This window comes from Vipera berus (genome assembly GCF_964194415.1).
Source record: "Vipera berus genome assembly, chromosome: 4".
Classification (NCBI taxonomy): Eukaryota; Metazoa; Chordata; class Lepidosauria; order Squamata; family Viperidae; genus Vipera; species Vipera berus.
This window is the reverse complement of record NC_138206.1, coordinates 37,030,510-37,174,688: the sequence shown is the minus strand read 5'-3', so window position 1 is coordinate 37,174,688 and position 144,179 is coordinate 37,030,510. Positions and strand designations below refer to the sequence as shown.

General features: G+C 39.0%; 1 protein-coding gene and 1 long non-coding RNA gene across 3 annotated transcripts; both read right to left on the bottom strand.

Annotated features, from left to right (window-relative positions):
- Positions 1–53,522: 53,522 nt before the first annotated feature.
- Positions 53,523–59,390, bottom strand: LOC308668282. The gene is made up of 3 exons (XR_014026485.1): positions 59,278–59,390; positions 58,092–58,167; positions 53,523–55,090 (listed from the first exon to the last, which is right to left on the bottom strand). It is a non-coding gene; the product is annotated as an uncharacterized lncRNA (long non-coding RNA).
- Positions 59,391–63,037: 3,647 nt separating this feature from the next.
- Positions 63,038–119,706, bottom strand: NECTIN3 (nectin cell adhesion molecule 3). Of its 2 annotated transcripts, XM_081327759.1 has the most exons (6): positions 119,284–119,706; positions 93,452–93,790; positions 77,843–78,139; positions 76,267–76,384; positions 75,056–75,207; positions 63,038–63,944 (listed from the first exon to the last, which is right to left on the bottom strand). In XM_081327759.1, the coding sequence occupies exons 1-6, from the start codon at positions 119,435–119,437 to the stop codon at positions 63,352–63,354; spliced, it is 1,653 nt and encodes a 550-aa protein (XP_081183885.1). In that variant the 5' UTR covers positions 119,438–119,706; the 3' UTR covers positions 63,038–63,351. The 2 variants fall into 2 exon arrangements, with proteins under 2 accessions (XP_081183885.1, XP_081183886.1); XM_081327760.1 differs by lacking the exon at positions 93,452–93,790.
- Between the last annotated feature and the right edge of the window lie 24,473 nt (positions 119,707–144,179).

Genomic DNA, 144,179 nt, shown 5'->3' with positions numbered 1-144,179 from the left:
CATTCAAATATTGTCTTCTCAGATTTGTAGTTCACTGCTACTTCCATGTTAATTTCCCCATCGTTTTGCTTTCTATATAAAATTTGTTAAGAACAAAAACTGTAATAGCTATGTAAAGTCTTTTGGTTGGTTGCTCATCAGGAAGCCTTTAGGTCACGGAAGTATTTGTTTTCAAGAACGGCAGTGATTTTGAATATCTACATCTGATATTTTTATCATTGTATCTTAGTTACAAATTTCTTAATCTACTTACCGTATTTAATAAGCCAATTCTTACAATATGTATATTAGACATCTATTAATTGAACCAAGAAGGAAAGTTCAAGTGATAATCAGTGCTTTTTTTGTAAAAGAAAAAAGTGCCGGAACTAACACGTCATACAACCCGCCTTGCCTACCCTACAAGGTTCCATCCAAAAAAGGTGCCAGAACTCCGTTCTGAGCGTTCTATGAGAAAAAAAGCCCTGATGATAATAATGTCATTCCAAATATTTATCAATCACAAAACAGCCACTCTAAATTAAAAAAAAATATCTTTTTATTATGCTGGTGCAGCTAAGTGACAGCATGATCTCTGGGAGTAGGAAATATCTCACAGCCTTATTTCACTTTCTACCTGATATGTCTGAAAGCACAAAATAAGGAACAGAGATCCATAATAACATACACATTTCAGGACATCTTTTTTCTCCCTTTCACCACAAATATTTATGTAATAAATAATCCCACTTATAGAGGCAAGAATGTGCATAGAATTTCATTAAAAGTCATAATTTAATTGTAGTAGGGTGACAGCATTAGTTCCTGTGTCATCTTCTGAAAAATGGTTTATGTTTGAGCTTAATATGCTTCATTGAAGACTGACTGAAAATCCTACAATATAAAATCCCCTGACCCTATTGTGCATACAGTTGTGAGGATGAGAAGTGAAATGTTTTCAAGGAAAAACTAAGGAAGTCCAGTTGCCTTTTGAAAAGCACCTTTGGGGCAACCATGGACAACTATGACCTGGATGACTGAGAATCTCCATAAGATCACCTTTTTACACATTTCATCAGTAATTTGTTAATATCCTTCCATTTCTGTGTGCAGCTATCTTCTCTCTTCTCCATCTTCCATCCAGAATCGATTACGTGCTGGGAAAAGACTGGGTTTTACAACCATAACCTCCCACTTGTGCACAGAAGACAATAGCATTTGCTTGAAGCCATAATTCTGAGTACCATGGATTGCAATTTTATAATCTTGGTATCTCTGGCAAAATACCTTAAAATATGTCATATGTTCAAGTTAAACATAGAAAAACATAGACACAAAGACATAGATGCATAAAACCTTCCAGTGCTACTTCATTAAGACTGATTTTTTTAAAGTTTAGTTTCTTTTTATCCTGCTTTTATTATTTTTTATAAGTAGCTCAAAGCAGTGAACATACCTAATACTCCTTCAATCTCTTATTTTCCACACAACAACAACCCTGTGAATTGACAGAGTGACTGGCCCGAAGTCACCTAGTTGGTTTTTCATGCCTAAACTGGGGCTTAAATGTGTGTCTGGGTCAATAATTAATAGTTTAATAATGTTTCTTATAGATAGGGAAAAAACAGCCCTCTTGTTAAGTGAAAAGGTGCTAAAAAGCTTTAGTTTGCAATCACCTTTACCACTAACCACACACACACAAAATCTTTTTCCCCCAAAAAAAGTACACATAAAGAGAAACATTCCCAGGTGTTTTATCACACGCATACTTTCACATTCAGAGTGAATTGTTACAGGTCATCAACTAATGATCACTGCCTTGACAGACACTCATAGAGAAACCCAATTGTTCACAATTTACATAATTGTATTGCAAAAAGAGAATTATTTTTCAAATATCTAATTAATAGCTGCTACAGAAATGCATAGACAGCATTTTTGTAAACAAAGGTCATCTAATTGTTTGAAATCAAGTCAGTACAATGAATACAATCTTTCAGTATTCATTCATGCCATCAGAATGAAGACAGGAATTACAAAGATTCTTAACTTCATAAAGTATGATAATTGGCGTATGTTAGTTCATGCCAGCTCTGATTTAGATTGGGACAGTGAAGAACATAGCCCCTATTAAATTCCCTCAAGAAACATCACTAGAGAATGCCTTTTAACCAAGATTAGTTGGTTGTCTGCTGTTGAATATTTCTTTCCTATCCCAACTGTGGAGCACTGCCACTGCATTAGCTAAGCCCTTGAGTATGGAGCTTCTCCAGAGCATAGGAAGCATAGAAGAGACATACAAAATTTATGCACTGTGGAGAGAAAGTAAGAAATTATTTTCTCTCCCTCTCTCTCTCCCTCTCCCTCTGTCTTTCTCTCTCTCATGATAAATTCAAGATGGACAAAAGAAAACAATTCTTCAAGCAAAATAGCATTTAGCTGAATGGGGAAACTGAAATCCAAAAGCTATTCTCATAAGCAGCTTTTTGAAAAAGGTTAAAACACTGATGAAATAAAGATTCTTATTGCCTATATATTAACTTCAGAATCAGACAGAAAATGCACCTAACAATTAGTTTCTACAAAATATTAATGGCGAGGCTTCCAGGTTCAGATTCTGCCTATGAGTTTGCCATAGGCATCTGGTTCATATTGCTGGAAAATAACATGGGACATATGAACTTTTTCTTGATTTTGAAAGTTTTCTGCTCAAAGTAACTTCAATTAGACAATTTAAATGAGCTCTTAAAACCTGACTCTTCCCTTAGAGCTTCAGTTTGCTTTTTATTTTTTGAATTGTTTGCTTTGCATTGTTTCCAATGGTTTTATATTGCAAATTGTGATGTATCATGTGGCCTATTAAATAAAACAAATATCCTAAGATTAGAAGAGCTCTCAGATTTATTCTATGCTGGCCACAATTATTGGATTACCCTGGATGGGATCCTTGGGGAATAGAATAGAATAGAATAGAATAGAATAGAATAGAATAGAATAGAATAGAATAGAATAGAATAGAATAGAATAGAATAGAATAGAATAGAATAGAATAGAATAGAATAGAATAGAATAGAATAGAATAGAATAGAATAGTTGGAAGGGATCTTGCAGGTCATCTAGTCCAACCCCTGGCCCAAGCAGGAGAGCCTACACCAGTTCTGATAGATGACAGTCCAGTCTCTTCTTGAAAGCCTCCAAGATAGTAGATAGTCAAAATAGTTAAGAAAGCAAATGACAAATTCCTAGACTCCAGAGCTCTCTCATAAAGTTTGAGTCACTTTCTCGTTCTTTATTTCTCCTCCTTCAATGCAATTCCCCCTTTAACTCTTACCATCTTGCCTTTCACCTCCCTATTTTGAAGATGCTTGTTAAGGAAAGCCCAAAGATGCTGATGAAGAACTGGGCAGGAGAATACTACTCTTAGGAGGAAGGAAAACTTTAATATCCACCTTCGGGAGGATTGGTCACCATCAAGATATGCAGTGATGAAGTTCACTGCCTTTGAAGGGCAGCCTCACCAATTGCTGCACCAATTGACCTTCCACTTAGCTTGCTTTCAGATGCAGAGACAAGTTCAAATGCCATAATTTCCAGCCATATATCTTGGGGTTCAAAAATCGGCATCTTGAGCTTCTGGAGTATGGTTACACAAATGGAGAAATTTTAATTCTTTCAGCAGAGATTCATATCAATATTACATTATTATCACTATTGTCTTATTTTTATTCTTTGTTACCATTAATATGTACTTTAGAGGGTTATAGTACTACAATATTTAAGAAGTTCTGAACTGAGACATATTGCTAAGGTGAGGTCAAAGATTTGTGATATAAGAATGGCAAATATCATTATTGTGGTATCAACAATAACTGAATTGCAAGCATCATATATTGTGTAGTGGGTCCGACGCAAGAGAGACGCCAGCCGGTGTGTGAGTTCAGCTCTTTATTGGAAGGGGAAATGAACTGAGGAATGAGGGCTACCTGGCCTCCTTATATACCTGGCCAGGTAAGCTAACAGCCAATGGGGTTGGCCCTAGGTTTCCCGCCGAAACTGTCCAGGCCAATGCCCCCTGAGGGCTGTTGCTATGCAGATGCCTGCATACATAACACCCCTCCCCCCTTAGAGAAGACCCACACAACAACAACAACATGCAACTACTATAACTATGAGTATATATATATAAAAAAACAGTGGTGTCCTTGTGTGAGGATCACTTGCACACATAGTCCGACAGGTAGGCTGGTGTCCTGTGTGGACGGGTGGATCGTCTGGGTGTGCTTGGCCCCTGGGCTTGGACCGTGGGTTCCTGAGGCCTTTGTGCAGGGCTGCAAGGAGCTGGCATCAGGAAGTCCTCCTCCTCTGGTCCCTGCCCTGTGACATCCTCAGCTGGGTTGACCCCTCCTGGAGTGTGGTCCTCCTGTTGATCGTGTGCGTTGAGTTCAGGGACGTGTGTGACGCGCTCAGGGGCGTGTGTGACGTGCTCAGGGACTCTTCCTCTGAGCTGGTCGATGTGTCGCCTTATGCGTCTGTCCCCCTCCACCCCTACAATGTACGAAAGGGGTCCTGTTTTCTCGACCACTGTCCCCGGAACCCAAGGATGTGCAGCCCCATAGTTCCTTGCCCAGACCAGGTCCCCCAGGTTGAGGACCCTGTGTGTGGATGATGATGGCAATGGTGATGGTAGTGATGCTGGTGGTGCTGGTGATGATGGTGATGATGGTGATGTTGCCCTACCGGTTTCGGCTGCTACCCGGTCTGGGTGTAGGCGGTCCAGCTTGGTGATGAGGCGCCGTCCCCATCGCAGTTCTGCTGGGCTCTTGCCGGTAGCCACGCATGGTGTTGTGTGTTGGGCTAGTAAAAATTTGGCCAGTCTGTGGTGCCAGTCCCCGCTGATGATGCGCCGGAGTGCGTCTTTGGTCGTCCTTACCATCCGTTCGGCCTGCCCGTTGGTAGATGGATGGAAAGGCGCAGAGGTGGCGTGCCTAATCCAGTTCGCCTTCAAGAACGCCTGGAAATCAGCAGCAGTAAACTGAGGCCCATTATCAGACACAATTACGTCGGGGAGGCCGTGTGTGGCAAAGAGAGCTCTGAGCACCTGGATTGTCCTCCCCGAGGTCATGTTGGGGACAGGGACTACCTCTAACCACTTGGAGTGACTGTCCACCACTACTAAAAATAGTTGACCCTGGAATGGCCCTGCATAGTCAATGTGAATGCGGGACCATGGCGTGTGTGTGGCCTCCCACCGGTGTACTGGTGCATGTGGCACTTCTGGCCTGGATCTCTGGCACGTATAACAGGCCTTGACCCGATCCTCAACCTCCTTGTCCAACCCGGGCCACCAGAGGTAGCTCCTAGCCAGTGCCTTCATCCTGACCACCCCCGGGTGCCCTTCGTGTAAGGAGTCCAATACCCTGGCGCGTAGTGCAGGTGGAATGATGACCCTGCTACCCCAAAGGAGGCACCCTTTGTGTGTGGAGATTTCATCGCGTCTAATGAAATAGGCCTGAAACTCTGGTCCCGGGGATTTGTCCTGCCACCCTGTGCAAACCCATGAGTGCACCCTGCCCATGATGTTGTCTGTGGCTGTGTGGCTGGCAATGTCCTTGGCAAGAACTGGGCACTCGGGTAGTTCCTGCAGGGCTAGGATCTGCGTGGCTGGTGCTGGGTCTGGGTCGTGTGTGTCTAGGGGGAGCCTACTTAGACCGTCTGCGTGGCCCATCTCCTTCCCTGGCTTGTGTACCAGCTTGCAATTGTATGCTGCAAGGAAGATGGACCACCGGAGCATCCTGGGGGACAGAATCTGGGGGGTTTGCCTGTCTGTGGTGAACAGGCCCAGGAGTGGTTTGTGGTCCGTGAAGACAGTGAACTCCCTGCCATATAAGTAATCGTGGAATTTCTTGATTCCTGCCACGATTGCCAGGGCTTCTTTGTCTATTTGGGCATAATTTCTTTCTGCTCCAGACAGTGTCCTAGAATAGTATGCTATGGGGACTTGTGCCCCGTTGGGCTCAAGGTGGCTTAGGACAGTGCCCACACCATAAGGGGATGCATCGCAGGCGATACAAATGGGCTTGGACTCGATGAAATGGGTTACTGTGGACTTGTCCGACAGCAATGCCTTCAGGGCCTTGAAACTCTGATCGTGGGTGGCCGTCCAGGCTCACGTTGCCTGTTTGTCTAGCAGCCTGTGGAGCGGTTCAGCGATGGCTGCCTTGTGTGGGAGGAATGTATGGTAGAAATTCAGCAGACCCAGGAATGCCTGAAGCTCTGCTTTGTTCTTGGGTGTGGGTGCTAGTTTGATGGCCCTCACCTTGGATTCTGTGGGGTGGATTCCCCTGGCGTCTACTCTGAACCCCAAAAATTCTGTGGAAGGAACGCCTATGCTGCATTTTTCCTTTTTGAGTTTGAGGCCAGCTGTGCGCAGCCTTGCCAGCACTTCCCTAAGCCTCCCTGCCAGTTCCTCTGCTGATGCTCCTGCGATCAGGATGTCATCAAAATAGGGGCAGACTCCTGGAATGCCCTTGAGTGTCTTTTCCATAACCTCCTGGAAAATGCCGGGAGCAACGCTGACTCCAAACTGCAGCCTGTTCACCCGGAACGCCCCCCTATGGGTTACTATGGTTTGGATGTCAGCTGTTTCCCTAGTGACCGTGAGTTGCTGGTACGCCTGTGCAAGATAGAGCCTTGCAAAAATGGCGCTGCCTTGGAGGGAAGCGAGAACGTGGCTGACCGCGGGAACCGGGTAAGCGTGCGGGTTTAGGGCGCGGTTCACCGAGCACTTATAGTCGGTGCAGATCCTTATTTCCCCGTTGGGCTTGAGGGGGGTCACAATGGGGGTTTCCCACTCCCCTCCATCTACAGGCTCTAAGATTCCCTGGGCCACCAACTTGTCTAGTTCGCGCTCGATTTTGTGTTTGAGCGCAAACGGGACTCGCCGCGGCCGGACCCTAACGGGGGAGACGTTCGAGTTAAGCTTGAACGATATGGGGGCCCCGGTGTACTTGCCTAATGATCCGTCAAAGACGTCGGCGAACTCCCGGCAAACGGCCTCAACGGAGTCCCCCTGGATCCGATGGATCCCGGATACTGAGATTCCCAGGGCCTCAAACCAGTCCAGCCCGACCAGGCTGGCTCTGCGGCCCTCTACCACTACAACATCCAGGTGCCCTTCGCGACCCTTAAAGCCCACTGAAATGGTGGCCTCCCCCTTCACCTTGACCGGCGAATTCTGAAAATCGGTCAGGGTTAATTTAGTAGGCCGTAATTTAATCCGTTGCTTGCTCCGGCTAATTATGTGGTTAAGGGTCTCGTCCGAAATAATCGAGACCGCTGATCCGGAGTCAAGCTCCATGCTGCAAGGGACACCTTGCAAACGGATTGTTAATCTAATTTTGGGTTTGAGCAGCCGGCGGCTACCCCTATGGTTAATGGCCAGCCGGCTCTCGACATAGCCAATTTTTGTTTTGGTGGGGGCCCCAGTACCTTCGAACGGCAGTTCCTCCGGCTGCAGCTCGTGGATCTCCTCTTGGGGGCGGCGGCTACGGCAGACAGCGGCTATGTGACCTGTTTTCTTGCAGGCCCGGCACGTGGCGGACCGGAACTTGCAGAGGCTGCGCACGTGGTTCCCACCACACCCTGCGCACCTCTGGGGAACGGCGGTGTTGCTGGGAGGCCTGGTCCTGTCTGGGCGTCTGGCTCGCTGGTCGGGGGTCGACCTCCGCTGGAGGAGGTCGATGCTCAGGTCGTCCTCCTCTGTGGCCCCTTGCCGGTGGACGCTGGATGCCTGGTTGCCGGGCCGGGTTTCCTGGCAGGCTTGGACGGCCCCGCAGGCCGCTTCGTGGGCTAGGATGGCGTCCTCGGCTTCCTGGAGAGAGACCTCCTCTCTTTCGAACAGGCGTTCCTGCAACCGCCTGTCGCGTAGGCCGCAAATCAGCCGGTCCCGTAGTCGCTCCTCCAAATTTGTGAACCTGCAAGCGACAGCAGCTTCCTGCAGGGTGGCGAGGAAGTCGGCACCGGTCTCGTCGGGGCGCTGGTCCCTTTTCTCGAATTGTGACCGTGCGGCCACCTTGGAGCGCCGGGGCTTGAAATGTGCGTTGAGCCTGGCCACGAGGTCTCGGTACGCGACTTTGTTGATGGCCTCCTGGGGGAACAGGTTCGCGGCGACTTCCAGCAGCGCTGGTCCCCCAAGGCAGAGCAGGGCGGCCGCCTTTGCACCGTCCTCGGATATCTGATTGAACCGCATGTACAGTTCAACGTGAGCCAGGTAACGGGTCCAGGTTTCGGGGCGGCGGGTCTCGAATTCGCGGGGTTGTCCGGCTCTAGCCATGGCGGCAGTTGGTCGTGGATGTGGCACTTGGCGTTGCCGGTTCGGCTGGCGGTTGTGGGGGAAAGAAGGAAAAATGCCTTTCCCTTCAGCTCGCGGAGCGTTTCCCCAGTGACTTCAGCTCTTGGTCGGCAGCTATCCCATCCTCGTCGCCACTATTGTGTAGTGGGTCCGACGCAAGAGAGACGCCAGCCGGTGTGTGAGTTCAGCTCTTTATTGGAAGGGGAAATGAACTGAGGAATGAGGGCTACCTGGCCTCCTTATATACCTGGCCAGGTAAGCTAACAGCCAATGGGGTTGGCCCTAGGTTTCCCGCCAAAACTGTCCAGGCCAACGCCCCCTGAGGGCTGTTGCTATGCAGATGCCTGCATACATAACATCATACATGTGCAGTTATTTGTCAGAAGGACACTGATAGGCAAACTGGCCTTGAGAAAGATTACTACACTGCTACTACTAACACACCTTTAAGATCTGGATTGCAAAAATCTGGATAGTTACTACATTGCAATAGAGTAATACATAAAACAGATATGGAATTTTTCTAGTCCAGATTTAATTACCCAATTAGCAGTAGAAGGGCAGGTGGATGAGAGTCACTATGCCAGACTGAAGCCAAGTAGAATTTCTGGCCACTTTCTGAAATGAAGGTTATAAGAGTTGTAAGCTGATATTTCTTAGAATGCCTCTTTATTTTTATCTGGAAGTAGCATTTTAGACATTTTTGCCCTTTAATTAAGGATTATATTCAGGTAAAACTTAATACAATTTCACAAAACTAAAAAAAAAATGAAAGTTAAAAGGCAGCTTTTTGGTTGGAAAACTCAAATTATATTTCAAAAGTTTATTGCATCAATTTAAGGCATTGCATTAAATTACTAATTAAATACCTATAACTATATTTGGTAATGATCATGTTGTAATTAATATCAGTTTTTTTTATTGAAAAGTTTTACAATACATTTTATCTTTAACAATCCCTCCCCCTCCCTCCACCCAACCCTTCCTAACCCTCCCTAACCCTCCCCTAATTAATATCAGTTCTGATAGGTGATGTATAATGTAAGTTGTATCTTATGATACATGATTTATGAAATTTCATATGTGAAGCTTGCTAACTTCAAAATTAATTAACAGTTGCTAAGAAATTGAACATATTCAAATAAATATTGGAAGTTTCAAAAAGCAAACACCCCCCCTCCCCCGAATTCTTGTTAAAAGAATTTCATTTAATTTTTATGGAGTTTCATTAGCATGTTCAAAGATAGAATTTTATCTCATGTTCGAAAAAATGAGATGAGGATGGAATGTCTATGAGGCTTCACTGTGGATTTATAAAAGGTCATGTTACATCCAGAGAATGTGCTGCATATGCTCCTTCATCCCAGCATAATGGGGATGTCAAAAATAACATCAGCTGTTTATGAAGATACATACAAGTTCTTCCCACTAGCTCTTTTATTCTTTTAGGAATATAGCTCATCACTTGAAATCAACTTTTCTAAAACCAAGGAACAGCTGGCAGATGGTTTCACTCAACTGAAACTTCTACGTGACAAACCTTTCACCAATAATAACATGTAAGTATTCACAGATGCCATGCATGAATCTACAATTTCCGTGAGCCATCAGGGGTGGCATTAGCTTATAATGGATACACAACTGGCTTAATTTAAAGATTCAGGAAATATTTGCATAATAAGTTAGGTATTTGATGAAAGCTTGCTCTAAGGTGTTGATGATTCTTGTAGAATTGGAAAAAAACATTTTAGGCCTCTGAATCCAACTTCCTGTTCCATATAGGGTGCTAAGTTAAAGTATTCCTCACAAATGTTTATCTAACCTTTGCTTGAAGATATCTCAACAAGAGCTACTATCTTTCTAGGTAGTTGTTTCTGTTGTCTAAGTGCTATTTCAATAGATTCTTTCTTCCTGTAACTTAAGACTATTGAGGTTGCAGGCTACACTCTTGAGATGGTAGAAAACAAATCTTGGTGTCATCTGGTGGTTTTATATCCCCAACTGCATTTCCTCAAGACTAAATATACCATTTTCCACAGTTTTTCTTCCTAAGGCTTAGTCATCTGCTCATAAGTTATCCTTCTTACATATGTTTAGTTTCTCTGAACCTTCCCTGAATAAGTTTAATAAAATATCAAAACACTAAGTGCTGCGGGAGCTATAACAGGAGAAGACGGGAGCACCATAGTTTCTCTTCTCTTTTACTCAATAAGAGGTAGAAGGAGAGACAAGAGCAACAAAGTGGAGAGTAATAAGTGTACTGTTGGGAGACTTGAAAGAACAGGTTAGGGATATATTATCATGGAGAAAATCTATCTATCTGGTCAGTAAGAGTCTAAAATGACTTTTTGGCACATCAATCAATCAATAAGAACAACACTGCTAACCATCAAGGTTACCCTATGTTAGTTCATTATTGGGGAGGGGAAGGCATGACATGACAGCTGAAGACAATGGATAATATCCAATAAGAACATTACATAAGAATAGTGCCTAGACATTTACATGGATTCTTGAAGTTTGCTTCTTAATAACCATAATAAAAATGATCTGAATATTTTTGTTTCGTATTACTGCAGAAAATCTGTATGAAATTATGTATTATTACTTTGAGATTTATTGCCAAATTTTGATAACTCACTTTTAATGGTAGCATTTGGTTCAAAGGTCCTTGCTGCTGTAGAGATAGCTGGATTCTTCTGTCATAACTGTGAAAGCAAAACATGGGAGTAAGATTCCCAGTATTATGTAAATAATACTGTAAAATACAATTGCAAAAATGTAGTTCAGAATAATGCACTGCAGTACAATCCAATAAATGTCTATTGTGAAAGAGATTCAGATGACCTCTGTAAGAGTTATTTCCAGGTAAGCATGTGTAGAATTGTAGCATACACAAATATACATACATTGAAACTAAGGAAAATCAAACAAACAATGTGATAGCTGTAGGGGATAAAGCTGATAACTTTCCTGGAAATATACAAAAGAACCATTAACTAAGGAAAAGAGGCTAAAATGTTTTGTTTTTTTGAGTCCAGAGAAATAAGACAACTAATATAATGCCCCTAACCTATGAGTCATGTTAAGGAGGAGAAAGGTTACTATTGATTCAGATGCTCAGGTTCAACCCAAACATCTACACCTGGAAACAAAACCATCCAGCCCATAGGAACAATGCCAGTTTCAAACAGAAAACCAAAAGGCAAAAATACAAAAAGACTAAGCATTTAACACACGCTGGCTTACTCAGGGGTACATTGGAGTCTCATGTGATTGCTGCCTGGGATCAGGGCTAACAGAAGCATGCAATGTTGAAAGTACTATATTTAAGAATCCCCTCAAATACAGTATGGTACTGAAACAATGAATAATTTTGCATGCTTTGCATTTTCCCCTTAATTATAAAAGCCTTCTTGAACACTTTGATCTTTGCTGATAATGATGATATCCTCCCCCTGCCTTCCCCCCCCCTTGATTTCTATCTTTGATGGATGGGAAGAGTTTTGGCTAATCAAATGTAGATTGATTTTGGATCTTGTCTCAAGAACTCTTTGCTTCTGTTTTTTAAAACCTTGAACTGCTGTCCAATTACCCTTATAATAATTTAAGATAGTAATCAAATCATGCATCCATTTTACACTCCATTTAAATTCACTTTGGGTGATAGGAGATTTTTAGATTCTACCCAACCATATCCATTTATTAGTGAAAGAGATGCCACTTGCAAAATGTAATCTCTGCTATTCTTTCCAGATCAGCTTTAATAGGTGGCAGATCCTCCAGAACAGATATGAGGAAGGGAGTAAAGAGGAAAGACTTAATATTTGAATGTATAAAGCAACATAAGAGTTACTTTGATTTGCTAGTTAAGAAAAAAAACCTGGGTTTTATCCTGCCATAGACACAGAATCCAGGTGCATGGTCTTGGATTAGTTACATTCTCTCTGTCTTGGGGGAAAAAGCAAGGTTTTTCCCTGTTTTAAAAAGGCAATTTGTAAAATATCTGGGCAACTTGTTAGAATGGAAATAATACAAACTAAAAAATCTACATTAACATATTCAGAAGCAGCAAATGGCAGATAAGAGAAAATGTGCTCTGTACTTTAATCGTATTTGTTTCATTTATCTGACATACAGGATACAAACCCAAAAGACAAAACATAAATCAGAAGCTTAGACCTGATGCATGGCAGCTGAAATCTGTTTTTTTTCTTATTGTTTTTTTATTAAAGAGTTTTACAAAAAAGATTTTACAATACATCCCCAAAACCCACCCACCCCAAACCACCCCCCTTCCCCCCCACTTCCCAGAGCTAAATACAGGGTTATAGTTATCTGTTTTATGATGGTACATATAAAGAATTTTTGTAAACTTAAAGAAATGCCAGGAATATTTTCACATTTTTGTATTGTGCAAGATGGAATGAAGCTCCTCTTCTGAAATATAAAATGCAGTTTTAACCACACTTGTACTTCCTTCTGTAATAATCCGTGAAATTTTCCTTATTATTACACTTCAAGATATACAGTACATTTAACACTAATATCAATATTCTCCAGTAAAAGCAAATCAGTAGGAACTTTATAAAAGTATTGCATTCTTGTTTCCAAAGTTTACAGTTTAGTATGTACAGTAAATGTTTTAATCCAAACCCCACATTCATCCTTGCATTGTAAATCTGATGGACCTAGAGTCACCAATGAGTAAATGGCAATCTAAAGTTAATTCTCCCAAGTCCTATTTATTGGTCAAGCAAGAAATTCTTTCAAATTTTACCATCAGGATATTGCTCTTTGTAACAAGAGTGTTGCAATCAAACCAGGGAACAACTGTTTACTGTGGTCAAGATACCACGTGTGTATCTATTGCTTGCAATTTATTGTCTAGCAGTTGTGGAATCACAGGGCCTAGCAGGATCAACCAACACCTGCTATAATCCTGGATTTATGAATTAGAAAGCTAAGTTTCCATTCTAATGTCCTGCAGTACCCAAGACTGACACTAACATAGATACTCTAGCAAATTTTAAGAAATGTAAATGGTAGTTCCTAGCCATTTTTGAAAGGCTACTGCTGTCATTATATAATACAATTCCATGAATTGTAATTTGGCATCTTAAAATTAAGGAATAGAGGTTTGTTCAAATTTATGAATGCCATTGCAAAAATTGTTTCTGGGGGGTCTCTTTCCAACTTATTCTATTCTATTCTATTCTATTCTATTCTATTCTATTCTATTCTATTCTATTCTATTCTATTCTATTCTATTCTATTCTATTCTATTCTATTCCATGAATTGTAATTTGGCATCTTAAAATTAAGGAATAGAGGTTTGTTCAAATTTATGAATGCCATTGCAAAAATTGTTTCTGGGGGGGTCTCTTTGTAGCCTTGATAGGTTTTGATTAAAGCAGCTACTGTTCGAAATCAGCTTCAACTAATTTTTAAGAACATGTATGTGTTTGTTAAGAAATAAATGATTACTGAAAAACTAAACTGAATTATTGCAAGAGCCCAATGATTGTACTAGATACCAGTATCACACAACCAAATTTCCATCTCTCAACAAATTATTAAATGACTGAATTATTTTACAATAAATGTTACTAATAAAAAGCTACTCCAAAATAATGATGACAATGTAAATTGTGCAGCAGAATTATTAATCAGTAGGCTGCAATAATGAATCTTAAGCTATGAAGTCAAAACTTTAAACTACTAAACTATCAATCAGTACCATGCAAAGAAATCTGAAACCAAAATCAATTTTAGCCAAGTTCTCATGCCATGGTGATAAATCAGTCCCACCAAATAAAATTGGTTTAATTATTGAATCTGCTATACTGGATGAGCATGGTAAATAATTGTACTTTAATTACAGAGCAATAATCTACAGAATAACAGAAGGCAACTACAGTATAGCTGAGAGACATGACAAGCAAATGAGAGGAACCATAAATTATGATCAATGTATAAAAAGGGAGTTGAAACAAATACATTAATCCATTTAAGTAGTCTGCTGTCAAATTATTTAACCACAGTTGATTTTAGAAATCTACTCATTTTTTAAAAAAAATGGTATGACTGGTAATATACCATTTTCCTGCTAAGTAAATATAAGCCTAAGACCCAAATATATATATAAATAAATGTGATAAATGTTTCAACTGTTTGGTTGTGCTAAGGCATCCAAACCATATTGTTTTAACAGTACATAAACAATACAAATTTTAATGATACAATTTTTAATTGGGCACACTCAGTGCTTTTTTTGTAAAAGAAAAAGGTGCCGGAACTCACACATGTCATACAACCCGCCTTGCCTACCCTACAAGGTTCCATCCAAAAAACGTGCCGGAACTCCGTTCTGAGCGTTCTATGAGAAAAAAAGCCCTGGGCACACTACAAAGTAGGTGTAAAAGTATGTGAGAATGACCTTGTGAGATGGGGGGGGGGGAGGAAGGGAGAGATGCTTCCTAGGAAACAATCAGATAAAAGATGGCATAGCCCTTAGCTGCATAATGGACAGAGAAGGAAACATAGAAAGTAAGCTAACTTTTCAGGTTGTAAAACAGACAGTGATGATTACTTACTTTAAGGCTACCTTAACAAAATCTTGCAAGTATTATCAGATTTGCAAGATTCTGTTAAAGTAGTCTTACAATAACGTAGAATGAGCAAATCTGGTCTATCTGAGAAAGCTGACAAGAGATGATTCATATAAATTACACTGAAAATGTAACCTCTCAAAATTTCCTAAATAGCCATTACTATCAATTGATTCAAGCTGTGAATTCCTTGATAATTTGTGGAATCCATTAAAACATTTTCCTCCTTTTCCAATTAAAAAAGTGAACAAGGATATTTTTTATGGTGAATCTGGGCAAAAATGTAACCACTTCCCTATTAATACCCAGATATGTCTAGTAATTCAAACCTGGCAAAGTCCTTCTCTCTTCACTGTAAACTGACCCAAGGACTTGCCAAGGAGTCATCTTTCTGAAGGAGCCCAAAGGAGCACAACAATAATAATTAAACATACATCCTCATAAGGTACATCAATTTTGTCAAAGTAAATCAAAGTTATATGTTGTCATAATAACTTGAGAAAGTTTATTAATAGCAAGTACCCTTCTAACAGCAGATTAATCTTATGACTAAAAAAGGATAACACATGCACAAAAGGCAGAAGTTAGTTGGATTAGAAAAGTTTAGTATCCTCAGAATGAGAGATTTAGGAAAAAAGATATGAAATAAAGAAGAGAATCTTGAATTAGCCTAATTGAGCCACATATGCTTACTGCATGCAGCTTGCTCACATGGGTTCAAAAACATGGAAAAAAATGAAGAGAGAGACTGGCAACTAAATCCCAAATTCAAATATGTAATTGAAAATCCAATTTATTCAAACTCTTTTTAAAAAAAACTTTCCCCTTCTCCAAGATGCCACCCAAATCTCTCTTAATGCAAAGAACTGTTTCAAATATCACTGTATGTGCAAATTCCACTTATAAAAATGGAATTTTTATTTTAAGTCCTTATAAAAATGAACATACTCCATTTTTGTATTTTGTATTCAGGCACTCACATTTGAGTGTGAAAGTTCTCATAAGCATTTGAAATGGGTATATAAATTACACTGCACTACACAGCATTTGAAATGGGTATATAAATTACACTACACTATTAACTTTGACTCAATTGAGTTGCTATTCTTCTCTTAAGAACTCAATTCAGGAGACAAGACCACGTGTTTGAAGACCTCTTGATAACTAAGTCTTAAGGTGATATATTGCACATTTTGACAAGATTCAGTTACCTCTAATTACTATACTGGCTTTAGGAATTTTTTTCCCACTGGTTGTTGAATCTAGTGGTGTTTTCATTTTCCAGAACTGAAGGTAAAAAATAGTTAGAGGATGTGTCAGTTATTTACACTGTTTTTATTAGTTTTTTTTTAATTACAAGACATAAGATAAAAATGTATCTAGTAAAATGCACATGGTAATAGGCGAAGAAAGCCAAATAGGAAAGAAATGCATTAAATCAGATTTTCTTTTTCTTAAATGACTACATTTTATTTAATTTTAGTCAGAAACCAGCTTTAAAAAATTTAAAATCCACATATGTTCCTCATAATTTTTAACTGTAAGGGGCTAACATCAATTTATTTAAAAATATATAGAGATTTCTCTCCATTTTAACCAGAGTGAAACATTTTCCCTTTCTCTTTTCATAGGGCAAACATTGTGTTCCAATATCAGCCTTTCCATCTCTCATTATCGCCTGTGAATTGTTTTTCCCCCCTCAAAGGAAACCAAAGGTAATCTGTACTGTCATTATTTCAAATCAGTTTCTGCATCAGATGATGCCTTGGCTTACCCGGGACACATCTCAAAAGAGCAGCAAATGAAATTAAATGACACCCTAGAAAGATTGGATGATGTGGCTATTCACGATAGCATGTTCTGAAATCTGGGCCTGAGAAATAAAAGCAAAGTTCATAGTTAGGAACATTTAAAATTGCCTATCGATAAATTCATTAGAATGGTTTTCTTTTAAAAGAATATACTATATGTACATTAAGATTCTTTTTCCCAATTTTGTCTGTTTAGCAGCAAGGATATTTTTGTAATCCAAATCTGAGCAGGGACTCTAGGAAAAGTGGTCCACTTCCAGTGGAAACTGAGACATACAAGTCATATCATTGAAGCCCACTTTGCATTAGTGTAGGACCTGTCCTGCTATACAACTTATTTCCCCATGGCTTTATTGCAGGATGACCTGATTGGTTCAAGGCTGAGAAGATTTTTTGTTGTTCATAGTTTTTGACATTCAAAAATAGCTTCCTAAGATAGTGCAGAAAAAATGGAGTAAAATAATCACAATACATTAAAAGTTTGAAGAATAAAACAACCTTGAGTTACCTATAGAAAAAAATAAGGGATATTAATACAAAAGATACGTAGAATACTAAACCATAAGCACCAAAAATATTTACTGAGGCTCAGATAAGTCTTTAGAGATTGATTTAATCTATTTATGTGGCTGCCCTATATAGTGTATAACTCGGGCTAATATTCATTATCAAAAAACAGTGAGAAGTCCATAAAACAAAGTATAAAAATGTAATCTCAAGCAACATCATACAAACTCATGAATGCCATTTTTTTTGGGGGGGGGGGAAATCATTATATGGTTCATACCAGTTTCAGTCCCAAAGGCTGATGAAGAAAACAGTCCATGCCTTCTGAAAAGCAGGAAGGGTCAGGACCAACTAATTATCAATTCCCAGAGACAGATCTTTAACCAGCTTGATTTGTTCAGGGATTTCAAAACCATTAGAAGCAGTTGGATAAGTGAAGACTGATAGATAGATGGATGGATGGATGGATGGATGGATGGATAGATAGATAGATAGATAGATAGATAGATAGATAGATAGATAGATAGATAGATAGATAGATAGATAACTTTTATTGTCATTTTTACTGTGGGCACAATGGCACACATTAAAATGAAATTTAGTTGCTTGCTCTCAAAAGTGTACACATACATAACACACATTTAAACATGCTATATACAACATATGTATATACCTACACCCTTACATATAAATAACATATAAATATTAATCACTGTCCATATTGAATACATAGCAGAAAGAGGAAGTTTTAGAGTTCACAAGATTAATACTGTATGGAACAAAACTGTGACTGAATCTGGATGTTCTGCTTTGAATACCACGAAGCCTCCTCCCAGAAGGTAGCAAGGAAAACAGGTCATGAAGAAGATGTGTAGTGTCCCAGACAATCTTGCGGATCCTGCTCAAGCAGTGCTTATATGCTATGTGCTGGATGGAAGGGAGTGAACTGCCAATAATCTTTTCTGCCATCCTCACCACACTTTGCACTACCTTCCTGTCTGAAGCAGTGATGCTTCCAATACAAATTGTAATGCTGTATGACAGGATGCTCTCGATCATCCCTGTATAGAGAATAGTAAGGGCAGGGTAAGGAAGATGTAATTTTCTCACGCGACAGAGAAAATGCAGGCGCTGCTGTGCCTGCTTCACCAGTGTCTCACTGTTGAGCGACTAAGCCAGCCTACTTGTTAACTGCACATCGAGGAATTTGATGCTGGAAACCATTGCCACAGGTGAATCATTAATGCACAGAGAAGTGTGGCTGTGCCTGCCTTTTCTGAACTTGACAATGATCTCTCTGGTTTTACCAATGTTTAAAACCAGGCTGTTTTTCTTACATCACTTCACCAAATCCTCAACCTCCTTGCAGTTAAACACCCTCACTGTCATCTTGAATAAGGCCCACTACTAGTTCAAAAAACATAATCAAACTTATTGTTAAATTATTATTTTGATGTTATCATTGAGAATAGCAAATCTCTGTCACTTTGCTTCTTGAAGATCTGCTATTTGAAATCATCACTTGGATTGTGCTTTTGTAATGGGGGAACAATTTGACAGCTCTGCTAATATTAAAATCACGCAAGGAAACCCTTTTTTTTAAATTGTTGAGCTCTTTTAAAAAAAATCACTCTGATAGACGGTGATTGGATAAAGAATGAAGAACTGTCCATGTTTCAATCTATAACCTTGCCTTTCAGCCCTTGAAATTGTCATTAGATTATTTATCTCATTTACGAATGCCTGAAGTGTCTTTAATTAGTGTTTCAATTATCATTTAAATATTTGTACATCAAGTTGAATAAAAAGCAGACAGCTGTTTTTTGAGGCAAGTGGCAGTGGCATCAGCAATTCCCCAAGGGTTAGCTTGTCTGAAGGTTAACAATTCAAGCAAAAGCCGTTAATCAGCATAAGTACTTTTGGCTGGAGACATCCACACTGAGAACAAATGCCCGGTTTCTTTGATCTTAATGAACTAAGATGCATTTCACATATCACAGCAGCTGCCAGATTCTAAACTGCAGCAGTTGCCAAAGACAAGGGCAAAGAAGTCACATGGTTCTCAGTTGCTTGATTGTACTTGCTGGGTTGCCCTCATTTTTTATCTGCTTGCTTACTACTTTTTCTTCAGGAGTTTAGATGGTATATTCTTTCCTCCAGTTTTAGCACTAATATTAGTCCTGTGAAGGAATGAAAGATAGTGAAAGACCCAAAAGCAACCAGTGAACTGGCTAAAGGGGACTTTAGTTCATTATAGAGCTGGAAGGGACCTTGGAGCTCTTCTAATTCAACCCCTGTGCAAGCAGGAGACCTTAAAAGACCTCCAGTGATGAAGCCCACAACTTCCCAAGGCAAGCCGTTCCACTGATTAACTGTCCTCACTGTTAGGAAGTTTCTTCTTAATTCTAGGTTGCTTCTCTCCTTCAATTCCTTGCTTGAAACATCTTTGGTAGGTTGCCCTAAGCCAGGGGTAGGCAACCTTGGCTCTTTTATGACTCATGGACTTCAACTCCCAGAATTCCTGAGTCAGCTATGAAGTCCATGAGTCATAAAAGAGCCGAAGTTGCCTACCCATGCCCTAAGCACAAGCAAAATTCATTTCTACTGAGTTAAAACTATTTATAACCTGCCAGAACTTAGTATCTCTTAACTAGATACTATTTTGCAAACTAACATGCCTGATTCTTATTTAGTGTGGTAAAGAGCCTTGGTGGAGCAGTGGGCTAATGCCTCCTTAAGTAACACCAGCTGCCTGCAATTAGTGCAGGTTCGCATCCCACCAGGCTCAAGGTTGACTCAGCCTTCCATCCTTCCGAGGTAGGTAAAATGAGGACCCAGATTGTTGGGGGCAATTAAGCTGACTTTGTAATAATGCCGCTTGGGGGTTGTGTGAAAGCCCTAATAAGCAGGCATATACATAGAATGAAGGCTACTGCTAAGTTTGTAAGCCGCCCTGAGTCTTCGGAGAAGGGCGGGATATAAATGGAATTAAAATAAATAAATAAATAAAATAAATTAGTTTCCATCTATTGTCCTGCCTCCAGGTGCTTTGGAGAATCGGCTGATTCCTTCTTCTTCTTCTTGCCTTTCCTAGCCCAGCATCTTAGGACTATATACCAGATTGGTTCTCAATGATATCTGTAATGATATCCCATACTGCTACTGTAGGGCTTAGAACCTACATTATACAATTGTTAGAGAGATGGGTTGAATAGGGAACAGCCTGACTTCTTTAAATTCTTGCTCAGATACAAACTGAAGATATATTAGCTTATATTAGCATTTTTGTCAATAGAGTTGAATGAGAAACATTTGCTTACTTAATGCCCTTTAAGTCTGAACATTTGGAAAATGTCAAGGCAATCATTCAGACATTTGGTTTAATGTTCAAATACTAGTCTTTTTGTGGTCACAACTAGTCCTTCATTTATCAATATTTAAGGGCTAATATTGAATAGTTAAGGCTGCCATGGGGTTCAGGGATGGTGATAGCCCTAGGGAACACATATTTTTTTTATTTGGAACAGTTGTCTCCTTATGTATATCAGAAAAGACAAATTTTGCTTAATAAGTGAACAATGGTTTTTAAATGTATTATACTTTTCACTTTGCCACCAACCTGTTCTCGTTTGCTTAACATATTCAGCACTTAGCTCTACATAATACTTATTCTCCTAGTTCTATTATTTATCTCAAGGTTCCAGATCCATTTATCACTCTGCCTTGAAGTGAAACTTTTTTTCCCCAGGACTGGTTGCCCTTGATACTGCATAATGGCACTAGCTCCAACTTCCATACAAAGCTCCCTTTTTAATTCTTGCTCATCTCTTTTCCATTCTGCTGCACTGGCTGTGAACATAACAAGACATCTGCAGACAACTTGGAACATGGGTCTTTTTCTCTTAATTCCCTTTCTCCTCTTAGGGCACAGCCAATCACTGCTGAGCTTCTTGCATCTTTGCACCTCCCCTAAAAGCTCTCCCTCTTGGTTCCTAGTATAGCTCTCCAATCTAATTTTCATGAGGTTGTTTCAGGTTGTGATTGCTTCTCCTGACACGTCTCCTGACAGTATTACGTTACAGAGCCTTTCTAAAGGTATGATAGTAAAGCCGGCAGGACAGGTTTTATTACAAAAGAGTGCTTTATTCTGCAAACTGGGTTGATATAGAGTAAATAAACTGGGATCTTGTATTAAGCAGGTTGTGAGTTCTAATGGGCTATATGTTTAGGTGTTATCTCTTTATACATTTGGGAGTATACAGGCTTACATATTAATTTTACAACTGAATCTATTTTGAAATAATAATAATAATAATAATAATAATAATAATAATAATAATAATAATAATAATAATAATAATAATAATAATAATAATAATAATAATAATATAGAGTTGGAAAGGACCTTTGAGGTATTCTAGTCCATGCCCTGCTGAGGCAGGAAACCCTATACCATTTCAGACAAATGGATGTCCAGTCTCATCTTAAACACTTCCAGTGTTGGAGCATTCATTGTTCCACTGATTAATTGTTCTAAATGTCAGGAAATTTCTCCTTAGTTCTAGGTTGCTTCTCTCCTTGACTAGTTTCCATCCGTTGCTTCTTGTCCTGCCTTCAGGTGCTTTGGAGAATAGCTTGACTCCCTCTTCTTTGTGGCAGCCCCTGACATATTGGAACACTGCTATCATGTCATCACTCCTCCTTCTCTTCATTAAACTAGACATACCCAGTTCCAGCAACTGTTCCTTACATGTTTTAGCCTCCAGTCCCCTAATCATCTTTGTTGCTCTTCTCTGTACTCTTTCTTGAGTCTTAACATCTTTTTTACATTGTGGCGACCAAAACTGGATGCAGTATTCCAAGTATGGCCTTACCAAGGCATTGTAAAGTGGTATTAACACTTCACATGATCTTGATTCTATCCCTCTGTTAATGCAGCCTAGCACTGTGTTGGCTTTTTTGGCAGCTGCAGCACACTGTTTGCTCATATTTTCCACTAGGACTCCGAGATCCCTCTTACAGTTATTACTATTGAGCAAGGTACCACCTATACCTGTGCATTTGGTTTTTCTTCCCTAAGTGTAGTTTGCCTAAATGTAAATCTTTAATTAGTATTCTCCTTCTAGATGCTCATTAGCTTTTCTAACCAACTCCCTTGTCATCTTCAACCTTCTTCAGATTTACCCAAGAATTTCATGATATTTTCTGAAGTCTCTAGGTCTGCCACTGTCATTATACTTGCCAGACTTTGCATAACAAAGGGTTGGAGAAACAAGACTGTCCCCTATCATCTTCTCCAATTTTCCTCCCTTCCCAAGTTCTCAGCCTGAATCTTTTAAAGTTACCATTTAATTTAATTTGACTTGGGCACTACCAATCTCCAGAACAACTTTGGGCCCCTTACAACATAACAAACAGAATACAGTATGAAAAAGGAGGAAAAGGCAAGTAGACAATAAGTTTAAAGAAATAGAGAACAAAATGAGAAACCTGGCCAACAACACAGAAAACACATATACATACCCCACAAAGGATATGAGCCACCTAGTCTAACCATGAGAGAACAGCAGAGGAGCATTCTTTAAGATCCTCCAGAACATCATCAGGTTCTCAGAGGCAATTTCATTCCAGAAGACATGCACCATGACAGAGAAGACATACTTCCTAGGTCCCAAAATATAACTCTGTAAATGCTGGGCAGACATCATGGGAGATAGGCATTGTTCAAATAACTGAATCCTATGTTATGTAGAGTTATAGTTATAACCAGCACCTTGAATCTTATCTAAAGGAAATTTACTGAAGTGTTGCTCACTGCTTTTTAGTTTCTCACATGCCTGCATGCAGCCTCACCCAGGATTTCCTCTTTAATCTTGGTTGCCGTTACCTAGGCACTCCAAGCATTTCTTGAAATCCATGCAGACTCTTACTGTCTCTTCTCTCAGGGCAGTTAGCTTCAGAATCCAAGCAGCTGTTGTATCTAATTCAGAAGACAAAAGAAGCAGCTGTTGCTGAATCTTTCTGTTCCCCATAACCTTGCTTCCTCCAGGTTCTCCTTTGCTCTGGAGCTTCTCTGTATCACCTTATTTTCCACACATGCACATAGCTATTTTGGTTCCAACAAAGGCTCTACTGTGCATAGTCCTTCATATTACTGCTTTGTTTTGCTTTATCCTCTGGAAGTTTTCAGGGTATTTGTGTGCTGGATTTTTGGGGGGGATTTCCTTTTTTGTTCTCTAGCCACTGCCAACAAAGAGTTGCCACCGTCCTCCTAAAATAAACCATGTGCCTATTTCAAATCTATCAATTCCACCTTCTAGAAAAGTACTTGCTTCCATGTAGCTCATGTTCCTCTGGGGGGGAGATAATCACAAACAGCTGATGTCCTTGGAGAGACAAATAGCAGACTCTGTCCTCCCAACATAAGATAAAGAATGAAGCATATTAGCAATCAAATCATCCATTGCTAAGCTAGTTGTTCTTATCCTCCATATGCCTAAAGGCTGTATCTGTTTTTATCACCTTTTAAAGTGACTTTACATTTTTATATTGTTTTATATGTAGTTTTATCTATATGTTCAACTAAACCAAATCCACACCTTATGTGCCTGTCTCACTGAAGTTGGCTTAGTGAGATTGGTAGCTCTATAAATTTGAATTATATCCATCCAATGTGATTTCCCATCATAAAATCAAGATTAATTTAAAATGTACTATTTACTGTATTTGCAAAGTAGCAAATAATACTTTCTCCCCCTGTTCAAGAATGGTGGCTCATGGTCATGATAAGATAACCCCACAGAGGTCCACGGAGAGGTAGAATGGGACTGTCATTTTCTTAAAGAGATGCATGTCCCTTTGGATCCAACTGCTCAATGTGTTAGAATTACTTATTCTTCTTATATTCTTTTTCCTCTGCCTTCTGATTCTATCCCCATATAATATACTGCTCAAAAAAATAAAGGGAACACTTAAACAACACAATGTACTGTATTTAATAGTAGGATGTCTTATTTTCTGTTCCCTTTATTTTTTTGAGCAGTATACATTGCCAGACCAATAATTTTGCCAGCTATTTAAAATGACCACATGTAGAAGACTGTGCAATCAGGTAAAGTGACTTACAAAATTAAGCTGAGGGCTGAGTGTGGACAGATTTAAGGAAATGTCTTATTTTGAATCCAGAGATAGTACAAAAACAATGCTATCGTAGCCTGTCTTCCCTTCTCGATGGCCCAAATATGCAAGCATCCAAACCGAGGAAACAAAATGAGATATTTTGATTCCTATAGATAAAACAGACTCATAAAATGCAACCTATAAGAAAATCAGCAGAAACTTCAGACATTTCCAGAAAAGCTAATATGAGATGAGAATTGTCCATTTCCACGAAACAGATGGAGTTGTCAAATCCCAATAACATATTCGTGCCGAACATCAAACCTACAGAGAAAGAAAGGATAAACTTGTGCAGAGACTGCTGTGCTAAATGAGCCACTTTAAAAATGACTCACATTGGAATACAGATATTTGCTTAACTGAGCTGCAATCAGACAAAAAAGTAGCAGCAATTGCATTCCTAATTGAAGGACCTTTTGCAGCCTGCAACTGCTTTCTTTCGAGAAGGAATATTTGCCCTCATCCAAATCAGTGACATATGGAGAGGACTTTTAAAATGTGTCAGACTGGAACTAGCAAATGGATCTAGAGAAGCTAATCTCTGAATTTCACTGACTTTAAAATGTCTATAATAACATTTTTGGAGAAAAAACAACCCTTTCCTTGATTTTTTTTAAAAGTAATTTATTTTAATTGAAAATAATTAAACATATTTACAATAGACACTGTAGAACTTATAAGATGCTAACAGGCAACATTATAAATAAGGTTGATAAAATCTGGAAAAGCCTCTGTTTTAATGAGCATTTCCTTTGGCTACACTGTTGGTTCCAGTATGACTTTGTGCAATAATTGAGCTCAAATTCCAGTTAGATGAGTAACCAGCTTCTCTTCAGTTATTTTTTTATAATAAGTGTGTGTTCCAAAAGTGATGGCTAAAAGAACAGAGACTATAATTAATCTTAAAATATAACTAAGAATCTTCAGTGACATAAATTTTTGAATGATCAAAAATTAATAAAATTAGAAACTACAGTCATTACCACACTAAATAAGAATCAGGCATGTTAGTTTGCATAATAGTATCTACTTAAGAGATACTAAGTTCTGGCAGGTTATAAGTAGTTTTAACTGAGTAGAAATGAATTTTGCTTGTGCTTAGGGCATGGGTAGGCAACCTCGGCTCTTTTATGACTCATGGACTTCATAGCTGACTCAGGAATTCTGGGAGTTGAAGTCCATGAGTCATAAAAGAGCCAAGGTTGCCTACCCCTGGCTTAGGGCAACCTACCAAAGATGTTTCAAGCAAGGAATTGTGGGAAAGGTATTTATGTGGTGTGGGTATGACTAATGCTGTAACCTAGTTTATACTTTGTCTGTTTTACTAAAATACCGGTAAGTGTTACAATCAAAACAATGATGGCTAGTAATTTTCCTGGCTGGGACTTATAGCAATGAATATGAACATATTACTCAGGATAAACTTGTTCATTTTAAATAATACAAATCCATATCCCACGCAAAAATCTACAGGATTGGCAAAAAGCAACCAACAGATTTATATGGAGTGAAACAACAAAACTAAAGTAAGATTACTAAATTTGCAAGACTCAAGAGAGAGAGAAAGTTAGACTAGCATTTTTCAGACTATATTATATAAAAAGCTGTCTAACCTGGACAGAACAGAACAGATAACATTTCCTAACCACATAATATTAACTATCAAAGAAGCAGGTTAGCCAATGGACTTCATAAATATCTATGTTATATAGAAACAACATACGACAAGAACTTAAAGAGATACAAGAAAAAAAATTGTTAAAAATTTGGAATCCCTTGAAAGTAAGGCTTACCCAAATGATTCATACTAATATCACCATCAAACCATTTTTTTTAAATTTCAAGGTTAATTATAATAAGAATGATCTGATCTTAGATGCCAATATGATACATTTTGATTTGAGAAATAGACTAAAGACACATAAAAATTGCTTAATGAAGGTAGGAATCCACATGGTTAATGTAACTGGAAAAATAAAAAGCAATCTAAGTGGCAGAATTTGAAACGCTTATATAGAACCAAGACCATTTATTATGACATATTTATAAATTGTTACTGAAATATCATAGGGAGACAGAACAAATCAAACACTTCATGATAAAAAATGGATGGAACATTTTAAAAAGTAATAACAGTGGAACAATAGGAAAAACTGTGCAAAAAAGCAATAATATTTACATCAAGGCACAATCTGGTGGACAAATCATACAGCAATAAATCTTGGGAATACTATGTCAAAGAAGGAACATTTTACTATATATAGTGGCCCTGTAAAAAGACTTAAATATTGGAAACAAGTATACCAAAACACCCAGAAAATTCTGAAAATAAAACTCAAATTGAAACCACAAATATTTTTACAATGCATGATCCTAGAAAGTACCAGTGATAAAAATCACAATTTATTAAGATATTTATTGACAGTGGCATGAATTAATCTGGCATGATGTTTCATTTTGTGCCTTCATTTACTTCAGAAAAAAGAAAAAAGAGGGAACACAATACATCAAGACATTATATAAAGGCTTCTCTTCTTAAGCAAACTGTTGAAATACTTCCAAGCCAGTCTGATGCTGTCTTGAAATAAATATAAAGAAATATTATACAGATTTTAGTTCACCAATGTCACTTTTGAGGATATTCAGGGGGAAAAAAAACAGTTCTTTCCTGAATTCTCTGCATGCCCATGTCTGCATACACCAGCAAATTGTCACAGCATGAGAATTCACTCCATAAGCAATAAACAGTTGACAAGCCATAAAGACATATTGTGACAGTCCACTGAAATAATTTTGAATGGGTAGGACAAGATGATGTATATACACTGTGTGGAATACTAAATACTGAAACAAAGATGGTATTGAGTGAGAAATCTCTACCAGTATTGGTATTGAGCCTGGGAATCTCTACCAGTTTGGAGATATATTGTGAGGTCAAGGTCAAATATAATTTGTAATACAAAGAGTCAATGACAATATTGGAGCAAAGTAAAATCAGGTATAACTAACAGTGCTTCAGTTTACCTCTCTTGATTAGATCATTTGTTATAACCTGCAGTGACAGCAAATTTGTGACAAACTTTCTTAATTTGTGTCCCTCTCATATCCAAAGTAGGCAGGTTAAGGAGTAGGGTGCTTTGCTCAAGGACCCCTACTGTTAAGGTAGGTATCAGGAGGGATTTGAACCAGGTCTCCCATATCAAAAGGTGACGCTCTAAGTAATGCATTATCCAGCTGCTTGAATATAGTACATTTATTCCCACTGCCATTTTGCTGATCTAGACAGCTGTTGCACATTCTCTGCTGTCAATCCACCTTTTCTTTTCTTCTTTAAAGTAAAGGTTTGCCCTGCCCAGTTGTGTCCAACTCTAGAGGATGGCGCTCATCTCTGTTTCTTAGCCAAGGGAGACGGCATTGTCTGAAGATATTTCCATCGTCATGTGGCCAGCATGACTATATCCAGAGGCAGATGGAATGCTGTTACCTTCCCACCAAAGTGGTACCTATTTATCTACTCATATTTGCATGCTTTCAAACTGCTAGGTTTTATATAGCAATTCAACTCCATTTGGTTCCGTAGACATTTTGTTGTCTATAAATAAAAATATGTTATTTTTATACTTCATTTAATATTAAATGCTGCATCTATATATAGAAATGCAGAACCTAAACCAGCTTCAATAGACTAGTTTTGATGCAGCAAAGACCACATTTCCTACTGAAACCTTTTGAGAACAATTTGAATGGAGGACTTCTTTACAGGATTTCAGGCATTCTGTTCAACAACAACTCTGTCCAGGTGTTGTTCTTGATTTTAGCTGAAAGAGTCAAAAAAGCATACTAGAGCAGCTGAGCATGTTTGTATTGATTTTCGGTCTGCAGTGAAATTTGCAATCCCTTTGGGGCATTGTTTCCTTTTCTGTGTAAGGTTGCATTTGAGGTGGATGGCAACATACCCATTTATACTGATCCCAGCCATATTAAAACGAAATTATCAGTTTAAAGTATCTTCTCAGCAGGGTCAGAGAGATATTTCCTGACAGTTATATGACTATTTTTTATTATGATACCAATATGTCTCTGTCTTCTTCCTCTGTAGCCATTCCATTCCATTTTATAGTTTCTCTCCTTACACTGATTCAATCTGCATCACTGAGGTTTCCCCTTGGAGTTTATTGTTCAACATCTGCAAATTTCAGAATGCTGGTGCTTCCTTTTTGGGCTTGGATAATGCAATGTTGGCTACAGTTCCACAACCATAGAATAATAAATCAAAATTAGAAGTAACAAACATAACAGACTGTTGGCTTATAAATATTAGGTCAAATTAGTGTTAGAAACCATCTCTATTCTTTTTAGATATTATATGAGATAAATAATATCTTCACTGGTAAAAACTTGTTTCTTTTTCTTTTTTAAATTTCAGGATGACAATAGGAATACCTATTATTCTAATATTTTAATTAGATGAATCTACCAATGCTCTTGAATTTCTACCCCCAAATTAGCATAGTCTATTCCCAAGGCAGCCAATCCTACAAAGACTTTATTTCTTTGCATCCTTTTCTTGAAGGTGTGAATGCAAGACTAACCATCCCATGGGAGCTGTATAGAAATATAACCTTCTACAAATCAAGTTCCTTTTCTACAAAGACTCCAAATACAGCCTGACATTGGTTTAGATATGCACTATGACTTGCATAGTTATTTTTACACAATAGAAAAGAGACATACTGCACATGTTAACAACTCAACAGCAAGTAGATGCAATGACTGAACATTAACAAGCTGATATATTTTTCCTTCAAATTCTCTGATTCTCTGTCTAAGGAGATTAAGCATTCTGCTACCTCATTGCTTTTGCTTTTAAATTACAATGACTTTTGTTTAATTCTTGAAGGTCAATTTCAAAGCACAGAACTATAATTACAGGGAGACACACAGGCTGAAATAGCATGTCCCACACCAATTTCTTTGAATTCTTATGACAAAAAAATGCCAAGGAAAGGTAATTGTAATTTTTAATATTTTTTAAGAAAGTAAGGTGACACAAATTGTTTATAGTAGTACAAAAATGTAAGAAATAAACAAATGTGTCAATAGAGTTCCCCCCCCCCCCTTTGCTTCTCTCTTTCACTCTCCCACAATCAATACAGGGAACACCTATAATTTTGGTTAAATTTGCTTAGTGATCTCAGTAAGTGAGTTAAAAGCTGATGTAGATTGTAGAATACCAATTCTTGAATAAGTTATCCGAACTTAAGAATTATAGAAATTAAAGTAGAAAGATAAGTATGATTAAGCTATGCCATTTATTGGGGTGGGAATTAAATAAAATTAAGGTAAGGGAATCTAATGAAGTAGATAGGATTGCTGGTTACATGTACATGATGATTATTCTTTGAAAATATATTGTTTAGAAGGCTTGTTTATACTGATTTCTTTTTTTAAAAAACCAGCAACCAGATATAGTTTTATTCCTCCTTCACTCTTTCATCTACTTCAGATATCTACTTCACACCAGCCCACTCAGGAAGATTACAGATAGAATGGATGAAGACATTAATGATAACATGCGGCCAAAACATGGCTCCATGTGTCTGTCTCCTTTATATACTGCTTCTAGGCATAGTTAAGGAATTCCTTTAGACAAAGTTATTGCATGAATCACTAAAATCAAGCCACAAATGTGTGTGCTTCAGCTGTAAGTCAAAACAAACATATCAGAATCAAATCAATCTACAGATCTGCGCATTATAATGTAACAATGTAATATAACATAATATATACATTTTCATATATTTAACTTGGATTATTACTACAGGCATGTATACAAATATAATTTGCTATATATTTTTGTAGAATCATCCTCTACATATTCATAAATCCAAGATAAAGGTACTGGACTGCACCTAGTAGGCTAAGTGCTAATATTCAATGAATGAGTGATAACCATTTGATAGGAAAGCAGTGTCGAAATGATCAGAAGGAAAGAACTGTACATCCATAAAGCCCAATCTCTTCAGTGCTGAATATGGAGTGAAAAGAGAAAGGATTTCTGGAACATAACTAGAAATACCAATTTTCTTGTCTTCTATGCTTGAAGGTCACATCTGAATAACTTTGTAGTTCTGCTGCACACAGAGAAAATAAATTTCTTGTTTTTTGGTAATAATAATAATAATAATAATAATAATAATAATAATAATAATAATAATAATAATAATAATAATAACAACAACAACAACAACAATAATAATAAAGTTGGAAGGGACCTTGGAGGTCATCTAGTCCAACCCCCTGCTCAGGCAGGAAACCCTATACCATTTCAGGCAAATGGCTGTCCCGTCTCTTCTTAAAAACCTCCAGTGTTGGAGCATTCATCACCTCTGGAGGCAGGTTGTTCCACTGGTTAATTGTTCTAACTGTCAGGAAGTTTCTCCTTAGTTCTAGGTTGCTTCTCTCCTTGACTAGTTTCCATCCGTTGCTTCTTGTCCTGCTTTCAGGTGCTTTGGAGAATAGCTTGACTCCCTCTTCTTTGTGGTAGCCCCTGAGATATTGGAACACTGCTATCATGTCACCCCTCACCCTATTACAATGTTACAGTCTTAATTTTGAGTTCTTATTTCAAGACAATGAGGCATTTTTGCTTTTAGGTTTTTTGCCTTTAGTTTTTGCCTTTAGTCGTTTTTTTGCAAAAAAACAAACAAACTCTGAGCTTCCCATGTAACAGCTTATTTTCTGAGCTGAATGTGCTAATAAAAGGCATGTAATGCTATTTTAATATATCATCAACTAGTAAAGGAAATAAAGCAATTCAATTATTTCTGGCAATTGAACTATTTTGATTCCCAACTCCAGTGTGAATAGGCATTTTCTAATTTTGCTAAATGATGAAATTTTAAACTACTTTGGACAGACTGGCAAGCATAACTGAATCAGCATATTCATATTTATTGGCTACTTTAAGGATATAGATGTATTATTAATTTCCTGGCATCAAGCTGTCAGAACTGAAGAAAAACAAAGAAAGCTGGGTTTCTTACCATGGAGTCATTAGTAACATTTCTTTATAGCACTTGGACCTGAAAACTGCCCTTCAGGCTACCAATTTGTGAGTTTAGACAGTTGTGTAGAGGATGGGGCAGCTGTGACTTTGAAACCTAATAGAAAACTATTAAGCAAACATCCAGACTTCGTGAAGATTCCCTAGATTAACTGTGTCTTTGGGCCAACAACACCTTTCCAATTCAGAATGCTTTTTCATTTGCTGAATTGCTCTGGATTAGAGATGTATTTTTTAACATGGTGTCCAAGTTACATGTTATATGTTAGATCCTTAATTAGTTGGTAGGACTGTAGTGCATGCAATTACTTTGGAAGATAAATTTTAGTGAAGGAAGTTCTACAGATATAGCAGATAAATGTACAGGTTTCTTAATGGATTCCATTGACTATGTCTGCTCTGGAGTGAATAACAGATTCAAATAGAGTCTATTATGATGAAGAAGGCAAAGAATCTAGGACCCTTTTTGAAATTTTAGAAGTAGAGAAAGTGGATGTAATTATCTATAGACTAAATTTTGTCATTTATCTATATACATCTCCCTCTTGGCTCCTTCAGGTGGCTAGATAGAGGCTGAGCAGCAGGATTAGGGAGAAAGTCAACCCGTCTTTGAGGATAAGCATGGTGCCACCTGCCTTTAAAGAGGTGGTGACAATGCAAATTATCCTGTATAAGTCTTCTTTCGACTCAGTTGTATTTAACAACTTTCTCCAAGGGGAAGATTATAGACTGTGGCAAATCAGCTATAGAAATCCTATAAAAATGACTTGTCTGGATCCTATTTAGTCAGGATTCAAGTCTGATTAGGACAAAAATATAATTGATCAATGGCACCCAGAGAGAAAGTCTTTTTGGACATGGATGTTAATGCATGTACAAAATAGACAGAACTATAGTTCCTTTTTATTTATTTTTCACATTTCTGAACCATCCATCCTCCTCAAAAGGTTGTGATGGCATGACTGCCATTTTACCATCCTGCCATCTTGTTTCTTTAACTGCAGTTGGTTGTTTTTGTAGATTATCTTTGTTAAAAATTAGATGGAGGGCTGTTCCCCACCACTTCTTTATTAGAACTTTTATTAATGTTCAATACATTAACCATATTATCCTGGACCATCTCCAAATGCTGAGAGTTGGGAACACCCTTTTTCAATGTTTCTCTCTTACCTAAGTGGACAATTCCATCTGGTTTTAATGGAGGAGGACAATGTTGAGTCCTTTGGAGCTTAAATGTGAGGTTTCCCAGGCTTGGCTGTCTTTGCTATATTATTTAACATACACATGAAAAAGTGGGAGAAGTTATCCATTGGTTTGAAATGAGGTGTTATCAATATGCTGATATAACACCCAACTGAATATCACCACGCTAGGGTATGTTGGACACCGAAGTCTTGAAGCATCAAGAAATATCAGATTTCTTGTTTTTCTTAAAACATATAGGGAACGGTTGCTGGAATTGGGTATGTATAGTTGAACGAAGAGAAGGGTGAGGGGTGACATGATAGCAGTGTTCCAATATCTGAGGGGCTGCCACAAAGGAGAGAGAGTCAAGCTATTTTCCAAAGCGCCTGAAGGCAGGATAAGAAGCAACAAATGGAAACTAATCAAGGAGAGAAGTAACCTAGAACTAAGGAGAAACTTCCTGACAGTTAGAACAATTAACCGGTGGGACAACTTGCCTCCAGACGTGGTGAATGCTCCAACACTGGAAGTTTTTAAGAAGAGACTGGACAGCCATTTGCCTGAAATGGTATAGGGTTTCCTGCCTGAGCAGGGGTTTGGACTAGATGACCTCCAAGGTCCCTTCCTCCTCCTCCTCCTCATTATTATTATTATTATTATTATTATTATTATTATTATTATTATTATTATTATTATTATTATTATTATTATTATTATTATTATTAAAGTTCTTATAGTACTGTGTCAGGACAATATTAAATATTCCGGATATGTGGACCAGTGTTGTCTCCCACTTTATGTAAGTCCTTTTCCAGAAATATACATAGCTCAAATCCTCCTTGCTATTTGTTAGCAAATTAAAGTCATAGTATTAAGCATGTTTTGAGCCCTTAGTTAAGCTGGGCATCCATAATAGGTAGCCTGCATGTTGACTTATACTGTTGCTACCCAGACTCTATGGATTTGGGCAGTGCTTTTTTTGTATAAAAAAAAGGTGCCAGAACTCACACATGTCTTACAACCCGCCTTGCCTACCCTACAAGGTTCCATCCAAAAAAGGTGACGGAACTCTGTTCTGAGCGTTCTATGAGAAAAAAAGCCCTGGATTTGGGTAGGTTATAAATATTGTTTAAACAAACAAACAAACAAACAAATCTTATCTTTCTTTGAAAAAGAAAGTCTATCCCTCCTTCTGAGCAAACATCATTAGCAAAAATGATTGTTTGATCTAATAGCCAGGCATAATATCAGTTGTCATGAACTGATCAGAGATACTTAGATTTATTTTATTTTATTTTATTTGAAAGATTTTTTTAAATCCTTTTTTTTGGTGGAAGGAGTAGAATATCAATGCAGGGTAATTATACTCAACAGTTCTGAGATTTTAAAAAATCCCTTTAGCTACTCAGAAATCACTTTAATGTATATGTCTTCTTTGCCACTGATATTACAGTGGTGTAATGTTGATGTTGATTTACTTTCTATGGCAATAACAAAAAGAGCATGAGAAAGTAAATGTAATGTTATGTCTTTAACTTTGAGCATACAGGGGCCAAGAAAGTAGCTCCAACAAACTGCATACACTGACATCCTGAGATCTATGTTAGTAAGTCAGTAGCAGTTTCTGTGTTCATCAGATTTAAAAAACCAACAGAACTTGAAATGCACCATCATGACCCTCACTTTCACTTTTTTGACCACACCCTGAGGACACTCTTGGCTGACAGTTTCCAACCTTTACATTTTCCACTATTTAAAAAATAAAAAAAATCCTTACCTTTACCAATCTTTCCCTTTCAGTTTGTTTTTTGTATGCAATGAATATCTGCTTTGGAGTTAGAAAGGATCATTTTTACGTATTTTGACAGTAATATAGAGTTACACAATTTTTATTTAGTTGTGGGAAGGTCAAAATATTTATAAATCCTGTTTTTCTTCAATTGGACTCTTTGAACCTTTTTTACTTTCTTATTTGCAACCAACAAGCTAAAAAACATCACAACTGCACTATTCAATTGCCTGCCACCAATTTCAGGCAGGGTCAAAAGCCCCCTCAAAGGAAATGGGTGACTGCTTTTTGACTGCATGTTGCCAAATTCTTTAGGAGTAGTAGAGGGCATACTTTTCAAATCTCATCACAGAGGTATTTCTAACAACATGCAAGCTTTGTGAAGCAAGATAAGATAATATTCTCTATTGGAGTTAATCCAAGTTATTGTAATGACTTGCTTAGGCAATTTGGGAAGAAAGAACAAAGGGAAAAAGGTAAAGGTAAAGGTTCCCCCGCACATGCGTGCTAGTCATTTCCAACTCTAGGGGCCGGTGATCATCTCTGTTTCAAAGCTGAAGAGCCAGCGCTTGTCTGAGGACGTCTCCATGGTCATGTGGCCGGCATGACTAGACGCCAAAGGCACACAGAACGCTGTTACCTTCCTACCATAGTGGTCCCTATTTTTCTACTTGCATTTTTACGTGCTTTCGAACTGCTAGGTTGGTCTCTATTTTGTACTCCCAGCTCTTCTATTAGATGTCAGCCCTACATTTATAGCCCTAAAATAGTGCAAAAGATTATTTATACAGTGAGACTATCTGATCTCTTTCAGCTCAATGAGCACTACTTCAATTAGTGCTCTGTAAATTACTTCAACCTAAACCTAGAAAGATGGTTGGGTACAATAAGTGGCAACATTATTATGTTACCCTGCTTCCCAATTCTTCATTATTCTACTTTACAAAAGTAATACCAATGGAAAACAAAGTCCAATATAGCAAGTGTTAAAAGGGCAGATTACACCTGTTCACCGCAAAATAAATCAGATGAAGCTAAAAATATTCTGAAAAGCTAGGTGGTCTCATGCTTTTGAGACATTGTAATATCCAGATAGATTCATTGAAAGATTAAGTTTAAAGACAATCTGACTCAAAAATGAATTCAATCAAGTATTGAGAGATTTTCACATCTGTAGCTGGTATTGTCTTAAACTACAAAACGTACACAGACAAATCTATGCAGTAGTCTGTTCATGCCCAAACATACAGTATATATTTCAGTCTAGGTTCTTCAACAATACTACATGTTCGTAGAATACTTGGTAAACATGACCAAGTTCCCATTAGATCAAGGGTCCTGGACCCCTGAACCATAGCCCACTACCTAGCTGTGGCCCATTCAGAACAGGGTTGTGCAAGTGGCAGGTGAGCATGCTTGCGCCTGCAACTTCACTTATGTGTGCAGAGGGTGCTTGCACTCATGCATGCAGCTCCACTCATGTGAGCAGTGGGAGCTTGTGCTTGCACAAATGGAGCTGTGCGTGCATGTGTGCATGCCACTTGCCTCCCCTCTATGCAGGGCCATCAAGCCGGAAAGGTTGGGCACTGCAGCATTACATGGTCGAACAATATTTATCAAATTTGACCAAATCTCAAATTGTTCTGGATTTGCAGTATATCAAAAATAATTTTCATATCCGTATGTTGATAGTCAACAACTCCTGCTCAATTCACCAAAAGCTCAGAGCAATCTGTTATCTGCCAGATGTCTTTGACCATGCTATTTGGAGATGATGGGAGTTTTAGCTCATCATTCCTGATAATACCATACTAAAGAAGTCCGGTATTAGGGCTGGTGGGGGAACAAGGAGAAAATGCTAGCTGATGAGTAGGAAAGCAGAGATGAGAGTTATGGTAAGAGAAAGGAATTAAGATTTTTTTGTTTTTATACTTTTTAGCTTTCTATATGTAATTTATTCTGTTCTATTTTTATGATTTATAATTTTTGTAGCCCAACATCCTTATGCTCATCTTTGACAATAATGAAGGTTTGATTTGATTTTTTTAATCAGTGTATAATCAGACACTGTATTATTATTATTCACTATAGTTAATGCACAGTTAAGCTTCAAAGACTGAAGCTTTGATTCAACATTTCTACTCAGTCTGTCCTACTATAAGAGAGAAAACTCATGCTTAGAATTTAGCAAAGGCATTAATGCCTTGAGGGGCTTTTCTTTAGATCTTAGAATTGTACTAATTAGTAGGTAGATGATTGATCTGAACTTCTTTCAACTCATTGACTTGATTGAATTGTAAATGAGGACTTTCTTACTGTGCCATTTGATCTTTGAAAAATCTCAGTTAGTGTGCTGTTGGACAACATAAACTTATTATTTTATAACTAAAAGAGTAACATCATTTGTCCTCAAACCAGGGCTCTGCTAAAGATGCTGAACTGCAGCAAAACATCTGCTCAAAATTAACAGTGCAGTGAATGTGAACCATGTTTCATCTTATTAATTAAAGGCAAATAATTAACAAATATACCAAACTGTAGTGAAGTGAAGCAACAGTTACAAAACACATATGACTCAGTACTGCATTCACAATATATTTCATGCCCAAAATATCTTTGCTTCTGCTTATTCACTGAGTAATCTTATAATTTCCTTTTTTCTCTCTCTCTTTTTCTATGATCATCTCTTACCTATTTACCTGAAAGTCATGAGTTGTGAGATGATGGACAGCCTCATGAACATCTTGTAGGGATAATAGAACAGAGTGTAATAATGAAATAGTAGCAATTTCATTACATCTTATTTAGTCTGCTTATGACATCTCCATCGCTAGGTTCCACTAGCCTTGTATTTCCCAAAATAATAATATTTTTACAGTTGGATAACATCAAGCATGGACAAGTTAAAAAGGTGATCAGTAAAGAATATATTCAAGATGAGAAAATCAAATGGTGGATGCACCATCAAAGTCACCAATTATTTGGCTATACCTGTAATATGATACACTTCTGGAATTATTAATTGAACAGTTTTTTATTTGAACTGGACAGTTTGGCCTGAAAAAGAAGGAAACAGATAGGTGTTCACTGTATATTACATTCCCTCAATGATATTGATAGATTCTACCTGCCCTACAGAAATGGACAGGAGTTTACTAAATAAACTGTCAAAGAAGAAAAGTGTATATTGTATGATTATATAAAAATCAGTCAAGAATAATCCTTGATGTAAGTTAAAAATAGCAACTTATGAAATGTACAGGAAAGAAAAAGTGAATATCAAAATAATGTAAAAAAGTGAACAGAATGGTGGCAAGGACAAGCATTACACAGTCAACTTCTCCAAAAGACCAAGGTGAATGTGGATAAAAATGAAACCTGGCAATGACTTACAACTGGAACGTTTAAAAAAATAAATAAAACTAAGGTTTAATTTTGGCTGCACAAGAGCAAGTATTCAAATTAATGCAATAAAGGTCAGAAATGAAAAACCATCAAAGAATTCAAAGTACAGATCATGGAAAGAAGAAACAGCCAATCATATATTCAGCTTGTCCAAGAAGATTGCACAAACTGATGATAAACAATGATATAATATAGTTGCCAAAATGTTTCACTGGAACATCTGTAAAAATTATCATGTACCACAAACAAAATAGTTGAAAAATAATTGAAAATGAGCTGGTTAAATGATTATCGGCTTTTTAAATACAAACAGATAAAGTCTTGGGTCATAACACAGAGATATTGCTGTGTTTTAAAAGAAGAAAGTGGATAATTGATGTAGGGCAGTAGAACAGAAGACAAAGAATTTGAGAAGCTCACAAACTCTCAAGATCTGAAGACAGTAATTGAAAGATTATTGTATAAACTGGCTGTGGTGGTCCCAATGATTATTAGTACTCTGGGTGCCATTCCAAAAAATCTTGGATGGCACTTAGCAAATCAGTGCATTGACAACTTTTCCATTTGTCAGTTGGAAAAGGCCACACTCCCTGGATCTGCACATATACCACATCACTACTTTATGACATCCTAAATTCTCGGGAAGAATTTGATGTATATGAATGTCAAAGCAGCTAAAGAAGTGTCAGCTGTGACTCCATGCTTATTTTCCAGACATTTCCTCTTTACAAAGAAACCAAAGGAGAAAATATAGGCCACTGAAGTAAGTGGATTCTGTTGTAATATTCAGAAATTAAAAGCAAACAGTAGAAACTGACTTAAGGATTTCAAGCATCAGTTTATAAAGCTTCACCAGATAATGATTTCACAAACTGTTTGACCATAGAATATAATAAAAGAACTAATAGTTAAGCTAGGCTTCAGTGCTTGATCTTTCTTAAAATGCAAGCATGGGTGTTACTAAAGGCATTTCTGCAGTCAGATGTGGTTTCTTTTGCTTCTGAAAATGTTAAATAAATAGAGTTGAATTGAATGTACTATGCATATTGAAACTGCATCACTTCATTGTTGGGTTTATTTTTGCCTGTGTTAATAAAGATTATCTTTGTTATCTTCCAGATTTAAAGTAACTAGATGTTGTTCAAGTAAGGAAGCACTATACCAGACATGTCAAACTCGCGACATCACTTGACAACGCGCATTGTATCAGGACAGTTTTGCCATTGCCGGCAATGGGGTGGGCACAGCTTCCAGATGATGTGTCCGGCCCGCGAGCCGGCAGTTTGACACTCCTGCACTATACTCATTCATATGTCTTTCACACCGTATCATCATGGTCACTCTACCAATCTTCCTATTTAAATCTGGGATATCGTATCAATTTTTTTGCCCCCAAAAGTACTTATCCTGGAAAAGAGATTGGCTTTCATACATTATTTCTGGCTACTTTAGAATTCATTTTTGTAAAATTGTCCAGCTTGCTTGGGAGTTGTAGACAGGTGTGTCAGTGTGTGTGTGTGTGGGGGGGGTACATATTAAACTTAGAGGCTATAGGAAAATGCATTATATTCCCCAACCTACACCAGTTTTCTTCTCCGCCAAACTACCATAATACATTGTTGTATTTATTTAGATACATATTCTCATTCTTCAAATATATTAGGTGACTTAACAACAATACAATACAATACTGGGCTAGATGGACTGATACAGTATTTGTTGTTTTCTATGTTCACACATTATATTCATAAACAATATAAACATGTTCAGTGTCGTAAGTGTAATGTGGAGCCATTATACTAGAGAAATCTTGATGACTAAAGGATCATATCAACCCCAAAGCTGATATACAGGTTCCAAACCTTTATACATACAATATTAGCACTGTTAACCCTGGCCCAGATTGGTTTGAGAATGGAGTTGTCCCTTGCAGAGTGTTACACAGAGGATTTTTAAAATTAATTTTATTAAATTTTTTAAAAGTAAATACAAACTTACCATAATTCATAGAGAAGAAAGAAAGAAAGAAAGAAAGAAAGAAAGAAAGAAAGAAAGAAAGAAAGAAAGAAAGAAAGAAAGAAAGAAAGAAAGAAAAGTAAAGACAAAGGGGCAGAAATAAAGGATTAAAAAAAAGCCAAAACAGAAAGAAGGTTCCAATTTTATTGGTAGCAAATACAAAAATGATTATAAAATTACCTCTTACTCCATGGTTATAAAAAAGCTCACTTTATTCTATTATTTGATTTTCCTCCCTAAAAAAAATTGAGTCTGTTTTATGCAAAAAGTCTACTTAAAAATCAGCTCCAGGCAGCCATATATGTAGATTGTCTTTTCTCTAATCTCTTTGTGAGCATAAAGAGATTAGAGAAAAGAGATATACATGCACACACACACACATTTCATGGAATTCTTCTAGCTGTCTATCCATTAGTCCCAAAAGAAAAGCCTCTGGATTCAATTGTACATTAGTGCACAGAGGAAATTTTAGAGAATAATTGCAGTAAGATCAAGATTACAGTATTTGCAAAATGTCCCAAAGTCCATAGATGGAAACTAAATGTATATAAGCTACAATATGTCCAATTATTTTAATAATCTAGAATACTCTTCCATTTTACAGGAAGCCACAAGGCACATTTATAGGACATTATGTAAGATGCAAAGAGGTCAAGCTTAGCTATTCAAGCCCTTTATAAATCTTGAGGAACAGCATGTACCCAATGATGATAATTTAGCAATTAAACTAATTTTTGTTAAATAATGAGTGCAACTTCTATATGGAATACAGGTAGGTTTTTGTAAAAAAAAATATACCACTTCTTGTGTGAGGTACTATAAGGAAAAGGGCGGTATATAAATCGAAACAAATAAATAAAATAAATAAATAAGTATATGTAAATTCCCAATAAATAGCTTTCAGGCGCTTCTATTTTAAAATATTATTCTGCTAAAAGGTGATGTAAATAAAACTGAAACTGTGCTGAGGCCTAACATACCAATATACTAAATTATTGCCTTCAATTTCATCTGATAAATGGAAGACACCTATTCTGCATATTGAATCACTGGGGTTATACATAGCATCACTATGATTATACACATCTGTAGGACCCGACTCTGCCAAAGTCTAGTTAGGCAGAGAATAACATGTATAGAAAACCAGAAAACTCCATCCTGGGTGCCAATAGGAATCTACTTTGATGTTCAACCTTCTATTTATACAAAACAGATTGAAATAACTAAATACAGGCATGCTATAATGTTAGTACATTTTAAGGTTTAAGCAATTGCAGTGTTGGAAAAGAATTGCATTTTTTAAAAATATAATTAATGGCTCTACCCATATAGAATGGGCAATGTTGAGACTACTGCTCACTTTTTTCTGTGCTGCCTTATTACAGGAATATCCATGTAGGCTTTTTAACACTACAATTAGCAAAACTGAGAGTGAGAAATCAGTATAGAGCCAAACCTGGCTCACCCAGAAAGTGTACAGAGTAGATTAGAAGTACACATTATAGAGGCAATGCAATTCTTTTCAGAGAAATGAAGATGGGATATGTCTCATCTTGGTGAAGCATGGATGTTGCATTTAGCTACTTTAGCAATAGCAATAGCACTTAAGCTTATATACCACTTCATTATGCTTTACAGCATTCTCTAAGCCAGGGGTGTCAAACTGCTGGCCCACGGACCGGATGCGTCATGCCGAAACCGCGCCCAACTCATTGCCGGCAATGGAAAAAAAGTCACGATATGTCGTGACATGTCACGTGATGTTGCGAGTTTGACACCCCTGCTCTAAGCGGTTTACAGAGTCAGCATATTGCCCCCAGCAATCTGGCTGCTCATTTTACTGACCTTGGAAGGATAGAAGATTGAGTAAAGTTTGAGTCAGTCATGATCAAACTCCCATCAGCAAGCACAGTTATCCTGCAATTCTTCATTATGACCACTCTGCCACCAAAAGCTCCACTTTAGACCAATACTGCAGATGGCTTCTCACCTGTCTCTTCCAACTCTGGCTGAAATGCTTTCAGGCTTGAGAGCTTTGGGGCATGTGAGAACTGCAGTTAACGCTGAAGCAGTAGTTTCCTTTATCCTTCAGTGTTCATTGTAGAATGAGCCTTTCAGTCCTCCTGCAAAATACAAATTCTGCAGAAGGTGGCTTAGAGCACGGGTGTCAAACTCGCCCTGTTACGTGATGTGTCACGACGTATCGTGACTTTTTTTGCATTGCCGGAACTGAGGTGGGTGCAGCCTCTGTATGATGCAACCGGCCTGTGGGCCGGAAGTTTGACACCCCTGGCTGTTCTGTTCTAGCTTACGACTGGCCTGTTTGTGTGTTAGGGACAACCACTTTTTCCTTTTTACAGTCAATAGGCTGGAAAAACCCAACCCAAATTTATTTACAGTTCAAACAAAAAAGCAACAGAATAGTTCCTTCAATAAATGAATCAAAATATCAAACAAGAGTCAACAAACAAGGGTTAAACAGAAGTAGCAAGAACAGACCAGAATTTCTCTTAGAATGTATCCAAATGGTTGCCTTCAGCAACCAGCCTCATCCACACTTTCCCCTTCTATTATCAGTCCCAAGGCGTGGCTTCTCACTGCCTTCTCCTCCTCTCACTGAGTTGCCTCATTGATTTTCTCTGCTCTGCTCTGCTGGATTGCCTTCTGTGACTATTTTGAGTTCGACACCTCGTACTCACACAGCTGAGCCTCATGAGGAATACGACTGAGGGGGCCAGGTTGAGAGTCCTGCAGTGCATCAGAGCCTCCCTCTGACACCAAAGGCTCTCCAAACCCCTCCTCCTCTTCCTCAGATTCATCGGACTCAGCTGTTGGGAGCACAGGCTGACACTGAATCACAACACTGGCTTAGAGGGTCTGCAAAGCTCAGTAACATAAAATTACATAGACATTCCACTCTTCAAAGCAAGATGGCCACATTGCTACATGAAGCAGCTTTGAGGAAGTGCTTTGCTTCAACCATCAGGGTGAAATGATTCTTTAAAGTTTTGCACAGACTTACTAGAAAGCTAGTCAGGTTGGTCCCAGGGGTATAATTTCCATTAAGTGAATTCCACATTTTTGCTAGGAGCCACCACATTGCCTAAACATTACCTAAGCTTTCTTCCATGCTGTAGCTTACTCTAAATACATCATGATGTTATGTAGAGAAAGAGGGAAGGATGAGTCAATGCAGAGAGAAAGTTAAATAATGAAAGAATAACTCCAAATGGGCTGAAGCAGCTGTGACTAGAAAATGCTATAATTTCCTGGCCATCAAACTAAGCAACAGAGTCCAACAGCTGTCTCTAATATAGAAAGGCAGCAGGCATGATTAACTTTTTTTTATTGCTTTAACATGTTTTCTTGCTTCTTAGAAACATCTTTAAATTTATCTTTGTGGGAAAATGACAGGATTATCAGTTTTCCTGGTTGAATGCATGGTTTTCTGGAATGAGCACAAGCCTAATGTGCACAATATGGCTTCCTCCTCCAATATTCACTCCTTGGATGTTTTTAGACTGAAATTCCTAAATCTGTCATTTAAAAATGGTTTGGAGAAAGTTCAGATAAAAAATTTGGGAGCTGCAGTTCCAGCTCATTCAGGAATAAGGGTTTGGGAAAATTGCTAGCTATTCATCCATTTCCTTTTATATAAAACTGTTTATGACTTTTAAAGAGATTCTGACATCTTCATCAGGACATCTCTTACCTGCAAATTATTTCTAGAAGCATAAACCAGTCAGTAAAATAATAATTGTTTCAACAGAAGAGAGTAGCTCAGGGTCGAATTATTGAATCCTCAGTGCTCTCTGAACTTGTTTATTTGCAGATGTAGGTAGCTTTGGGGCAAGTGAGTGTGGGATTTGCTCCCTGTTAATAGATAGTGCCTTGTCATGCCACTATTGGTGGGGATGTGATTTTCTCCTTATTGGTCCCTTAATTGGAGCATGGTTTTCTGCCTGAATTTTTGTCTAGTATTGGATCCTTGCTTAGCTCAGTGTTGGTTGTTGGAAGAGATGTGTTGTAGTTTTTTTTCTTTTCACTGTTTTTTTTTATTGTCGCTTTTGCATGACCTTGTCTGAATACCAGATTTCTAGGATGTTAGGGATAAGCAGGGATCTATACCAAACTTGGCTCTCTACCTCTTCTTACTTGTTTAGTTTTGGAAATCCACAACAAATGTAAAAAATAAATATTACTTTTGGATTTCATTTCCCCCCCCCCTCTCTGTCAACTCCATACATACTTATGTAGGGGTCAGGTGGAATGAAACCTCTGTGAAGCAGAGGATTGCAGAGAGATTGAAGCCTCCTCTCTATGTGTGGAGTAGCTTGGATTACACCTAACCAAGTGTAACCAAAACCATAAAGATCATTGAGTGCCTTTGCAGAACCACTGCATACAGTTATTGGAGAAAGAAGCTATTCTGTCATTACCATCTTTGGTTTTTTTTCTTCTGAATATCCAGACCAAAAACAAACAAACAAAAAAAGCTGTGGTATTTAGAAGGAAAATGAAGTTAAAAATTAGATTATTTGAATAGAATAATCTAATCTCTCTGTGTGTGCAAAATAGGATGTTTTACGTTGTAGGACTGAAAGATCTAAGCCACTTTGTTCGGTATTCTCTCATACACATTTCATTTTTTAAAAGTGACTAGAGTGGCAAAGATAAAGCCAGATAAAACTGTGGAACTCTGATTATAGCAGTATAGCTTCTATTAGCCTGAATATATGCATCCATTAGACATGTAATGGCCAACTCATTATGTTTGGGAAATTATAGCTCTGGCAAAATTGCTGGCATTACATTGTAAGGATGTGCTGAAATTACATGGGACCACTTTCAACAATTAGCTCTGATATTTCCTGTTAGACATCCAATTACGTGCTTGGCTACATGCATTTTGTTGTTCTTACCAGATTGCTGACTTTTAATCTGCACCACGAATCAACATCAAACAGAATAACTATTCAAAAAATCTATTTTTCAGAAAGAGGCAAAAATGAGCAAAACATGTTTAAGACACACAGCATATTCTTTTGTTGATTAAATTTGAATTACTGATTTTGTGGAATTATTTTGTAGAATGGAACTTTGAGCATTCTGCAGATTATGCTAATATTTGTTTAGGCACTAGTGCACATTATTTGAACATAACTATAAAAAAACTTGACGTTAGAAGTTGTGGGTGCTTCATCACTGGAGGTTTTTTAAAAAGAGACTGAACAGTCACTTGTCTGAAATGATATAGGGTCTCCTGCTTGCGCAGAGGGTAGAAGATCTCCAAGATCCCTTCCAGTTCTATTCTGTTTGATTGAAATGACTCATTTGCTTTTAAGTGGATGCTTGGAGTATGAAAGCACTTATTAGAATTGCCACTAATTTTATTTAGATGTACTCTAAGATTCAACACAGATTGGATGTTTACTCAGAGAAGCTGATCATTCACCAGTTTGTGAGAAATTCCAGGCAGGAGGATGTGTCTGTCTGTGTGTGTGTGTGTGTGAGAGAGAGAGAGAGAGAGAGAGAATAACTTTATATCTATTAGGCATCCAATTTGCTAAGAGGTATGGCGGCTCAATGGCTTAAAGATGCTGAAGATGATTTCTGCTTCAGCGGTTTGAATTCTAGCAGTGTGGCAGTGTGAGCTTCCATCACTTACCTTAGCTTCTGCCCACTACAGCGAGTAGATAAATAGGTACCACTTTGGTGGGAAATGTGACAGTGTTTCATGCAGATGGTCAGACCTCTGCCACGACTGGACCTGCTCATATGCAATGCTGACTGCGAAGTGACAATGGTCTTGAGAGAAGACTTGGAATGATGCCACAGGACACAACTCATCTTTCTGGTATGGAGCTAGTTTTCTCTCTTGTGGTGTGTCCTGGATAACTGTGTGAGCATGAACAAAATGGACTAGCACTCTTTGGCAGCCAATTAACTATTACATACTTACATTGTAGTTTCCTGGTTAATTGTACCATTGCCATGTGCCAAATAAATAATGCAATTGCTGTGCAGTGAGCTTACAAATATGAAGTTCTTACAGAAGGGGTCAAACTGGTAGGGAAAGGGCTGTTAGAAAATATCCAGTGGTCACCGATCATCCTTGTGTGTTGCTATATCTGAGTAACTTATTGCTCAGTAAAATAGGGTGAACATTTTGCCTTTCACCATGATTTGGATATACAGGTACTCCTCCACTTACAACCACAACTGAGCCCCAAATTTCTGCTAGGCAAATTTTAGGTGAGTCACACCCCGTTTTATAATGTGAATCACTGCAGTTAAGTGAAACAGGAGATAGTTAAATGAATCATGCAATCGTTACATGAACCTGCTTTCCGCATTGATTTTGCTTGTCAGAAGCTCCCTAGGAAAGTTTCAAATGACAATTCCAGGACCCTGAAATGCTGCAACCATTGTAAATGCCAAACGTCCAAATTATGAACATTTTACTATTGGGCTACTACAACAGTCGTACGAATTGAGAACTAGTCATAAGTCACTTTTTTCAGTGCCATTGAAACTTCAAAGGGTCACTGAACTAATGGTGTAAGTCGAGGATGATCTGTATTGGGCTACAATAGGAAAAGAAAAAGCAATTGGAAATCGAGGATGTGATCATTCAGCTGAAACTCCTTCTGACTTATAATGGGTGTTTAGAGCCATCTTAAGTTCATTTCCAAACTCTTTAAAGCCCTGCCTCTCTCTGACCTGGTTGATTATCAGTAATCAATGCAGACCATATGCAATAATCAGAATGGGAAGAAGTAGAGCCATTTATTTCCATCATCTTTTTGACTAAATCTTAACATTGCATGGTTCTCAACCTAAGAGTCAAAGATTCTATAAATGACAGAGTGAAGGCTGTTTCATTGATGAACGGAGAGATAACACAGGATTTTAAATGAGGAAACAAATAATTCAGAAGTTAAAGCAACAAAGAAATGATAAAGGCATATGGCTGTTTCAACAAGTAGCAAAGCTATAAGCAGAGCTACAGACAACAGCTAAGGTAATTCCACTGTCTTCCACTGTTCTATGTAGCAAGGGCATTTATTTGGTGCTTAATGCACATTTTCAAGACTGTTAATGGAGACAAAAAGCCATGAAACACTTGTTAATTCACATGCTGAGCTGTTGGTTAGCATTAACAAGGAATTATACAATTACTATGAATAAGATCTACAGGGTTCTTTGCTATTTTACATGGCAGCAATTACATACAGAGCTTTAGAAAATCTTGGAGAAAATTGTTTTTGGATAGAAATTATGGCAGGAATAGGTGCCACTTTTCTAAACTAGATGCAAAACAGCTACACTTTATTATATTATTAAAAACTTAAAAATTCATTGCCCTGGTCCTAATTAGAATAACATTCATTTTAAGATGAATTTCACTTCATTTTATTGTTAACTAAGCTCTGGAAGACTGTATTCATAAAGGTTTATTTAAGTCATTTATTTAAGTCCAGTCATTGTAGTTAGCTCAATGTGTACACCTAGTCTTTAGGACTTAATGCATAAAATATTTTTTTTATTATGATTTAAATTCCATCATTCCTCCAGGATGGTATGCTTACAATTTGCTTCTTCCAATTTTATTCTGATACAATTCTGTGAAGTGAGATGAGCTAATTAATTGGTCCAAGGGTAGGCAACCTCGGCTCTTTTATGACTCATGGACTTCAACTCCCAGATTTCCTGAGTCAGCATAGCTGACTCAGGAATTCTGGGAGTTGAAGTCCATGAGTCATAAAAGAGCCGAGGTTGCCTGCCCCTGTCCTAGTCCAATACTTTAGCTGCTCCGTACCCAGAGTATCCTTTCCTATCAGTGTGTGTAATGTAGGCCGGTGTTTTGGGGACAAAGTGGTCCCTCAGGTAACCTTGGTCCTATGCCACATAGAGCTTTAAAAGTAACCATCAGCATCTTAAATCACACTTCTGATGGGACAAAAGAAAAAATTGAATCCCAGCAAAATCAAATTGCACTTTGCTGATTATCAATCTCTCAGTTCTCAATTTGGCTCTTGATCTGGTTGCACTCCCCCTAAAAGGGCAAGCCACTGAACTGAGGGTTCCATTAGATTCTGAGAAAATACTGCTTGTTCTGTTCTTTTAAAAGACAAATATTCTGAAGTCAAGAAGTAGAGGCACTCTTTCTCGGGACTGCTCTCACTACAGAACTCTTGAGATATGTGGGTCACCTATTCTGCTAATCTTCCAAACAGTTGTGGACCATCCTACTCAAAAGAACACTAGATGACTAATGGATCTAAGCTTACAGACAGGCAAAAATGTTTTATTATATTATTATTTACATTTATACATTGACAAAGCCTTAGAGTTTCAGCAGTTTGTGGATAATATTGATTTTATGAATTTACATTTATACATTGCCAAAGCCTTAAAGAGTTTCAGCAGTTTGTAGATAATATTGATTTTATGAATTCCCCCCCCCCCTTGGTTTTAATCTGTATGTCAACCAAAGTCACCATTGAGAGATACAATACGCAAAATGTATACAATTAAAGGATAATAAAGTACTGAGAAACAGAATAAAGTTAAGCTAAAGAAACCTATATATAACAAACCAAGAAAGAATCAATGCTCAAATGTCCTCAGATAGAGTTCTGCTTTGAGCAATTTAAGGAAGGCAGTGAGAGTGATCAGAGGCTTACACGGAGGTTGCTCCAAAGAACCAGAACAGCTACTGGGAAGAATATTGACAATACTGAACCCCTTTAGATGACCTCTCCCAGCACATTAATGTAAATATTTAAAAGGAGGGAAAATAGTACATGAGTGACATTCAGTGATCTCCCCCCCACACAAAAAGAAGGAAGGAGCATGACGACTGCAATACAGTGCCCCTAGTTCATTTGGAAATTGTTGATGTGGGACTTTTTCTTACTGTAAATATCATCTTTAAAGTTGGATAGCATAGACATCAGATAAATAAATGAACAAACACATTCATACTGATTATTGTGTTACTACAGACTAGCAATTTAGAAGGGAAATAGGAAGTTAAAGATTTTGTATATTTGCAATAAAAACAAAATGGAATTTCCAGATGTGGAATTAGCCTTCATAAAGAGCTTATGTTTTTAAATGACAATTATTTTATTTAATTTTATTCAATAATTATAACACATTTCTAGTTCTTTGATAAATGGTTTTGGAGTGAGCAGAGGGGAACAAGTCAAATTATACAATAATAAGATGAATTAGAACTTTTCTTCTTAAAGTTGCTAGAAACAGTTAAGGTTGTTTGAGATTACTAATAGAGCTGCTAAGTGAGACATTAAGAAACTACTTTATCAAGGAATCAGTTTATGTGCAACCAAAGTCAGAGTTCAGTCAGCAGTCTTTTATCTAATATAGTTTATTATAGCCACTGTAGATAGAATTATTACATATAGAGCAAATAGGTATTATCCTAAAAGATCATTGCTAATTCAACTTTGTTCTGAATTCTGCTCAATGGTCAAAATAAGGGGTTTGCTCTTGTGAAATGGGTATCTGCATAAGAGCTTTACTAACATCAGTTCTATTAGTACTACTGCAAGATGACTTCTTCCACCATTGTTATATTAGATATCCCATCTCCCCAATATTAATTCATGGTTGTCTAAAATGATTCATTCAGTGACTGTTCAAAGTTACAAGGGCACTGAAAAAAGGGGCTTAAGACTGTTTTTCACATTTACAACCATTGCAGCATCCCTGTGGTCATGTGATCAAAATTCAGACGCTTGGCAACTGGTTCATATTTATGATGGTTGCAGTGTCCTAGGGTCATGTGATCACCTTTTAAGAACTTCTGACAAGCCAAGTCAATGGGGAAGTCAGATTCACTTAACAACCGTGTTACTAACTAAGCAACTGCAGTGGTTCACTTAACAATTGTGGCAACAAAGGTCATAAAATGGGGTAAAACTTGCTTAACAAATGTTTCGTTTAGCAACACAAAGTTTGGGCTCAATTGTGATTGTAAGTTGAGAACTACCTGTACAAATTATAAGAAAATACAATGTACTTGTCAAAGATGTGATATAGATTTTAATCATTAATAGCTGAGAGGATTTCTTAATAGATTGTCTATTCTGGCATTATCCATAACATTTATCATTATTCTCAGTTCTGAAACATTTGCTGCAGTTAGAAACACAACTATTTACAACCCATGCCAATTTCTTGGACCATTGTTCATTGCTAGTCACATATTGGATCCAAAAAACAATAAAAATAAAGCAGAAATTGTATCTCCAAGATGTGCCACAATTGGAATGGAAGACATGATAATCAGCTTAAAATAAACAGAAAATGTATTTTTAATTCTATAGAATTATTTAGTGTTATGATGGAAGAAGCTTATTCGGTGATGTTATTTTTTAACCAGTGCTATTAGTAGCTTTTTTTAAAAAAAGAAAATTATTAAATTTATATGGCTGCCCATCTCATATACGGTACATGACTCTGGGCATCTAAGAGTTAAAACACGCTAGAACCAAAATTAGAAACAAAGAAATAGCATAAATCAGCCAGGAACACTCATAACAAAGGTTCACCCACTCTTTCAGGGCCCCAAGTTCCTTGTAAAAGGACCAGGATAGGGTCAAGTTTGATTATGGGGGGCAGGGAATAATGTCCCAGAGAGCGGGCAGTACAGCAGAAAAGCTTCTCCTCCTTGGTTGCAACAGAGGACTCTTTCCCATGGATGGAATCTGGAATACATCTCTCCTGCCAGATCTAACAGGATAGACAGCCACCACTCATTTGGTAAAAACAGATGGATAGAGCATATACCTTCTGCAAATCATCTAGGATGCGTAATAATACCCTTGAGTTCAACAATATTTAATGCTTTGCTCATTTTTATACACAATTTTTAAGTCCAGTTTAATTTTTAATTTTTCTGCTTCAGTTTAGTTGATGCATTCTTCAGCTTCTAATTCAATGCCCCATAGCTGCAAACTATACTGAAAAATGGCATTTAGTGTTTCTTACAATTGCATACCAATTGGGAGCATTATTTATTTTAAATATTTATATGTAGTCTACTTACCTACAAACCTCCAGGAAAGCTTATCATTTAAAAAAGTGCAATAAACATTGTAGGAAAAAAAAGTGGTTAAAAGGGAGCAGATTCTACAAGAATAATAGTAAAGGTGTGGCTTTTGAAATTCTTTTCAATCCTTTATCAGCAGTAGTAGTAGTAGGGGATCTGCTTGTATTTTCTTCTGTGTAATGAAATAATGTATTTTGTCTTTGCATTTTACTGCTTTTCCCTCAGGTTGTACCTGGATATGCGTGCACTGGGAAACACGAAATGGGCTGCAAATGTTTCATTCTGGATTACTTGTCTAGGTGGCCTTAGAGAGAAGCAGTCAGCAACATTCAAGTAATAACATCTTCATTAAGGAAAAGTTTTTTTTTTCTTCCAAAACTGAATCTGGCCAATTTTTGAACTTTTTACTTGCTGGATTCTACCACCGTATCAACATGAACCTGTTCTGTTCAGTTTTTGGAAGTGTCCTACTGACAGACAGGAGTCACATGTTCCTTTCCCCCAACTCTACTTTTAACAAACGTTCCACTGAAATGCAAATTTAAAAAGTAAATTAATAGAATTTACCAATTGCAAAATCTACTAAAGAATTTAAGATTGTTTAAACATGACATAAAATGAACAGCAACTATGCTTAACAATGTGTGCAAGCTTTTCTTTTCATATTACTCAAATCCATAAAATTCCACATTATCCAAAGTTAATTTCATATTACCCAATATTCCCAAAGTATTCATAATTATTTTAACTTATAAAGTTTTAAAATACAGCAGCAGTTATAAAATTCATTTTAAATGATTGTACTACCAGCAATGCATTTAGTTTCCATAATCTGGTGTGAACTTAATATGTATTAGTTCACACCAGATTCAATTATATCTATTCAAATACTCAAATTAAAACTCAAAGCCATTATTTCAGCTTTAAGCATACATTTGTGATAGGCCATTAGATACAACATCGTCTTACATACTAGTAGGTATAAGATTCTACTCAGCCGGGAGATAAGGTTGCACAAAGCTTAATGATGCTGGAACTGCCAGCCAGAAATGGTCTGCATTCTGGTGGTTTGAATCCAGCTCCGTGAGATGGAATAAGCTCCTGCTGATCAATCTCTAGCTCCTCCCCACCCAGTAGTTTGAAAGCATGCAATATTTCAAGTAGATAAATGGGTAAAACTTTGATGGAAAAAAACTGTGTTTGTATTTGCAGAGCAGAAGCTGGCGCTGGACTGTGTCAGAGAAGAGGCATCGTGACATAAGCTGAGACCAGTGGAGGAGCCCAGAAGAGTCAGCAACCCGAGCATCGCTAGTTAGCTAGTGTAAAGCTAGCTCACCTCCTGCAGTGCAACAAGGACAGGTGCATAAATGCTAAACAGAATGAACTAGCATTCTAGGCTACCAGGACTGCATTGTGTCTAGCATACGTAGATTTCCCTGATGTATGCCAAACGCTAAATAAATAAATAACTCTAGTCAGCCATTCCTCAATACTGTATGCCACCCAGTCACTTGCTTGGTGAGATGTGTGGCTATAGAAATTTGACAAATAAATAAATACTTGATTCCCCTTTTATTTCCCAAAGCACACATTTTATTCACACCCTCTTTTTCTCTGTCTGAAATAACACTGCTTTATTTGGGTCACACTGGACTGCTTTCTTTTGGGGAGAGTGGGAACTTTTTCCTCTGTTTCCTCTCTTCCTCCTTGCTTCTCAGCGGTTACATTTCTTTCAAAACAGATACTGATTACAAGGTATAAGAAGCTTCTTGAACAATGATCATTAGGACTTCTTAGTGTCAAATATGTTAAGATAAAGGCTGAAGAGGAAACGTTAGGAATTAGCATGTGAACAAATTTGTGTGACGTTGTTACTGAAGATCAACATGTTGAACCATGATAATATGGTTCAACTGACTGCTCCAAAATGAAAAAGAAAATGCAAAATAAAGTAGATCTAGTTGGCACATAAAATCAAGAATTAAGTAACAATAGAGTGCTGCGTCATTCATTTTTTAAAATATTGGGCAATGTGAAATTTGTGCACATGAAACTCATGTCTTGAACTGAATGCTGTGATATCTGCACTTGCATCCAAAATGCCATTGCCTTGCTTACTCAATTTACCTAGTAGTAACAAGAACATCATAAGCTCTATTCAGCTTTAGGTATTATTGTAAATCTTCATTATTCTCATCTTGTTGACTATAAAAACAAAGAAAAGGTAGGGCTGAACTGGTCCAGAGAGACAAAAATCAAAGGTGCTTTGGTGGATTGGGAGCATTTCCCAAAACATTTCCAACTTTCCTTTCCCCTCATTCGTGTATAATGAATGTATACTGAAACAATTCATTCTGACCATGTCCATTTAGAATAGTTGAATTAAAAAGCTCGTCTAAGCATTTTGTCTTTAAATAAATTATATAGATGCAAATTCATATTCTTGATTTGTTTAATTCAGAATCAATATTACACTTTCAGGCTACTAAAATATGAACATCTTTTTAATATTTCAATAGAATGCCAGATAACTCCCTTTTTAATATATCAAAATAATGTTTTTTTGATAATGTACATTATGTTCTGAATTCTCTTACCTCCCTATATCTTTTCTATACATTTTTTCTAAGATTTTGTACTGTAAAATCATATAGGCAAATAGGTAACCTAATAGTTACTATAGCACTGTTCATGCCTTTTAACTGAATACCAGTAAACTCATATAATTATGTTATCCTTACATATACTCTTAGTACTTGATTTATATTTCAAAGTTACTTGTAATTTATTCTATAGTTATCTTTAGCAATACACTCAAAACTGTTCAAAAGCTATTTGCATTTCTTAAAAACTCCATGGAACAACATCACAGTAAGAAAACCAACAAAAAAGCAGCATAATGCAGGTGTCTGGATCTACTTTTCTCTCATTACCCTGTTACTATCAGCATGAAAAAAACTTCCCCATTTGTGTTTGCCAATCTAAAAGAAGAAAAGGCACACTAGGTGAAGTTAATCTTAAACTATATTGAAGAAGCAAGCAAAGTAACTGCTTGATGTATCTTGCAGTGGGATGTAAACACTGAATGTGGGAGCCTTTTATGCCTATAAGATTATATACTATTGTGCTAGGATTAGCACAGAATAGTTCATGCAGAAAACACAGAAGAAACACTGAATGAAATTGGGCTGCCCATTAAACTGTTTTCCACCCTCAGTTCAATGAAAGCATAAACAAAAACAGCTTTAATTCCCGTTATCCTTAAATTTTGCATATATAATTCTTTCTGGAACACTTAAAAGTTCTCTTTTAATCTCCGACTGTTATTTCCAACATGGGCAATACACGAGCTTTTAAAAATCATTTGTATTACAACTAATCCTAAGTTTCAGTCCATAATTAGGGATAGTACTGTATTTTTTGAAGATATGACAAGATATGTTAGACAGTGGCAACACTAGACATTAGCAAAAGGGAACAAGTATAGTTAATATATGAAGAGGGCAGCACTTATCAACATTCTGCATGAGACACAAACCATTTTTTTCTTGAAGCAAAGCTCTGTGAGTAATGCTTAAACTAATATCAAAAGAACCTCATGTGGCCTTTCCTTACTACAAAATGGAATAAGCAACAACTATGGGAAATGAGGAAAAGTTAAGTATTGGGAAGAAGATTTCAGGTAAATTCAGAAGAATAGGTAGAAAAGATTCTAACCATTATTATATGCCCATCTAATTAATAGTTAATAAATTGACATTTCTTAAACTGCATAGAGAATGGTTGATGACATATTTTAAACATTTATATTTTTTCACACAAAAAAGCAAGCCACTAACTTGAACACAGATAAGATTATCAGAAATTATATAAAATTATGATTAGACAAAGTAATATATCTTTCAACATCAGTTCACAAACGAGAGATTGAATCATACATAATGTTCCCTGGGATTGATATATATTCTTCCATTGCCTGTATTTGGATGCTTCTGATTGAGCCAATCTTTGCAATTTCTTTCTTTCAGTGCTGGGTACATTTGTTGATCTCTGTCTTGAGATGCAGGGTTTTCATCTTCATAGCTAAATTGGCTGCAATTTATCATTTTCTGGGGGGGGAAAAGGACAAACAGGTATCATAAATCAATCTTCTTTGACCTTCCATGTTTCACTTTTATTTTTAGATTTTGTTCATGCACCACAATAATACTATTATTGGATTAGGTGGCTTTTAAGAAGCTTAGGACAACTAATGACAACTAAGAAACTACTTTTTTCTCTATACGAGCCTATCTATCCTTGCATTTGCTAAAGAGTGCTCTCCCAATTTCAATACTTCCTGATTTCTCTTAGTAATGCCATCACAAAAGGCATTCTTAATTAGGTCCATTAAATAATTTGTTTCCAAAGACAAAAAAAAAAGAAAAAAAGAAGGTTCAGACCTTGCCAGGATACAAAAATCACACCAGGGTGCAACTCCTTAAATCAAATGCATATTTTCTCTGGGATCATGTGACAGATGCATGTTCCTGGGAAAGGCAAATCTTCCTTAAAGAAGTTGCAATGAAATGTTATATTGAAAACTGAAATGGCGCACTGCCGTATTTTCCATTTATAATTTTCATCAGGGAACCAATCTCACCATTGAGATTAGGAGGGCCATATCAGTTAGACTTCTAATCCTACCATCAGTTATAATTAACTTATTTTAATACTACTAAGATCACTAATATGGCTTTCTGTCATGAATTTCTAGTAAAGCCCCTAAAACTTGTTTTTTTCCAGCAAGCCAGGGAATCCTCTTATAAGGAGCCCATGCGTTGGTTGTATTATGTGTAATATTTTCCCACATGGCTTTGTTTCTATTTGTTTATAGTTTTAATTATTTTAATAGTTTTGTATCATGTTTTAATAGATACACTGCCAGAGTTACTTAGTATAAGCTGGGTGGCTATATAAACTTGACAAATAAATATTTTTGTTATTAGAAGCTAATAAAAGGTCTTTTTAAAGATTTTCACACAAAAATGAAAATTTAAAAAATGCAGAAAAAATTATGTATCAGTAAGTTCAATAAATGAATACTGTTAAGATACTTGGCACTCAAAATTGGGTATTTCAAATTTGATGGCTTGATTAAAATATTTTGCACACTATTCTTCATGCCTGTTTGGATTTTAGTAAACGTAACTGTAAAAATGTAAAAATTATCAATATTAAAGTACTAATTTATAACTTTATCAAAGCCTTTAAAAAATAAATGGCTTATTATTAGTAGTACATATATGTCAAATCATAGCTGCCAGTTCTTTAGGTGGAGCCAGCTTTCATTCCCATTCAGTTCTTCCCAAGAATTTAGGATGTCATAATGTATTGGCGTAGCATATGTGTAGATATTAATCTGCACTTTAAATCATTTTTAAATTCTGACCTTGATTGCATTAATTTGAACAGTTTGCTCTTTGGCAGCCAAAATCAAACCTTTCTTCCAGCTGTCATTGCTAGGTTTTATCCTTATCCACTTTCCTTTTGTAAAAATTGATCATGTAATGCTTTTCCTTAATCAGCATTCTGTTCGTGTTATTATAATGGACCAGTCAGCTTGATGTTTTTAGAGATGATACCTATGAAGTCCTTCCAAAGAATCTGCGATACGCAGATGTTATTTGATGGTATTAAAGATATTGTTCCAGGATGTATACTGTTCCAAGTAAAGCTGTCCTTTACAATTGATATTACTATCTCATCTTTTAGATATATAACTCAGGGCAGGAAATTCTCCTACTCTTCACATATAAGCTCATCTCTCAATAAGCTGACCTTCAACTTTTTTACTAAAACATTGTGCTCACCTGTGGATAAACTGAGCCTTGAATATTTTAATGTTTAGAATTGGTTTAACAACTTTTCATAGTATTTGCTTAAAAACTGGAGTCAGCTTATCCATGGATAGGTCTACCCATGAATACATATAGGATATTATGTGTACTTTTGATAAGTATTGTCATATAACCTCAATTGGGGTCATATTTTGCCATCTAAAATTATCTTATTTATATGGGTTTGTTTTTTTTGCAAATCTGCCAGTTAGTAACACATAGGAAAGGTGTTTTCCGTAATACAAAAACATCAGAAATAGGATATTGATGCAAAATATTACTTTGATAACATTTGCTTTACAAGCAATCCTACCTACTGAAAAAGTACGCAATTCCCATATCTTTTCCTTTGGGCTCCAGTTTTCATTCAGCCAACTGGCTCTCTCCAACGAGCTTGTCCCTTGCACACAATCCTGTTTGGAGAACTGATTTTGTAAAAAGATGTCTGGATACTTCAGCGGCCCATGGAGTGGGCTTTCATCCCACTTCGAGATCCAGGGGTTAGTCTGGCTAACAGTGTCTACAGCAGGGGTAGGCAACCTTGGCTCTTTTATGACTTGTGGACTTCAACTCCCAGAATTCCTGAGCCAGCTGGCTCAGGAATTCTGGGAGTTGAAGTCCATGAGTCATAAAAGAGCCAAGGTTGCCTACCCCTGGTCTATAGTGTGAATTGCCTGGCATAGTTTGAGTTGAAATGTTGTTCCCTCAGCAATGGGGGTGGGAGGGAATTAAGCACATCTGGTGTTGCTGGTAGCTTCTACCCTTCCTTTGCTAGTCTGATTCTTTGATAGGAGAGAAGTGACCCCATTAGTGGCCACTTTTTCTGGTGCTGCAGCTATTCTAGGTAAGAAATTAATCTAGTACGCCTAAAAGCTACTCTTTCCAATCCTGACCTTCCATGGTTGGTTCACTTATAGAGTTCCTCTGATATATTAAAAGTCAGTGTTAGCTATGTAATTGTATCAGGAGAAAAACGGAAAAGATGGTGTTAACCAGACTTTATGAACATATTACATCCCTCAGTAACAATTCTTCAAATAGCTTGGGACAAACCAAGTGAGTCTTTCACAATCTAAAATTTTAGTTAATCAGCTACAGACTGACAGTAGGTATATGTTTCATCAACTATTATCTACAAATGAAAATAAGAATTCCAAATATGGGATATTATATACAGTAGGAGTACACTGAGTCTTTGATTTGGAACTGAGACCTTTAATTAATAACTTACTGCATTGATTATTTCTTTCTGAGAATGAGAAATCTCATAGGAAGATGTAGGCTTGTGTGTTGGTGGAAGATCAATCCTAAATTTAAAAAATGTATGATTTAGCAATTATCACTGCCTGATAAAAATAAATTCATATTAGAGTTGAAGTTAAATAAATATACCTCTTTTCTTAGGTAGTAGTGTAATTTTACATTGATGGAATCTTGCAAATTCTGTATTTGAGTATTCTTTTAAAGTGGTATAAGAAATATCAACCAAAACAACTGAAAACAATATAAGAAATTAATGAAATTTGAGAAAATGCACTTTAGAATTTCATCAGAAACATTCTTATATGTTTTCAAAAATTATAGGTATGGGTTTATTTATAATGCAACTGCCTCACTTCATTTAATCGTAACATCTTGGAATGATACTAAACAGTAGATATAACCACTTGGCTGAAATTCTTCCTAAACCAGTAAAGCAACACTCACTCACCTCTTCCATCGTCACTGTACTCTCCTTGTTCCATACAATGGCAACATGCCGTAAAAACTTTTCAAAAGATTGCTGCAATTCTGCCCTTTATACTCATCTAAGAATTTCTCATCTTGTGAGGCTTCTTTCATTAGTTTTTTTTATGGATCAGAATAATGATTATGTGCAAAGAACTATACCCATTAAACATTTTTGGAAATAAATTACTAATTGCCCAACCATTTCTTATCTAATACAGGCAAGTAATATCAATGTCAATATTAGTGCTAACAAAAGGAAGCAAAATTCTGCAGTTAAAAAACCCTGCAAAAGCTAATTAAGGATTCGTGCCTAGACTTCTTTGTTGTTTCATTGTTTGATAATTATTTTTAATCTGTTTTTAACAGTGTATGCTGTTCCAGAAAATTTTTGAATTGGATAACTTTACAAGCAGTCTAATTTCTGATGGCTAGTCACTTTACTTTTATAACAGATTACATGCACATAGTACTGTAAGTTTTTTTCCCCTCCCCATTTCTCTGAACTTTTTTGTAAGATATATAAAAGGCTAATTTTACATAGAATGGACAATTAGTAGCTGGGCTTCCAAACCCAATATGAATTCAGGATAAAAGTAAAATCATGTATTTATATCAAAGCATAGTTTATACTTTTACAAACCAAGAACTTGAATAAAGTTTCAAACAAAATACCACAAACAACTTACATTTTGTCCAAATAAGATGATCGCTTTTTTCTAGAAGTCAGTAATACTATTATAAAGATGGTAATAATAAAGAGAGCAAGTACTGCTCCTATTACAGCCCCAGCTACAGCTACTGATGATGACTGCTTATATGGCACATCTGAAATGTAAGTCACCAATTGTTACAAACAATGTGGTTAATATATCTTAAATTATATAAATAAAATGTAGTTTTCTGCCTTTTTCTAGTACATTTTAGCCTAGCAAAAGATTTGATTTTTAATATATGTACTGCATATGACACTGAAACATTTTAGAAATCATTATCTGAAAGTTTATCAACAAAAGTATATGAAGCACTAGTCTTATTTAACCAACCAACCTTTCTTGTTCTTTGCTAGCAAAATCATTGTTATTGTAACTGAATTATCTATTTTCTATCATTGTGTTTCTCCATCTATAATAGATATGGATTTTCACAAATTAAGTTATTTCCATAAATACAAGTAGTACAGTAATTCATTTTGGTAACAAAGTTTGGTGCTGCACTAACTGTAAATATGGATTAACTTTACAGTATTGCACCTAAGTAGGTAAATTATAAAACAATATTTTTAAATATAAATAGGTAAGTTTGAAAATATGAGCCTAAGTAATTTATTAGAGAGCCTTATATTTATTAAATGAACACATAATTTTGAAATCATTTTTTCCTATCATTCTTCAGAATATTTCAGTACTTGCTCTAATTTTGGATTATTGAAATAGCATATTCTATTAAGCATTATATAGGCAACATTCCAGTAATCTAGTATTTTCAAATTTCATTAATATCAACATTTCTAAAGAATACTTTGATCTTGCAAAAACATCCCAAATTATACGAGCATATGCACAATGGATTTCATGTTGTTACCCAAGCTGATAAATGAACATCTAATGACAATTTTACTACAGATGCTAAACAGAGTTCAGACTGTTTAAAACTATTTGAATAATATAATTATGTGCAAGCTTCAAATTCAGCACTTTTGAGAAACTGGAATATGTGAAATAACAACAGATTGTTCATTAAGATTCAATTGACAAATTATATACCGGTAATTCCATCTATGAATTTTTATGTTTTGTAGATAGTTCCTATTGAACATAAGCTGGCAGTTTTGTGTTCTTTAAAGTGAAATTGCTAGTGGCACTAACTTAATAAAGCATTCTGAAAAAGTTACCAACTTACTAAAACACAGATAATATGGAGCTTTTATTAATAGCCCACTTCCTATATTTTCTGCATTACCACTTTTGTTTCAAATCCAGGGAGAAACTAAATGAGAATGCCATTGTATAAATTCAGAGGATAAATTTAACAATGGCTATTTTTCTATCATGATACTTCTAAAGTACATTTCAACAATTATTGTTGGACAATACAAATGGGAAAAAGCTATTATGCTCATGTCTTGCGGGTAGAATGTCTGGTCTTCTATATAGTCCAACTACAGAACTTGCTTTCTTTTTATGTGCTTGCAGATTATTAAAATTTTACCCATGGCTGACTTACACATTTTCCTCTTCAATTAAAATAGTCAAAAAATATTTGTACTAAGATTTTTTAACCTCATTATTAAAAAAACTTTTTTTGTGCAACTTAGTGTAAATTATGTAAAATTTAACTATATAAGTGGTTTCCAAAAGTATTTTAATACATCATATTTAATAATTTATGCCAAAATACTTGACACTATTTTTCTATATTATTCTAGTTTTCCCAACCTATTCCACTTGCTGAATATGTTTTATTTTATATGCATTTTAATCGTTTATGCATATGACCTACATTCAAGAAGTTAATTTAACAAAAGATTTATTTGACACAACTATTCATACTTACAATAATTTTCTCTATTTACACCAAACATACATTAAGAAACACTGCAACATTGAACATTGTAAATCAATGAATCTGTTCATAATCAACTGTAAAACTCTTGATAAATTTAACAAATTATAAAAAACGGAGAATATTGGGTACTTTTAGATTTTTGTGTTACAAAACAGCATTTAGAGGGCATACAGAGCATATTACAATGGAGATGTTCCTAGGACCACAAGCTATGTTCAAATCCAAAGCAGGAAAAAAAAATCCCTCAAAACAAAATCTAAAACCAAATTACTGCCTCCTCCAACCAAGCAGTTTAGAATCCACTGTTAGCTTAAACATCTGACCAAAGGCTAACTTTGATTAGAAACAAGCTCTTCAGTTGGATGAAAAATCAGATTAAGTAATTACAAAAAACTCACTTGAGTTCACAGGAAATATGGTGTAATAATTTAACTTCCAAAAACAATGGAATCAGAGATTTTGGTTAAATAAAATGTTAACACTTGAATTATCAATGTGAGAGATATGTGTAAAAAACCAGTTTAATGAATAACTACTAAGCTGTAGTCACATTTTAACTACTGCAGTCACATTTTTAAAGACATAGCAGCCAAATCACAGTGTACTGTCAAAACCCTTACTATGATTGCTGAAAAGCTCTACAATACTGTGGATCTTTTTGTAATGTTTATAATACTCCAAGTATATATTGGAAAACAGTTGCTAAGCAGCACTATTTTTTCATATATTCATGCTGTCAAATTCAACTAATATGTTAAAGTTACTTCAACCTCTTTAAACACATTCACCTTTTCAGTTTTATAATTAATGAAAAGAAAAATCCCACTGATTTCAATGGATTTTGTTTCTAAGCACATATGCGTAAAACTATTCGATTCTTATTGGTTGCACTGCATTATCCTCTGTACAATGAATTATATTCTAAATCTATTGACAGAATTTTTTAAACACCAGAGTTACTCTTTCTCAACAGATCATACATCCCTTTTGTTATATGTATTTGCTACTCCCATCTATTCAATTTGTTAGGTTAATAGTAAGCTTCCACAACATTTTTGAAACAACAGACATTTCCCCAAATGTCTCATAGGAAATACACTATTAGGAAAGAATGTTTTCTCTTTAAGCAATATTGTTTGTGTTGCCTTTTCATTCTTTTTCAAAATATCCAGAATTGCAGCTTACCATATACATAAGTTACTCTTGCATTTAAAGTTGCCTCTCCTCTTTAAGAACTCTATAGCCCATGTATTTCTTGAAACACCACCAAATTCTGTGATAACTCAATGTTTATTTCTTAAAATGCACCTTCATTGAATGTAGAAGTTGCATCTGAGATTCAATGCAATTATAGGTTTGTGCTTAACAAATATTCAGTAGAATCGTGAGGGAAACTTAGTCTTTCCTGAACAATATTTAAGGAAAACCATTTGATTGAAACAATATATAATAAACCTTAAGAAAGGGATTGTTCTGGAAATTTAAGTAAAAGATTTGAATTCTTGTATTCCATTGCTTGGAAATAAGATGCAGTGTAAAAATATATATATAATGTTCCTGTTACATTGCAAGTTCTGTTCATTGAAATGTCCATTGCAGCAGGTTCAGTGCAACAAGTCATCTGTAAAAGGTACAGTATCTAATTATGGCAAGGCTCAAAAATGTAGAGGTATTACATTCTGTGCAGAAAACCTAATAAAGCTTTGAAAAAACTGTGCCATCAGATTATTTCATATCGTAAGTCATTTCTGTAAACAAAATGTGCCTTAGATCAGCTGATTCCGAATCACCATCATGTTGCCATTAAGTAGAACTATAGTTATGAAAGTTCTATCAAAGTAATTTTTCTCATAAATTTACAATAACAACACAGCTGTTTCAATTCAAACTTTTTATAAGAATTTCATTTTTTAAATGTAGCAGGTTGTTCTTATCTTGTGCTATATGCCAAATAGAGCACTATATTTAAATTCACTTTTATGAAAGACAGTAGTACAGCATTGAAAAAAAATCATAAAGCAGCTTCAGTACACTTAAATGAGGTTTTTACATTTCATTTGTCAAGTTAGAATATAAAAAGCTTGAAAATCAACTTGGAAAAGCTTATTCCTCAAGAAAAAGTATAAACAATCTGAAAATGATCAGCTAATGAAGGAACTTTATATAAAGTCAAGACATGAAAGTGGATGTTACTGTTACACATACCACTCCTTTCGAGATATTACAGAGCCATCTACATGTGAAACTAAGTCATCTTCATTTTCATCATAACATTCATCACCCAAGTATTTCATTCCCAGAGTTCCACTTTCATAGTAATCCATTGGTCTTTCATACCTGTCCTGGTATCTGTTAATAGTATCTACTTTGTTCCAGTCTGTTTTTTCAGTTTCTCCCATGTAGTCTTTAGTTAAGAGACTGTTCACAGGATGTTTTATTTCTTTTTTCACACTGTCAGGGTAGGAATCCACATCCTCAACCTGCAGGGTATCTATCTGGGACTCCTTTTGCATATCTGATGGTGGAATGTAGTTCTTAGCGAAGTAGTCACCACGGAACGTCCTCCTTCTCCTATACCAGACAGCTCCAACCAGGACACATACAAGTATCAGGAAAAGAGCCCCGCCCACTGCACTACCGATGATGGTGCCCCAATTGTCTTCCTGAATTTCTGGCCATGGTGATGTTGGAAAAAGCTTTAGTTTTGGTTGAGTTGCTAAACCTGTGTTGCCATCAGTTGAAGGAAGCCATGGAATCGTGAATGGTGAAGTGGTAGTAGTGGGAGGATCTAATGAAAGAGCAAAGAGATACACAAGACAGAAAAGGCAGAAAATGTCAATGCAAACTATTTTAAGTTAAGAGCTGATAAGAAAGCACAGTTGATGAGTAAGAAAGTGTACTTTAACATAGTTTTTCATTCTTCATTATATTATAAAACTATTTACCATTGGTGTAAAATACAATTATGTATAGCTTCTGGATAATATATATATAAATTATAAATATATAATTAAAATAATTTAATATGGCAATGCTTCCATGTAGTTTAGTAGCAAACATGGAACAATTCCATTCCTTATTATTCTAGTCAGAGTTCAAAAGAAACTAATGAATGCCCTCATGGATTAGATATTCCTCAGAAAATATTAAAGAATGAAAAACTAAAAAATAAACTGCATGCTAAGTTAGCTAGATATAATTTAAACCTTGCCTCCAAAATATAGTATGATTTATAGTTAGGATTTAGAAATCGGTGTATTAATGGTTCCTTGCTTATTGCAATGCTTCGGATATTCTTGCTGTCTGCTTAAATAGTTAATCAAACACGAAAACTAAACTTTAGAAATAATTCTAAAATTAAAATAATTTTTAACTTTTATATGAAACGTATGTAATGTCTACCTGACATAAAACATAGACTTTTCTTCTAGTATGGGAATGTTGTTTTAACCTAGGAAATACATATAATCAATGTGGAGTATCAGCATTGCTCAGGTTGATCAGGGACTAATTGTGCAAACTGAGTGCAAATTTAAATTGAGCTATTGGAATTCTTTGCTGTATATAGATGATAAGTTAAAAGCTGAAGATGTAAACTAGAAGCTATGCATATGAAGCAATAGCTCTGTTGTAACACTATATGACAAAAGAACTTTACTTTTATTAGTCTATGTTTATGACATTACCAATGTATGCAGAAAAATGGGTTAAAAATATGCTAAACATGCCAGGAAGTTTTGGATCTCTAGTATCTATTGAATATTAACAATTATGATTATGTGAAAATAAATTATACATATTATGGAAAGTGCAAAAGTTAAAAAAGAGGATGGTTATTTAGAGAGTTTTTAAAAGATTTCTGAGCAGCTGCATATTATTAACTGTAGAAAGCTGTTAGTAAGTGTTAAGAATAATTTTTAAACCACATTCAAAGGTATCATTAGCAATGTAGGCAAGACAAAATCTAAGCTCAATGTAAGAAACTAAGGTATTTTAATTACTCAGATGATTATAATTGAAATTAACATATACTGAATATTTCAATTAATCCAATTCAATATTTCATTTAATTGAACAGCCTTTAGAGCTTATTTTTGAAATGCCTTGCTATCAAGTTAAAAAATACTGTTAGGTCTATAGCATATATAATTTATCCTTATTATGTAATTTGTTAAATTAATTATGCCCATATTAAATGAAAAATAAAACAGATGAACAAACATACTACAGAGATAAATGGATGGATCTATAACATGTTTAGCTTTAAAAAGTGAAATCCACTGATTCCCATTACTATCTTACAACTGAAAAACAAACAAAAACTCAAACCCTAACCTTTTGCATTTTCTTAAAACAAAAAGATCTCAAAGGTTGTCTCAAGAAAAATTACATAATAATGATCTTATGAAAACAGTATTTATCACATGGTTCATCATTGCTAACAGTCTTTAAACAACCAAAATGATACCTATATATACGGATATATTGTATATAGTACAAATGTAGACTAAATGAAATTGACTATATTATTGGAGCAAGGAGATGAAAACACTAAGTTATAACAGTCAAGACATTGCAGGGTTGACTGTAGAACAGATCATGAACTATTTATATACAAGTTTCAACAAGATACCCACCATTTTCAAGGAGAACATAAGAAATTGTTTCAAAGTCCTGATTCTCACTGATGGTCAATTAAAGAACAATATGAAAAGAGATGGCCAAAAAGCAAGAAATAAAATAAAGCAAGAATAGAAAGTAGAAATTGCCAAGAAGAGAAGCCAAAGCTAAGGAAGACAAAGAACTCAGGAAGCAACAAAGCAAAATATTTCAGAGTGTTGTCAGAAAAATAAGAAAAAATTGCAATGACATCTGTAAAGACATTTATTATGGGGGGAAAAACCTAGAAAAACAAGAACATTCTTGCATAGTGATTGCAAGATCAGGAGGAGTTCCAGCCTCTAATTGGTTTGTTAAAGGATGCCAATGGACAGATAGTAACTGATTCAAAGAACAACAAACTAAGATAGGAGTCTACTGAAATTCTGTATAGTAGAGATGTCAACGTTCAAGATAAGTTAGAAGATATTCCCTATTTATATGATCTTCTAATAGTATCTAATAGTATTTATATGATCTTCTAGTAGTAGAAGATGAGGTCAGATAGCATTATCAATTTGAAGGAGGTAAAAATTAATGGAATATTTACAAAATTACAGCAAATAACACAAGAAGAATCTATAATTTCAAAGCAAATTAAGTCAGCAAATGTCCAACAGCCTGAAAGAGATCGGTCTATGTACCAATCCAAAGAGAGATTTAACAGTGCATGCAGACTATCACATAATATTTTTAATTTTACAGGCAAGCAAAATAAGGCTTAGGATTCATCAATGCAAATTAGAGCCCTACATGGAAATAAGAGTGGCCAGAAATTTAGGGTGAAACTATATTGCTGATGGACATTAGATAATCAATAAAGTCAAAGAATACTAAAAAGAATTCAAATACATGCTTCATTGATTATAGAAATTATAGAAAGGCTTTTAATTGTGTGAACCCTGTCAAGTGTGAAATGTCCTCAGGAAAATGGAATCAAGAAGCAAGACAAAAAGAATACTGACATTTTTGAATTTTGGAGAAAACTAACACCAAAAGCAAGAGAGTATAGTGAATAGCCAAGGAAAGAAATACATAGATTTTAGAACACTCAAGGCACAAATAATTAGGCTCAAATTATATTTTGTACACATTATGCAGAGACGCTCCCATTGAGAACATTGTATTGCTAGGAGAGAGAAATAAAGCCCAGCTAGGATGGACGTGGTTAGTGATAATGAGCATGTTTTGGGGAAAAGCCAGGTTGGGGAGCCATCATTCTGGAGAATGTCTATCTATGTGCTTACCTCTTTTGAAGGTCTTTCTATATGACCAATAAGAGTTAACATCGATCAGATGGAACATAATCAATCAATTAGGGCACTAATACACTTTTATTATACCAAAAGTGTATATTGTTAAGAAAGCAACTACTTCCTATTCTTATATACAGCTCACATATGAAAAATTGGATAGGTAATGCAAAATGAAAGCCTGGATAGCTAGCCATTGTTTCCTACCAGTTTCTATTAGAATCAGAGACTAAATGAAAGCAACAGAATTATGGCGCCTAATAGATGAATAATGTACTGTGGAGTGACTTCCTGGAAAAGAAAGCCATTTGAAAGACAGAAGGACAAAAAGCAAAAATGTCTTCCTCTATTTGTCATCATGATCCTTTGTGACTTTTAATATGGTATGATATGCATACTTGACAAATAAGAATAGTGTTTCATGCTTATGAGATAAAGTAGATCATAAAAACTTGTGATACAGTAGATATTATTTTAAGGAGCTCAAGAGTGTCTTTTTGTTATTTATAAATTGCCCCTTTAGAACTTGTTTGTGAAGTCCTTTTCATGGATTATTTTGTTTTGTCCCATTCCCTTATTTCCCCCCCCCATCAGTTATTCAGAATATATTTTACATATAGGAATTGCTATGACTTCTGTTAATATGAGGGGTATTTATTGCTCTGTAAATTAAGTGAAAAAACAAATATGTAAATTATTTTTCATTTTTACTGTAAATTGCTTTGTCTATAACACAGAATTATTTTAGATATGTGGTAGGGTAAGTTATCCTAATGATTTCAATAGCACTTATATACCACTTCATAGTGCTTTACAAACCTAAGTGGTTTACAGTCAGCAAACTGCCCCCAACAATAACTCGTGGGTCAAAATCAGGCTCAGCATCACACAGATACTGTGAAACCTCATTCCTGATTAAGAAACCTGGATGCAGGCACACCTGACTTATAGTTCAAAATTTTTAAAAGGAAGAAGTGTTAAACAATGGGGAAGGAGGCTACTGGACATTTTCTGGAGTTGAATTTGTATGGTGAGGACTGGAGATATTGTGTATCAAAAAAGAAACGGAAGATGAACTGTTATGATGCAACAGGAACAAGCAGGACGAGAGATTTACAAAGATGTTTAACCCGTGGAAAGGACTACAACTTAAAAAAAATATTTATGAGAAAAGACCAAAAAAAATGTGCCAGAATTCCCAAAGCTCAAGAAGCAATGTTTCCCTCTTCTGTTCCCTTTCCACTGCCATCTATTAGTGACCCTCTAAGTCAGGGGTCTTCAAACTTGGCCCTTTTATGACTTCTGGACCTCAACTCACAGAATTCCTCAGCTAGGCACACTGGCTGAGGAATTCTGGGAGTTGAAGTCCACAGGTCATAAAAGGGCCATGTTTGAAGACCCCTGCTCTAAGTAAAAGTACTGAGAGAAGCTGCTTGAGTAAGGGAGGAAGCGAAATAGAAAAGTCTCTAAACAGCTCTATTTAAGGTTGTATAAAACTGTGATATATACCGTATATACTTGAGTATAAGCCGAATTTTTCAGCCCACTTTTTGGGCTGAAAAAGTCCACTTCGGCTTATACTCCAGTCAACAACAAAAAAAAAGAACTTCTACCCCCGTTTGGAGAGCTGCTGCTTTCATCAAACATGAACGAAGGCAGCAGCTCTCCAAACGGGCTGCGGCGGTTTGGAGAGCTGCGCGCGCAGCTCCGCCGCCACCTCTGCAAGCCTCCGCTAAGAGAATGGGGCGGTGGAAGCTTGCCACCCATTTTCTCGGCGAAGACTTGTTTCGGGGGATCCAGCTGAGCAGCTGAGAGAAAGGGGCGGCAGAAGCTGCATCCCCCGAAAGAAGTCTTCGTCGCTGAGACAATGGGCGGCAAGCTTCCCCACCCCACACTTCACGGAGCGCTCCAACGCCTTGTTCTCTTGCTGTTTCTCCCCATCCTCACTCCTACCCACAGGGGCTCTCTGCCTCTTCTACTACTTCTTTTTCTTTCTTTCTTTTTTGCTGAGGTGTGCGTCTCTCTCTCTCTCTCTCTCTCTCTTTCTCTCTCTCTCTCTCTCTGTGTGTGGTGTGTTATCTCGAACCAGATGGGATGGCAAAGTCAAATGCAAATGGGGATCTTGCAGATCTTGCCCTGCCTTTCCCCCCACGGTTACCTTCTGTTCTTGATGAGCTCACGAGTGCTCAAGGACAAAATAGGGCTGGGCAGAGCCGGCAGTTAAAAATAGGATGCAGATAAAAGGAAAGGTAAGGAGGGGTTCAGGTTGAGAGGAGAGGCTGCGTAGCATTAGTGTAACTCCTGTTTGGGCTGACTGGGTTGCCTCCGATGGGCTCTGACAGTGGAACAGAATGGAATAGAAAATATGGAATGGATTGGAACAGAATGTAGAACAGAACAGAACAGAACAGAACAGAACAGAATAGAATAGAAAATGGTAATAAGAATAGAATAGAATAGAATAGAATAGAATAGAATAGAATAGAAATATAGAAAGTGAATAGAATAGAATAGAATAGAAATATAGAAAGTGAATAGAATAGAATAGAATAGAATAGAATAGAAATATAGAGTGAATAGAATAGAATAGAATAGAATAGAATAGAAATATAGAAAGTGAATAGAATAGAATAGAATAGAAATATAGAAAGTGAATAGAATAGAATAGAATAGAATAGAATAGAAATATAGAAAGTGAATAGAATAGAATAGAATAGAATAGAGAATGGTAATAAGAATAGAATAGAATAGAATAGAATAGAATAGAAATATAGAAAGTGAATAGAATAGAATAGAATAGAATAGAATAGAATAGAATAGAATAGAATAGAATAGAATAGAAATATAGAAAGTGAATGGAATGGAATAGAATAGAATAGAATAGAATAGAATAGAATAGAATAGAATAGAATAGAATAGAATAGAATAGAATAGAATAGAATAGAGCTGGAAGGGACCTTGGAGGTCTTCTAGTCCAGCCCCTTGCTCAAGCAGGAGGACCTATACCAGTGGTGGTGAACCTATGGCACGCCTGCCAGAGGTGGCACTCAGAGCCCTCTCTGTTGGCACGTGCGCCACCACCGCTGCCAGCAGCAGGTCCTTGTTGGTTGGTGGACTGGAAGAAAAGGGAGGGGGAAGCATTTTACATGCGTGCATGCGCGCACGGGGCCACGAGCAGGCACATGCTGCAAAGGGGGCGGGGCTAGTGCCTGCGTGATACTCACTAGCCCAGCCCCGTTCTCACGTGATGCGGTGCCTTGTATCTGCACCCTGCGGCACGGCGGTTGGCGTTTTTGTGCCTTGCGGTACGGTGGCCCATTTTTTGCTCCCCCTTTTTTTTCGTGCCAGAGGCGGCACTCAGAGGCGCCTCCCTGTCCCCTCCCCCGAGGGCACCAGAATGCCGATGCTGCCTTGGCACTTTGTGATAAACAAGTGGGTTTTGGCTTGCGGTTTGGGCACTCGGTCTCTAAAAGTTTCGCCACCACTGACCAATACCATCTTAGACAGGTGAATGTCCAGTCTCTTCTTAAAAACCTCCAGTGATGGAGCACTCTTGATTTCTGGTGGCAAGCTGTTCCACTGGGCAGCTGAGAGAAAGGGGCGGCAGAAGCTGCATCCCCTGAAAGAAGTCTTCGCCGAGAAAATGGGCGCTGAGACGCCTCATTCTCTCGCTCAGCGGAGACTTCTTTCGTGAGATCCAGCCTCTGCCGTGCTGCACCGAGAGAACAGCAAGCCGCCCCATTCTCTCGGCGGAGCACTCCACCGCCCCATTCTCTCGGCGGCTTGCCACCCCGTTCTCTCATCTCAGCAGAGACGTCTTTCGGGGGATCCAGCCTCCAGCTGCTGCATTTCCCAGCCTCGGCTTATACTCGAGTCAATAACTTTTTCCAGTTTTTGGGGGTAAAATTGGGGGTCTCGGCTTATACTCGAGTCGGCTTATACTCAAGTATATACGGTAGTTTGTTACGCCAAGGTCACTTTTATCTATTGAAAATACACACAATTTACTTACTTAAAAACACCACAAAAATAACCACTGCAATTTAGAAAACCAGGGGCTAGGTTATCTAATGAACCATCTTCATTCAGTTACATCAATTCAGGCAGTGAAGAAGGTATGTGGCGGACCCATCAGCCAAATAGTGAGGGAAGAGAACTTTCTAGCAGCTGTTGCTCCTCTCCTGGCCTTCCGTAAAGGCGTAAAAACATGGCAGATGCACACACAGCTGTGAGGTTGATTGGTGCCATCAAAGCCCTTCCCCCGTCTTTTAATAATTTAACATCCATTGCCTCTTTCAAATTTCACATACTCTTTTAAATGTTATACTTTTAATATTTTAGTGTACATTTCCCAGAGTTCTTCTGTGAGGAAGATGGGCAAACAAATTAATAAATATATAAATAGTACGTGGTTCTGAATAGGAATTCATCTATATGCATAAAACAGAGGTACGATTATGCAAATAATCTCTGCCATACTTAAATCTAAGGTTAAAAAAGAGAAGAATGCATGCTTGGTAGACAAATGGGCGGCATGCAAATTTCAGTGTAATAAATAAATGGGGACAGCAACATACCTAGAGCATACAAATACTCCTTTTCAAAATCTTTCTTCAAGAGATTAGCTAGCCTATGTAGGATTTTTCATCATTATGGAAACAGACTTATGCTTAAACAACTGAATTTCCCATTATTATCTCCTTGTCCATTCTGAGAATACTAGTCTATTACAGGGAATCCTCTAACTTACTAGAGCAGATTGGAAATGCAAAGAATATGGTGGAAATTAAAATGCTGTTTCATATTTAATGTATTTAATATCCTATTATTATACACTGATAGTAGATAGTAGTAGCTATCTAAGAATGGGTAACATATCCAAAGTCAGAATTTCATAACTGCCACCCAAATTGAAATAATAAATAAATGAGATTCTAATCTGGGACCATTTCCCATTTTCTATACTAGAAAAAAGTCATGTTCACTTTTTATATGTAAAATTTTACTAGCCCCATAAATATGATCTGTTTTAAATTATTTGATTTATAATTCATATTCAAGTTGCCATAATTATTAAATTATTAACAGATCAGGAACTGAAAAAAACACTTTTAAAATATTATTGAAATAACTTCACACAATTTCTTTGAGTAGAAGTGTTCCGCTCAACATTTTAAAAAAGATTTGTGCTGCAAACACTTAAATTTTAATTAAATTGAAACATTTGATTTTATTATAGATCTGCAAGAATATATGTTATAAATTTAACTAAAACATTAATAGAAATCTTAACTCTAATTAAAAAAACCTTAGTTATACAATTATTCTTTAACATTTCAGGAATTACCTATGAAGATATTTATCCTTCCCTCCAAATAAATTTCCAAGAGAGATTCAGAAGGACATTGAAGTGTACAATATAAAAGCAGCAGCAAACAGACAAGACAAAAAGATCACATAAAAATTAAGTAAACAGGTCACAAGAATAGATCTACTGGATTAGGTCAAAGGTTTAAGATACATTGCCTTTGATTCAAGAAGCAGAACACAGCCATTATAATCAGAACTGTTTAATAATGAAATGTCATTAAGGGAACTTAGCTTCAAATTAATATGGAGAGGTAAAAGAGAGGGGGGAAACCCCTTCCCACTCACTGTAAATAAGCCATCATTTTCTAATTTAAATTCATGTATTGTAGCTTTTTTTAAAGAAAGAGTAGAGAAAGAGTAAAGAAAAAGTAGCCTTGCATTATTTTTATTTCCCACTTCTTTATGAAAGAATGCTTGCTGACTTTGCAGCTAATATCACAGAATCATTTTCTCAATTGATCCTTTCTGCTCTTGTATCACTAATGTATTATCTCCATATTTTAAATTCCTAAAGACATTACCACGCATGGAAGCTGATTCAATCATCTTATCACGCATTAAGGGATGCTTCTGGCTTTCAACATTTTTTTGGCTTACAGATGTGAAAGCCTTATTTTCATCATCCCAGCAGAGGGGATGCTGTTAAAAGAGCAACAGGGAAAGATTTCTGTGATTCCTTATCTTTACTATGTAAAGAGTGGGACTAGAGCCCAATTATGTTTTTGATGGCATCATTTACTACGTGATGTTTTTAGGTCTGGCTTAGCAGTAATGGATCTCTTTTTTGATTTAATGGAAAATGATGTTAAATTATTTCAGTCTGGTGACATATAAAACCCAGGGAAGCTCACCCACTCTTACTATTGGATTTGCATTTTGAAATAGTCTATAATTCTTTCTCTGGTCTCATGTTTTGCTTATATCTCACTGGGAAATAGAATAGACGAGATAGATGCTGATTTGAGCAAACAGGAAGAACTACTAGAAAAAAATGTTAATACAGTTTAAAATTTTAAAGGATATTATTGAACAATACATTACATTATATCCAGACTTTATGGATGAAAATTCCGCACATAATTTTTCTTTGTCTAACTTTCAACTCATGCACAAAGTCACTTTCTAGATAGGCAGAAAATTGGTGGAAAGGATCATGCTGTTTTCATGAGACATATACCTTATTTGTCTGGAATCTAAAATAAATCATTAACTTGAAGATTTAGCACAGGTTCAAAATATTTTGAATTATGGTATGTCATTTTTTACAACAGTAAAATAGATCAACTGTATATCCCTTCAAATATGTAAAATATTTTATTTTTATATGTGCAAAATTCTGCATGTTTGGAAGTTGAAAGTCCTCTTTTTAGTCTAAAAGGCCATTCAAATATTGTCTTGAGCATAGAATAAATCAGTTTGAAACTGAAATGCTTCCATAATATTTGAAATGACTCATTTCATGTTCATGCTCATTTTCCACACCCAATTATCCCTATATTTACTTAAGTAGTGGAGCTGAAACTGAAATAGACTGGATTCTTAGCAATTGAAGTAAAGACAGAATTAACTCTTGGTACTAATCTCTCTCATTTCATATTTCAAGTAGCCTTATGCTACACTAGCTTTCTATTCAGAGTATACACACCATTTGCGATCTGCTTCTTGTACCAGTACTGTAACGATAATTATAGCAATTCTGTCAATGTTGTGTAGATATACACATATCTTTTTATCATATTTTTTGTTCAAATAAACCAGAAGTCATGCAAGTAGAACAGAGTTCCTGGCATTTAATTTCATTTAATGTATAAATAATTTGGTAGTTTTGTTTTTCAGGCCAATGTATAAAATTTTAAATAATTCTTTGATACAATGTATTATTTGTTTTGATACAATGTATTATTTGTTTAGAGGGACGTGGTGGCTCAGTGGGTTAGGACGCTGAGCTTGTCGATCAGAAGGTCGGCAGTTTGGCGGGTCGAATCCCGAGTACCGCGTAACAGAGTGAGCGCCTGTTACTCGTCCCAGCGTCTGCCAATCTAGCAGTTCGAAAGCACATAAAAATGCAAGTAGAAAAACAGGGACCACTACAGTGGGAAGGTAACAGTGTTCCGTGCGCCTTTGGCGTCTAGTCATGCCGGCCACATGACCACGGAGACGTCCTCGGACAAGCGCTGGCTCTTCAGCTTTGAAACGGAGATGAGCACCGGCCCCTAGAGTTGGAAACGACTAGCACGCATGTGCGGGGGATCCTTTACCTTTACCTATTATTTGTTTACTTCCCTTGTTTATCTGCTACTTCCTATAAAACATTTTAAATAAACGAAAAATAATTGCAATATACTGAAGAATATCAAACATAAATATAGAGCAAAACATTAAACATATTTAAAATAAAAGATCTGAAAAGAAATTTGTTTTTGCCTTTCAACAGGAAGGGCTAGGTGAAAAAACCCAGATCTTTGGCAGATAAGTAAATTATGGAGTAGGGTCCATATCTTGAAAAATGTTTTTAAAAATCAACTATATTAGACAATACTGATAGAACATTTAAGAAAAAAGTAAAATGTAAAAGGCAAAGGGGGGAAAATAACCAAAGGGGAGGGGAAAAACTTACCTAATATGTAAATAGTCTTTTGATCACTTTTTTGACCAAGTGAATTGGTCACTTTACAAATGTAAGTTCCAGTATAATTGTAAGACAAAGGACTGTTGAAATGCAAAGTATTGTTGAAAGGCTGTAATCCCTCAGGCCAATGTCCATCCAGCCTGAATTGTAAAATATTTAGAGCAATATGAGCATTTTGCAAATATTTCATTTGGAATATTGATTATTCTCATTTTCCAAAACAGAAATATATTCACTTTCATGAAACCAATGATTGTAACCACTAAATTTTATGTTACTAACAAAAGAATTCAACAGAATCATTAGTTTGTCATGAAATAATACAGGACAAGCAAGTGCTATTCACAAAGATGTCTAATCACTTCCAGAAGTGTTATCTAGAGTATATGATGGGTACACCAAAGGGAACACGAAAAATTATACAAAAACATAATGTATAAAACCTTGTTAATGGAAACCAAACTACATATTTTACATATTTTAAGAAGCATCTTTATAGTTAGTTATTACAGCATTCATATTCTGAAATCTGTTCCTCAGCATATATTGGTATGGATGTATATGTATATGCATATACACATATTATCTAAAGGATAGGAAAACATATTGAAAAAAGAAGAAACCATGCTAGCAAGTCTTTCATAGAAATCTGACACAGAGTAAGGGGCAGTCATGGTTAGGTGGGCTTTTGCACAATTCTGTGCCAGTTGCACCCATTCTTTGACCTAGGAGCTCTGCTCGCAATATGTTACCAATGTGGGCCCTCAATGGCAGGCCTTTTCTGTTGTGGTGCCCACATTATAGAATCTCCCTTAAGACCTGTTATGCAGCAAAGCTGGCGACCCCAGGGGATAGGCAAACTTGTGAAGTGGCTCTGATGCTAATTAACTTTCCTCCGTCTATTATTTTTGTTTCTTAATTAATTCTGCTTTTATAGTTAATTTTTCAGATAGATGGATAGATAAGATAGATAGATAGATCTATTCCCTGGCTAGTTTCTGTATATAGAACATAATATATACAAAGATGCTTAAGCCAGGTTTGAATGGACCTATGGAGTGCTTTGGCTAACTGATAACAAGCTAAAAGCCACCACTTGAATGTTCCAAAGTGTGAAGGTCATTATTTTGAAAATGGCAACCAGGAGATACAAATTGATCTAACTTAGCTAAATTTAATTTATTTTAAGAATGACTTACCGACTCCATGTAAACTCCATTGGTAGTGGATTTGCATCAGCATTACACCTGAGTAAAACATTCTCTCTTCCAATATACCAGTTTCCATCATATCCTGTTACTGTAACCTCAGGAGAATCTACAAACATACATAATTATAAGCATTTCCATAAGCCATTATGGAAATACTTAAAATAAGTCCAGAGTAAAATATAAAGAGAAAGGCAATTTTAATGAAGAACGCTTCATTTTATAATTTCAAAGGCTACCAAATAATCTTTTATCTCTTAACTCCCTAAATCAAACTACCTATATCAATACTTCTATGATAAAAACATGTAAGTTGGTTCTTAACAATTCATAACTTTTAAAATGTGATATATAGAATTAAAAGTAGATTTTTTTTCACAGCAAGTCTTATAAAGTTGATCATGTTTTTATCAACACCTATGATAAAAAGGAAGCAGGTAGTGATTTTTTTATCTATAAATGAAAATAAGAAATTGATTGATAACTTAAGATTCAATTTTTACAATGCAAGGTCCAATATCAGCAGAAATAATTAGTTGTAGACAAATTATCTTCAGTATATGCTAAACAGTTTTATGTGTTTGTTCATAAGATATGTTCCATATTGTTACTTTCAAACACAATTTAACTTATCTAAGTAAACATTCTGAATCAATTTCATTAACTGAACACTTTTAAGATTTTAGTATGTTTGACCTGAATATTGCATCTCCAAATCTGGATAATTAGGGAATTAAAAGGACAGCTGTATGTTGATTTGCAAATTAATTCATAAGACGTAAAACAAAATATATACTCAAAAGCACATAAACATGTTTAAGAACATCAAAGAAGACAATTCCAAATGAAAGAATGGGAAATTCGTCATAGCCCCTATTATTACTGTGTTTACATGCCCATAATAAAATACACATTAAAAAGTCAGTTGAGTCAATTTTTATATAACTTAATGTTTATGTTTTAAAGATCCAGTTTGGTGTAGTGGTTACTGGGCTAAAAACTATTTTTAGGTACAAAGCCAGCTCAGTGACTTTGGGCCAGTTACTCTCTCTTAGCCCTAGGAAGTAGGCAATGGCAAATCACTTCCCAAATCTTGGCAAGAAAACTGCAGGAACTTGTCCAGGCAGTTTTCAGGTGTCAACAATGATTAAAAAGCATTAAATAATAATAATGTTTCAATACATTTCAGATCCATTTGAAGCTGATTTCATGTAAGATTATGCTAACATTCATAACTTGAAATAAATTTACAGAAAGAAAAGTGACAAGCAGGGTTGGCAAGTGAGGCCCTAAAATACAAACCTCCATTTTACAGTGCTTGAAACCTTCTCTGAACTACAATTGTTGAAAATCAGAAGGTCATCATCATTCTGATCCATGAAATGTATAAAAGAACAGATTGAACTTTGTGTTTGCATGTGTGTTATATTATCCTAAACTAAGAAAATATAGGAATGTTTTTCTCACACTCACTTGTAAAACATGACCCATGTCCAAGTCTGTCCCAAAAATATAGGTGTGCATACTGAAACAAAAAAAATATGTCCACCAATATATCATTACTTACATTGAATATCAAGCACATAAAGCATTCTTATCTCCTTTTCTAAGGCTGGGTGTCTCACAATACAAGCTATACGTCTTCCTCTAGCAAAGCGGGTAGGAATAAGCTTGTACTGGCTCTGCACTGTGACTGTTTCATTTGGATATGAAGTTGAAGTTGACTCCATTTCACCAAGTCCACCTTCCCAGACAACCTCTGCAGCTGGTTTTCCAGTAGCTGCAGTACAAATGGCTGCAACTGTCTGATTGGCACCATCTATTAACGGATTTGGTCCCTTTGTTAAGCTCACAGTTGGTTCAACTACAGAAAAAAATACAAAAATAAAATAAAATAAAATACATTAAATACTTTGAAAACTTTTTAAAACAGAACATGTGGAACAATTTCCAGCTTCATAACATTCTCCTTTGACTGTAGTTTCTGTACTACAGAAACGAACCATCTTATAAGAAGTGGATGGGCAAAATGTTAACATTAGTTACATGACTATGGAAAGTTATACCATCCATAAGAGACCCATCTCCCTCTAAATTGATAAAAAATAGATAATGTCTTACAATATTCATATGATGATTCATATTATGGATATAGCTTTGGATAAACTAATCAATAATTCAAATTCTGTTAGATATTGAAAGGGCTCTGATGAGGCAGATTGAATTAATGATGGATTTCTCTCATCTTTTGTTCACTAGATTATAATCTGATATCTTCATCCTGTGACTAGAGTTATCTATCATCAATGGATTTGACTCTCAACCCTTCAAATTACATCTCACAAGGATTGTCCTCATCTACTTTATTCTTTAATTTGATTCTTGACTTCTCCTGTTAGACGGTGATATAGATGTGTGGTGGCATTTGACAAATATAAATTGCTCTTATTTGCCAGTAATATCTTGGCTATCCTTGGCAATTATATAATTAAACTTGTTGAAATACAACAATATTGTTTATATTCTGTAAAATATACTACTATTTGGAATAAATCTATAAATGCCATTCTTTGTATATATTATTGTAGGAGATTAGAATTTACAATTTCTATATATTCTATGGAGAAGCTCTATATAGTCAGTAAAAACAAGACCAGGAGCTGACTGTGGCTCAGACCATGAGCTTCTTGTTGCAAAGTTTAGGCTTAAACTGAAGAAAGTAGGCAAAAGCACTAAGCCACTCAGGTATGAACTAAATCATATCCCTGATGAATATACAGTAGAGGTGACAAATAGATTTAAGGAATTAGATCTGATAGACAGAGTACCTGAAGAACTAAGGACGGAGGTTCGCAACACTGTACAAGAAGTAGCAACTAAAACCATCCCAAAGAAAAAGAAATGCAAGAAAGCAAAATGGCTATCTGAGGAAGCTTTGCAAATAGATGAGGACAGGAGGGAAGCGAAACGCAAGGGAGAAAAAGAAAGATATGCCCAATTGAATGCAGAATTCCAGAGAATAGCTAGAAGAGATAAGAATGCCTTCTTAAATGAACAGTGCAAAGAAATAGAAGAAAACAATAGAATAGGGAGGACTAGAGATCTCTTTGAGAAAACTGGATCGATGAAGAGAACGTTTCATGCAAAAATGGGCATGATAAAGGACCAAAATGACAGGGACCTAACAGAGGCAGAAGAGATTAAGAAGAGGTGGCAAAATTACACAGAAGAACTATACAAGAACGAGCTTAACGTCCCTGATGACCACGATGAGGTGGTCACTGACCTCGAGCCAGACATCCTAGAATGTGAAATGGGTCTTAGGAAAGCTGAGCAACAACAAAGCTAGTGGAGGTGACAGTATTCCAGCTGAGCTATTCAAAATCTTAAAAAATGATGCAGTAAAAGTGCTACACTCAATTTGCCAGCAAATTTGGAAAACTCAACAGTGGCCACAGAATTGGAAAAGATCAGTTTACATTCTAATTCCAAAGAAAGGCAGTGCCAAAGAATATTCAAACTATCGCACCATTGCACTCATTTCACATGCTAGTAAAGTTATGCTTAAAATCCTACACGCTAGACTCCAACAGTATGTGGATCGAGAACTACCAGAAGTACAGGCAGGATTTCAAAGAGGCAGAGGAACTAGAGATCAAATTGCCAACATATGCTGGATCATGGAGAAAGCTAGGGAGTTCCAGAAAAACATCTACTACTGCTTCATTGACTATGCTAAAGCATTTAATTGTGTGGATCACAACAAACTGTGGCAAGTTCTTAAAGAGATGGGAGTACCAGACCATCTTATTTGTCCTTTGAGAAACCTATATGCGGGTCAAGAAGCAACAGTGAGAACTGGACACGGAACCACTGATTGTTTCAAAATTGGGAAAGGAGTCCGGCAGGGCTGTATACTGTCACCCTGCCTGTTTAACTTATATGCAGAGCACATCATGAGAAAGGCAGAGCTAGATGAATCAAATATTTCCGGGAGAAATATCAACAAACTAAGATATGCAGATGATATTGGCAGAAAGTGAAGAGGAACTAAAGAACCTCTTGTTGAGAGTGAAGAAGGAGTGAAACTAAACATTAAGAAAACCAAGATCATGGCATCCGGCCCTCTCAATTCCTGGCAAATAGATGGGGAAGAAATGGAGGTAGTGACAGATTTTATTTTCCAGGGCTCCAAGATCACCGCAGATGGGGACTGCAGCCAAGAAATTAAAAGACGCTTTCTCCTGGGGAGGAAAGCCATGGCAAATCTAGACAGCACACTAAAAAGCAGAGACATCACCCTGCCAACAAAAGTGCGTATAGTCAAGGCTATGGTCTTCCCAGTTGCAATGTATGGCTGTGAAAGTTGGACCATAAGAAAGGCTGAGCGCCAAAGAATTGAAGCCTTTGAACTATGGTGCTGGAGAAGACTCCTGCGAGTCCCTTGGTCTGCAAGGCCATCAAACCGGTCAGTCCTAGAGATCAACCGACTGCTGTTTAGAAGGCCAGATCCTGAAGTTGTAACTCAAATACTTTGGCCATCTAATGAGAAGGAAGTACTCACTGGAGAAGAGCCTAATGCTGGGAAAGGTTGAGGGCAAGAGAAGAAGGGGACGACAGAGAATGAGGTGGCTGGATGGAGTCACTGAAGCAGTAGGCGTGAGTTTAAATGGACTCCAGAAGATGGTAGAGGACAGGAAGGCCTGGAGGAATGTTGTTCATGGGGCTGTGATGGGTCGGACACGACTTCACAACTAACAACAACATATATTCTATAAAATTCTTGGATTCACTTCTCTTCAGAAGTTTATCACAAAATACTGAGTTAAGTAGACCCAAACATATCGATATAATTTCAGTGAAATTTAACTTAATGGTAATTAACTCCCATTAATTCTTTAAAGTAAGATTAATATTTAAGTGAATATTATATCAAAATTAACGTACTTTTAAAGAATTATTTCAGTGTTAATTTTCATTACATATTTCATACAGACTGATAGGGTAATGAAAATATTACAGCAGGCTAATGTCCCCAGAACATCTTTGACCAAACTGCAATTACTTAATGAGTATAGCAGCTATAGCCTGTCAGATTTTCAAGTATATCACTGGATTTTTTGTCATCAACTCTAACATTCTGGAATGAGACTTATTTTAATTATTTTCTTCTCTGGAAAATAAACATGTAACACCTTTGAAATCATGGTAGCTATTGCCAATTAAATATATTAAAATCAGAATTGCAATTTCTTGCTTTGAAAACTGTTACCATACTTGGTTATTGAGCTATTACAATTTGATTTTGGATCACATAAGAAGTTGACATTGTGGCATAACTTAAATCAGAAAACAGTGGAGAAGTTGTTCTACAATAATGGTTGTATTAAACAAAAGAATAATATTTTAAATTCAATGATTTTTTAATGTTTTTTATTGTTGTTTTGAGAAAGTTATCTTTTGGCTTTAATTTTCTTGCAGCATATGAATAGCAACACATATAATTAAAATGACACTAAATGAAAGAGGCTGGCCTAGATGCTTCCTATCTCACAGTTGAACAATTTGACTGTCAAGTTTCCTTTAATCCTAAGAAAAATAGTTTTAAATACAAGTTTAAGGACATAGAAATTATTTTGTAGTAAATAGGGCAGAATAGTAAATAGTAAAATTAATAGTAAAAGGGTGCTTAAAAGTTTGATTTTGGAGTGTTACAAATGTGCAGATGATTTAAAGTAAAATTTTGGAATTAATCATAAAAAGCCTCCCCATAGAAAAATGATTTTGTTTTGAATTCTCTTTAAAAATGATAGGAGGAAACTTTGAAGATTGGACCACAGAGTGAACTAGAAGGGACTGAAGATTACAATTAAAGGAAATAAATATTTAAATTTTTCTATATTGGATTTACAAAAAAGGCTTGTTAAAAAGAATTTTGTGAGGAGGGACAAAAATATGAAAAGAAATCAAGTTCTAGGACATTATTTGAAGGGATTAAAGATCAAGACTGTTAAATGAAAAAGAATATAAACTTCGTCTATTTGATCAAAGTCAAAATAGATATGTTTTTATCTCTGGTAACCCTTAATGGAATTTTGCTGAACAGGACTGAAACAGCAAAGCTTTAAGAAATAATTTTTGAAAATAATAACAAATTTTTGAAATAATAACAAATAAAATATTAAAATTAATTCATAGGTAATAACAATAAACATTTTAAGTACATTTATTTTTAAATACTTCTTGTATATATATATTACTAAATACAGGTGATGACAGAAAGGATGGCTGCTGTCCTGAAACAGTTATGCTTCTTTCAGGATTCATTTCCTTCCTTGGAGTACTAATTGGACATTTGCTCGGGCAAAAGCTCAATGTCTTTGCTGACCAAAGAAATATCACTGCAAATAAATGAGCATTAAACAATCTCTGATTTGAGAGTGTCAACTGTGCAAAGGCATCATGCAAATGCTGCTCTTATGCTAAACCCAGTGCATTTGATACCAGATATGTCCTCTTTGACTTCCTTGATTGTTTTAAGAACTGGTTTCCAAATAGTGAAAAGCAAACTACCTGATATCATATCTAGTATCAAAACAAGGAGCAATTATTTCTCCTGCCCAAGTGAATAGCTTCTAGACCTCTACAGTAGAATGGGCAGAAGAAAATTCAGTTCTGCAAAATAAACAGAACTGGTATTTGCTATACTGTAGTTGCTACAATTCTTTCATAATGGCTTTTTAACATTTCTGCCAGAAATCTGCAAGTTTTTATATTCTTGTCATATATTTGTTCGAATCTAGCTTTCTAATAAAAAAGCCTGAAAAATATAAAGATTCCTTATTATTCAGCACAATGAAAGCTGAGGTTCCTGACCATGTGATATTCTTTCACTTCCTATCATCTCTGTTCTCTTGTGCCTGTTGGGTATGTTTTCACATGAGCATGTTGAAAGATGTAAAAGTACGTTGAAGTAAGAGAGGTAGGTTTTGCTCAATGAACTTCTGAAAATAAAGATCACTGCTTCCCATCTGGTCCTGCTTGTCCTATAATGAGCTGATTTAATATTCTGTACAACACAGTGCTAGAGACTACTTTGCTCATGGAGAGATAGGGCTGAAGTTTCCATGCTGTTGTCACGACGTCCTCTGCCAGGAAACAAAAGCACTTCCAAAGGAACGGGCGACAAGGTTTATTCCTTCTCCAAAACAAACCGCGGTAAAGTCAGCGTTGAGGCTCCTAGCCTCACCGCTCTTTTAACATTGTACCACACCCTAACCCCACCCCTTCAAAGCAAACCGGCATCCGCCCGCCTCCCCATAAAAACCCCACCCATCACCGTGCATAGCCACCACCCACCGTGTGCGCTGCTGCAGCCTGTCAAGCCCCCTTCCAGGTAAGTATTGTCCTTCCGCTCCCTCGCGAGCCCCATGCCGTGCTGGCGTTGCGGTCGTTAAGCCCCCCCCATGTCCAGTAACAGAGCGTGGCAAAACAGGCACAGTCGCACCCCCCTCCGCAGTAAGCTGGGGCGTGCCCAACTGCTGGGGCGTGCCCATCTGCTGGGGCGGGTCCAACTGTTCGTTGGGTGCAGCCTGTTGCCGCCCGGGCGCCATCCGCAGTCCAGGGTCCGGCTGCCGCAGTCCAGGGTCCGGCACCGGGCCGGTGGGCGCTTGGCGTCGTCCCCGGTGACGAGGTGAACGCGCGCCCGCCGACCGTCCGGGGCCGGGCGCGCTAAACAGCTGTGCGCCGGGCAGCTGCTCGGCGGAATCGCGGCGGCGCGCTTCGCGTAGCCCGGACGAAGCCACGCCCTCCAAGGTCCGGGGAAGGTGCTGCCTGGGCGCGCCGGTCAGCCGAGGACTGGCCAGCTGTTCGGCGGAGCTGCGGCGGCTCGATGTGGCGGAGGATGAAGCCACGCCGTCCAGGGAAGGAGGGGGGTGCCGCTCGGGCGCGCCGATCAGCTGGGGACCGGCCAGCTGTTCGGCGGAGCTGCGGCGGCTCGATGTGGAGGAGGATGGAGCCACGCCGTCCAGGAGAGGAGGGGGGTGCCGCTCGGGCGCGCCGATCAGCTGGGGACCGGACAGCTGCTCGGCGCGGCTGCGGCGGCACAGCCAGTGTTGAGGCCCGAGCGGACGGGAGGCCGGCGGGGCTCGACAGTCGGCTCCCCCTACCATCTGTCCTCCTGCAAAAGAAGAGCGACAAGATAGACCCCCACGTATACAAGCCGCTGCGTCCCCGGTGCTACCCCCCGGTTTGGAGGGATGTGTGCGGTGAAACGCCGTGACCAAACGTTCTGCTTGAACATCCCCTTTGCTTACCCATGACGCCTCGGCCAAGGGATACCCTTTCCACATTACGAGATACTGTACCTGGCCCCTCCGTACCCGGGAATCTAAAATTGCCTGTATTTCATACTGATCCCCGTGCACAGGCCCCGGAGCGTTCTCACCCGCCTTTTCTGTTGTTCCCCTAGCGGGCTTTAGTAGGCTGCTATGGAAGACAGGGTGGATTTTCCCTAGGAATTTTGGCAACCGTAAACGGACGGTCACGGGGTTGATCACTTGAATCACTTGGAAAGGGCCAAGGAACTTGGGGCCTAGCTTCTTGCTTGGTACCCGTAAGCGCAGATATTTGGTTGACAGATACACCCACTCCCCGACCTTGGGGGTGGCGAAGGGCTCCCTTTTCCTGTCTGCCTGCTCCTTCACCCGTGCCTGCGCTTTCACCATCGCCTCCCTAGCGGTTTTCCAGGCGGCCCCCATGTGGTGCATCCACTCCTCAAGCCCGGTGGGTGTCGCCGATCCCTGTCCACACTCCGGAACAGGGACAAAATCATACCCCGCCACCACTCGGTATGGTGTCAAACCCGTGCTGCTATGCACGGCGTTATTGTGGGCGACTTCCGCGAACACCAGGAGGTCTGCCCAGTCTGTTTGCTGAAACGACACATAGCTCCTGAGTAACCTTTCCACCGTGGCGTTGGCCCTTTCAGCGGCCCCGTTGGTGCTTGGGTGGTAACCGGAGCTGAGGCCCTGGGTAGAGCCGATGTGTCGTAGAAACTCTCGCCAGAACCGTGCTGTAAACTGGACCCCGCGGTCCGAAATAATCCGTCGGGGAACCCCGTGCAGCCGATAGATGTGAGTCATGAACAGTCGTGCCAACCGTTTGGCGGACGGCAACCCCTTGCAGGGAACGAAGTGCGCCTGTCTGGAAAAAAGGTCGATGACCGTCCAGATTACTGAATACCCTCTGCTGTCCGGCAGCCCGACAATGAAGTCCATGGCGATGTCTTGCCATGGTCGTACGGGGTCCGAAACCGTCTGTAGCAAGCCCAATGGCTTCCCAACGCGGGGTTTTGCTGTGGCGCATACGTGGCATCCCCGAACGTGGTGTTCCACATCCGCCTTCATGCACGGCCACCAGAATTGACGGCGTGCTAAGTGTAACGTTTTCAGGAAGCCGAAGTGACCGGCCTGCCTGGCGTCGTGACAACAGCGCAAAATGGCGGGGCGTAGTGCCGTCACGCATAGTCAGAAGTCCAGGATGCTCCTTCAGCCAGGCGTCTGTAGCTAAGGCCTCGTCCATGGCACGGGACAAATCGTCCCCCACGCTGCAGACTGCCTGGGACACGCTCGGGGATGCACTGGGCGGAATGAGTTCTTGTATAACCGCTTCTCGTTTGGTGTCGTATTGCGGCAGCCGTGAGAGTGCGTCAGCAAGGAAGTTCCGCCCCACCCGGTACGTACTTCAGGACGAAATTAAAGCGCCGGAAAAAGAGAGCCCATCTGACGTGCTTGGGCGCCAGTTTCCTCGGGGACTGCAGAACCTCCAGGTTCTTGTGGTCTGTCCAGACCTCGAAGGGATGGACAGCCCCCTCCAGAAGGTGTCGCCACGTCTCCAAGGCCGCGCGCACAGCGAACGCCTCCTTCTCCCGGATCGCCCATGACCGTTCCGCCGATGACAGTTTTTTGGAAGAATAGGCACAGGGTTGCAACACGCCCTTCGTGTTCCGTTGCAACAGCACAGCCCCTACCGCGACATCGCTGGCGTCAACTTGGACCACATACGGACGGCCGGGATCAGGATGTACCAACACCGGCTCCTTCGCAAACAGGGCCTTCAATGTCTCGAACGCCCGTTGACACGTGGTGGTCCATGCCAGCTTCAACCCTGGACGTGGTTTCACCCCGGAGTCCCGCGTCCGCAACAGGTCCGTCAGCGGCAGGGCTGTTGCTGCAAAACCTGGAATAAACTGGCGGTAAAAGTTCGCGAACCCCAGGAAACTCTGAAGTTGTCGCCGCGTCCGCGGCGCCTGCCATTGCAGGACGGCTTCCACCTTGCGAGGGTCCATTTCTATGCCGCTCGCCGACACGCGGTACCCCAGATAATCCAGCCTCGTCTTGTGGAACTCGCACTTGGTGAGCTTCACATAGAGGCGGGCAGCCAGCAGCTTTCGAAGCACCTGGCGCACGAGGGCAACGTGCTCCTCCATAGTCTTAGTGTATATCAGAATGTCATCCAGGTACACTAACACCCCGCGGTACAGGTGCTTGTGAAGCACCTGGTTTATCATCTGCATAAAAACGGCTGGGGCCCCCTGGAGTCCGAACGGCATGACACGGAACTGGAAACTGCCCAGCGGACAGTTAAACGCCGTTTTCCACTCATCCCCAGCTTTGATCCGCACCCGGTAATACGCCTCCCGTAGGTCTAGCTTCGTGAAGATGCGTCCCGTCGACAGGTGTGCCAGAAGATCTTTCATGAGTGGCAGCGGATACAGATGTTCAACGCAGACCGCGTTGACGCCTCGGAAGTCGACACACAAGCGAAGCGTGCCATCCTTCTTCTCCCGAAACAGTATTGGCGCCGCTATCTTGGATCGGGCAGGTTGGATAAACCCCCTCGCGAGGTTTTTGTCGACGTAACGACGTAGCTCCTGCATCTCGCGAGGCGTCAGCGCGTACATGCGCGGTTTCGGCAGTTTTACGCCCGGCTCCAGCTCGATAGCACAATCCGTCGTTCGGTGGGGAGGCAGAGTGTCGCACTCTTTTTCGTCGAAAACCTCTGCTAGGTCGGCGTACACCTGTGGGAAGCAGGCTTCCGCCACCCCCTCTGCCCCTTGGACCCGCTCACCACCAGGCCGCTATGCAGGGCCCACATATGCGTGAGGTGGTGGTTGTGGCCCTGTCCCCAACCGCAAGTGCCGGCAACCCTCCCCCCACCAGATTGTGGGACCCCACTTGTCGAGCCATGTCAGTCCCAGAATCACCGTCTCCGTCATTGATGGTACGACAAGGAAGCGCAAAGTCTCCCAGTGGGTCCCCATCTCTAATCGAATAGGACCCGTCACCCGAGTGACTGGAGCCCCCCCCAAAAGGGATCCGTCCACTTGCTGGAAACGAAGAGGAGTTGGCAGGCGGCGTACCTCCAATCCCAGCCGAGCAACCACCACTTGGCTGATAAGGCACCGGGTGCTGCCTGTGTCGATCAGTGCTGGGCAAGCCTCCCTACGTCCCGTACGCGGGTTGATGAGTACGACCGGTACTGTGAAGGGCACCACTGGGTCACTCACCATAGGGTCCTCCTCCTCCTCCAGGCTCTCGTAGGGCTCTGGGTCGATGGCCTCGGGTGGTTCGGTGCCGATTGCCGCTGTGGTCATCAGGGATGCCAGCTGGTGAGCTGCTCTTGATCGCTCCAGCGACTTCCGTGCGGTAGGGCCTTTTCCGGTGGGAGTTGCTGCGGCGGCACGAGGTGCCGGCAGGGGGCAAGCGGCCACTCGGTGCCCCGGCTGATCGCACCGGAAACACCTTATAGCCGGTCTTGGAGGCGGCACAGGTGGGCTAGCCGTTGGGGCCACGGCCTTTCGGCCCTCCTCCTTCGGCCTTTCGGGGGTCCTACGGGTCCCGACCACCCCCTCCGCCTTACCCCTGCATTCGCGCAGCCGGACGTCCAGTTCCACGGTGACCCGGTACCACTCCAGCAGTCGCTCGGGCACTCCACGCACCACGCACGCCCTCCGCAGCGCGCCGTCCAGCCCCGACTGGAAGTGGTGAACCAGCAAGCGTTCCGGCCAAGAGCGGAGCTTACGAGCCACCCGGCGGAACTCAGCGACATACTCCGCTGCGGGCCTGCCTTGTTGTCGCAGCCCCACCACCTCCGCCTCGGCTCTGTGGGTACGGGCCACATCCTCGAACTGCGTCCGCAGTGACTCCAGGAACAACCCGACGTCAGCAAGCTCCCGGGCATGCTCGCCGTACAGGTCAGCCGCCCATGCCGCGGCCTCTCCCTGCAGGCTTGCTGTGATGGCCACCACCATGGCCCATTGGGAGGTATAGGCTGCACCGTACTGGTCCAGGTGGTGGATGGTGTGGCTTAGGAACATGGCAAGCCGGTCAGGATGGCCGTCGTACGTAACCGGCAGTGGTGGAGGGCCCCAGAACACTCCCGGGCCCCAGGGGTCCCCCTGGGCCCTGGGCCCCCTTGTACCTGGCGCTTGGTGCCGCCCGCTCCATGGCCGGGCGGAAGCCCCGGCCGTTGTTGCCCACCTGGTGGCCTCTGCCCGGTCTGACACCCCGGGGCGTTGTCGTTCGGCCTGAACAGCTCCCACCTCCGTCAGCCGTGATGGCGGGGCCCGAAACCTTGGGCCTGCCAGGCGGAAACTGGGCTGGCCCGCCTGGCCGGGTGTCAGCCTCTGTAGTGACCAGCGCCGCGACTCCTGAGCCGGTCCCGCAGGTGACCAAGGTGCAGTGTCTTGATAGCCAAACTCCCCAAAACGGTCCCGCAACACGTCCATCGTGTAGGCCCCTGGGGCCGTAGAGTAGCTCCACTCCTCGCCTTCCTCCTCCGTCAGCCGCCGTTCCCTCCAAGCCGGCACACCGGCCCGTGGACGGCCCTCACCACGGTCTTGGTCCCAACGCTCCAAGGGAGGGCTTTGCCACCCTCCCCCGCTTTGAGCCAGAGACCCTACCTCCCAGCTGTCACCAGCTTCAGCCGAGGCTATAACCCCCTTGGTCTTCGGCCGCACTGCTGGCCCCTCTGGCTCGCCGGGATCAGGGGGAGTTACATCTGCAGCCCCAACAGCCCCTTCCTCCTCGGCTGCCAGATCAAGCCCCGATGGATCCTCTGCCATGCCCAAAGCGTGAGTAACAGCAGTAGGTATCCTAGAACAACGCTGACTTACTGTCACGACGTCCTCTGCCAGGAAACAAAAGCACTTCCAAAGGAACGGGCGACAAGGTTTATTCCTTCTCCAAAACAAACCGCGGTAAAGTCAGCGTTGAGGCTCCTAGCCTCACCGCTCTTTTAACATTGTACCACACCCTAACCCCACCCCTTCAAAGCAAACCGGCATCCGCCCGCCTCCCCATAAAAACCCCACCCATCACCGTGCATAGCCACCACCCACCGTGTGCGCTGCTGCAGCCTGTCAAGCCCCCTTCCAGGTAAGTATTGTCCTTCCGCTCCCTCGCGAGCCCCATGCCGTGCTGGCGTTGCGGTCGTTAAGCCCCCCCCATGTCCAGTAACAGAGCGTGGCAAAACAGGCACAGTCGCACCCCCCTCCGCAGTAAGCTGGGGCGTGCCCAACTGCTGGGGCGTGCCCATCTGCTGGGGCGGGTCCAACTGTTCGTTGGGTGCAGCCTGTTGCCGCCCGGGCGCCATCCGCAGTCCAGGGTCCGGCTGCCGCAGTCCAGGGTCCGGCACCGGGCCGGTGGGCGCTTGGCGTCGTCCCCGGTGACGAGGTGAACGCGCGCCCGCCGACCGTCCGGGGCCGGGCGCGCTAAACAGCTGTGCGCCGGGCAGCTGCTCGGCGGAATCGCGGCGGCGCGCTTCGCGTAGCCCGGACGAAGCCACGCCCTCCAAGGTCCGGGGAAGGTGCTGCCTGGGCGCGCCGGTCAGCCGAGGACTGGCCAGCTGTTCGGCGGAGCTGCGGCGGCTCGATGTGGCGGAGGATGAAGCCACGCCGTCCAGGGAAGGAGGGGGGTGCCGCTCGGGCGCGCCGATCAGCTGGGGACCGGCCAGCTGTTCGGCGGAGCTGCGGCGGCTCGATGTGGAGGAGGATGGAGCCACGCCGTCCAGGAGAGGAGGGGGGTGCCGCTCGGGCGCGCCGATCAGCTGGGGACCGGACAGCTGCTCGGCGCGGCTGCGGCTGCGGCGGCACAGCCAGTGTTGAGGCCCGAGCGGACGGGAGGCCGGCGGGGCTCGACAGCTGTCTCAGTAGACTGGACGAGCCTGTTCTGTTACCTCGGTCTTGGACTACCATTATGTTAGACTTTCCTCTGTTATACTGGGGTACAAACCCATTCCTTTTACATACTGTTATGTCTGCTACTCCTCAGTTTTACTGCTTCTATTCTGGTGAAAGACAGCAAGAAAACTGACTCATATTGTTGAGTGAAGTGAAAAGGTTTTCTTGTCCCATTGTCAAAAAAAGAACTAGATACAAACATCAATACAAAATAAATATCAACATTTCATTGCTGCTAATCAACAGTAGATTTATCATTCCAATGTTATAATTTCAATGAAAAATAATTCAGTAACTTCCAAATGATATTCAAGCAGTAACAAATATGTCATGCAATTAATACTAATTAAAATATTTAATAGAAATAAAGATGACACTAGAGAAACAACAGTAAAATTTAACATAAATATGAGTTAATTTAATTTAATGAGAGAGAACCAGGGTGCATCTTAGCATTTGAATATAAAAGTGGCAGAAAACAAAAAACCCAACCCTTTCGTCATATGGTAATTACATATACAGAAATCTTATTCAACAGCCACTTAGAAGTGCACAATGAGGTATTATGTTAAATGTATTATACAAACTTCAGTCACACACCATGAATATTTTATCCATATACTTATTTCTGGATGTAAAGTAGACTATGCTTCATGGAAGCTGATTAAAAATAAAAGTTTACCTCTTGAAAGTTGCCACAAGATAACCAACCATGTGAACACCACTAGGCAGACTAGAAAAATCAATTCCACATGAAGGCTAAAATGACTTTTATCGAGATTGGCTATGATAGCAGAATCTTGCAAGAATGATTGTGCTATCCTACCCTTCCTTCTTATATCCCAGTGAGTTAAGACAGGCATCTGCCTAAGCTGTTTCCAAATTTATTTCACTGGATAAAAAAAAAGGTTTTAGACCTTTTGTCTTAAGTAATTGTTCCTGCATATCTACATCAATAATCTCTGCATTTTTTTACTCTCTACACTAATATAGCCACCTTTTTGGAAGGATATTATTAACAAAGGCATATATGATATTATTAGACAGTCACATATATTTTACTTAATAGAAATGCTACATATAAATAAATATAACTAAATATTTATTTATATGTAGGAAATATGAGGAAAAAAGACACTACTCTCTTAAAAAATACAAAACTAGAGTGAAAATACAGCACCTGATGTATTATCAGACTCGATAAATAGAATAAAGGTTGGTTTTTTTCAGAATTTGTACTTCTACCTAACCTTAAACCTGCCCTTAATTGAAATTTTGATTACCACATAACTAATTTCAAGCCAATTTCAAATATCTTTTTTAAATTTAGTGACATAATTATTATGTCTCCGCTTTAGAGAATTTTCAATTTAAATGATCCAGAACTATTTCAAATCGTCTTTCAAACTATTTGAGGAAGACAATTTCAGCTACCTTATTAATGAATACTGGAAGCCTAAAGGTTTTTTCTGCTTGTTTGCTTTGATGCTTCATATTATAATTTACAAATCTCAGCTAGTGAGGAGAATACAGGTAGTACTCGTTTAACAACAATTGGTGCTGCATTTCAATCATTAAGTGAAGTGGTCACTAAGTAAAATCACAGCTGTGCTTTTCAGGCTTCTGGAAGTCATAAGCATAAGTACTGGTCACAAAGTTTTTCATCACCTTAGTAACTGTGAATGGTCACTGTATGAGGCAGTCGCTGAACAAAGACTACGTGTACATTTCTTCATCCAAAAAGCAATGACATTTAACATTATTTTTTTTAGGATTTCCGCACCTTCCAGGGCTTTTATTTTCTTTTACTGACTTGATCTAGGACCGTGGTGGTGAACCTGTGGCACGCAGAGTCCTCTCTGTGGGCACGTGCACCATTGCCCCAGTTCTAGGCCTTCAGCTGGGTTTTATAAAACCTTTTCGCTTTAGGCCTCCGCCACCGTGTGCAAAAAAAAAAAAAGGTTCAATCAATCAATTTCAACTTCTCGTGGCGGAAAAAAGATCTCGCAAAGTTGGAATTGATTGATAGAACTTTTTAGTCCCACCCAGTCTGCCGTTACCACCGTGGCCATGCCCAATGGGCCACGCCCACCCAATGGGCCATGCCTAATGGGCCACACCCACCTGGCACCCAACGATACATAAGTGGGTTTTGGGTTGCAGTTTGGGCACTTGGTCTCTAAAAGGTTCGCTATCACTGATCTAGGAGTTCACAGATCTAGTTCTGTCCTCACTATGCCCCACAGCTTTAGCACCGAGGCAGACACAGCAAAAACACTAATTTATTACAGAAAAACATGCCTTCATGAACAAACCAATTCACATATGGTATATTTCCTAGAGGAAGAAGTATATTGATATTTGAAATATGGGTTAAAATTACTCCATATATTTCATTTCCTCTTCAAAAAAACCTCAAAAGGTTGAAAAATTATAGTCACATCCACCCAAAGGGGGACCCCTTGCCACATTTTTCATTGTTTTCATATTTCAAAAAATGTGTATCTGTTGGCAGTTCTCTTAAATGAAAAAATAAATCAGAAACTTCCTTTTCCAGATACGATACATATTAATCATTCTGCTCATTCACTAAAAGATCCAAATTGTGTGATGAACTGAATACTCCTGCTGAAGTAATTATTTCCAAATGTCCCTGAATATCTGCTTTGGAAGGGAGATATTTAGATCTGCAATAATTGCTCCATACCTTCCTTCAAGAGGGTATGGGTATCTCCATTGGATCTCTATTATACAGAAATCAAATATACATATATAATAAGTTTTGGATATTGTTCATGTTAGTGTTTTGTTTTAAATTTTGCTAATCCTTGACCAAATAAATATTAATGATTCATGGTAAGGTTATCAATTTTAATTTTGGCTTTCAAACATTTTGGATAAAACATTTATAAAATAAATATAAAATAGACTTACCCAATACAGCTACAATTGTTGATGACTGGGAATTTCCTAGAGGGAATGTAGCTGCTTTGCATACATATTCACCAGAATCAGAAAAGGTAACATTACTTAAGATGATAGATGCATCAGTTAGTGAAGTGTTTTTCAATAATACTCTTCCTTCATATTCTCCTTGAACAGAAAATCCATAATCAGGATGATGAACAGCAATGTTCTGAGCAGTTTTCCCATGTATCTTTTGCCATGTAATCTGTGTTAATGTTTCGTTGATATCAATTATGCACTTCAAAGTAACATTCTTTCCCCAAACTGCTTTCACATGTGGATCAACCTTTGGTCCAGCTAAGGCACCTAAAAAAGAGGGGGGCAATAGACAAAATACTAGTTAAGTGATATGCTCCACAAGTATTTTTGTAGGAAAATTTGTCTTAGTTGGTGATCCTGTTTCAGTCTTATGTGCCAATCTGCTTAGATATTAGATGTCAATAAATCTTTTCTTCCCTCCCTTTATGGGAGTTAGAAGGGCATTCAATACCAAAACTTATGCACATCCTGAAATAAGGGGGGGGGGAACCCTTATGTACTGCTAGAAAAAAAGAAAGGTTTATAGAGGCTCAGCAATGATTACAGACCAGAGGAAAAGCCAGAGTTTCTGAGACTCCTTTAAGATCATCAGGGTGGGAGCTGTACAAATCTCTGCAAAGATGCCATTCTAAAGGGCAGGCACTGTGTCAGAAGAACACTTTCTAGATGCCACTATTTAATCAAAGGAACTCTATCCCTTCTGCCTGATCATATATGGTGTGGGCAAAACTACAGGAGATAGACAGTTCCTCAAATAGCCCAGGCCTTATGCTAAGAAAGGCTTTACAGGTAATAACAAATCTGTCTGATCTAGTGGTTAAGGCACCAGATAGCTGGATGGCATTTAGGCTACTCTCAAGCCATGATATTAGGCTTGAATGACAAGCTGGATAGTCAACTCCTGTTTTAACCAATGCATCAATACGTGGTTGATCAAAAAAAGTAAATTATACATTTTTGAAAAATGCTAGGACGAATGTATGTTATGTACACATGCATACATACAACATACATATATGCATTGAGAGCCAGTTTGGTCTAGTTATTAAGGCACCTGTTAGAAACCAGGAGACCAAGACTTCTAGTTCCACTTTAGTCACGAAAACCAGCTGGGTGACTTTAGGCCAAGCATTCTCTCTCAGCCCACCCCACCTCCTGTTTCCTCCTATCATTGGGAGATAAATAGGAGGATGGAGTAATATTAGGTATGTTTGCTATCTTGACTTATTTATAAATAAAAATAAAGGTGGGATAAAAACTAAGTAAAATATACCGACAGACAATATTTTCATTCCAAAAATATTAATCAATTGGAGGTTACACAGAAGCTCCTATTTACACATGGAAAGAATAGAAATATGCACAAAAGTAATTAAACAATGCTCAAAAAGCATCCTTGAAGTGGAAGCCCAAAGAATATCAAGCTACCTCTGAGATCGATATTAGGAATCCACATGAATTTGGTGAAACCAGCAAACTAGATCAGCTAATGACTGCTAAGTATTGAAAGCGTTTATTATTTTTCCACCAGTGTTTTTCAAGGGAGATACTGAAAGGTACACTACACAGACCTATTCTGCTCATACGGTTTGTACCATGTCTTATTACAGTTACTACTGAGATTTTAGAAGTTCTTTCTTGGCTCCTCTACTCAAGATATTCCCTAATCACCCAGATAACTATATGTAATTTTCCATATCTTCTATTATGCAAAGGACTTCAAAACAATGTACTCAAGTTGCTGAACTGGCATAACTGGCACTTAAAACACAGGACTATTTAATTAACACACAAGTAAGCTAAGGAAAGATAAATAAAACAAGATTACAATTTTTCCTGTTATACTTTCCCTCTTATTCTAAACAATTGAAGACCGGAAGTATTAAATACATTAAGCTATATTCACTCATCTGTGTTACCGTTTAACCTAACATATATATTATATCAGACGACGTGACACTTTCATGAAGCCCTACTTTAGAAGAGGACAAACACTATAATATCTACATGTAGAATTAATTCATGCAATTAATTTTAATCATATCATTTTTAATTTAGATTTTATTATTACCGTTTCCTACCTTTTTGTTTATAGAGACTCAGCAATGATTACAGACCAGAGGAAAAGCCAGTTTCTGAGACTCCTTTAAGATCATCAGGGTGGGAGCTCTAGTTAGGACTGTTCCCCCCACCCCAACTTGTATTTGGCAATTTGCTTGTAATCTTAAAAGACTAAACTCTTTCTTTATATAGTTTAATTTGTTCCTTGACAGCAACATAATTTATTTGCAGTGTAACTTGCCTGCTTAATGCCTGTTAAAGGAAGCTGAATTTAATTTGTCTCTTAGTCTAAAGTGGATAAAAAGGTAAAGGTTCCCCCGCACATACGTGCTAGTCGTTTCCGACTCTAGGTGCTCATCTAGGGGCTCATCTCCGTTTCAAAGCTGAAGAGCCAGTGCTTGTCCGAGGACGTCTCCGTGGTCATGTGGCCGGCATGACTAGACGCCAAAGGCACACGGAACGCTGTTACCTTCCCACTGTAGTGGTCCCTATTTTTCTACTTGCATTTTTTACGTGCTTTCGAACTGCTAGGTTGGCAGAAGCTGGGACGAGTAACAGGCGCTCACTCTGCTACACGGCACTTGGGATTCGACCCGCCAGACTGCCGATCTTCTGATCAACAAGCTCAGCGTCCTAACCCACTGAGCCACCGCGTCCCTAATCTAAAGTGGATATTCTACCATAAAAAGGGCAACATGTGGTAGGAAACTTTCCAATGTTTGTTAAGTGAATTTAATTGTAACATTGCATGGAGAGATTGCAAATTATTGAGCAAAATGTTGCTCTAATCAAACACAAAAATGACTAATATAGAAACTAAGAACAGATATATATATATATCCCCAAAAGAGATCCAGTGCACCTTAGGGGTTGAGATGTGGTTTGAGACAATATCTCTAATGGCTTATTACATCTATGACATATTCCCTACACTTAAGTAGAATTAAGTTCAGGTAATCTTCACTTAGTGCAGGGGTGTCAAACTGCCGGCCCACGGGCCAGATGCATCATGCCAAAACCGCACCTATCCCAGCTCCGGCAATGGAAAAAAGTCACGATATGCTGCAACACGTCATGTGAGGTTGCGAGTTTGACACCCCTGACTCAGTAACTGCCTCAAACAGCGACTGTTTAGTTATAACTGTGCTGAAAAAGTAACTTTGCAACCACAGGTTCACAGCATCTCTCTGTCATGTGTTGCCATGACAGGCAATACTTTTTTTTTTATTAAAAAGTTTTACAATAATTTTATCTTTAACAAACCAAAAAAGGAAAAAAAAACCCCTCCCAACCCCCTCCCCCCACCCTCTTCCCCCTCCCCAACCCCTCCCTCCCTTTCCCCTCCCCCCCTCGGCTTCCCAGAGCAAAATACAGGGTATAAAAATACAAACAATCATAATCGGACTTACGCAAACAATCCTAAACTATTTAAACTACCAAACTTTAACTCATATAAGAAAACTCCAAACATATATATATATATATATATATATATATATATATATATATAATTATACAAATACAAAATAATACTTTCCAATCTAGTACCAAAACACAGGGTATAAAAATACAAACAAAAAATCATGATCTAACTTACGCAAACAATCCTAAGCTATTCAAACTATCAAACTTTAACTCATATAGGTAAATTCCAAACATACATATATATATCATATCAATGATTATTCAAATACAAAATAATACCTTCACATCATTCTTATATTCTTATATTCTATTACCTACCCCAATATTGCCCATAAAAGTATTACAAATTAATTTCAATCACACATAAAACAATTTATATCAGTTTTATAAAACTATTCTTCTATCCAACTAGACTTTAACATACTAAAACCAAATTAATACAACCTTTCCTTCTCCTAATATATTATACAACTTAAAATACCATACACTACCTTCCAGGCTTAAAACTTTCCATCCAAATAACAAAGCATAACCTACAGAATATCAATAAACACTACTACAAATCTTCCCAATTAAATTTTCATAATCATCTTCAAACTAAAGCAACACAAAATATTATATAATTATTTTATAAGGGTGAAAAATGAATCCCCACATACTTAATCCTTCTAGCATCCTTATTACATTATTATCTCTTGCAATTATGCAACTAAATCCTCAGGTTTGCTTCATTCTTCCAGAAGCAGCACACCTCTTCCAATTTCTGGCCTTCTCCCGTGGTGATAAAATTTGACCCACTCCTGTAACTTTCACATCTGTCTGCGTTAACCCTTCAACATCTTGTGGATTCTCTCTGGAACGTTGAGGCTCTCTGTCACCTTTTTTCTTTGTAGACTCCAAAGACGATATGGGGACTGCTTTTAAAACATTACTGTAAAAGTCACGTGCCTGAACCACCGTGGTAAGACAATACCTTGTACCTTCATAAGTCACCACCATACCCTCTGGTATTTGCCATCTAAACTTAATATCACGTCGTCTCAATTCTTGTGTCAAAAAAGCAAATTCCTTCCTTTTTCTTAAAATTCTTGCAGGAATCTCTTTTAAAATCAAAACTTTTTGCTCATCCATTACAAAATCAATATTATAGGAGGCCTGGATAACTTCATTTCTAATCTTTCTCTGTGAAATAAACCACCACATCTCTGGGTAATTTCCTTTGTCTTGCAATCCACGAATTAACACGGAAGACTTTATCTATATCTTCCATTATTTCATCTGCTGGTCGCTCCAACACCCCTTCCAAAACCTCAGAAACCATTTTCGTCAAATTTTCCTTAGGATTTTCTTTTAGGCCTCTGATTCTCAAAGCAAGCTCCATCTGAAAATACTGTGTCGAAATCAAATCATAATCCATTTTCGCTATCATATTTTCAGTTTCTGTCATTTTGGCTTCCATTCTAATATCATTTTGAACAAGATCTTCCACTTTTTCATCCAAAATCTCAATGCTTTTAGCCATATTTAACGTTGCAGATGTGATTTCTGCTCTCATTTCTGCTAATTTCTCTGTAAACTTCTCCTCCAACTTTTTCTCCATTATCTCAACAAATTGTTGCATTTGCTTTTCCATAGTTTCTTGGAGCAAACTCTGCAAATCTTTTACTGTAAAAGCTGCTACAGATTCAGATGCAGAGGACAATAAAGTTTTCGCCGAAGACTGCTGCCTCAGGGCAGGAACTTTAGAAGATATAGTCGCCATTTTCACCCTCTATTGTTAACTACTCACTTTCACATGCAGATTCAGCAAAGTCCATTGAGTTAAAGATCAAAACATCATCTTCCCCAAAATCTCCTGCATCGCTCTGCCTGCGTCCTCGTTCTCATAAGCTCTTCCTTGCTAGCAGGGATGGTTGCGAACACCCTGTTCTGCTCCAAAAAACCCGGAGCAGAGACGCCTCGCAGTCCGGAGCATGCCCAGGCTTCGGGGGGCTCAATCCTTCCGCCACCAAAACTCTAAGTTCTGGCGGCCCCGGAGATCTCTACCCCTACCTGGACGCTCACCCCCTCTTCTCCCGAGGTGGGGGCTTCCAAGCCGCCAAACAGCTGATCGGCGCTGTTTTCGGCGGCTCTACGGAGCTGCGAGGCTGACAGCCAAGAAATGGCTGCCTCCGGCGTCACCTTGCCATCCGGAAGCCCACTCGACAGGCAATACTTTTTGTCCTGTGTAAAACTGTAAATATAATCATATGATTTTTAACTTAACAATCACTTCACTTAACAATTGAGTTGCTGGTTCTAACCGCAATCACTAAATGTGAACTACCTGTATATTTGGTAAACCATCATGACAGACAAGGTCTATGGGTTAGATCATTGTTTATTTTTTTTAGTCACTCAGTGCCTTCTTCTCACTTTTAAAAAATATACCTTTGTTTGTATAGGGCTGTATGTACCTAATTTACTGTATTAAAAGTTAAAATTGGCATATTTGCTATAGTTACTTCTTTTCATATTTGCTTGATGGGATTTCAATATTATATTGTTTTTCAACATAGGATGATAAATAATTTTTATTTTGTGAACCCGAGAGGATCTTGGGATGGCCCCACAGTCCTAGGACTATAATTTAATGAATACTAAATTAAATAAATTTAACTAGTCCTCCAAGCTGGCAGAGATTTATAGCAGTCAACAGTTAAAGCTAACCAGAGTGATTTCTCCACTAGTTCCTTCATTCATCAGCTCCAAAAACACAAAATACTAAATTTAGCATGGGTCTTACTGCAGGTATGAATCAGATAATTTTTGGTACTGGTACATACCGTAGTAATCATGTCTGACAAGAACTCCTGAACCACTTCTGACTATGCAACTTCAACGAAATGTAGTTTTCAGTACTGTCCAGAAACATCCTTACAATACATACAATGTATATGTTATTATGTGAATTCTATGCAATGAGCATATCAGCAAAACTAGCTTCAGAAACTTAATTCTAGAAATAGTTCTATTGACTATAAGCACTTCTATAGATAGTCCTCAAATTATGACCATTTGTTTAGGAACTGCTCAAAGTTACAAAGTTGCCTGAAAAAAGTGAGCTCACACTTACCACCTCTGCAGAGTCCTTGTGGTCACATGATCAAAATTCAGATGCTTGGCAACCAGCAAGTATTTATGATGGCTGCCATGTCCTAGGATCACATAATAGCCAATTGTGACCTTCCCAGAGGACTTCTGAAAGCAAAATCAATGGGAGAAGCCAGATTCACTTAACAACCAAAGCAAAAAAAGTTGTAAAATTAATCACATTGCTTGGCAAAGGAAGTTTCAATCCCAATTACGGTCATAATTCAAGGATTACCTGTACCACATATGTATCCAAGTTTTTTCCTGCCCTATAAGGTAGATCAGACTAAGAAACATATGCCTTCTAGGGCAGGGCTTCTATTTTAACATCTATGATAATATAATCCTTCAAGTCTCAAAGTGCTTCCCCTTTCCCTCCCTTCTTTATCTAAGTGTGAACTAGGGAGAACCCTGTCTGAGATTTTTACTTAAACTGGTTTCTTGGAATAGGTTCAAACACTACTTGCCTGTTGCCTTTGTAGCTGCTCTTCCTCTTGTCCTTCTAGGCTGCCATTCCCTAATGTCGTGGGGATAGGAAGTCCCACGACCCGCTAACGAGCACCGGAGGCAGCAGACTCCAGCTCCTCCCCCCCCCGCGATCTGTCCCAGGCCTGGCCTGACCAACGATTGGTGGATTACCCCCCATTTCCAACCAACCACAACCCTCCCCCCTCCCTAACCCTACAAAAAAATTAGCTAAAAAGGTAATCAGGAGCCTCTTATTAAATTTATACTGGAGGCCCCTGCCCCTGCCCAACCATCTCTCAGGGTCCCAACAATCGGGCCCTTCATCAAGAGGAGGTGTAAAAAGTAAGGCGGGTCGCTCCCAGGATGGGGGCCCCCCCTGAGGGCGAGCAAAACCGTGCTCGGATAAGTCAGATGCATGGGGTTGTTAGTTAAATTAAGTGATTACAAGTATTGTGAAAGAGAAGACAGTATAGTAGTGCTTGACTGCCCTGTTTAATGACCAAAGTTATAATGGCACTGAAAAATTAACAACCAGTCCTTGCATTTACATTGGGCACTGACTGTACACTACTGCAAACAAAGGAAACTACAGTTGAATGTGTTTTTTAAAAAAAAAATGTATCTGCACAATCAATCATAGAACTGAGCTCAACAGTGAAGCAATAGAAACTGGTTTCAAGTGAACTACACTACATGTCTTGGTTTTGCACCATAGTATAGCTATATACAGTACCGTATTTTCCGGCGTATAAGACGACTGGGCGTATAAGACGACCCCCCAACTTTTGAGATGATTTTCATGGGTTAAAAAGTCATCTTATACGCCAGAAAATACGGTATCTTGCTTCTTCAGGCACCTCTTGCCTTTATTTAAAATTAATCTACTCAGACAAAACAACCTAGCTAGATATGCTTCTTTATTGCAGACAATAATAAAACTGTATACACAAAGATGATTTGCTCAGAAATCAAGAGTTTTCGTATAGGTCTTCATTCAAACTTGAGACTAAATGCCTTCCATCTTGCAAACTGAACGGCTATGTGGCTTATTCCAGGATAGCTTTCAAAGCCACTTGGTTTATGTTGACATGTGGATGTCTGGTCCAATGATTTCAGCTTCATCAGCTACAGTATTTACAACTCCTCATTTTCTCAAAGCACTCTGTTCTTCAGAATTCAAGTACATCTGGTAATGGGCAGAACTTGGCTCAGTGAATTTGTCATTTTAGAGCACAAAAAGCCTTAGATATGATTTTTATAGCTGCTGTTTGAAGCATCACAGTTCTCTCTTACCACGTTGCACACTGTTACCTCTTAGTAATGAAGTTGCTTAAACAAGAGGTAGGTGGAATAATACTCTACACAATTAAGTGTTGAGGAAGTTCACATTTGATCTTGTTAACTTACAAGTTATCTTCAAATTATCTTGCAATCTTAAAGTACTTCTCTATAACATTCAAGGCCGGAAATCACATTTTTTTCAGAAATGATTTTAATGCAAGTTCCTGACAGCCAGCTATTAAATATGCAACAGTTCTACTATCATGTAGTAGAAATGCATCATTTCAGGGTGGAGCAGCACTCACACATGCTTGTATCTAGTAACATGAAATGTGCTGATAACAGCAGCATTAAATGTTGCCTTATTCCATTCAGACAACAGTGTGAGAGTAGTAAGAAGCAGGTGTGACACACCTCTTTGGATTGAATAACTGTTAAAGGACATACTGTAGTGATATTGATCTTGTGTCAGAAAATTATACAGCATGAGGATTTGAAGGGATCTTTGAGACGATCTAATCTCATGCCCAGGGTAATGGTATGCGGGAATGACCTCTGGCCGGACAGCAGTAGATGGGACAACAGGCATGAGATACCCCCGGTTATTGAAGGGGGATGGTGTAGGAAACATTTCAGAAGAAACCTTTCCTAGTTTTCCAGAGTAAAAGAAAATGAGGACAGAGATACTTGGAAGACACTGTTGATGTAACCAACCAATAGAAATAATAATTATAATAACAACAATAATAATAATAATAAAAAGTTGGTCACCTAGTCCAACCCCCTGACAGGCATTTCGGACAAATGCCTGTCCAGTCTCTTCTTAAAAACTTCCAGTGTTGGAGCATTCATTGTTCCACTGATTAATTGTTCTAACTGTCCTGCTTTCAGGTGCTTTGGAGAATAGCTTGACTCCCTCTGCTTTGTGGCAGCCCCTGAGATATTGGAACACTGCTATCGTGTTACCCCCCTCATCCTTCTTTTCATTAAAGTAGACATATTCAATTCCAGCAACAGTTCTTTATGTTTTAGCCTCCAGTCCCCTAATCTTCTTTGTTGCTCTTCTCTGTACTGCTTCTAGAGTCTCAACCTCTTTTTTACATCGTGGTGACCAAAACTGGATGCAGTATTAGTACTTCTGGTTGTGCTTTGTCTCTGGTCTACCTCACAGGGCTAATTTTAGTTAAGTAAAATGATCTACTACAGCATCCCTGGCAGATGGCCATCCAGTCTCTATTTTAAAAATTCCAGGGAAAAAGAATTCACCACTTTCCTAGGAAGTCTGATAAACAAATAGAGAGGAATCTGGATTTTTCTTGATATAAAATCCCAATGTTTTTGCTTTGCGTATCTGACTGAAGAACGCCATTTGTTTACTTAAAGTCATATACAACAAAATACTAACAGTTAGTAGGAAGCCCAAAAAGGCTCTGGAAACTAGTATCTTCCACCATGCAGAATAGCTTATCTAGTTATTTTGTGATTGCTACTGGGCACTATTTGATTAATTGTATCCAGAATCTCCTATGTCAGGGGCCGGCAACCTTAAACACTCAAAGAGCCACTTGGACCCTTTCCCAGAGGGAAAAAAAAAACACTGGGAGCTGCAAAACTCTCACGCGTGCATGCACGCGCACACACGAGGGGAGCTTGAAGAGTTTAATTAAAAAGAAATAGAGGATGCTGTGCATGAGTTCTGTCTCTCTCTCTTTCTCCCTCTCTCTCTCCCCCTCTCTCAGATCTTCTGCTCACCTGGCAAGCTGGCTTCACAAGCTGACACACATTCTTATTGGGCTGACTCTCCTGCTCTTGAGAGCTGCTGCTTCTGCTTCCTACTTCCTGTGGAGACGCAGCAAAGGCAGGAGCCCCGCCCAATAAGCTTGTCAGCTTCTCGGAGAAAAAGCGTGAGGCCACTCTCTTTTTTACACACACACACACACACACACACACACACACACACACACACACACAGAGAGAGAGAGAGAGAGAGAGAGAGAGAGAGAGAGAGAGAGAGAGAGAAGGGAAGCACAAGTGCTTCTCTCTGTCTCTCTCTCTGCAAATGGTAGAGGACAACTGGGAGCCACAGAAGGCTGAAAGAGCCGCATGCAGCTCCAGAGCCATGGGTTGCTGACCCATGTCCTATGTTCTTCAGCTATCTTTCTTTTTACTATCACAACTACTGCTTTATTGTTTTGGAATCTTTCTTTGGCTAAGAATATATATTTTATATTGTTCTTAGTTGATAACACCAGTTTGAAAGTGCAGAAAGTACTTTGATTTTTATCCTGCCCTTCTTACTTTATAAGTAACTCAAGGCTGCAAACATACATAATATTCTTTTCTCCCCTTTCCCCCCATAACAGCCCTATGAGATGGTTTTGGTTGAGAGAGAGAGACTGGCCCAAGGCCACCCAACCAGCTTTCATGACTAAGGGGGCACTAAAACCAGTTTCCTGATTTCTAGACTAGCATCTTAACAACTACACTAAACTAGTTCTTTAAGTTATAAGATTATTGGTGCTGTACGAATGTGGCAGCATTCCTGATGCTGAAAATGTCCCCAATATATATAGTCCTTGTTTAGCTACTACAATTGGAACCAACAATTCCATTACTAAACAATTTGATCATTAAACAAAACATCATGTAACTGCAATGGACTTATTCCATTTGCCATTTAATTGTTAACAAAGTCATCATGTGATCATGACTTGTGATTTTAGTGCTTCTCCATTGATTCTGCTTGTCAGAAACCAGACATGAAGCACTCAAATGGCAAAAACTGACTATGGGATGTTCATAACCACCTGCTGGTTGTGAAGTACCCAGTCTTGATCAGCCTAAACATTCCAAATTACATATAATTCTGAAGCAAGTGATTTATTAAACTTAAAACAGATAAAGATGCACTGAACAGAATAAAAAATTAACTTTGTGACATTGCTCAGCTAATGGGCTCAGACACAATTAGATAACTTGACATGTGGAGAAACAATAAACATTTTTCCAATATTCTGTCTCAAGATTAATTTGTATAACTGATCTTCAATAACTACTTTCACAAGTATCAGGCATAATCTTAATATACATTAATAAAATATTCAATGTGTATGGCCATCCATCTCACTAAGTGATTCTGGGCGGCTCATGACAGTTAAACAATAATCCAATAAAAACAAGCTAAAAACCAATATACAAACATAAAATGTCAATAACCAGTATAAAACAAAAATAACCATTGTAAAAGTCAACAACCATTGCTGGTCGGTCCCCCAAGCACAGTGGCAGAGCCACGTCTTTATGACCTTACTAAATACTGATAGGGACAGGGCCAATCTAAGTTCTGGGAAGATGATCCATATGTTTTTAGGGTGGCATTAAAGGGCAGCTTTATAGTTAATTGTGAACTTTCTGGAAATGTTATTCCACTTTCTCTCTCTCTCTCTCGTGTCTTCATAGTCTGTCTGATGCCAGGAAAAAAGGTTATGTAGAGATTAGGACTGGTCTCATCACTATGCTGGTTCATTTCCATCTTTATATTCTAGAGAAAAAAAGGAAGTCATTCATTTAGAAGGCACTGGACCTGCATGATGGAAATATAAAATTATGCAGGCACTTAAATAATAGACTACAACCCTTTTAAACTTTGTTTGAAGATAAAGAAATTGCTTTATAAGTAAGAAGAAAGAAAACAGCAGAGAAAGAAGTGGAAAAAATCATGAAATATTCTTGACTAAAAATCATGAAATACAAAAACCTGCAAACAGAAATAGAACAACTATGGCAAAAGAAAGCAAAGATAGTACCAAAAGCAATAGATGCTTTGGATGCAATACCATAACATCTAGAACACCACTTGGACACCATCGCCATTGACAAAGTAACCATTAGTTAATAACAAGAGGCAACTTTACTTGGAACAGTTTACATCCATAAGGATACCTTTAATACCCACCAAAAACAACATCTGCCTATCCCAGGCCTTGGGATGGACCAACGATGGACAAAAATGCCAAATCCAGTAAACACCTGGCTAAATGTACAACCAACCATAATAATATGCCACTCAATTTATTTAATATCAAAGTATTCTTTCCTTCTATTTCCTAGGCTGGAATGCCCTCTTGTGGCCAGAAGTGTCTCCTTTAATCAATTCAATGAGTTCTCTTTCTGCAGAACTCTTTTCTAGTCTGACTACTTTAGGTATATCATATCTTGAGTAAATAAAGGAAGAAGAAACAAATCAATTTTCTTCAAGAGAAATAGTTTACTTACTTACTTCCTTACATCATTGTGAAGACTAACAGTGAGTGGCAGATGACTGATGAACCTAGGGATAATGGGCACCTGTTCAATAAATATTACTTCCGGTTTGGCAATATTTCCATCTTGCCAAATGCAAAGTGATCATCAGATCCTTCTTAAACCAATTCCCTAATAATGAGCATTTAAAGTGTGCTTCCAGATATACTGATGGTTAGGAATTCTGCCATCAGATATACAAAGCCTATTGATCCTCATACAGGTGTCCACGATTACCATGACCCTTTTTCACCATGTTTCTCTAGGCCAATAATAATGACTACCAAGAGAAGACAGAACATAATTCTTAATCATGTAGATTTAGACTGAATAATTCTTTAAGTAGAAAATTACAGTTCATTTAAAATATAGCTACCAGATTACTGCTATGAACTAGGTCAATGATTTCTTAAACCGATATGCATACAGTGAGATTCAAAAGTAATCTTGATCGTTCACACTTCCCATGGATTATAAATATCGTAACAAATGCCTGTAAACATATTCTTCTTTGAAAAAGTGAGTCCCGTCACCACAGTAGGATTCAGGCTCTTTGATGAAGTAGTTGATGGAATGTATGACATAAATGATTGATAACCAGAGAACCAAATTATAATAATACAAAAATGTAGTTCTCCCAGTAACAAATCTAAGGATCTCAAACACTCCTTTCACAAACAGCAGCAGTGAAGGCACCTCCCACATTCTTTTTCTACATAATCAGCTATATGTAACATTTTCTATAGAGGAATATGGATATAACTTCGAAGAAGACATAAAAGAATAGTTAGGAGAAAATAAAGAGAAACTCAGTCCTCAGAAAGGAGAAGGCATGAGAAAATAATGAATTTAAATAATGAATGCATGAAATAAATAATCAGACCTTGTATCGATTTCATATAAGAGAGGCTCAACAAAAACTTGTTAAATTCTATATATTAAAGTCTACAACAATTAAACATCATTCCTACATCCCTTGTATTGGCTGTTCTCTAACCTAACCTATCTTAAAGAGCTGACAGTTTCTTGTAACTATAAAGGTAAAGGTAAAGGTTCCCCCGCACATGCGTGCTAGTCGTTTCCGACTCTAGGGGCCGGTGCTCATCTCCGTTTCAAAGCCGAAGAGCCAGCGCTTGTCCGAGGACATCTCCGTGGTCATGTGGCTGGCATGACTAGACGCCAAAGGCGCACGGAACGCTGTTACCTTCCCACCGGAGTGGTCCCTATTTTTCTACTTGCATTTTTACGTGCTTTCGAACTGCTAGGTTGGCAGAAGCTGGGACGAGTAACAGGCGCTCACTCTGTTACGCGGCACTCGGGATTCAATCCGCCAAACTGCCGACCTTCCGATCGACAAGCTCAGCGTCCTAACCCACTGAGCCACCGCGTCCCTATATACTATAGCAGTCATAAAATTCCCTCCTGTGGGAATTTCTATTTCAGATTCCATTGCCAATCCTTCTATTTCAATAAATTATTCTATTTTAATAGGACCATTTTTCTTACCAATTTTGATACTGCTGTCCGAATTTATGTTTTAGAATGATTATGATATAAACATTAGTAAGACAGCCAGCAGAAATAAAACAATACAGTAGTAATGTACACTCTGATAACAGCAAACAAGGCAGTCATATTCATTCACTACACTGATTGCCTACCCTTCCACAGAAAAAAATATCTCCAAAATAATCTTCACAGAACATTTTAAGTTACATTCTGTATTTATGATAAGCCATATATCAACCTGCAGATAACAGAACTACAACATTAATAATAAAAGTATTCCATTACAGGCTAATGGACATGGCATTTTTAAGCAAGATCTGACTGTGGAGACCTACTTTAATGTTTGCAGAGAAACTAATCTGCATGCCTAGTATCTCTTCCATATGATTTTTTTTCTTCCAAATATAGCTCTTTGCATTCACATTCTTTTTCCTCAGCTTTTTCAAGGGGCACTACCAATATAAGTAACTATCTCTAGATACCAGTTGGAAAAGAAAACATAAGAAATGAATGATGGTGACAGTTCTGTTATTGTTAATATGGTAAGAAAACTGGCTATGGCAGGGGTAGGCAACCTTGGCTCTTTGATGACTCATGGACTTCAACTCCCAGAATTCCTAAGCCAGGCATGCTGAGGAGAAAGGGAGAGGTTTCCAAGCTGAGCCATGCTGGCTGAGGAATTCTGGGAGTTGAAGTCCACGAGTCATCAAAGAGCCAAGGTTGCCTACTCCTGGGCTATGAAAAGGATAGGGGAAGAAAATGGCTGTTTGGGAAAATGCCGCAACTACAGATGCAAGTTGGAAATAGTGAAGCTATCAACATATGAAAAATAGGCATACCAGAACATGCCCGACGGAAACATGTACTTCGACTTTTGGTTTGTGTCACGGCAAGATTGGATGCAGGAAGGCAGGATTCTGCCTTCCGCGCCCGATTTTGCCCTGCTGGGGACCCTAAAAAGGGCCTAAAATAGCCCCAAAGAGGCGATGAAGAGGAGGGGTGTCTTGTCGATCATGGAAAGATGGCGGTCTTTCCGTTCAATCCAACAAAAGCCCTTCAAACCAGCAAGGGAAAGACCGGCTACATTCCTGTGGCTGGCTATTAGCCATTGACAACTGAAGAGGAAAAAAGCACTACTTAACACATTGTCAACAGCATGTCTGGAACTGCGTGAGAATATTGATCCTTTACTATTTTACAGCTGAATTTCCTGGGAAAGGCTCCCAAGAAACAAAAAACCTCATAATGTAAACTGAAGTGGTGTTTTAATTTTATGGGGGACAAAAAAAACATACAATATTGAAGTGGAAGTAACATAAAGCTAGTTTTGATAAATTTGAGAACTGAGATAACTGTTAAGATTTTCTCCTTAAAAAAAGAATAAAAAAACATTGAAGAGAAATATAAGAAACCAATCCTTTGTTTTAAGAGTGAAAAATGGACTTTGAATGACATCTAGTGGTGGATTTGTATTTAGCACTATAATTTGCTTTGCTTGGTGATTCTTACCCTGGGAGAACAGCTGGCAATAAAAGAAAATATTTTGGCATACTTATCATTCTGACCTTCTCGGATTATAAATACCTACTGAGATTGGATTTAATTTCAGGAGCTAGTGGGAGAAAAAAAAATTGACCTTGGACTACGCCTGGCTGACCTTTGACCAGTTTTCAGAGAGGTTGAACATTTTGAACACTTCAAATATTGTGGATTACAACGTTGGTTGACAATTTTGAGGATACTTGAGACAAGGGATTACTATAAAATATTGCCTTCAGAACTGAATCTATACTTTGGAATATATTGGATTATAAAGGATACATATAAAGACCAGAAAACCAGTCTCCAGGAATGATGTCTCAAGAAAAAACAAACACCTTCCAGAAAGAAATATATTCTATGCTACAACTAATCCACCAAACAATTGTTGAATGCAAAGAGGATAGAAATCATAATGAGACTAAAAACAATTTAGACGATACAAACAAGCAAATTTCCCAATTAAATCTACAACTAGAAAGCTCCAAGATAACGACCACAAAGTATGAACAAATAATCCAGAAATCAGAAGACAAAACGAGGAAATGGATTTATTTATTTATGGGACTTATATTTAGAGATGGAAGAGACAAAAGAACCACAAGACTTAGCTATAACAACAAAAATACAACAGACCTTTTACCCCTTAGGTCTGCAAAATATATCTGATGGCAAAGAAAAAGATTTTTAAAAAGGGAATATGTTAAATGTCACAACTTGAGAGACAAGAAATGAAGAGAGAAATGGGGGGAGAGAAAGGAACTGGGAGTTGTTTAAGGAATATAAATGGGCAGAATTCCCCCCCAAAATTACCCTACCCAAATTGTTTTCCTCATGCCAAGCAATTTTCACAAAAATAGGAAGAAAATTCTTGGGCGATCTAATTGCCCTGGCTTGGAAAGCGACCTGGCAAAGAAAGAAAGCCAGTGTCAGATTTAAAAAACAGAAGACTTGACCTTCTAGAGTAGGGCTTTTCAACCAGTGGTAAGGGTACCACCTGTGGTACATTGGCACCTGGCAGGTGGTATGCGATCATCCTAGAAAAGTGGTACCGGGGGAGGGAAATGAGCTGAACCGGTGGCAGCACCGCACAAGCCTGAACGAGAGATGGCTGGATCTGCAGGGCTGTCAGGGCTCAGTGAAAGAGCCAGGATCAGCACTTCTTCGGGGCTGTCAGGGCTCAGCGGAAGCGCCAGGATCAACGCCAGGCTCCAGCTGGAGCTCGGCGCTGATCCCGGCGCTTCTGAGTCCAGAAGAAGCGCCGATCAGCTGGAATGTTGCAGCGTCTCTAGAGTCTTTACATTCAGATGCTTGGCAACTGATTCATATTTATGACGGTCACAGTGTCCCAGGGTCATGTGAAGTGACCAAAACCTGCTGCAACCACCCAGCAGACAGGGGGAATAAAAACCAAACACACCCCACCCCACCCCTCTGCCAATCCTCAACAGAAATGCTCACAACAATGAAAACCTTGGACAGGAGGAAGAGCACCGCCGAGCAGGCGTCTTGCTTGGCTGTGGCCTGGGGGGCACTTTTTTCAGTGCCACTGTAACTTCAAACAGTCATTAAGCGAACTGTTATAAGTTGAGGACTACCTGTACTTCATCACTTTTTTGATATGGGAAATATGAAGATAAGAGGGTTGATTTGAATAAAACTTTCAGCTATATAATTAATATTGAGGAAATCATAATTGATAAAGATATTTCAAATACAGATGGGAAATCAAACTTTAACAAGAGTACAAAAACAGGATACTGATTAATGAATTGACATTACTGACTTATGAACTGATATTATTTGTAGGATATTAGTAAAATATGATGAAGATGCTTATATCTAAACTTTGTATACATTAACAGTACCAAAAATTGTAATGGTGTAATGAAGGGAAAATGGAAAAAATATGAAGAAGAAAGGAGGACCAGGGGAAAAAATACTGGATTGTGTAGTATTGAAGAGATTTATATTGTAAAAGTTAACGTTAAATATTTGAAGTCAGACAACATTGTTTACTAAGCACTAAAGACTGTAATTTTTAAAAAAATAATAAATTATATAAAAAAGAAATGTGTTCCTTCCCACATTGCATAGAATTTTAATGGCAATTTTTAAAAAGATTTTTAATATTTATTTCTGAAAACAGCTTCATGAGAGATTAAACAGAAAACTGCAATAGGGGATAAATATCATATCTGGTTTGCAGCATCTTTGAGGTATATAGTGTTGAGCCAAGCTAAGAAGGAGGTGGATGGCTGAAGAAGAAAACAAAACAAATTTCTATTGTCAAATGCTTCTCAAGATACGCTCTAGGAATAAAATTCACCTTCAAGCATGTAATATCTCAGACTTTGTGAAGAATGAAAACTGAAATTGCTTGTAAAGGAACCAACAGAAATTGCTTTTATAGGAACCAAAGATGTCCTGAATACATGTTTGAATACTCAGTCACAGATCTGCTACATGAAATGTTAAGATTGCAAAAAAGGTTTGCAGAATAAAAGATTGCACAGAAAAACATCCTGTAGTATCCAGACAGATTCTTTTTAGAAATGAAGAAGATGCTGAAGGCTAGTATTCTGCATAAGTATTATTCATTAAATTGGTCTTGATGAAAGAATTTCTAGTAAATTCAAGTGAGGTAGCACAGAAAGCCCACTGAATTTCATTCAAAACAGCAGTAATATTCTGATTCAAAATTATTGTCTCATGCATTTTGTATCCAGTAATTTTGCAAATACAGGTAGTCTTTGAGTTACGACCAAAATTTATGTTCCTAAGTGAAACATTTGTTAAGTGACTTTGCCCCATTTTACAATTTTTCTTGCCACAGTTGTAAAGTGAATCACTGCATTTGTTAAGTTAGTGACATCGTTGTTAAGTGAAACTGGCTTCTCCATTGACTTTGTCAGAAGATCCCAAAAGGTGATCAAATGACCTGGGACACTGCAACCATCACAAATATGAACCAGTTACCAAGCCTCTGAATTTTGATCATGTGACTGTGGGGATTGCTGCAATGGTTGTAAGTATGAAAAATGGTCATAAGTCACTTTTTTCAGTGTTGTTGTAACTTTGAATGTTCATAAATGAGCTGCTGTAAGCCGAGAACTATGTTTACAATATTAGAACAAATGTATTGTTTCCATATTATAAAAATATTTACATGTATAATTATCAGAAATATTTACAACATAGTTGAAAAATTAAGTTTTTATCATTCTCACAATCCAGATCATTCATTCATTCATCAAGATTTGGAGTAGTTTCCCTAAAGTCATTTATTGGACAGGTAGAACAAAGCCCAAATCATAAATTTGCTGTTTCCCAAATTACTTCCTTAGGTTTAATTTTATATTAACATAAACCTTATTGAATCAGTACTTCTTTTCCTTAAAATGGCCAGTTTTATTGCTAGCATTTCACTAAATAATATGACTTCCAGAACTTTACATTTAAGACACAAGTGTATCCTGGGACATGAATGCAACACCTACCTTTAACTTCTTAAAGCAGATGCATCTTGTCTGGGATAATGTAGTTACTACTGTGGAAAACGGGGAAAAATGGCTATTTTTCTTTTATGCAAGATTTAGGCCCAGGTAAACTAAATCAGGCCTCATGGAAAGTGTTGAACCAAAGTCTGTACTATGCTCAGTTTTACAATTTGAAGGAACTATTTGTAATCTAAACTTCAAGTGTACTTTACTCAATATGATTTTGCTAAGCTTGCTTGTTTCAAATATATTTAAAACACAAGGACTGGAATTGTAAGAAATGGGCAACTGAAAGTAGTTGATGGGTGGGGTTCAGATGTACATGGATATGAGGAAAGTTATGGTCAGCAGAAAGTCTGCAGAAAGTGCAAGTTTGCTGACCATCTGTCTTAGTATGAAAAAGGGTATAAAAGGTTGGGACTGAATCTGATTGATTTACAACTGACCAACAGCCGTCCTTCTTGGATCTGCTATGCCATTGGACCTCATTGCAATGGATTTTTAATGTAAGTGATGTTTATATGTGTATTATTCCAAATTATTACTGAAATAAATCTCTGATTCTTAAAAGAAGTATTGCTTTGTGTTTTTGTTTCTTTTTTTCACTGGGTTTTCCCACGACACTACCAAATAACTAGAAGAAATACACATTTGCTATAAGGAGTTGCAGAAAAGTTTCCCTCTGCACTGCAGCTACATGGTTTGAGGCATATTTTAGTTTTTGAATGTGATATATAGCACATACAGTATCTATACAATTACTCCTCAACTTAAAACCATTTGTTTAGCAACCATTCGAAATTGCAACAGCTCCAAAAAAGTGATTTACTCACACTTACCACTGTTGCAGTATCCCCATGGTCTCATGATCAAAATTCAGGTACTTGGCAACCAACATTTATTTACAACAGGGTCATGTGATTGCCAACTGCAACCTTCCTAGGAGGGGGGATTCCAACAAAGTCAACGGGAGAAACCGAATTAGCTTAATGACCATGTGATTTGCTTAATAAATTCAGTGATTTGCATTCTGACTTCAGCAAAAAGATTTTAAAATCAGGCATAATTGTGGTCTTAAGGACTACCTGCAAAAGAATCATTCTTTTTTATGCCACTGCAAAAGACTTCATCTTCAGTTTTTGTTTATATATACAAAGTATTACAGTAATCAGTGCAAGGTTTTCTCTACAAAGAGCTTAGTTCCAAAAATCTTTACTCAGAAAGAGTAGAGATAGAAAGATATGTAAAGAGCTGCATGCACTTTCTCAACTATGAAGAGTGTATGATTCCATGCAATTCAAGATATAGACTGATCATGGCCACCACCTCCCAATAAAGGTAAAAGAGCTCTTGCGATTACCTCGTATTGATATTCAGATTCAGTAATAGCAATTTTAGTGATATTGCTCATATATACTGGAAACATGTTCGTGGGCACAGATAGACTTCCAGACTGCATAATCTTAATACTGTTTTTTTCTTCAATATGAAAGAAACATTCAAAGAAAATGAAAAAAAAGATACAAAAGAATACAATAATTATTATTAGAAGCACAACTCTACAAAGAATGAGGAAATTGGTATATTTGGCCTTGAGAAAAGGATACATGTATTTAAAAGGGGATAGTATGCCATAGAGGAAGGTTTTTGTTCGTTGTCATCTTCACAAGCACAATATAAAATAATGGTCTTAAATTACAGGAAGGCAGACATCAACTGAATGCTAGCAGAGATTTCTTAATGATAAATACATAACTAATTACTCTTTCCTGGTCACATTAAAGTATCATCTGCTGGGAATACTTTAGGTTGGGTCCCTGCATGTAACAGAAGATCTGATACAGTACAATAGATTACAAGGTTCCTTCTAACTTTATGATTGTACGTATATTTATTTTCAGATATTTATCTGTAACTTGAAGTCAGGTTGAATACTCTGCAGGTAAATGCGCGGAATTTAAATTGAAATTCTAGTAATTGTGAATACCCCCACCTCAAGTTTTATCTCCTATACATTGTTTTAAAAAAATGGGAATACAGTTTGACAAGAATGGTTATTTAAGTATTCCTTTTCCAATGAATTCACTCCATTTCAATGCATTCAACTCACACCTCAGCCTCTCCTGATACAACTAATTCTCACTTCTATACAGGAAAATGGGCAAGTTTTTATTTTTTCAACAAATATTCTGTGCAATGGAACATGTACTAACCATTAACTTTATGCCAGAATTTCAAATCATAAAAGTTCTCCAATCACTTTTTCATCTTTAGGAATCATTCTAGTGAAATATATTACTTTTTCTAGGTTTTCACAATGAATGCATAATTACAATTATTCTTTCAATTTGCTTGGTAAACCACAAGTATGTCAGTCTTTGTACATTTTCAGATCCATATTCTTTACTGAACCATGCACACTGTGTATGGTTGGATTTTCAGCCAGCATAACCTATCTAGAGACAAAAATCCTCACATTTACATCCTCAACCAACATATCTCTAATATCATAACAAGTGTTCTTGTATGTGTATCCATACATACATTAAATGATTAAGTCATCATGTATTGTTTACTCTGGTTCATGCTGAGTCTAACACAGCTTTCTATTTATTCTCAAGTATACTTTATTTTCATGTTGCTCTTATCACATTCAGCAAATAACTTGGATTACCATCTTTGCACAAAACATAATTCTATCTATCCATTTTGTTTTCTATAAATTAAACATGCCATACATTTTCTATAAAATGTATACACAGATTGTAAAGTATTTCAAATGATATAGAAGGTCAACTACAATTTAACCTGATTATTTCAGAGGAGCAGCAATGGCTTATATAAATAGTAGTGTATAATCCCCTAATTGCATATAATAACTATTAAAGTATGCATGTGAATAAAGGTCAGTTATCCCAACTCAAAAAATTCTTACCTTTTGGCAGATTTATTGCTTTCGGGAATTTTCCAGGAGCCAAGAAGCCCAATAACTAGATCCCTAAGTCACAATCCCTGTTAGCGCCTAAATGCCCTTCAATTATGAGGCATCCTATAAACCAGGGGTCCCTAACTCCCGGTCCATGGACCGGCACCGGTCCGCAGCATACCAACAAGTGGGCTGCACAAACAAGCAAAGTCCATCCTCCGGATGCAGGTAGTATTCAAAATCACACCCCTTCTGGTCTGTGGAAAAACCTTTCTCCACGGCACCAGTCCCCAGTGCCCAAAAGGTTGGGGACCTCTGCTATGAACTGTTAAGTACAGATATGACTCCAAACTATGTCACTCTTAGATGACTCAGCAGCAGCAGTAAAAAGGCCTGTATAGGTCAGCTCTCCTATGGATAGCATATCCTAAACAACTTACTCTAGGTTTATTCAAATCAAATAATAAAGCAGCATATCATATCACTCACACATTCTAACTTAATCCTTGCCTAGGCAAATCACTTCATATAAATTTCATTTTTGAATAGGAATTCTGCAACAAATTTACCTCAAAATTCATTTTTGTCTCTTGGTGACATGCAAATTTTGTTTTACTTGATAAAATAATTAGCATAACATTATTTGGTGTTCAACAAGTGTTTTGATCAAGTCTCATGTAATACTCTTGTAGAAAAAAACCAAGATGAATAAAGCTGAGAAATATGTCGGCTTCATACTTTTTCATAATAAACTGCTTTTTATGGTGGTTAGCTATAAGCTAGTTATAATATGCACTTATAAACAAAGCACAACTGACTGCCAATTTACTGCTTGTATTATGAAAATCTTGCTAGAATAAAGTAAGCAAAGAGCTAAAAAATCATTTCCAGAAACAGGCAAATTTCACGAGTCCTGGAATGACAATAGACTGCTTACTAGCCTTAAAACAGGTCTGAAACACTTAATAAAATTTAATAACTACTGAATGTTGAAAGACATCTTATGTTCTGAAGAAAACTACAAAATAAAGGATATATATGGCAACTATGGGATTATTTATTCATTACAAACACAATGTTAAGGATATCCTTGCTTTACTCCATGCCACAACAAATTTAATGTCAAACATAACTCCTGTAACTTGTCAACGTTTAAAAATGTTATCCAAATGTATTTTAAATTAAGTTCTATTGAATTCATTCTGATTCTTCTTCTAAAGATATCCCAGCAGAGTGGAGGTGGAATTAACTTTGTAAATCACACAATGAGTTCAGCTGTATTGATCTCAGCTTACACAAAATAAGCCATGAAATGGATTAAAACCTGTTTGAGTATAGCATACAAAAGCGTAATGACTTGTTTTTTTTCTTTATGTTGTGTTAAATATATTTTTCCCCAACTTCAAATAAATTCAAGAAAAGCTTTCTTATTCTCATAAATAATAAATTTGTGTACATTGACCATTTTCTAAGGATGTATTCAGCTTGATTATTCTTCTGTCTTAAGCTTTTTCCAATATCAAATCATCCTGTCAAACCTCAACATATTTTAACTAGTAAAACATACTCTTGGAAAACTCAAGAGGCATAAGCAAGCAATGATTAAAAAAAACCAGATTAGCTTTCTATCATATGAAGGACCAGGGCTTTTTTTCTCATAGAACGCTCAGAACGGAGTTCCGGCACCTTTTTTAGATGGAACCTTGTAGGGTAGGCAAGGCGGGTTGTATGACTGTGAAGGACTATGTTATTTCCATTCAAAATATGTGTTTCAATCACAAGTCACAAACACAATATTACAGTATTAAAGCATGATGTGAAATCAGTATGCTCACTCCTCACCTTTTGAACTAGAATGATGCAGCCATTTAACTCTTGTGGTCGTAGTCTTCATATGCCTAAGCTTACCCAAAGTATTCACTATAGGATATGTTATCCTCCTTTTCATACCACAACTCTATGGCAGAGTAGGAATAACACAGAGAACTAGGAACTATCCTTTGTCTTTCATATTCCAGCTACAGACGACTAGAAAATTAATTTGCAATTCCATTCTTGCTCGCCTGAAACAAACTCAGCAGTATTTACTTTTGATTAAGCTCGCAGAAGATCAGATAAGACAGCATTAGTACTACACAAGTTCAATAATCTTCAACATGCTGTTTTCTGCAATTACTTCACACAAATCCACCTTTAATCCTTCCAAAGTAGATTTAGGGTTTTTAATGTTTATTGTTTGGCTAGGTCTTCACTCATTTTGAGTTCTCGAAAGTACCAATACCTGCCTTTCCACCCGTCTACTGGTACCGCTGATAAAATCTAAGGAGTTATATTTAAGACTAAAAAGATTCTGAAAGAATGAACTCGAAAGTCCTACACAGCCGCGTCGGCTTCAGCACCTGCTAATAAACATCAAGCTAGTTATTTGCCAATCCTAATCAGTTAGTGAGGTTTTTTTTTCCTCCTGTCTCCCGCCCAATCCCGAGAAAGGTAGGGAATCCGGAATGGAATGTCCTGAAAAGGGCGGAGTCCAGCTATATAATGACATCCGCCTGTCCCCCACCCCCCATTAAAGCTACCCTCCCTCATCAGCAGAGACAGCAAATGCAGCTTCCAGCTAGCCCTGCCCGTCACGGTCCTCCCAGAATGCTGGACGTAACGGTCTCGGCGGCGGCTCCAAGTGACAAGGTGGAATCCCTACAAGCTCTAACTCCCAGCAACAGCGCCGACAACAAACCATAACAAGGCAGCGGGACACACACACACACTTCGCCCCCCGCCCGCCCGGAGGCGCGCTTCTTAGAGAAATGGAAGCCTGAGGCAGACACACACGAACGCGTACACACACACACACACACGCGCGTCTCTAAAGGAAAGAATTGCAGGCTTCGACGCTCTCGCCAACAGCTCCTACCAAATCGCCGCCGGAAAGAAGACGCCTACCGGGAGAGACGCTCACGGCGCGACAGTCACAAATGTTGATCACCAACAGCTCGGATCCTGGTTAGTCTCTAGTCCGCAAAGTGATGCAGCCTGCATTAACCAAGTTTCGCAGCTTCAGGCTGGGAGTCACGCTGAAGAGAAAAGCCGAGCAGGCAAACTCTTTTCTCACGCACACGCACCCCCTTCTTCCCACCTGGTTTCTCCGCCCTCCCTCTCCCCTCCCCTCCCCTGGATTCGCGAGCTCTCCGCCCGCACTCGCGAATGCCAGGGCCGGTCCAGCCCAGAAGCAGCCCCGAGCGGCCGGCTCCGTACGAGACCCCCGTCGTCCCCTCTCCGCCGCTGCATTTACATGTGGGTGAAATATTAACGCAGGGACGAAATGCCTTCGGAAATGGAGAGAGGGCGAGCGGGAGCGCGCTATTCTTCTCGGCCCTTTCTGAAGAAGTGAGGGCTTTTCTTCTCGCCTCACCGCCGCCCCCTTTTCCGACCGAAACTTCGCTGGCGGAGCGGGCAAAGAAAAGTTTCGCCCAAGTCTCGCCCGCCACTCCGCTCCCAACAACAAGCCCCTTCGGCCTCCACGTCGAGACGGACTTCGGGAGGAAACTGGTTTGGTCCGGCGAACCGCCGCCGCCGCCGCCCCCTTCCCGGAAAAAAAAAGTTTTTGCGCTACTCACCGCAGCAGACGCGGGAGAGGAGCAAACCCAACGACAGCAAGCCGGGTAAGGCAGGCATGGTTCGGCGGCGGCAGCAGCAACAATGCCGGGGCAACGGGGAAGAGGAGGCTAACTCGCGGCCGGGCGGAGCGGCCGTCTCTATGGACCCGGCCATGCTGGAGGCTAGGAGCTACTCCCAACCGCCGCCGCTACGACTCCCCAGCGCTCCCACTGACTACAGCCTCCCTCTCCTCTTCCCTGCGCCGGGTCCGTGTGTCACTGTGAGGGAAGGCGCCGCCCCCGCCGCCCCTCCCTCCAAAGGAACGGGACACACCACCCCGCCTGCCAGAGAAGGGGGGGGAGGAAAGGCAGACTTTTCCCCATGCGCGCTGAGCCACGGCGCGCGAAGCTTCTCCCTTCTTGAAGGCCATTCCCTAAGGAGCTGTCCCCAGTCTGGATGACGTAGCGCCTCCTGGGAAGCTGGACATCTCGGAGATGTCACAATGTCTTTTTCTTCCCCCCGTAAACGTTATTGGTACGTTCCATTCCTCCCCCTACTCACTTGTACCAACCCAAACGGGGGGGGTGTGGAGGGGAAAAAATCATTGCTTTTCTTTCTCTGGCTTTTTGCTTCATCCACATTTTTTTTCTTTCTCCGAGAGTATTTCTGTGCGTTCTTTTGTTTCTAACGGTAATATAGTTCTTTGCCGTAATTTCCTTCTTCCATCTCTTTCGTTACTTCCCAGTCCTTATTTTTCCCAGCCTCTTCATTTACTCTTGGCATTGTTACTGTAAATCCCTGGCGATGCTGGAAAACTTGGCTTGCTGACAAATGCCTTTGCTAGCTCACTCTTTGGCTTTTCCCCTGGGATAACGTGTGTTCTCCGACCAGCTAAAAGACCCGTGAACAGAGTACGGCAAATACACAGCAAGAAGGAGAAAGAAAACGAAGATCGGGGATTTCTCTGTCTCGATGCAAATCATCATCAGCTTCCCCATCCCAAAGCCAGCAGTTCTTCGCCACCAATACCATGTAGCCGTGACACGACTTCCCATATTTGCCTGCCTCAGGAGTGGTTCACCACACTAGCGCCAGTGGGATTCCTTCCCGCCCCATCCCGCCGCTTCAGGGGGACGATTTTGCAGGAACCTGGCGAGAATTGTTTTTAAGGGTGGAGTTTTGCACTGTTGCCTTTCTGGCTGATAATGGACAACAATTGGAGGAGAGAAGAAGGAAAGAGTCTGGCTGACAAAGTTAGCATGAGGCACCCTCACTAAATATGCTGTTATCTGCCAACATAATTGCCAGTGAAATAGATCAGGTTCTGTGGTAGTAATTTTGCAGTTTTATTTCCATTCAACAGAAGCAAGGAGAAAAAAATAAGGAGACAGTGACAATGCAAACTTTAGAAGTCTTTATTTTCGAGGGGTGGGGATGGAGTTGTTTTCCTTTCTTACGCAACAACTGGCCTTTCTTAGGGTCATTTTTGTCGTCTACTTGCCGTGTACTGGTAAGGTAGCCCCAAAGCTCATTTTGCAGAGTCCATTAAAGATGTGTGGTGGTGAGCTGTTGCACTGTGGAAAGAGATTAGAGTTGGCAGGAGTGAAAAGCAGCATATCATGTTCCCAATCCTCTTAGCCAATCAGATCTCTTTAGAAATAATGGGGTTTGGAAATGAGGAGATGATGGAAGAATGTTTATGAACATGTCTTGTGTGTGGCTTTGAGAAAATGGAAATTGACACACACTGAGACCCTGATTCTGTAATACTTAGACCTTCCAGAGAGATCTTTTGGACTGTAATGATTTGTTCTTTATTCTCCACCTTTTGGGAAAAAACACACCATGTAATACAACTAATGATGGCCTTACTTTGGATATGAATATCTATATGAATATATAGAGAGGGAATTCTGCATGTAGAAAGGTTCAGATTAAATGGTTTCATATCATATATTGCATTGTTTTATTTATCACAGTATGTACTTCCTAATTCAGAGTATTTATTTAGTTTCACTATGCTAAATTAACCTAAGTGTCAAATTTGAAAGAAAAATGGCCAGCTTTTCAATTTTGTGTGTATGTATCTTAATGCTGTGGGTTTTACATACAGTATATGGCTTAAATATGTATGTAAATATTTCTTTTGAAACTTGAGTCTTCAAATATTTCACCACGTGTTAGAAAGCACTTTCTTAGTAAACATCTCAAATGTTGAATAGAGCCACCTTGGTATATTGGTTAAAAATGGGACCTATTTTTTTGTAAGATGACCAGTGCATCTAACGCACCTGGAGAGCACTAGGTTAAAGAAAGGCTTATATTGATAGGCCTCAGTTTGTGCAAGTTGGAAGGAAAGTTTCCAATTCATCTTTTTGAGTACAGATTCCCCACAGGGCTGTGTTTTGAGTCCGTTATTATTCACCTTGATGACTGCTGTGCCAAGTCTGCTACAAACCATATTGTGAAGTATGCGGATGACAAGGCAGTGGTGGGTCTTATCCGGGATGATAAGAATTCTTATAGGGAGGAGGTGAAGGCTTTGGTGGACTGGTGCAATAAAAATAACCTGATTTTGAATGTTAATAAAACAAAGGAGATCACTGTTGATTTTAGAAAGAGTCGGAATAGTCGTATTCCACTTTGTATCAGGGCTGCAGCTGTGGAGGTGGTCAATAGTATTAATTACCTGGAGGTGCAGATAATTAATAATCTGACTTGGTCTTTTCATACGTTATCTTTAGTGAAACATGTAAACCAGCGTTTGTATTTCTTGTGTTGGATGAGGACAGCACATCTTTTTTCTCCTTCTGTCCTAGCCACCTTTTACAGAGGCACGATTGAGAGCGTTTTAACAAATTTCATCACTGTTTGGTTTGGTAGTAACAGTGCCTAAGATAAAAGGTCCATGCATAGAGTGGTAAGGATAGCTGAGAAGATTATAGAAAGCTCGCTTCCCATTATTCAGGATATTGCTTATAAGTGCTATGTGTTTAGAACTCGATGCATTATTAGAGAACCCACACACCCACTTCACGGTCTGTTTCTGTTGCTCCCCTCTGGGAGGAGGTTTCGAAGTATTTATAGCAGAACTATTAGATTCTGTAACAGCTTTGTTTCTTATGCCATCCGTCTTGTAAATTCACAGGATTTGTTTTTACGCCATGTATATGTATACATTTGAACTAGACTGTGGTGTTTTTCTGTGTCATGTATGTGGGTATATGCATTATGGTATTTTTTGAGAACTGAATACAATTTCATTTTAATGTATGCTGATTAGTGTACATTTAAAGTGACAATAAAGTTTTTATTCTAGTCTAGTCTAGTGTTAAATAGTCAATATTTAATGGCTTGGACAGACAGGGGAGGGATAGGGGGATATTGTTTTTATAACCTTTTATTTTTCCTAGAAGTTAATTGCTATCCCTATTAGAAACAAGACTAAACTGGGTACAGTATATTTGATGCTGCAAGGGTTGGGTTTTATGTGTGAATGTTTCTCTCTGTGTTATGCATGCAAATTTTCACTTGGAGCTGTGAGCAGCCCAAGGCAGGGAAGCCCCTAACAGAAACAATTTAATCCAAATTGCATCAATTCCTTCTGCTTACTTTGAACATGCTGTGCTTGAAGGGCAAAAGTGTGCAGAGTCAAAAGCAAAATCTGTAGCTGAAGTACAAAGAAGACTCCAAGTATCTGAACCTAAATTATAGATTGATAGCTGTAAATTGGAGTGTTTTGCAGCTACTAGTGTTTTTACTTTCAGGATTCCTTCCGGAAGTTCATATTATTATAATCTAATTTTGTAGCTGATAAAGTGATCTCATCCCCTTTCTTTTAATAGAACATTATTGGAATAATGTAATATATTGGGATTATTCCTAGTTCAGATTTATGATTGGGACTGTGTTTGTACTATCAACACTGAGTAAATGTGCTTATTTCTGGCCAAATTCTCAGCTTTTCTTCCTAATATACTATTTTATAGGAGAAAAAGAGAAGATTATTTTATAGGAAAGTATAGTAAGAGGTTTCTCATCTGCATGCTGGAGCTGTATGGAGCTATTCTTTCATTCTTCTAAAGAATCCTGATTTATTTAGATGTGTTTTAAAATGTATTTATTTTAAGTTGTAAGCTGCCACAACTGTAAATATCTGGACACATCCCAGTATTCTAGTACATATGCATCACAAAGTAATATTCTATGAAACATTTCTATAGGGAAAATAATCTTAAATTTGATAAAGCATTCTATATAATGTAAACAAAGCAACATCAACAAGTTTAATTCTGCAGTGCTTGTGAATTTAAGTAGTGGACAAATTCTAAATTTATCTCTAATAATGGTCTGCTTATCAAAATCCAGTTATATATTAAAGATATTTGCTAACAGTCCATAGCAATTTAGGAGATCAGAAAAAAATATCACAAGGCATGTTAGTAGAGATTGTTTTCTGTCTTCAAAATTGCTTTAATCTAGAAATTATTCATAACCTAGCTAGCCAAACTTTGGGTGGGTTTGGACTATACCATTTTTTGGAGAAGTGAATCTGCTATAGGAAAAACATTTATGCAAAGCTTCTTTAGGGATTAAAGTCTGTGTGTTTTCACATATCAAAATAGTAAGAAAATATGCCACCTATTTTGAACCATCTTATTAAATGATAAGGTCTGAGAGGAATGTGATGGGTGAAAAAAAAGTACTACAAAGTACTATATCATCAGATCAAGTAATTTATTTAGGACTTATCACATTGGAAGAGTAGACACTTTACTCTGTAAAATCATGCTTTGATATCTGACAAATATGCTGTAGTGATAGAATTTATCTCACTAAGGGATGTCAGAGCTTCTTGACTTGACATTAATACAAGCTATTATAAGAAAAGGTCTATTGAGAGATTGATAGAGGATTTCTATTCTGATTGTACAATCCTAGTCATGTTTCTTGGAAAACACAACATACTTAACTCAAACATTCATTTACCTGCACATACTTCCTTACTACTGTATTTGACAGCTTGTTTGGAGGTTCCAGCAGGGGAGCACAGTTATCAAATATTCTTGATCAAACCTTGGTACATTCTTTCTTTCTGGGGTGGTCATCTTCTTCCACTGATGCACATGAACGCACATGGAGCAATTATGGAAGGAAAGGTACCTGTTTAGTTAACCAGCTCATTGATATTAATTCTCTCGATCAATGGGATAACAGGTGTCGTAGCCAGATAGCCCTCACATCCATAGTCAAAAACCTGGTAAGATCTTGGCTAATCATTTAATGCAGAAGAAACAGGGCAATTCCAATTATTAGAGGTGAAAAGGATGAAATGTATAAAACTGTAATGTATCTAAACTCACTTTTTAAATTTTATTTAGAATTCTATAGCAAATCAGAGAATGTATTGAATGAAGATATAAATGCTCGTTTAAATAAAGTTAATCTATCACAGTTAGATGATACACAAAACTTAACTTGCCTGATGTAGAGATCAAACAATTTTAAAAATTGCAAGTGGTTAAATACAAGGATTAAATGGATTCCCCATTGAGTGATATTCTAGACCTGCCTTAGGCACAGAACCAGCTAGGTGACCTTGGGCCAGTCCCTTTCTCTAAGACCTTGGAGGGAGGCAATAGTAAACCCGTTCTGAAAAACTTTGCCAAAAAAACCTGCAGGGACTTCTCCAGTCAGTCACCAAGAATTGGATTGAATGGGGGGGGGGGAAAACCCCTGGGCGTAAAACTGGCTGAAAATTTGAGCCTTCTGGTAACATTTTTTTCTCTGTGAGGGACATGGCAGTTTCTAAATTTGACATAAATACCATAACTTCTCCATATTATTGAAAATCCATCTTGTCAGCAGGTAAAGAGGTTGAGTTAGAAGTGATATCCCAACTTAATGGCTTAGTGCAATGCACACCTCAAACAGTTGTGATTCATTCAGTAATAAAAATGGTTAACCAATGTATCTGTCAAGTTTCTGACGTATGGGCTTTTCAAGTGACTCTGAGACATTGTTTACCTTAAAAGTCCTTTATTAGCCTAATACACTGGCAAATGCTTGCTCAAAGGAAGCTGGAATCTGAAATCTCCACCCCTTGCACAATATATTAAAACACAATTCTCCACCTTTCTAATGTTGTCATTAATCATATTCTCCAATTAATTTAAAGAATCAGTTTCCCTTCCGTTAGAAAACCCGCCAAGGTCTTACCTTCTCTAATTAGAGATGGCCTTGAAAGGTGCAATCCTACTCGTCCCCCCTCCCAACCTTAAACTAAATCTCTTAAAGCAATACACAACTTAACGTATGTAATGGCTACTTCTTCATCTCTTGTCAAGCAATAACATTCGATGTTAGCAGCGTTGACATCCGGCCCCCTTACAAAAAGGACAGATCCTGTATTGTAAACAAAACACAAGTTAGGAACTGGCTTTTGGTTTGTTAGGGTGTTTCTCATAAAACCTTTTGATAAGTCTGTCAGCTTTCACATCAGTAGATTTCACCCAAATGGCTTCTGACAATGGGTATCCCTTCCATTGTACTAGGTATTGCAATTTTCCCTTAAAGATTCAAGAGTCAAGAATATGTTTCACTTCATAATGGGTCTGACCTGCTACCATGAGGGGTCCAGGTGCTTTCTTAGGGGGAGGTCTAAAAGTGGAGGTTCGAAAAGGTTTCAGCATGCTACAATGGAACACCGGGTGAATTTTCCCCCAAAGTCTGAGTAGTTTCAATTTTACTGTGACCGGGTTGATGATTTTCACAATGGGGAAAGGCCCCAAGAATTTCGGCCCCAATTTCTTATTGGGTAGTTCTTATTGGGTGTAAGTATTTTTCTTATTGGGTGTAAGTATTTGGTCAACAAATAGACCTTTTCCCCAACTTGGAATGTTCTTTGGGGACCTCTCTTTTTGTCAGCTTGCTTTTTGTAGGTCTCAAAAGTCTTTTTTAAGGCCACCTTTGTATTTTTCCAAACTTCTTCCAACCCCTCATCCAATGATCAAGAGTCTGGGAAGCGGAGGGTAACTAAGGGTTGAATTCTTTCCCTGTGGCTACACGGAAAGGAGTGTAGCCGGTGCTGCTATGTACTGAATTATTGTAAGCCACCTCTGCAAAAGGGAGGAGGTCGGTCCAGTTTGTTTGTTGGTAAGAGATGTAGCATCTAAGGTATTGTTCCGCCATTTTGTTGGCGGATTCTTCAGCTCCGTTAGTAGCCGGGTGAAAAGCAGTTGATAGGCCTTGAGATGATCCTATTAATTTAAGAAAGTTTCTCCAAAATTTCACTGTGAACTGCACCCCTCTGTCTGAAATTATTTGCTTAGGGGTGCCATGTAGTCGATAGATATGTTTTAGGAACAACTTAGTCAGGCGTTGAGCCGATGGAAGTCCTTTGCAGGCGATAAAGTGAGCCTGTTTTGAAAATAGGTCTATCACAGTCCAAATGACAGTATTTCCTCTACTGTCGGGTAGGTCTACTATAAAGTCCATAGCTATTTCTTCCTATGATTGAGAAGGTTCAGCCACCGGTTGCAGTAACCCAGGGGTCTTTCCTGGGATTCTTTTCATGGTGGCACATACAGTACAGCTCTTGACATAGTTTTCTATGTCTCGTTTTAGTCCCAGCCACCAAAATTGCTGGTGAGTGAGATGTAGAGTTTTTAGATATCCGAAATGTCCAGCCTGTTTGACATCATGGCTGTGTTTGAGGGCATTAAGACGAAGAGCTTCAGGCAAGTACAATTTCCCCCCCTTGTAAGCCAGACCATCCCTGCATGTTAGGGATGTCTGATTGTCTTTAAACCATTGATCAGTGAGGAGTTGCCGCTTTATTTTCCTTACCCTGCGGTCATCAGGATTAGGGGTCCTGTGAGGTGTGAGTTGGGCTGCAGTTTGTGGACCGGGGATAATTGCCTCATGAACTTCTTCGCGCTCGCTTTTGTACTGTGGCAATCGGGAGAGCGCATCAGCTAGGAAGTTTTTTCTTCCTGGTATGTACTTTAGAGTAAAGTTAAAATGGTTGAAGTACTGTGCCCATCGTACTTGTTTTGGGGACAATTTGCGGGGAGTTTTTAATGCCTCTAAATTTTTGTGATCTGTCCATACTTCAAAAAGCACCTTGCTCCCTTCTAAGTAGTGCCGCCAGTTTAATAGCCCCCACCTAATAATGAAGGCCTCCATCTCCCAGACTGTTCATCTCCTCTTGCTTTCAGTAAATTTCTTAGAGGTGTAAGCACAAGGTTGCAGGACCCCACTTTTATTCTTTTGCAATAACACCGCTACGACTGCCACGTGCCTGAATTACAAAGGGCTCCCCTGGGCAGGGGTGCTTTAGGACTGGTTCAGCCGCCAATAGTCTTTTTAAATTCTCAAAAGTTTTCTGACAACTCATAGTCCATGTTAGCAGTTGGCCAGGTTGCGGTTTTCCCCCTCCCTTGCCTGTTTTGAGTAGTTCTGTAAGAGGTAGAGCAATCTCGGCAAAAGAGGGAATAAATTGACAGTAGAAGTTGGCAAACCCTAGGAAGCTCTGGAGCTGTTTGCGGGTTTTGGGGGGGCTGCCATTCAATTATGGTTTTTACTTTGGCTGGGTCCCTTTTGATACCCTCATTGGAGATTCTATAGCCAAGATAATCTAATCGGGTTTGGTGAAATTCACATTTTGACAATTTGACATAAAGTTTGGCATTCAGTAGTTTCTTTAACACTTCTCTGACCAGTTTTATGTAGTCAGTCATATTCGTGCTGTATATCAGGATGTCATCAAGGTATACTAGGACCCCTTTGTATAGGTGTTCATGTAGGACCTCATTAATCAACTGCATAAATACGTCTGGGGCCCCCTGCAGTCCAAATGGCATGACTTTGAATTGGTAGCTCCCCAAGGGGCAGTTGAAGGCTGTCTTCCACTCATCCCCCTCCTTTATTCTTACCTAGTAATATGCTTCTCTCAGGTCTAACTTGGTGAAGATGCTCCCCTTTGCCAGGTGGGTTAGCAAGTCTTTCAGGAGGGGGAGAGGGTATTTATTTTCCATACTCACAGCGTTTAGGCCTTTATAGTCCACACAGAGACGTAGAGTCTCTTTGAACAACACAGGGGTTCCCACAGTAGACTTCGCCCGCTCGATGAATCCCCTCACTAGGTTTGTATCTACATTTTGCTACACCTCCATTTCAAGGGGGGACATAGCGTACATTCTTGGTTGGGGGAGTTTGGCTCCTGGTAACAGTTCAATGGAACAATCATTGGGATGGTGAGGAGGCAAGGTATCGCATTCTTTCTCACTAAACGCCTCCGCTAGGTCCTGGTACTCAGTGGGGATGAGCAGCTTGCCAGGTGGCCATAAGGCAGCCATGTGTGCTTGTTCATTTGGTGGGCTAAAATCCCCTGTAAATCTGTTGAATCAATGGGGGGATCGGGCCCTATGGGTAATCTCACAGTTCTCATTCCTTTTTCCCACCAGATAAATGGCTTCCATTTTCTAGCCAGGCTAGTCCTAGGATCACAGTCTCAGACATCTTTAGAGCTACCAGGAAGCAAATAAAGTCCCAGTGCTTGCCTATTTCCAGGCGTAAGGGCTCCGTTAATTGTGTTACTAAAGTTCCATTAGGAAGCCATCAGCTTGCTTGAACCTCACAGGTTTGGAGAGCGGCTTGGCCTGTATGCCCATTCTCAAGGCACATGACAGGCTAATGATGCATCGGGAGCAGCTGGTATCAAGTAGCACTTTCAGGTCTACTTGTGCCCCTGACTTAGGCATTATGAGTTTAGCAGGCAATAAAAAATGTAGGATGTGTCAACTCACCATCAGGTCGTTCTCCCCTTCATTGTTGCTGTCAAAACTGGGTAAAGTGGGGGTGGGTCTGGTTGGTGGGCCAGCGTCCTCCTGGGTGGGGGACGTAACCTGGGTAATGGGCTCCTGGGTGGCCCAGTTGGACTTTTCTCTTGATGGCTGATGTGTGGGTTTCTTCCTCGTTGTTGGATCTGGTCTACTCTGCTGTTGTGGGTAAGGAACTGGGAAGTTTGCTGCTCGATGTCCCTGCTGTCCACATCGAAAGCACTTGATTGGCGGACCTGTAGGTGGTCTAGGTCTTTTAGCCGTAACAGTCATTGGGGGTTTTCGGGGGGTGGTGGTAGCCATCTGGATCCTGGTTTTGGCGCAGCTTCAAGTGGGGGAGGCTTTTTATAGCGGGCGAGCTGGACATCTAATTTCACCGCTGCCTGGTACCATTCATGCAGCTGGTCGGGTACAGCTCGGTAGATAAATGCCTGAGAAAGGTGGTCGTCTAACCCTTCTCTAAAAAGATGAATTATTGATTGCTCAAGCCATCTCTCTATCCAACCTGCCATCTTTCTAAACTTCCGCACATACTCTAGGGCAGGCCGGCCAGCTTGCTTTATCTTATGGATTTGTTCTTCCGCTTTGAGGGCAATGGATGGGTCCTCAAATCTTTCCCTCAGCCCCAGGAAAAAAGGTGGGGGTCCTCCAATTCAGGAGCCTGCTCTTTATATAAATTGTTCAACCATTCAGATGCTTCTCCCTCTAGGTTGGATGCAATCACATTGACCATCACACCTGGGTCCGGGTAAGAGTGACCCCAGCAATTCAAGTGAGAGTGTACTTGGTTGAGGAAAAAAATCAGTTTCTCTGGGTCCCCATCGAAGGTTGATCTGAAGGGTGGGTTCATCATTGCTTGCTGGGGTCCCCATTGCTGCTGTCCCCCCCTTGGTTGTTGGATCAATGGTTGCTGGGCCCCCCACTGCTGTTGTGCCCCCAGTTGCTGCTGGCCCCCTCCTGGTTGCTGATTCACTGGCTGCCAGGGCCCCCACTGCTGTTGTGTCTCCAGTTTCTGCTGGCCCCACTCTGGTTGCTGATTTAATGGTTGTCAGGGCCCCCCCTGCTGCTGGCCCCACTGGTCCTCCTGTACGTTCAGGGGTTGCACATTTGGGTCCTGCTGCTACCACCCTTGCTCTTGTCCTCCCACCAGCTCCTGATCTCCAGGCTTCTGCACCACCCCCAGCTGTTGCAAGGCTTCTATTAGCTGGGGCAAGCTCAGAGGTTGGTGGCCTTTCACTTGTGGGGGTTTCCCAACCTTCCATTGCTGCAGAGGCCCCAGGCTGGGGTCCTGTGTCTCTATGGGTCTGGAAGGCTTGGCAGGGGACTCCTGGGTCTGGCAGGCAGTCTGATCTGCAGACAGGATTTTCCACTCACCTGAGTATTCAATCTCAGCTGGCCTGGCTGCTCCGAGGCACCTGGACTCTCTGCTGGGCTTAATCCACTCTGATGACCAGACCAATTCTCCTGGTTGTTTGGGTCTAGCTCCCAGCTGGGAGGATTGCTGAAACTCTTTCCCTGATGGCTTCTTCGCTGGCCCTTCCCCCACTGGGGTGGCTGCTGGTGCCGGAGAGTTGGCTTCAGGCAATTTTACTCCCTCCATTATGGGATCTTCCCCAACTTTTTGCCAGACTGCCTCCCAAACTTGGAGACAGTGACGGGAGGTTGGGACTCCCTAATTAGTTTAAAAAATAGTGTAGATTCCAGTTTGGTGTCAAGTTTCCGACATATGGGCTTTTCAAGTGACTCTGAGGTATTGTTTACCTTAAAAGTCCTTTATTAGCCTAATACACCAGCAAATGCTTGCTCGAAGGAAGCTGGAATCTGAAATCTCCACCCCTTGCACAATATATTAAAACACAATTCTCCACCTTCTAATTTTGTCATTAATCATTTTCTCCAATTAATTTAAAGAATCAGTTTCCCTTCCATTAGAAAACCAGCCAAGTCTTATCTTCTCTAGTTAGAGATGGCCTTGAAAGGTGCAATCCTACTCGTCCCCCTCCCAACCTTAAACTAAATCTCTTAAAGCAATACACAAGTTTAACATATGAAATGGCTACTTCTTCATCTCTTGTCAAGCAATAACATTCGATGTTAGCAGCGTTGACAGTATCTTAGTATGCTGCATGAACCATATTAATAAAATAGTTCAGGTTGGAAATTAAAGATATCCCAGTTTAAACATTAATTATAAAAATAGTAACATAGAGGAATGGTATTTGAAGTAAACGATGCAGATTACTATGTTCTTTTATGATATAATACATACAAACTTATTTAGAAGTTTTCTTATATAAATGTCTACAAAGCAACCGATATAGTATGAAGGTCACATTACTAATAATCCCCTTGGATATATAAGGTATGGACCCTGGACACCTTTTGGGTATTATCTTTCATTTTATATCTAACAATGTTAAATAGGGTGTATTGCTTTCAAACCTTGAAAAGAGAGGGAAGAAGGAAAAGATAAATAGACTAAAACAAGCTTGATCTTTTTTTTCTAATGCATTGCCTTAAGTAATGATATCACATTTTTGCTCAAGCCCGAAGAATAGTGATTAACATTTCATCATATGCACTGCACTTTTTATTGTCATGTGTAAATCTTGCTCCCAGATATTTTCAGATATTGAAAATGTGGGTGTCAAGCTATGAAGATCCTTTGCATTAGAATTGTCATGCTGCTTCTACCTTACCTACAGTTACGAGGGAGGAGGGAAAGGGTTTGGAATGCACAGGTTGTTTCTATCAGTGTGAGAGTTGAGGTCACTGAAGAGATGTTTTGGCGAATAGAGACTTTCTTCTCATAACAACCATTTGAAGACTAATTGGACAATGTGACCTGAACTGTCAGAGACGGGAGGGAAGGTTTTACTCTTTTGATTATCTTTTCTCCACCATATTGCCAGAGCTGGTTTTCTTTCTACCGTGATGGTAAGCTAAGCCTAATAAAGTTTACATTAGAGATCACAATGTCTCTGGTGTGCTTACTTTGTTGGGTTTTTCAACCAGAACCTTGACACTAAACCAGCTCTCTTTTAACCTCAATTTTAACTAAGGGGGTCCTGAGCCCCTACCCCCTTTCTAGCAACCTCCAGAGGGATAGCGAAGATTCAGGCGAAGATGCCTGGAACAGAACAAAGCTGGGTCAGAGTCAATCAGCGAGACTCCAACTGGAGCCAAAAGTGGCTTCAAAACTCCACTAGCCTTGATGCACCCCAAGGTACGAGAGGAATGGAAAGAGCCACCATTGACCCTGGAGTGGACGGGTGGGACAGTAGCATTCAGCCAGCCTGAGTTGGGGAAGTGGTGAGAGGGAGAGCAGAAGACAGCCAAAGCTGAATTCCCTCTGTACTATCCCTGGCGTGAGTACGGCTGAGAACAGGAGTAGTGGGAGTGAAGAGCCTTGAAATGGGCAGTGCTAAGGGAGCAGTATTTGCCAACATGTGGCAGGCAGTTGATGAAGCAACTGAGGCAGAAGTTCAGCAGGGGAGCCATACGGAACTAGACCCTAACCCCCAAATGGATTCTGCTTAACTTTCAGCACCAACCCCAGTCCCCTCACCCCAGCCCTCAGCAGGGCAGCAGCCACCATAGTTGGAGGGACAGCTAGCCCACAGCCATGGATGTCCCTACAGCCCGGTCTCAGCCCGGGACCAGGTGCCCATGGTCTTCCACTGACGCCTGCCCCTCAGCTTGGAGCAATGGGCTGATGGTTGCCACCAGCTCCCATGTGTGGTGCTCTGCCATGGCTGTACCCCTATGTACCCCTATGGTGGGGGTTACCAGGACCTTGGGCTGTACCGAGGCCACCCCTCCACTGACAGCCACATTTGAGGGGAACCCTGAAAAGCTGGTGTTCTTTCTCAACCAAGTCTGGACGCATCTAGACTGGCATGGAGGAGAGTATGCTGATGACGAGGTCTGGGTAGACGTTGTTGTGGCCAACCTTGAAGGGGAGGCAGTGGAATGGGTGACAGCTCTCCATGACAATAGAATTGGCAGATCCAGATGCGTTTCTATGCAGACTCAGAGCCCAGTTCAGTGACCCCTCTAAGACCTGACAAGTGGAATCTGAGGTTTGTAATATCAAGAAGGGGAGCAGACTCATAGCACAGTACATCAGAAAGTTCAGGCGAATCACGGGGAGGCTGAGACACTGGCCAGAGTAACTCCTGACTCAATACTTCCAAAAAGGGCTGAGTCATGACCTGTTCCATTTATGCCTAGCCTGAGGAATCCCACACCGGCTTAATGATTGGTACCAGCTTGTCACTATTGTGGAGTTAGACCTGAGGAGTACAACGGTTGAGGAAGATTTGAACTGTGGCTGAAGAAAAGTCAGAAGAAGTGCACGCTAAGGAAGAAGTAGTTGTTGTTGTCATCTCCGGTTCCTGTGGGGCCTTCCAGTTGAGCCCCCATCATGTGTTTTTGCTGCAGCCAGGTGGCCATTGAGCAGCAATGTGCTCAGGACGAACACCCAGGGTGGGTCCTGCTGCCCCTCCTCCCCCAAAGCCAAATAAGTCATTGAAAAAAGGGAAGGAGAAGTTAGCATTAGCCCAGGTCATTGAGGTCTCCTCCCCTAGAGAGCGAAGGGGAGGGAACTCCGATTGAAGAGGAACTGCCAATGGCCGTCTATGACAGCAACAGTGAGGGAGAGGATTACCCAGTGATGAGTGGACCAGTCAACCACCTCAAAGATAGACATTGCAGGACCTCACTCAGGGGTGAGGAGTGGTGGTAAAATTCTCATAGACTTGGGCTGCACCCATTGCTTGATTAGCCAAGCTAACAGTGCAGAGGTTAGGGCTACATGTGAGGAAGCTTAGGAAGCCCATGAAGTTTGAGCAAGTTGATGGCACCTTGATGGTGGGGAGGGCAGCTTCCCATTTAACGTAGCCAGTGGAACTTAAATTTGGGGACCAACAAGAGACTATTTGCTTCATGGTCACCTCTAGAAGGGCTGAGGAGATGATCTTAGGCCTGGCTTGGTTAGCAAAATGGGGGTCCTGGATCTATCAGGAGAAAGCCTCAAAGTGAGTAATCATGAGGAAGCAGAGCCTGAATTCCCTTGCCAAAAGAAAAGAGAAACCCGAGCAAGCTCCCTAAGTCAAAGATGTTTTCCATGATTCCGAAAGAGATGAAGGAGCTGAGGGAATACATTGATAAGAATTTAGTGAGAGGGCTCATCCAGGCTGCAAAATCTTGGGTGGCAGCACCAGTTCTGTTTAAAGAAAAGAAAGATGGATCACTGATCACTGTGTGTTGATTTCCATGGGATTGATGAAGTGTGTGTGGAAAATATGTATCCCCTCCCCTTCATGAAGGATATGTTGGGGCATTTAGCCAAGGGGAAAGTATTCACTAAATTAGAAGCCCTAAGCCGCCCACACACACACACACACACACACAAGCTCTCACCCAAACAAGTCCAATGGGCACAATACTTCAAATGATTTGATTTTGAGTTAAAGTACATCCCGGGGGGAAGAATTTCCTTGCCTGAATGCCTCAGTACAAGAGCAGCCAGGAGGAGGTGGTGAGTTCCATCATTCTTACCAAGCAACCAGCTGTGCAAGCTATGACCAGGTAGCAGGAGAAGAAGAGGAACTCAATGATGTTTTTGCCCAATGACTGAAGCAGGAGCTACTGACTGATGAGTGGTTTGTGGCTCATCAAAGAGAACTGATCATGAGGGACGGGCTGATGTGGAAGGGAGACAAACTGTATGTTCTCAACAGTTTCCGACTGCAAGTCCTGCAGTGCATCCATAATGCTAAGGAGGCTGGTCACTTTGGTTTCTTAAAGACTGCACCTTGCTAACTGTCAGTACTGGTGGCCAAAGATGAAGAAGGACATTAAGAGTTATGTGAAGAGCTGTGCTGTTTGTGCAGCAAATAAGAGACTACCGGGGAAGAGCCCAGGACTGTTGCAGCAGGAGGCTGACCCATCTAGACCCTTGGAGGAGATAGCCATGGATTTCATAGTGGAGCTTCCGGAGAGTGGGGGGAACACCATGATTTGGACCATTATAGACTTCTCCAAGCAAGCCCACTGTCATGGTTCCGATGAATGAGACAAATCAAACAGATTGCAGGCATATTATTTATCTAAAAAGTCTTAGTAATGAAACAAAATATCGGCACTCATGGAGGGATGCCAGAATATGAAATCTCCTCCCCCCAAACCCATCATAACACACACACAATCCCCGCCCTTATCTACATGTCATAAATCACATTATCCAATTAGTTTTACATATGAGGTTTCACTTCCCATTCTGTACGTGGCTTTTTGCAATCTTCTCACAACTTCCAGGTGATTCCTCCCTCCCAAATGAAGCAATTAAATTAACAGGCTGTCTCTTATATTGTCAGTGCAAAAACATGTCAATGTTTGCAGCATTGACACCCACTTTATCGCATGTTCTGGACTTCCCTCAGCCCAGAAGCTAGTGAAGATGTTTTTACAGTACATTTATTGGCTGTACAAGAGCACCTAAGTGCATCATTTCAGACAATGGGGTCCAATTCACTGCTACGTTCTGAAGAGAGCCAGAGACTTAGTTCAGCTTTTCATCAAGTACAAATGGGGCCGCAGAACAAGCTAATGCAATGGTGGAATTGCTATTGTATTGCTATGTCAACTACCAGCAAATGAACTGGACAGGACATTTGCTGTTTGCGGAGGTGGCATATAACAACACAGTACACAGGAGCACTGGTTTCACTCCATTTAAACTATTCACAGGGGTGCAGTTTGTGCCAATGCCAGAATGCCCGCAGGAGGCTCCCTCCTTGAGCACCTTAATTGAATGGGTTAGGGTGTTCCAAAGTATTTGGAGCAATGCAAAGAAAGTGTTAACTAAAGCAGCTGAAAGTCAGAAAAAACAGGCTGATAAGAAACAAGTTCCCAAGGGGATGTTCCAGTGGTGGGATTCAGCCAGTTCGCACCACTTCAGCAGAACTGGTAGCTAATTTTTTGTTGCCCAGAACGGACTTCCGGAAGCAGCATCCACACAGAGAACAGGATGCTGACATATTTGAATCCCACCACTGGGATTTTCCATATAGGAGATAAAGTATATCTGTCCACTAAGTATTTCAATTTGAGACAAACTTGCAAGAAGCTAGGTCCAAAGTGCATAGGGCCTTTCCTTATTGAGAAAGTTATAAGTCTGGTGACAGTAGAGCTCAAGCTACCTAGAATACTGGGGAAAGTACATCTGGTATTCCACTGCAGCCTAGTGAAGCCATTCCAAGGGTCCACTATGAGTCAAGTGGGGATAAAGTGGCCATAATGGTGTGTGTGTGTGGGAGACAAACTATGAAGTCAAGTGGATCCTTGACTCCAGAATTCACAAAGGGAAATTGCAGTACCTAATCCAATGGAAGGGCTATCTGATGTCAGAAGCAAGCTTGGTGAAAGCAGATCATTTGGTAAAGCGATTCCATACTAAATACACCCTGAAAGCCAGGGCCAGGGCAAGAGAAAGTTAACAAGTAATAATGCACTTTCATTTTGTTTTCCAGATTCCCCAAACTCTGTAGGGGGCCAGCCTGTCAAGGTATGAAGATCCTTTGCATTAGAATTGTCATGCTGCTTCTAACTTGTCTACAGTTACGAGGGAGGAGGGAAAGGGTTTTGAATGCACAGGTTGTTTCTATCAGTGTGAGAGTTGAGGTCACTGAAGAGATGTTTTGGCGAATAGAGACTTTCTTCTCATAACAACCATTTGAAGACTAATTGGACAATGTGACCTGAACTGTCAGAGACGGGAGGGAAGGTTTTACTCTTTGGATTATCTTTTCTCCACCATATTGCCAGAGCTGGTTTCCTTTCTACCGTGCCGGTATGCTATGCCTAATAAAGTTTACATTAGAGATCACAATGCCTCTGGTGTGCTTACTTTGTTGGGTTTTTCAACCAGAACCTTGACACTGAGACTCAAACACTCGCTCTGGGTGCTCTGCTGAAGGAGTTTGCTCAGAACACCTAGCAGATACCTGACCTTAACTCAGATCTCTAGGAAGAAGTGGCTTACATGAAGCTTCAAACTGGAAGCAGAATAATCCAGGATCCTCTGAGGTTGTGGACATAGGATTAAATCCCCATATGATAAGAATCTTATGTCTGATTCACAGAGTGGGATCTTAGAAAGACTCAGTTCTAGAGACCTGAACAGGTAATACTTCAGGAGCTGGCATTTGTGACTTTGTTTCTGACCTTCTTTAGTTGTTCTTACCAGTTCTTTTTCTCTGGTCTGACTGCAAATTGTCTAAAGTAAAACCTGAAATCTCCCCGCTCAAATTGTTCTGTTTCAACAAATCCCTATGTGAACAGAGGCTGACAGTCTACATAGTACAAAGTAAAACATATTTATGCAAATTTCAAAATCAGTTGTTTACATATTCAAAATAAGAAAATAGTGAATATGGCAAGTGAATTTTGAACAGCATTCCAGTTGATTGAGATTATTTTTAAAATATATAAATTAATAAAGCCCCAAGCATTAGGTTTACTATTATCCAGATAAACACAATTCCACAGAGGAAAAAATACTAGCTCTTCCAGCTCTCATATTGTGATTATGGTTCTGCCTACTTTTAATAGCCATGGGCTCCTCTAAGCAGATGTCTGATCATTTGAACGTGAAGATAATTCACACTTATAAAGCACAGTAGGGCTATAAAAATCTTTGAACACTTCCAGCCCTCCATTTTCAGTATGAAAAATATTGTTAAGAAATGGAAGTTACATGACATTATTGAAATCAAAGCAGGAACTGGAAAACTAAGAAAGATAACTCCTAGAATTTCTGAAAACCTGCAAAAATAACCCCCAAAGATCACTACAAACCAGCTTCTGAAAAATTTTAGCTGACGCCGTTGTGGTTATCCACAGTCCACATGCAGCATTGCTCATACAAGAGAAAGTTGTCAGAAGGACATTTTTTTTCTATGACCTCATCACAAAAGAGAGTATGCAAAGTAAGACCTTGATAAGCCTGAAATATTTTGGAACAAAGTGTTTCAGAATGATGAAACAAAACGTGAACTTGTTTAGCCACAACCACACAAAATATATTTGGACAAATATATTGGACAAAAAAGGGTGAAAATTTCAAGAAAAAAACACCTTGCCAGGGATTAAAGACAGCTGTGACTGTGAGTTGTGGGGCAGTCTGTGGCAAGAAAATAACGTGCTGGTGGAAGAAATAATAGCCTTCTTCTAATTAAGTTTTGTCTTGATTCTTCAAAATACAACTTTGGCTTCCAAAGAGAGCCATAGGAAATTGCTGTGCCTGCAACCATTGCCTGAACAATTCTGATCCTTGTAGGTATCAATTCCACTCAGGCTTGACATGACTCATTTTTATAACTACCTTGTTCTGTACTCAGGATTTACAATAGTAACATTGTTTAACACTCATAGACAACTAATACTGGTTCTCTCTCATTCTATCCATACTGAGAGTTCAATATATATATATATACCCCAATTTAGTGCAGTTTAGAGGTTTGGAATTTCAGGTCTCTTAGATGCAGATTGAAGATCAACAAATATGAAGGGCATCAAGGCAATGAGGCCATGTTCTCTAGGTGGATCAGAAAAGAACCATGTGTTTTTTCTGCACTTTGACCAGAACATCTCTGCTCATGGAAATATATTTATTTATATATACAGATTATATAGCTGCTCATCAAGACACACAATTCTGGGCAGTTCACAAAAATAATAAAAAACAGTCCATCCCCCTCCACCAATGCAACCAAAATTAGCGCCTCAACCATCCTTCACACAAATACCCAGCAATACTTTTGCCAGATCCAATCTTGTCCTATTCTAATACTTGGCTGAACAGCCAGGTCTTTATATTGTTCTACCAGGCTGAAAGATGGGAGGCCTGCCTCATGTCAGGGGGAAGGATATTCCATGGAACAGGGCTGCTATGGAAAAAGCACACTTCCTAGGTCCCACTAGATGGCAACAGTTAAGGCAGACACGCCAAACACAAGGCCCGGGGGCCGGATGCGGCCCGCGAAGTGGTTTCATGTGGCCCGCGAAGCCATCCTGGAAACAGTGAGGGAACGGCCCCCACTGCCTTGGCCCTGGCCCAAAGACCCTCCTTCTGCCAGAGTTTATGAATAGTGAAAGCTCTGGAGAATCTAATAAGTTGGAAAAGATGTGTCCAATACATCTTGTATGCCTATGAATGTGAACCTTTTTGGATTCTAAATTTGGTAGAGAATCCTCTTACAAAACCTAATTCCTTCCAGCATATGACAGCAATGTATCTATTTCATGAGTAAGAGTTTTGATTATATAGTTACATAGCTTCCTGGGTTTCTCATAATATTTAAAATTGCAGCTTTATGATCAGTATCGAAAAAATATATTGATATCATCAAATTTACCAACCATTTCTAGGGCCAAGGTTTTGAATAAAACAAATACAGAGTTAGATTCCAATCCATTAACTACATAGGGTTTCCCCCAAAAGTCTACTATTGCAATTATACAGTAGACTAAAATAAAATCACTATTATGTGTATGACACTAGCATTCCCCTGCTGCTACTGATTATGGAGTCTGAGTAACTCCTCTTACAAATTACCATAGGCATTTCCTCTGTTTTAAACTTCTATTAAAAAGCCCCAATTGCCTTGGTGCACGATCATTAAAACACAAAATATTTAATAAGGCAAATATAATAGTAATTGGGCTTTCACAGGAACAGCTGCTTGACAGAGATTAGCTTAGGAAGGGGTCATTTTATGTTAGATATTGATATTACAGTAGTGAAAGGAGTGTATGTAAAGTAGAAATACATTATTTCAATTCAAAGCAGAAACTGCAGATATTTTCACATATTGCATTGAATGAAATTAGTTGCTGAAGCTGGTTCTTGTTTACATCTACTGGTCTCTTTGCCTCTGGCTATTCCTATAGGTAAGGACCTATCTGCCTAAACCACTTTTCTGACTCTAGTCCCTCAACACACATTGGATTACAACTTCCAATAACTTTTATCATCCCAAATCAGCTCTTTGTTTCTTTATTGAAAATATATAAGGATGTTGTATTGAAGGAAGAATTTGGAAAGCTCCACAGATTTTTCTACTGTTTTTTATTGCTATCCTATTATTCATCAAAAGCAAATATATAATTATATTCTAACTTCTTAAATTACTACATTCTTCAGCAGTGAAATTATTCACCATGCAATGTGTAATGCCCTTCCATTTGTGAAGTACTCCAGCATGATGAATCTGAGTAATATGTCATGACCGATGACTGGGTATGCACCATCCTTCCCCTTTTCCCTCCCAACTCTACACAGAGAGGCTGGCAGGTCAAATCATAGTTCTTTCACATACAGAAACAAAAATGCTTGCTTGGACTTAAAATGACCACTGCTGCTGAGGGTTCTAACGACAAGGCAGCTTCTGGGCCTGATGGCAGCATGTTTCATTCAATTTCTGTGGAGTCATGAGTAATGAATTATGGTGGCTGTGAACCTGGGCAGGAATCTGATTGCTATTTTATATTGACCAATGGAGCAGTGCTATTTATATTGGTCTGCTCTCCAGATCATGGTTGAATTGTCGTCTCTTATATTTTCTGTTTACTGATACTGTGCTATCAGTGAATTAATGACCTCCTTTTCTATAATGCCACCATATCTCTCTACTTCATTAACAGTTGCAGGTGATATCTAAGTTTTTTTTAAAAATAAAGGAGAATTAATGTAAGCATTGTCTTTGACAATACATATTTTGTAAATATTTTTTGCTTTAATTGCCCTTTAAAAAAAGTGCTTGTAAAGAATGTGTGTGTGTGTGTGTGTGTGTGTGTGTGTGTGTGTGTATTTCAGAAGTTGAATGAAAGAATATGTTAGGAATAGTTGTTGATATTAATGAACTTGCCCCAAGCAAAATAAAAATAGTGTCATTCCACAGGAAATGTTCTTTCTAATACAGTTCAAAGGTTTTAGATAATCATTGAATTAAACCTTTAAACTACTTGGAATGAGGTGTGGTTTTCTGTTCAGCTTATTTTTTCTTAGTTTTCTTTGCTAGATTTTTTTTTTTACTTTTAGGTTACCTTCTATGCCTTTTTCTATATGTGTTCTCTGGCCTAATGTAAAATCAGCAGATATATTGCCAAGGAATGGGCAGTCTGTGATGCATGGCCATATTCTCTTTCCAAATTGCTTTTTTTTTTTTGGTCATAGGAAATTCCTTTGTCCATTATTGCAAAGTTTGGCTGTGCAATCTTCCCGTAGAGCTTTAAAGGAACTTATGTTTAGCTAAAAGAAGTCTTCTAATATAGGGAGGCAGAAATTCTCCAGAATTTCTGAAGGTAAGAGAAGAAACATTGGGGAGAAGCCATATAGAGAAAGATGTATATTTGAAATAGGGAGGAATTTCCTCACTATGAAAGTTATTAACCAGTAGATCAGCCTATCTCCTGAAACTGCAAATATTCTATCACTATTCAAGAAAAGATTGAACAGTGATTTACCTGGGATAGTATAAGAATTCCTGAACTGGGCAGAGGGTTTGAAATAAAGACCTCCAAGGTTTCTTCCCATCCAATGGTTCTATGATTCTATGGCTAAGACAGAGTAAATAATATAGGCTTATCATAGTTTGTAGGAATACATTTATTTTTTATTTATTTACCAGATTTAAGTGGCCACCTATCTTACAACATATGACTCTGAACAGCATGCAATCAGAAAACAGATAAAGTGCCAGACAACTGAAGTATGGCAAATATAGTCCTTATTTTGAAAGGAATATGTGGAACCACAAACCAGTCAATTGAATCCAAAACTTGGGAAGGCTTTGCAGCAGGTAATAAACACTTTGAAAGAGTGGAATAATTACAGGAAATCATTATAGATTTTTAAAGAATATGTACCGATATACTGAACTTATCTCATTTTGTAAAATTTGTAATTCCTTAGTAGATTGTGGGAATGAAAGCAAAATATCATGTGCATTGTTTATTAGTAAACTAGATTGGCATATCTGACACAAAAATCTCATTCTAAGAGTGTTTATCAATCATTTTTCATCAAAATAAAATGAGATTTTGCAGAACAGGCCACAGGTTTCTCAACATTTTTACTAACAAAGATGATAGTGTATAAGGAACATATAACAGATTTTCAAATAACACAAAACTGGACTGAATAAGTTAATACCATAGAAGACAGAAATAAAATTCAAACTTTCTTGATAACTTAGAGAAATGGGTTGAAATAATAGAATTAAATTTTAAGGAACTCAAGTTTAAAAGTGCCTCATTCAGAAAGCACAAATCAAATGTAAAGGCAGTTCAGCACTTACGCTAAGGAATAGAAGTTGTAAAAAGGATCTTGGTGTAGTAGCTGATTGCACACTGAATATAAATTTATAGTATGATGCAGCTGAAAAAAACCCGAAATGTAATTTTAAGCTGCATCATTGAAGTATTGGTTCCAACTATACAAATAATGTGAATCAGGGAGTTGAAATTCTGGAAGCCTTTTAACACCCATACAGTATATTAGTCAGAATAACTGGATGTACTGTGCTTTGATCACTTCGAATATTGCAAAGAGGTAAAAATGTCAAATACCTGACTATTTGACTCATACCTCTTGTAATTAGCTAGTATACATGGGAGTTAGTGGAAAATGAAAGATTCCGAAAGTAGTTCGTCCTACCACAGTATCCTGGGCAAAAAGATAATGCAGCAAGAATAGGAAAGAGAACACTTTACAAATCATAATGTTTGAAGAATTATTTTGGACTCACAGGTGATTTTCATAAAAAGAATATAAGTAATGGAATTATATTTTAAGTGCTTAAATTCAGTATTCAGTATTCTTTCACTTTAAAACATTAGCAAAAACAAATTGTATATTAGAAAATTTAGGTTGCTCAATGAAGAACTCTCCCTTTATTTGGTCCCCTTGATTTTTTAGTAATTTGAGAAGAAACCAAACTCACTATTCACCCACTGGTATACTACATTTTTAAATATGTTTATATGCTGTCATCCTTGGCTCTTCCAAATAAGGATTTATGAGGTTGCCTAGTCCAGGGTATCTAGGAAGATTGTGAGATTAAAATATTCATTCAGAGCCTGAAAACTATCAAATATATGTTCATTTCTTTTCAAATAGATCTGGCCTACTAACTATAGAATGCTAATGAATTAATTCCTTGTAAGGTCGCAGAGGCCTATTGATAGTGATTTTATGAGTTATTGTTGATAGATCTTTTATGTTCCTGGCTTTGAATAAGGTCATAATTGGCACTTACAGTAAGTACATAACATGGCTTTGAACTTTGATACAAGTTTATTACCTTTTCCTTATTACCAGAATTTCCTTATTACCAATGTGTAGAATAGTTTTTGTTCAGAGTAGTAATCCTGTGCCAGCATTTAAGAGAAAGAGTACCGTATATACTTGAGTATAAGCCGACTCGAGTATAAGCCGAGACCCCCAATTTCACCCCCCAAAACTGGAAAAAGTTATTGACTCGAGTATAAGCCGATCCGCCGTTCTGCAAGCCTCCGCCGCCGGCGGAGGCTGGATCCGCGCTCTGCAAGCCTCTGCCGCCAGCAGAGGCTCAATCCGCCATTTTGCAAGCCTGAATACACAGGAATACCCTGTGTGGCCGCGGCTCTCGGGGAAGCCCTGGCTGTCCGCTTCCTCGCTCCACGCTGGCATTCGGGGCCCGCGCGTTCCCTGGGCAAATCGCGGCGCCCAGCAGGCGAGGAAACACGCCCGCTCCAGTCGCCCCCCCTTCCCTCAGGAGACGCGAAGCAAGTGACCGCCCGGAGCTTACCGAGGACTTGCGTGCGGCCGAGGCTTCGGTGCTTCCAGGATCGCGCGCACCTCTCCCAAGCCGTCGCCGTCCGGAGACCTGCCGAAGTTTGGGGAGGTTTGGGGAGGTGCGCGCGCACCTCCCCAAACCTCCCCAAACGTCGGCAGGTCTCCGGACCTCCGCGCCCTGCCTGCCTGCTTCTTTCCGCTGCGGAAAGAAGCAGGCAGGCAGGGCGCGGAG

Coding starts and splice junctions, on each gene's coding strand:
- NECTIN3 (XM_081327759.1), bottom strand. CDS start 119,437: ATGGCCGGGTCCATAGAGACGGCCGCTCCGCCCGGCCGCGAGTTAGCC. Junction 93,791..119,283: donor CCTCTCCCGCGTCTGCTGCG/GTGAGTAGCGCA, acceptor CCTCTTTTTTAG/GTGCCTTAGCTGGACCAAAG. Junction 76,385..77,842: donor TTATGTGCTTGATATTCAAT/GTAAGTAATGAT, acceptor GTATGTTTGTAG/ATTCTCCTGAGGTTACAGTA.